This window comes from Lissotriton vulgaris, chromosome 2_1 (assembly GCF_964263255.1).
Source record: "Lissotriton vulgaris chromosome 2_1, aLisVul1.2, whole genome shotgun sequence".
Taxonomy (NCBI): Eukaryota; Metazoa; Chordata; class Amphibia; order Caudata; family Salamandridae; genus Lissotriton; species Lissotriton vulgaris.
The window spans coordinates 1,719,894,296-1,720,038,474 of NC_141687.1; the positions used below are offsets into that span (position 1 = coordinate 1,719,894,296).

The 144,179-nt window shown below is 46.2% G+C and overlaps 1 protein-coding gene across 1 annotated transcript; it reads left to right on the top strand.

Annotated features, from left to right (window-relative positions):
• The first annotated feature begins 2,055 nt into the window (after window positions 1-2,055).
• Window positions 2,056-97,787, top strand: LOC147733176 (cytosolic 5'-nucleotidase 1A-like). Its single transcript, XM_086957722.1, has 7 exons — window positions 2,056-2,199; window positions 27,791-27,861; window positions 30,748-30,915; window positions 45,048-45,177; window positions 46,416-46,538; window positions 75,079-75,257; window positions 94,462-97,787. The coding sequence occupies exons 2-7, from the start codon at window positions 27,814-27,816 to the stop codon at window positions 94,801-94,803; spliced, it is 990 nt and encodes a 329-aa protein (XP_086813848.1). The 5' UTR covers window positions 2,056-2,199; window positions 27,791-27,813; the 3' UTR covers window positions 94,804-97,787.
• Window positions 97,788-144,179: the final 46,392 nt, after the last annotated feature.

A 144,179-nucleotide genomic window follows, 5' to 3' on the forward strand; every position in this document is an offset into this window, starting at 1 on the left:
AAGAAAAAATTTCGGGGGGGCTGAACCTTTAATCAGTAGGCAGAGTGGAGCTGCAGGGGCTCCAACAAGGGGTGAAACAACAGCAAGGCCTAATTAACATTCAAATGGTCTTTTAAAGACCTGTGAAACGTTCGGGTGCGGCTCTTTGTGTGCCAGGGATCTGTTTCATCCCGGGCTGCCACACACGAGGGGGGGGGGGGGAGGAGGGGGGGGCTGAAGCCCGGTGAGTTCAATGGGTGTTGCGCGCCTGACAATGCCAATAGCTCAAACTCTCGTAAATGCGAGACTTATTGTATTGCAAATGCTTGTTTTTTGTTGTTGCTTGACGAACCTGCTTTCCCAACAATAAAGTTGTACAAAACCTGTGACAAAATAAAACAAGCAATAACAAAGTGAAGGCTGGCAGCCAAAGCTTGTCTTGGGCTCCCTCCCAGTCAATCCACCCTATGACGAATTACTTCTACTTCCTTGCTCTTTAATTCTTTTTTTGCCAATGTATTTTTCTCACTTTGTCTCATTTATTACTATGTCCAGCATTAGCTAAGATCTTTTAATTTTATTTAAATGATATGCATAATTTACTTACCTAGATGGGCTTGCTGCCAGTCCTCTTTATGCATTGCTCAGTTACGGTGTCATTCACATTCTTCTTACGCCAACCTCAATATTCATCATGGAATTATGCTATTGTGCGCCTGCTGCGTTCTTTGCTTGATCATAGATTTTCATAATCAATCATCTGCTGCATAATCTGCAGATTTTAACAAAACCTTTTTTCTTTCTTGCTCAAACGGGTCAAAGGTTACTAAAAATGCAGTGAAACGTGTTGCTGCGCTGTGGAAGGCCCTTAGCAAAGGTTGACTGGATCACCTTGGTGTTGCTTATTGCTGTGTCGGGGTGTTAATGAGATGCAACCAATGCCCAAACAGAGTAAAAATGACAAAATAATGTAACAATTCTATTGAAAAATGTTCTGCATTATGCAGCATAATTTGCCTTTTCTTGCACCATAATTTACTCAACCATGCGTCATATTTTGGCGCTTCGTGCCGCATAATTTTAGGGACCAGCCCATTTCAGCCACTGGCGAGTTTCACTGTAATGGCATCCTACCCTTTCACAAGCAGTATATCCACACATAAAGTAATTCCCGTCGATGCCACAGACTGCTTTAGCAATGGGTGCTTTTTGCGACTAAAATAGTATCGATTTTTAGCCACTGTTCTTGTTTTTAGATTGACAAGTTCCGCTGCTTCCTTGGCAACGTTTTGCAAAACCGACAACAAAACAAGCCTTTACAAAGTCAAACGGCTGGCAGCCAATTTCAGACCTATTTGCTTTGCCAATGCATGTTTTATTTCGTTGGTGGCACGCTGGTCCTGCAGGGCCACTGGGCGATGACGGTGACAGTCTTCGTGCCCCGCTGTGTGTTAGGAGGCAGCAACAGGCTGGTGCATGCGGCGAGATGTGCTGGAGAGGCAGCAGGCAGCTACCCTTCCATTTCCAGACTAATTTTAGCTCGTGCCGCTGTGCCGCCCTGTTATTATCTGCCTGTGTGGGATGGCTGAGAAGCATACCGCAGGAGGGTCTCCACACAGGGGTGTAACCCATGCCCATGGAGTGCATGGGGGGTGGCCCTTCGGGAGTCCCCCAGAGGCGGCGTAGGGTGTATATCGTGGATGGTACAATGATATTTGAGTAAGTCAGGTAGTGAAACCGTGGTTTCATGCGACTGACTTTACCCAGCCCTTTCGGTCTTTCAGAGACAACCTTGACAGGTTACTGATTCCAAACGTGTCCCCACAGTACCGAACTCTGCGACTAGCCTGTGACAGGCAGGCAGCAGGACAGACTGCACTAGTCCATCCCTTTCTGAGGCTCTTCTTTTGCACGCCCCCGTGCTCCCTGCATTTGGAGACGAGTCGAACAGGCGGCCTCTCAGGTTTGTCTCTGCTCCGCCCTGCGTGCCAGGAGCGGGTGCGGCAGCCGCCAGAGATGAATGCGCACCCACCCTTCTAGGAGCCAGGACCACAATCCCCAGAGTGCCACGCGGGACGGGCGTGTATTCACTACAACTACTTCTCTTCCTGCTGAAGTCCGGCTGGCTGACAAAGAAGGTGCAGGGGAGTCGAGGGCGCCAAACCACCCAACACCGGCGAAGTGCTTCATCTCTGTGCCGCACAGCATCCGCGAACACCGGTAAGACAGCAGGGACTAAGATCTGTCTGAAAAATGCATGAGAATGAATGATTCGCATCCTGGTGAAATAGATGGGTTAATGTGCCCCAGGCAGATATTTGCTCGTAAGTTGCAGGTCACGAGTTAAAGTGCTGCAACACCTGGCTGGTCATATACAATGCGATCTGAAATTCGTAGGGCCAAATTCTGCCCTGATATCCAAGTGGGTTAATGCGCTTTCAAGTTTAGATCTGAAGGACAAATGTAGAAGTTGCGGAAAGAGTGTTCATTGTGTTCGTGCACCCACAGAAGGTCCTGCACGGAGCCTGCCTGCCACAAGCTTTAGTGCTCTCGCGTTGACTTTGGTTTGCAAGGTTGATATAGCGAAGATCGCCTTTTATGGCAGAGGTTTTACAGATGTTACACTTTCGCAGCACACTCTCATGTTATTTCTGCAAGTTGACATAGGTAGGCATCTATACTTTCCCTGGTCACAAAGATCAACAATGAAATTGATAACCTCATTGTGACACCTGGACATTTTGAAGTGACGAGTTGGGAATACTTTATTTTCATTCTATGTATGGCTCCATCACAATTGGTCTGTTTTTAACCCCTTCGCTGCTAGCCTCCCCCCCCCAATATTTTTTTGGGCTATTAGGGGTAGTTCACTCTTAGGCCCCTGTAACTTTTTGACCACATAAGGTATCCTCGCCAAATTTGAGACCTTTTCTTCCAACATCATGGGGATTCTAGAGGTACCCAATGTTAGTGGAATCCCCTGGAGGGGACCCTGAAATTAGCCAAAATTTAGCTAGATGGTTTTTTTTTGGGGGGGGGGGGGAACAGGAAAAAAGTGCTGCAAATGAAAGCGTCACCCCCCCCCCCCCCCCCGCAAATGGTATCAACTCAACAAAGGATTTCTGGTGCTGAAATCACCATCTTCCTAGCTTTCAGGGTCTGACAGACTTGTGTCAGCAAAGCAACGTTTTTTTACACAGTTTTGGCATTTTAATGGGACATGGCCTATTGTTACTATTTGTTGTGCTTTCAACATTCTTCCAGTTAATAGTAGGAATGGGTCTGAAAGCAATAATGGATCATGGAAAGCTATACATTTGAGAAAAGTAGACACAATTCTGAATTCAGCAAGGGGTCTTTTTTGTATATTCTTTAAGGTTTCTTTATAGAAACTAACAGTTGAATATAGGAACAATTGAAAATAATTTAATAAAAACAGCCATTTGTGCAAATGTTTTCACCTGTAACTTCTTCCAAGTGTGACAGATTTTTTAAAGCAATATACCGTTACATCCGCTGGAACTTTCTGGTTGTGGGATGTATAGGACTTGTAGGTTGAACAAGAATCTGACGAACCCCGAGCCAATAACTGAGCAGCGTCTTGTAATGGTTTTTTATTTTGTACCGGGTATATAGCAATTAATTTGGGTAAATATATACAGTGGAAAATCGGGATAAAAGACACCTATGTATTTCTGAAATTGGAACAAAATATAGAGTTAAGAAACAGTAGCTATTTGGGCATTTCCGAAATTGTGAGCACCCATACTAGCATGAGAATTATAGGTCATTTTTAAAAGGGACTTCTTTTTTACACATTCTCTTTCATTTGGAAGGCAGTAATGCATCGAAAGTCAATAGGTAATAACTGTTGCTCTATAATTCTTTCTTACCCTAAGTCTCCCGATAAAAATGGTACATCACTTGTGTGGGTAGGCCTAGTGCCCGCAACAGGAAACGGCTCAAAATGCAACGTGGACATATCACATTTTTACAGTGAAACCTGACCCTTTTTTTGCAAAGTGCCTAGCTGTGGATTTTGAACCCTAGCTCTGCCGGCACCTAGGGAAACCTAGCAAGCCTATACATTTTATATTGCCCATGTTTATAGCTGGCATCTCTGTCGCTTACTCTCTGTGTGCTGTGCCATCCCCCACCCCTTGACAACACGATCCCACCCCCACCTCTGAAGGCGCTGCTCGCAGTTTCAAATTTGAGGCAGTTTTCTTTACTTTGTGCACTGTTAGCGCCCTCAACCTAATCTCCCCCCAACACCACTGCTCGACTACCCCACCACTACTCTTCTGACATAAGTGACACCACTACGTCCGCAGTTTTGGCATGCACAAGCTGTGTCTTATATTGGTAAAGAAGGCGAACCAGCGTGAGGTATTTTTCATTATTCCCCGTCCAATTTCTTTGACTCATCGTATTTTGCTGCCCAGAGTATGGGAAAATAAATGGAGAAAGTTGAAAGTGTGTAAATGACTGAGGTTTGACAAACCTCCAATTTCCTTCCGTAACCGAGTGAGTTTTCTTTGCTTTCCGCTTTATCTGGGAAGCTGCACTGAAATCTTACGAAGGTCAGATCATTCATTATTTATTGGAGGGCAACATAACATGTGAATCTTTGAATAGTCTGAAGACAAGTCGCAGAAAGCACTGCGAAGGTCAGGCCAGGAGGTGGTGAGAGGGGCAAGAGGAGGCAGCAGCCGACAAGCACAGGTAGGGCAAGGGCTGCAGACCTCCGTGTATACTCAATGCAGCATCTTCACTCAAACTCGTCTCTCCTGGCCTCCCAAAATGGTCTTTGTACCTCAGATTTCTGTAACTACGAGTAAAATGTCCTTACTATAGTAAATTGGGGGAATCGAATTAAAGAGAATCTCTGGATGGAACATGACACTTGTCGGATCAGAGCGGAAATATGTTAATTAATGTAAAGCTAAAGTGCTGTGTGAGGTAAAGACCACCTTTTGACCTACTGCAGGTAGGGCTGGTCTGTGCTCCAATAGCGTCCCCAGCAAAATTAAATTGGGCACTCTTCATGCCCCTCATCCCATTCCCTCTCCACTCTCCCCAAGATATTTCCTTTAACCTTTTCTAAGTGCTATATTAAACAGGAGTTGCTGTTAGGGTCAGTGTTTAATTTGTAAAAAAAAGAAGTGCAATTGGCCAAAACTTTTCTAATGAGTCCATGGCCCAGTTTTACCAAAGCAGGCACTTTTGCTTTTAAAAGATGCATGAAACCAGTAGCCCGAGTGAAGCCACTAATTCTGGGCCAGTTACTATTTAGTAGCATCATTTTTAGGTCAAGCCTCAACAGAGCGGCTTATCGCAAAGCGTAAGCAGCGGGGCAGGGCCAGTACTTTGTTTGCATTACTTGTACTAGAACGCTGAAAATGCAATAAAACCAGTTCCTTGTGAATATTGGCAACATCGGCTTCCTGTACACATTAACAAAGTGTTGTGAGTGGCAGGGGAGACATCCGTGATGGCGTGGACCGCTGGAGAGCAGCCAGCTCCAGAATGGGCAGCAGGCAGAGAGGGGTGAAGGGATGGGTGAGCAGGTAAGCATTTTGGAGAGCATGGGCTTCAAACAAAGTTAACCCCTGACAAAGGGGTGAGAGAAACAAAGTCGTAAATATGAAAAACAAGCAGAACACCAGGCACTAAGCGTCAATCTTCTCCCCAGTGCTTTTTAAACCACTTAAACACATTTTTGTGGAAACAATATGTGTGTTATTTTATCCTGAATTTAATTTTTGTGAAAGAATAACAGATGCACCCCTGGAGCATCTTAAAAACATAACAGCTAACAGCAATGTTGCGGTTGCCTGCACATGGCAGGGGCAAGCTTTAAAGACTGGTGAGCCCTGGGGCGCTCTTCTTGCATGACTGGTGAGGGGTGGCCATGGTTGTACCGGGACAGAAAATAGGCTCGGGCACCAAAATAAAAGTGGCCCCCATTATTGAATTCGATAGCTAAAAAGAGGATCCTGTTTGCAAATTGGTGCAGTTTTTAACTTGTAAGGGCACACTGTATATGTGCTTTTCTATGTATGGAAGACTGCGTGGATTTGAGCTTGCTGCAGGCAATGCTTGTTGTTATATTAACAGTGAAACCAGCTGCAAAAACTGGCCCAGCAGACCATAAAACAGGCCCAGTAACTGCTAAAAATGAACGGGCTACACACTGACCTGTCAGAACAGCCCGTTGGGCAATGCCTGATCACCCTGTAGGCCAACCCGACCCCTCGGGTGGCCAAGCTACATTCTTAGCATCTGCTTCCACAAGCTGTATGGCAACCGTGAGGGGCACTCGCTCTTGAGCAGTGTAGGACATGACTTTCTTGTGCAACAAGCTAGAGCTCTGTATAAGTGCGCTTCACCCACTTCTTTCTGACCCTCTACCCCTGTCTTTCTCCCTACTCCTCTTTATCTTCTCTACTTTTGTTGCTTCCCTTCCAGCCATAAGCATCTTCCCTCAGTGTCTATCTACTGCCCCCTCCCTCCTCCCTTGGTAGGTAAAAGACATTATCATTTACAATTCCAATAACTCTAACTCAAAAAAATGCGAGATCTATTGCATTTCCAATGCTTGTTCTGCATTGTTAAACATTCGCTTCACTGGTATGTACATCACAGTAACAACAGGTGCAGCTCAATGCAAAAATAACCCTAGATGGTGTTATGAAATGAAATGTAACATCACATCAGGAACATGTGTAGTAGGGCCATCAACACTGCAAGCTAAATTTACACATCCTACACACAATGGTATTGTGTAGATATCAGCACTGCAAGCTTCCCACTCACTCAACAAGCACCGGCGTTGCCAATAGGTTTCGCATTTGGAAAGTTGGAGCTATTGGTTTTGTAAATGACATTTTATATTTATATATCGTTATTGGCATTGTCAATAACAATATATAAATATAAAATGTCATTTACAAAACCAATAGCTCCAACTTTCCAAATGCGAAACCTATTGGCAACGCCAGTGCTTGTTAGAGGCATCAGCCTGTAAGGAAATGTCCTGTTCATCCATTTTGTTTCCATCAGAGGACGCTTCCTTAGCTCCACTGTGGATGGGAGTCAAGGTGCGGAGAATTGTAGAGGGGTTACCACATACACTACTTTCGCACTTACAGGGATGAACTAGTTCCTGCTTTGTCCAGAGAGAAGGGGAGAAAGAAAGGAGATAAGATAACAGTGAGAAAGGCAGAAAGCAGACCGAAAAATAACCTTCAGGAATAAGATGGACAGACAGACCGACCATGTAGAGCGGTGGGAGAAAGAAGCATGAAGTGTAATCAAACTCGGGCTTCCTAGGTTTTCGACACCGTGGTGTTCAGCAGCACCAGTGTGGAGTCTCCTACGAAACTGTCCCCCTGCACTTTTGTATATAACAAATTAAGCACCGATGCAGGGGTAGGCTAGACGTGCACGAGCCATGAAAGGCTCGCGCTAGATGCCTTACTGTGTGTCGGGAGGCCTCCTCCTTCTCGCCAAGAGCATCTTCCCAGACAGTCGTCACTTTCACTATTGGTAAGGAAAGGACACCCCAGGGTAAACAAATAAAATGAAATGACAGATTTATAAGGCACACGATTACCACATGGCATCGAGACGCTAAACAAGACATAGTGTCTTGGAAAAGGAGGCTTGTCCTGCTTCCAAAGCTGCAGGCAGAACGGGGCAGAGCAGAGATGTGACGGGGCCGATGTCTTACAGCCTCGGCCCCGCTCCTCTGTGTGGGGTGCAGGGAGCACGCGCCATTGTCTGTGCGGCTGTGTGTGTTTGCCGACGCTTGCACCGGTATGTATTTGTCAGTGTTTATGCGCCGCTGTGAGTGTCTGTGCGAATGTATTTGTGTGTGAGAGAGAGGGCATGTCCCCTCATACCGCGTTTGTCCGTGTGTGTGTGAGAGCATGTGCCGGTGCCTCCATATCACAGACTGTGTCCTAGTTTGCGTGAGCCAACATGTGCCTGTGTATTTCTTCATATCAAAGGTTGCTTGTCAGTGAGGGTGCCTGTGCACAGGGTCTCATGTAACAGTGCCCGCGCCTTTATTTCACAGGGTGTGAGACAGTGTGTTTGTTCCAGTGTGCTCGACTCTTTATGTGTCAATGGGTTTGTGCTTGTGTATGTTAGAGGGAGCCTGTGTGTGCCTGCGTTGCAGGGCATGTCGTTCTCCGTGTTTGGCCGTGCCTTGGTTTTACAGCGCGTGTGCCAGTGTGTGCCTCAGCATGTGCCAGTGTCTTCCCATCACATAGTTTGCGGTATGTTGCCATTCTCCCCGGTGTATTAATTAGAACAGACGACTCAGCTCGTTGGTGCGGGGTTGGCATCCCCCATTTATCACGCCGCTGTCTGGGGAATGGGTCGGATCAGAAATACGGGCGGCGGAGGGAGATCTGGTGTGTGGTGTGCACAAGAAGTGGCAAAGACAACAGCGGGGAATGGGTCGGATCAGAAACACGGGCGGCGGAGGGAGATCTGGTGTGTGGTGTGCACAAGAAGTGGCAAAGACAACAGCGGGGAATGGGTCGGATCAGAAATACGGGCGGCGGTCGGATCAGAAATACGGGCGGCGGAGGGAGATCTGGTGTGTGGTGTGCACAAGAAGTGGCAAAGACAACAGCGGGGAATGGGTCGGATCAGAAATACGGGCGCAGGGCTCGACAAATCTAAACAAGCTAAAACCGGGAAAGCAAGACTATTCCGCCATGCTCGGCTCGAAAAAGCAAATGGCCGGATGGGGGCGGGAGAGCCTGGTGGGGGGGCGGGAATGCGTGCGAGGGGAGAAGTGTGATAGGCAGATGGGCCGGATGGGGGCGGGAGAGCCTGGTGGCAGATGGGCCGGATGGGGGCGGGAGAGCCTGGTGGGGGGGCGGGAATGCGTGCGAGGGGAGAAGTGTGATAGGCAGATGCGCGGACGGAAGCCGGATGGGGGCGGGAGAGCCTGGTGGGGGCAGGCGGATTAGGGAGATGCTCGTGCGTGTGTGGTCACGTGACCCGCTTTTGTGGTCACGTGACCTCACATGCACTGTAAAGAAACCGCAGTGGAAACCGCAGTGGTTTGACTATTCGATCGAGCCCATGAATTTTCGCCATTCCATTCGCAAGCGAATGGTAATAGGCGAAACCTAAAAAGGTAGAATTAGGAGGGGTAGATTCCCTACACACAGAATGGGTACAGAACCGATGGCCCCAGTGGACCCTTCGCTCATACAGAAGAGGCTTCAGATGTGCAGCTGCCCTTCTCCTTTGCACAGAACAAGAAATCTCGAGCTTTACTGACACTAAAAAGTGACAATAGGAGCAGCAGTGCAGGCTTTCTAAACAGAGAAAAGACACAGCATGAAAACCACTCTCCCATATAAAAGGTACTGCGTGGTAGGGACCAATGTAAATATCTACCACAAACTGGGTGCAACATGAGCAAGAGATGTGCAAGCTTCTGCCACACAAAACACAAAGGTTATAGGCAGCACGGTAGATGCCTTCCTCATACACAGGGAGCAGGGGGCAATGTAAGCCTCAGCTCTAAACAGATATAACACCCATACCAGGGATTATAGTAGCTGCAAAGTATGCCTATATCAAATAAAACACGAACATGGGCAGCAGTGATGGTATAGGTGTTGCATAGTTAACTGGTTGCACTATGTCATCTGTGATACCTTCCGACAGTTGATCATTGATTTTTAGCCAGAAGCACTTTGCAGACTGGGATGTTCAACTCAATTCTAGCTTAAAAAGGTATAAATAAAAAGTTACCTGGTGCTACTTCTGAAAGGAAAGATCAAAACGCCTGAGTTCCAGAAAGCACGGTTATGCTGAAGGTAGCGCGAGGTGGAATTTGAGCAGGAACAATGGTGCAGTAAGATACCATAGTGTCCCAATGTAAGCAAAAAAATGGGGCCTCTTACCTTGTTTAATGGATTTTTTTTACTGTAATTGGTTGCAACATGCCCCCGCATCCTGTGTGGTGGTGCACCAGCTGCAGTGTTGATTGCTAAGCTCAGGTTTCTAAAATCTGTCAGTATTCCTGTTAGAAGCTTTATATACCTAGGTTGCTAGGGAAGATTAAATACAGTATTGAAGTGTTATACATTAATATTCATAATATTGAGACCTGAGTAGCTTTTCTCATAATACAAACCAGCACCATGTTTCTAGTACTTTGCCTTTTGACTCCCAGCATATGTAAAAGAAAGGCAACATACACTTAACCTTTTACAGGATTGGTATAAACTCTTGAAAACAGTTTAGCCAGAGGTCTCTTGGATACCATGCACAGGACAGGGGACTCTCAAACACACACACACACACACACATACCTGCATGCACAGACACACACTCATTCCCCCATGAGTCCCCAGACCCCTCATGTCAGACTTTGTCCTTCTCTAAACAGTTATCAGGTCACAGGCACTACGCATGCCAATGTATGTCTACAGTGGAACTAAATTACTTGCGTATCACACTATGTGTGTAGACAGCCTTCTTCAACATGGAGCTCTTGAGCTAATGGTAGCTCTCCAGCTACCGGGACGTCAATTAATCAATCAAGGTTTGTAGAGCTCACTACTCACCTGTGAGGGTCTCAAGGCGACGGGGGTGTGGGTGTGAGCAGCTCTGTTGGTCATTTGAAAAACTAGGTCTTGAGGTCTTTTCTGAACTCGTGCAGTGTCGGGCCTCAGCTCATGGGAAGGGAGAGTTTGTTCCAGGTCTTGGCTGCGACCTAGGATAAAAATCTACCACCTGCTCTGGCCATGTGGAAACGAGGGACGGTGGCTAGGGTAAGGTCGGCTGAGCAGAGGTTTCTCTTTAGGGCTTGGAAGGAGATTCATTTTTTGAGGTATTGGGGTCCGGTGTTGTGGAGGGCTTTGTAGGCATGTGCGAGCAGTTTGAAGATCATTTTTTATTTGACGGGGAACAGTGGAGGTCGCAGAGAAGTTGGGTGAAGTGGTCATGTCATGGGATGTTGAGGATAAGTCTGGCTGCGGCGTTCTGGATGTCTGGAGTTTGCAGAGGAGTTTTTTGTTGATTCGGGCATAGAGATCGTTTTCGTAGTCCAGTTTGCTGGTGATGAGTCAGTGGGTGAAGGTCTTCCTGGAGTCAGGGGGGTGGGGGTGACCCACTTGAAAGTCTTGTGAAGTATGCTGAGGGTAATGAAGCATGTGGAGGACACGGCGTTGATCTGGCTGTTCATGGTGTGTGAAGAGTTGAGTATGATGCAGAGGTTGCGTGCATGATCAGTTGGGATGGGTGGGTTTCCGAGGGCGGGTGGCCACCAGGTGTTGTCCCACATGGAGGGGTGGAGCCGAGGATGAGGACTTCTGTTTTCTCTGAATTGAGCTTCAGACAGCTGTTGCTCATCCAGATTGCAAAGTATTTCATCCATTCTTGGAAATTACTCCTGGTGATGTCAGATTCCTTGGTGAGGGTGGGAATGAGCTTTGTGTCATTGGCATAGGAGACGATGTTGAGTCTGTGGTTTCTGATGATGGTCGCGAGGGGGGCTATGTAGATGTTAAAGAGTGTGATCTCTGTCGGTTCTGAGAGGAAGGCTGGAAGTCTTATTCTCTGTGTTCTGCCTGAGAGGAGAGACCATATCCAGTTTAAGGCTGTTCCTTGGATGCCGGCGTCGTGGATCCTGGTGGCTAGTGTGCGGTGGGAGACAGTGTCCAAGGCTGTTGAGAGATCCAGGCTGTGTGGCCTTGGTCGAGGAGGGCGCGGATGTTGTCGGTGGCGGCTACGAGGGTGGTCTTGGTGCTGTGTTTGCTGCGGAATCCGTATTGAGAGGTGTCTATGATGCTGTTGGTTTCTATGAAGTGTTCTAGCTAGGTGTGGACAGCCTTTTCGATGACTTTGGTGGCAAAAGGGAGCAATGAGATGGGCCTGAAGTTCTTGAGATCCGTCGGGTCTACGGAGGGCTTATTTAGGGGGGGGGGGTTTACTTTGGCGCGTCTCTAGTCGTCTGGGAATGTGGCGGTCTCGAGGGAGCAGTTGATAGTGCAACGTAACTCGGGTGCGATGGCAGTGGCAGCCCGTGGAAGATGTTGGGTGGGCAGGGGTCAATAAGTGCTCCGGAGTGGATGCTCTTCATTGTCTTTGCAGTGTCTTCTGTGATGAGAGCGGTCCAGGTGAGGAGGGTCTGTTGGATGGCATCCCTGGGGGTAGGAGTTGAGGTGGTGGCATGGTCTTGGTCGTCGAAGTTGTCGTATAGCTTCTTGATCTTGAGGTGAAAGAAGGAGCTGAGTTTGTTGCAGAGGTCTTGGGAAGGAGGGACATCGGTTGTTTTAGTGTTGGGTCTGGCAAATACTTGCATTATGAAATGTTACTTGGAATAGTTGGTGTTCAAGAGGATTCTGTCTTGGATGAAGTTTCTCTTTGTTGATTTGATGAGTTGGTGGTGTTCCGTGACGGAGTAGGCGGAGTGTGCTTCTGGGGTTTTGCTGTTTCTCCAGGTCTTCTCCAGTCGTCAGCAGGAGCGCTGGATTCGCAGAGGTTTGTGGTGAACCAGTTGGCTTTCTTGTTCTGTCGTGTCGTGGTGTTCTGGAGGGGGGCGAGTGTTGGAACAGTTGGCAATCCATTGGTCAAGGTTGCTTACCTCTGTGTTGGCGTCAGCTGTAGTTGGGGGAGGAGTGCAGGTGAGGGCGGAGGTGAAGTGTTCTTCGGAGACTTTGTCCCAGCTTTTGCATGGGGTGGCTTCTGCATGGGGGTGGAGCGTGCACTTGTGTGCAGTAGGTTTCGAGAAGGTGAAATGGATGCAGTGGTGGTCTGTCCAGAGCGGTTCCATGGTGTGGTTGAAGCAAATGTTGTTTCGTTCGGTGAAAATGGGGTTGAGTGTGTGTCCTACTGTGTGAGTGGGGGTGGAGACCAGTTGCTTCAGTCCTATGTTGGTGAGGTTCTCCAGGAGGGCAGTGGTGTTAGTATTGCTGTGGTTGTCTAGATGGAAGTTAAGGTCTCCAAACAGTATGTAGTCTGTATATGCGAGTGCATGGGGTGCGATGTGGTCTGCAATGACGTTGGTGAAGAGGGTGCGGGGTCCAGGAGGTCTGTAGGCGAGTGTTTCACGGAGTGTTATTCTGGGTTTTGGCTTGAACTGGAAATGGATGTGTTGCACAAGGGGTGAGGCGTCATCCCAGTTGGTGGTTGTTAGTCGGAGGGAACTTTTGTGGACGATGGCGAGGCCTCCTCCTGGGCGGTTGGGGCAGTCTGTCCTCAGGATCTTGTATCTGTCAGTGATTGCTGTTGCGATGTTGAGTGCAGAGCTGGCCTTCGTCCAGGTCTCTGTGAGGAAGGCAACGTCAGGCGAGTGAGTGTTGAGGAGTCTCAGATTTCGACAGCGTCTCTGTGCAGGGAGCGTTCGCTGAGGAGGATGCCGTTCAGTGGCTTGTGTGCAGTGACATCCGATGAGTTGGGGTAGCTGCCTGGGTCCAGAGGTGGGTGAAGGTGCGGCAGCAGTGCCGGCAGGAGATCTGGCTCTGGGTGTTGCTCGGTGTTGAGAGCTGACAGTTGTTGCGTCCAGGGTTGAGTGCGTGCAGAGAGCTGGGGTCGTAGCAGCGGGCAGTCAGGGGACCAGGGTCGCTGGCGCTCGTCGTGGTGGGGTGGCGGACCGGCATGCTGTGCCTTTTGCCAGTGGTGCGGCCGCACAGCGGCTGCCATTAAGTAGGGGGAGGGGGAGCAGCTGGGAGGTGGGAGCAGGAGTGACAGCGGCGGAGAGCAAACAGAAAAGGCATTCAGAGAAGGCAAAAAAAAACAGGCAAACAGGAAAAGACAGACATAAAAAAGGATGACCTGCACAGAGCAAACTAGCAGGCTCTTTCACTAGACCACCAGGGATGAGGCAAAGGCAGGAGCCAGCGGATGGAGGAGGGCCTCAAACACCTACCTGAATTTCATGCTGGCGCTAAGGGCAGCGCCTTACTTGTGGAGCTGCGCGGGGGGAAGAACAGTGACTCAGACCAGGAGGTCAGAGGTCTTGCTTTCCTTGGCGCGCAGTGACCGCCATTAAGTAGGGGTCGGCGGAGGGTGAGCAGCTGGGTAGCACCAGTGGAAGAACACGCTGGGTGGGAGGGGCTGTGGGTGCAGCAGCGGCAGGGAGCAAACAAAATGAAAAACAGAAAAGGCAGACAGAGAAGGCAACCAAAGAAGGCAACCAAAGAAGGCAACCAAAGAAGGCAACCAAAGAAGGCAACCAAAGAAGGTAACCAAAGAAGGGAACCAAAGAAGGGAACCAAATAAAGGCAAGCAAATATAGGCAAGCAAATAAAGGCAAACAAATAAAGGCAAACAAATAAAGGCAAACACAAAATGGCAAACACAATAAGGGAAATTAAAAAAGGCAAACACAGAAAAGGCAAAACCGAGAAAAGACAAACCGAAAAGGATGAAACACACAGAGTGGACTAGCAGAAGATCAGGCTCTTCCACTAGACCACCAGGGATGAGGCTCAGGCAGGAGCCTGCGAGTGGAGCAGGACCACGAACACCTACCTGAAGCTCAAGCTGGCGCTAAGAGCAGAGCCTTAATGGTGGAGCTGCATGGGGGGAGAGCAATGACTCTGACCATGAGGTCAGGGGTCTTGGCTTGCAGCGGCCGCCATTAGGTAAGGGTCGAGGGAGGGGTAGAAGCTGGAAGGCGGGAGCAGGAGCGACACGCTGGCGCAGGGGCAGCAGCAGTGGGGAGCAAAGAGAAAAAGCCAACAGAAAAAGGCAAACAGAAAAGAATGGCACGCACAGAGCGGTTTAGCAGAGGCAGGCTCTTCCACTAGACCACCGGGGATGAGGCACAGGCAGGAGCCTGCGGGTGGAGGAGGGCATCAAACACCTACCTGAAGCTCAAGCTGGCGCTAAGAGCAGAGCCTTAATGGTGGTGGTGCACGGGGGAGAGCAGTCACTCCGACCAGGGAAGTAGCTCTTCTGTGTACATCCCAGTCTACTAAATTAGAAGCTTTTGCTTGGGTGAATAATCTAAGTATATTAACATTTTTACTGTATATTTGGTAGGAAAAAATATGTATTTTGGAGGAAGTGGCATGAATTTAAAAATACATTTAAAGAGTGATAAATCATGCGGTGTTGCAGAGACATTACTACTATTACCTTGATGTATGGACATTACTGCTATGGCTGTTATTATCCATCTTGAATAATTCCCCATTGACGCTGCCTTTTTTACATTACTGTAGGGATCAATGATGCAATGAGGTGACCACTACTGACAAAATTGCAGAGGGCGCCCACTAATGTAAGCTATTACAAAGCTAATAATATTAGTAGCTCAGGGTGACTTTCATTGAATATAAGTAGTTCTTATTACAGGAAAGGTCGGAGACCTATCTTAATAAATTATGGGGGCTCTACCTCAGAGAGCTGTCCCCTCCCTCCCACCTCCCTTTCTGTGAGCGGTTGTGGTCAGCAGAGAAGGGGGCCCATGCAGCTCTTCCTTTTTGAGCAGCTCGAGCCTTGCTGCAGAGCTTTTAAAATACGTATGTATGTATAAAATATTTGTAAAGCGCATTATCGCTCCAAAAGAGCATCTTGGCGCTGTGCTGAGGGGAGGAAAAGAACTCGAGAACGCTATGAACAAATGCGGGGATCAGAAAAGCGAGAGGCACAGGGAGTCCGGGGCATGTACCTTATGCTGGCCCGAGGTGCAGGCAACATGACAGGGGTCGCAAGCTGTAGTCTAAAGGTCACAGCTGCGACCCTTGGCGACCTCTAAATGACATCCATGCAAACCCCTACCACTTATAAGGTAGAACTTCTGAAGGCTCTGAATTTTTAATATTCGAGTGACCAGAAGTGGCTCTTTACCTGCTGCTACTAGGGCCAATGGCAGCTCTGAGCAACAGCTGGCAAACTATGCTTCTTAGAATGATTGAATAGTCAACTTGTAAAGCGCAAACATTGCCCAAAGGCGTCAAGGTGCCAATAGCGGAAGCAACGTCAGGGGAAGGTAGAAGTCAATACTTTGAAGATTTAAAGGAAAAAAGCAAGGTCTTTAACGATGTACGAAATAGAGGATGTGACTCTAGACAAGAAATGGATATAGGTAGGGTGTTCCAAAGTTTGGATGCGGCCATAGCAAAGGCTCTTCCTCCCCACCTTGCCTTTCCGAACCTAGGTATTACCAGCCAGTACTTGTTGGTAGAACGCAGCTGTCTGGCAGGGACATTGCGCTGGAACAGGTCTTTTAAGCCTTCTGGGCCAAGGTAAAAAAGTGTCTTTTGAACAACACATAGGGCCTTAAACAAAATTCGCTTTTCGGCAGAAAGCCAGTGCAGATTTCGAATGGCAGGGGAAATCAAATCGAATTTCAGATCTAAAATCAGTCTTGCTACAGCATTCTGGCCAAGTTGCAACTTATGAATGGATCCTTTGTCAATGTCCAGATAAAAGGCATTACAATAATCCAGTCTGAACAGAATCAGGGCAACCGCTGTGTGTTTCCACGATGGAAGGGATAAAAAAGGAAAGATCTTCTTCAAGATCCTAATAACCCAGAAACAGGATGATGGCACATGGCATTAGTTTTGTACATAATGATTCACTATGCCTTTAAGTCCCATGATTCCGTAGCCGAACATTCATCTGCAGGAAGCTGTACAGTATGTGGCTTAACCTAAATACCAAATGGACCTGGCGGGGTGGACTGGGCTGGAAGAAATTAAATTCTATCTATGACAAAGCAAAAAGATTCATCCCACACCCATTCTTGAAGGACAAATGGTAACATTTCACCCATTCCTAGTGAGTGATTGAGGGTTTCACAAAAGACACTAATACGGTATATAGACTAATTACCTACATCAGGACAGGGGTACAGGAGACACTACATTTATTTGCGGGTCATAGGCATCCTTTCGGAGAGATGAGCCAGGGGTCTGGCTTAGCTCTGAGAGCCTAAAGCGCGAGCCTAAACATCAAAAGATGTGAATTAAGCAACAAATATCATGAAAAAGTATGATAAAGGCTTGATAATGGAAAGAATATATTTTTCAACATTTCTCTGTGTCTCAGATAAGTACTTATGCATATCACTGAATCGAGTGACAATTATTGAAAGCAATTTGAAAGTATCTTTTTAAAGCTTGAAACATTCACGAATTACCCTAACCGTTACCAGGTCACCACGAGTTACTAAAATGTGTCAGTTTGTCATTTTCTCTATTTATGTAGCATATGCTTTTATTAAATGTGAAGCCAGATTATTTTATATTAGCCATATATAAGTGAGGTTTTTGCATATCCTGTACTGAATTATTTCAATATACTGTCAAACGGGATGGTTAAGGAAAATTGTACATTGTAAAGCAGCAGATCACACAATTTGGTCAAGTCGTGGAGCCAGGTTTTGAGACCAGGATCGCATGTTGTGCAGTTCAAAGGCATCAGGGTTACATCATTCTGTTTTGTGTTTAACACCAAAGGCCAGTGCTTTGTGTTCAGTTGTTCAATTAGTGTTTAGTATATAGAGTTGAATAAATAAACGTATTGCACCTTAAATCAGACTTACACTTAACATATATACACATGTGCAGAGTTATAAGATTTAAAGATGTACTTCTCTATTTTGAATATTTCTGCAGCCACTGAAAATCAAACCCAGTGACCGAACATGCCTGTCTGAAATCAAGACACACTTCACAAATGTCTCCTTGAAGAGGAGCAACTTAAGGAGAAAACTCAGTTGAGATTCCGAGACCTTTTCGATTTTTCTAATTATTTATCTTAAGCCATTGAGGTGGTCTGCCTCGCCTAAACTTGGTCTTCTTCTCAAGTTAGCTGAGACAGCAGTGACATTAACATAAAAAGCACCCCCTGCCTTTCCTTATTCTGCTGGTTAGCCTGGCTTGATAAACAGAACGACTTTGGGAGAGGTTCAACCCCTCAACAACTACAGTGAATACATTAGTAAAACATAAAGGTCATGGAGCTCCCACAGAAATTGCTTCACAGGTTTCATCTCTTCAAAGAGATGAAATTTGCAGCCTGTCTTTAGAGAGACATGGTCTGTATGCAACTGTTTAATCTTCAGTCTCCATGTCAAAATAGAGGAGTGGGGGGATATTGTGCCCGTGTTCTCCCCACTCAAAAATCAGGTGGGGATGGAATAAATCCCCATCCCCCACCAATCACCCACAGTTTCTACGCTCATGCACCAGGATTTGTGGTGGTTGTATACTTGATCGCCAGATGTGGGCGATGGAGGTAATTTGCCGCTGTAGTGCTCCATTTGGAAAAAGTACCAATGAGAGTGACCTTGACTTTTGGAAGGCAGGAAGTTGAAGTTTACACAATTAAACTACCTAGCTCCTCAGGATGGATTTGTAGTGCAGGGGGCTTAGGAGACTGAATATGAATAGGTTGAGTGTAGATGGTTACTACGTTACAGTCACAGGGGTTTGCAGGGCTTGCAGCAGAAGAGCATGCTGGTGAGGTATGAATGATACATCTCTTGGTTTGCAGGGATGTTACGGGTCAGCCGCTTGTTTATTGTTACTTTTTTGTACACGACAATCCATCCTCGTGACCCACCTATCACCACTCAATCCCTGTGTCTGAATCGACCACCTGGTCAACCACTACGTCAAAATCACCTTGTTTGTGACTATCAGAGCTGCCGCTCATTGATATGTATTTCACTGTTACTTCCACACCATTGCCTTGTTTGTATCTTAACCTCATTTGCTTCCCTAATTCTCTTCCCTATCCCTTACTCTTACCCAAGACCTAAACCTTTCCTTTACCCTTACCCTGTCTTAACACTAAACTGATTCCTTACTGTAATGCTACCCTTCAATTTATGCCTTTACCCTGACCTTACCTCTAAACCTACCCTTTATTCTAACACTAACCATAAATCTATCCTCTTTGAACACTAACCATAAACCTATCCCTGATTCTAACACTAAACATATACCTAGCCTTGATCCTACCCACCTAATCAAATCTTTTATTCAGAAGTTACTCTCTTATAGCCGTAAAACTTTCCCTTATCGTTACCTTTACCCTTGCCATAACCAATCCAATCCAATCCAAAAGTTCTTTATTTCGGCCATTTAAGACCATAAAAGATACAGTAAAAACATTTAAAACACATGCAAACATACAATATAAAAACAATGCAAGGAAGCAAAGGACTAATTAATTCTGTGCATAGAAGACTCTGAGAAATTAAAAACCCAATTAACTACAGTTCGATACAGTTCATTTCACATTTGGAAGTTAGGAGTCAGTGGCGGCTGGTGACATTTCAAAGTGGTGAGGCGAAAACATTTGTGGATGAGTCATTCTGACATTATGGAGGTTCTGGGGGGTTGGGGAAAATGAAGCAAGCACTGACGTCTGGGCTCTCCTCAACAGAAAGGCGTATTAGGAGAGTAAGAGAATGTGAAAGAAACCTCAACATGTCCAACACACCCCTTCATCCAGTTATTTAGACAGTGACTATAAACAGAATGCCCCATTTCATCCCACAGAGGCCCTCCTTCCCTCTAAAGAATAACCCACATGAGCCCTCCTGCCCTTAAAATAGTAGCCCGGCCCCTGGCAAGGCTCTGTGTCATCATCCAAGCCCCTCGGTCCCTGGTCAACCTTGTAAACTTCAGAATCCATTTCCTAATGTTCATGATAATCACGGAAATGTTATAACCCTAATTGGGCTGCTGTGAACCAATGTTTAAGTCTTATTGCGCCAATTTTAGTCAAAGATAGTTTATTATAGAACAGACAGTGATTGTCCTTCACTGGGCCCTGGTGATGCAGCTGCTTTCTTTCATTGCTGCAAGAAAAGCACTGGTGAATTCTGCTATGGATGTTTGTGCATTCAAGACTAAACGAGCAAAATTAGTAATTGTAAACATCCTTTTTTTCAATAGTTTTTTAATTTGAATTTCAATATTTTGTAGCACAACAAGGAGACAGTTGACAATCTTAAGAGCATGTCCTATAGTACCAGGATGGATTACATTCTGTAACATTTTATACAAAAGCAGCTGTCATAACAAGGCTTATACATGTCAACGCATTGTCAGTATGATAAAAACTCGCATTCTTGTGACAAGACGTCAAACATACATAGGAGTGAAATATGGATGCTCAAAAACAATGCCTGCATTCGAACAAGAATCACCAACCCTTTCCACCCTTGCCGTAGAAACCCGCCACAACAATGAGTATAGTCTTTCTTGACCTTATACAGAACAAAATAGATGAGGAGGTGCACACTATGCTGAACCCTAAGCCTAACGTTTTAAAAGGGGGATTAGGTCAGGTAGAATGGGGGGAGGAGATGAACAACAGGGCTATCGAATATACTTACTTGGCACAGGCGAGGCAGGGGGGCTGTTGACTTAAATGCTTTCTCCACAGTTGTTAGGAGATGGTTCCCGTATGTATGCTGTGCCCTACCTACTCTGAGATCAAGGGCGGTCCGACATCGTCTTTACTGCTTGTTGTAAAGTTCTGAATAAAGGTACCCCAGTATTCTCTGATCTGTCTCTTTCGCACTCCCCACTTTGTTACGGAGGGCTGTATCCTCGGTCAAGCCCAATTAATAACTTATTTTCTCCATGTCGCCAGCAAGGGTGAGAAGGGGGACTTCACTTGCATTAAACGTACTAATTTGGCCAGTAATAAAGTGAGGTCGATACATTTAGTGGTGACAGTTGTCTTCTGGCCTAGGGAAAAGACCGCGAAAACGACCTTGTGGATGTTCTGCAACAGCGCGCTCTGTTACCAGGACAATATAATTTAATATGCTTGCCAAAGTGTTGTGTAGATGGACATGTCGGTGATATCAGCCTGTGCAGTGAGGCATCGGGGGCAAGCGTCCCACATCTGGGGTCTACTGAGTGAAGCCTATGGGGGAAAAGGTAAGGTCTGGGGAGTATGTGAAATTGTGTGCAGGCATTTGATGTGAGCATTTCGAGAGACCCTAGAAGGGAATTCCTGGATTTTCTGGCAGTAAAATATTGTATAAAACTTACCTTGGCTTTGGCTTCCCGCTTTTCTAAAGTCCCGAGACTGCAGACTCCCGCCGTCCTGGATTTTGAATATGTCTGACGTCTGGGCTCTCGTCAACAGGAAGGCTTCAGGCAGCCTCCCTCCCCTCCACCGCAGCCAGCGCTGCGATTGGCTCGGCCGGCTGCCCTACCCACGTCATAGCTCTCTGTATGCTGCAGCATACAGAGAGACAGGGAGAGTGGGTGTTACTCGAGGGCAGGGGGGAGCGGCTTGCCTACTGTTGTTAATACTGTTTGTTTGGACAGCCTCTCAGCTGCCCAAACAGACAGTATTAACAACAATGGGCAAGCCGCTCCCCCCTGCCCTCGAGTAACACCGCCCACTCTAACTTCTGCTTTCTCGCCGTGCGAGAAGGCAGAAACAAATGGTAGTTATTACGGTAATAACTACCATTTGTTTCTGCCTTCTCGCACGGCGAGAAAGCAGTGGGGCGGCGCCCAAACGCCCCAATGGACGATCCGCCATTGTTAGGAGTTACCCTTTCAATATTTTTCCCCTTATCTGCCACGTGGCCATTAAATACTTGGCTACAGCAAAGACAATGAAGTGCAGAGTGCTTGTCTTCAGAATTCTGTATGATTGTAAATAGTTTCTAAAGCCCAGATTCTTACATAGTGGCACTAGCCAGTACTTTCTCGGTCTGCTGTAAGCAGGGCAAAAAAACAGCACGTGTAGTTCATCCTCCACATTCGTGCTGCACCCAGGGCAGATTTTTTCGTCCAGCATTGTCCATTTGCTTGTAAAGGATTTGCCATAACACCAAACCTGGTTAGCCAACTTACCTTAATCTGTTTAGGTTGAGGTAATGACGCGGCAGAGCCACTGAGTTAGAGGTGACTGATAAAGGTGAGGTCAAGGGAAGAGTACCAGGGCTCAGCGTGATGATACCAATGACTTGGTTTAGGGGTATCAAAGTTTGAGGAGGTGGGCTGACCAAAATACATTTGGGAATACATGTTTGCTGATTACTATCTAGTTGAAGAAGTTCTTAGCCATTTGAAGGGCATTTTTGGGGGAGTGGGCGAACCATTCTTGTATTCAGCCTAGGGTATGTTGATGTGGTGGAGATGAAGCTTTCTTTGTGCCTGACAGAAGTGAAAAGAGGTTGAAGATTTATACAAGAAGGGGATCACGCTTAGGTCATGGTAAACACTGGGGTCAGGGAGTGTGCATGGGGCAGTGGGTGCAGGAAAGTAGGGTCTCAGTCTTGGAGGAGTTTAACATTAGTGAATGGAAAGCCGTCAAATCGGGAACTGCGTTGGCTCGAAGGTGGGGGGAGGATGGAAAAGTGAAAAAGATTAGAGTATTGCCGGCATGCAGGTGACAGGAAAAGCTAAATGAAGAAATTATATGACTGAGCAAAGAGGTTAGAAGAGAATTGTCATGAATGATGCGCAAAAGCTATCAAATGGGACATATCAAAGTTGGTGGAATGAAGGGTTCAGAAGCTAGTCTGAAGAGGCTTAATTAGATTAAGTGCTGATAGGTGAAACATAAGGCAGCTGAATGCAGGACATTTGCCAGTGTTGGAGAAAAAATAAGTTGAGAGGTGTTGGTAGGTAAAGGGGAAGAAGGGAGCTGACATGAGTTTCTTTAACAGTGGTGTCGAATCATGGACGGTATATGCTAAATAGGAGGGAATGATGATTAATCTCAGGTGAAGCAGAAGAGAATATTATGAAGCTGCAAGCATTGTGAAGTGATGAAATATTGTGGTGAGGTCCAATGTGAAATCTGATGTGTGCTCGGTTTGAGTTTTCCTCTAATTGAGGAGCAAGTGCATTTTTGTTTTGACATGGATAGCCGGGGTTATACAATATTGGTAGCATGGAAGTGCGTGTATGTGTAGAGCTAGGGTAAAAGGCCAACAGAAAAATGTTACTGCATCTCATAAAAGTTGAAATAAAGGAGAGAGTCTATGTAACTATGGTTTTGACTAAGGTGTGACAGGATGGACTTAGTTGTGTAGTTTCATTGGCTAATGGTGAACGTTGGAGCAGTTTTAATCTGGGGTGCTTGATTATGGTCATGTCAATGATGGGTATGATGGGATTGACATGCAGTGTTGGAGATGAGAGCTCAGGATTAGAGTGGGTAGATTGACATATGTGTGGGTGGGGCAGGAGTGAGTTCTTATGAGGGATTATTATTGGTGAATTTGGATATAGTTTGCGTGCTGTGCTTTAATTTGCAGGTCGAGAGTTGGGTACTAATTGTGATTTGGGAGACAGAGTGAGGAGGCAAGTCTAGGATGGTATCTAGACCATCAAAAGAAAGTTCCTGCATCAATTGAGGGCTAATAAATCATAAGGATGCGAGCCTAAAAAGAGACTAGGACAGAAATGGAGATGTGTTGTAGGGAGCAGTGGGGGCGGTGAAGTGCGTGTACATGATTTCTTAAGGAGGAGCGCAATCCTATCACTCTTGTTTTAAGCCTGTTAAATAAATTATGTGTGGTGTACCAGTATCTTTGGGATCTATCTAGGTTTCTGTGAAATGGTTTGTTAGAGCGTGGAGTCAGAGTGTCTTTGGTAAATGTGGTCATGTTGTGGATAGATGTGTATATATTGAGGTGGGGATGTTGTCTGGATACATGCCTGCTGAATATTGGCACAGATGTGAGGTCAGATTGTTGGGGGACTACGAGCAGATGCTGTGGTCAATGGTGATGAGATGTCAAGAGGTGGGAGTGGAATAATGTGAATTCCTGTAGAAGAAACAGGGGTTTAGACTATTGTGAGAAATAATCTGCAGGCTTAGTCTGACCATAGCGGATCTAAGGACCCAAGCCCGAAGCAGGCTGGTCATAGAACTGCACCCATAGGTGGCTGATAGCAGATTGCTGACCCCTCCTTTTGGGCAACTCTAGACCATCTAGAACATCACATAACTTCCAGGTGTCTCTGAGCCGGTCATTTATTGACCCTCGTTGTATTGTGAAGCTGACATTTTGCTCATACCAGCCCCTTTCTAGCGACATACAGGGCCATTTTGGACACATTGCTAGTAGCCAAATGGGTACAAATGCAATTCATGCTCCTATTGGCACTAGTGTATACCAGGAGTTAAGCCCATATAGGGCTCTCTTCAGTCTTTGCTTGGACCCTCAGAATAGATTGTGCATGGTGGTATTACCCCTGGCCACCAATGCAATGGGATAACGTCTGCAAAAGGGACACTGATGGCCTTTGTGCATATCACTCTCCATATTTCTGTGTACAGATAAATGCTACAGAAACACACACATACCCACCGCAAATGTGGTTGCCTCCGTTATTACATGTGAGGCAGATGTACTCGGCCTTTTCATGGTTGCAAACCCTGTGATTCACCAAATCATAGGGTTTGAGCAAAATAGCTTTTTGGTATGTACTAACCCCAATTTGTGTTTCGGTAAGAATTACTACATGACAAAATGGGTCTATAAATTGATACTAGATTGCAGTTCGGAAGGGGTGCATTTAGGACGTACCTTCCAAATTGCAAATCGTTATGCAACGTGTGAGTGGTTTACAACCACAATCCTGTTTGCAAACCATTGAAAAGTTATCAACTACTAAAAGGATGTGGTAACCCATTTGCAAAGGGGAATGGCCCCTGCCCCTCTGTGGATATTTTAAAATTTCCATGGTAATAAAACTCTTAAACTTAAAAAATAAATAAATACATATGTGTTTAAACATGGCCTTGTTTCCTTTAATGAAAACATGCTGCATTTAAAAAAAACAGAGTTTACTTTATTAAGACACAATCCTAGACATGGTGGTTTGATGATCTTACCAGTCTACCATTACTGGGATGGCCTCCACTAGCAGAGAGTTTCAATTTACGACTTAACTCACGCATATTGATGAGATAAGTCGAATTCTACCCCACTCCAAATCCTTATTTTTTAATCCAACTTATTGGTACATTGGTCGAATAGCAAAATCTGGTTTAATATGAAAAATGTTGGTGTACAATCTCCGACAGCTTTTTGCAAATGAAATGTTAGTACATCTGGTCCCAGGTTCCACATGAACTGGTTATGCTATTTTGTGTTAGCATAGATTTGCTTTTGTCTTGCCTTCGTTTACAGTACTCACATTTTCCGTGGTAGGCGTCATATACAAACATTTCTTATTTATGAAATAACTTCAAACCCTACCTCGGAGGCTCTGTTTGGTGGCACAATAAATACTGTTTAGGGAGGAGTCGCTAGATCACCCCACCTAAATCATATCTTCTCACAATCTGAAGGTGCTAGTCTACCACCTATATTGGTAGTTGTGGGTCTCGGAGACTGACCTACCTCCTTTATCCATTATTGTGACCAGGGCAAAACATTTTATTTTCCTATATCCGAGTTTCTTCATCTGTGAAAATTGTGAAGTGCTTAGAAACCGGCTGACATTCGGGACAAGCTGTTAAACAAGAGACCTTCAGTCTCTTCATGTAAGGGCTGGAAGAGGGGCCTGACCACACTATTGTTTTCAGAGTGCTATGATGCGGATGTTCATCCTGACCGCCCAACAGAATAAGACCGGAGCTTATCCTTTGCAATGAAGTTTGCCAACTGACCTCTACGTGCAGCCTTCTCTCCTCATCATGCCCTCTGACCCCAGACCACCAATGAATGGATATCTATCCTGTATGTCTCCAAACACAATGCATATCCTCGCAGGTCACCTATGAATTGAGAACCTGGGCATGCTCACTGAGACAGCGCCATGCATGCCCTTTGACCCCCGTCACCTATTAATAGAGTCTTATCTTTTCCCCAACCACAGATCACACTAGAATAGAGGCACTATGCCTCCTACATTTCCCTGGGCCATCTGTACCTGGATGCTCCAAACCTGCTCAATAACGCTAGGATAATTGTGAACTGAGAATCCAGTTCTATCTTCTGGCTTTAGGTAACTGAGTCATGAAGAGCCCATACCTTTTCCCAGGTCACGTGAAAGAACACATGCTTATTCTCCTCCAGAGTGCCTGTGAATGAAGACTCCATGCCTTCTTAGGGTGTCTAGGCCCTTTGTGAATGGAGGCCCCATACCACCACTCTGACCACAATGTATCTGTGAATAGAGTTCCGAAGCATGTTCACTTACCCCTAGGGTTCCTGTGAATTGAGGTGTCTTGTGCTTTTTTTGATACCAGATTACCTGAGCGTGAGGTCCCCCGCCTGTTTACTAAGTCAGGATCTGTTATAATTTAGGCCCCATAGCTATTGCCTATCCCGGGTCATCTGTAATCAGAGGATACCTATCGTCTCACTGACCTCAGTACACACACACAAATAAAGGCTACGCACATGGCCATTGGCCCTAAACAACTTTTGATAGTTGGCCTCTTACTTGGTCTGTGACAGCAGGTCCCATATAAACTGAGGCCCTTTACCTGGTACTAGTCTCAGGTCACCTGGTCATGGAACCTCCATAACCACCCCCCATCCTCTCCCCACTGGTCCTATTCATCTGCGAAAGGGTGCCTCTTACCTTCTGTCTTACCCAAAGTGATGTATTATTGGTTGCCCCATGCCGGCCCTCTGATTCCAGGTCACCTGTCAATAGAACCTCCCTACCTGTTCTCTTACCCCTCCTTACCGGAGGATGGAGCAGCCTTACGTGCTTATTGACTCCAAGGTTACCTGCCAATAGATGCCCAGTACCTACCTGCTGACACCTGGTCAGCTTTGAATTGTTTTCTGGTGTGGCAGTTTGATTGGTTCACAATCGGTTGGTAGAATATGCTAATTTTACTAACTGAAAGCCGAAAACTACAACAGAGGTGTCGCGGTGACATGTAGTCCTTCGCTTGCTGTAAACAAAGTATGACCCGAAGGAACGAATTACCGACTAGTCGTTCACCTATAAAGCAGGACGCTGTAAGATTTTAGGTCCCATGCCAAACGCTTCTACAAGACCGACAGGGCTGGGTAAATTCAGTGAAATGCCTGGTTTGCCGTTTTCACAATTCTGATACGGCATCCGCTGTTTTGAGTGGGACTGTAGGTTAAAGAGAGAGACATTTGCCCTCGCAGTGACCATGTTGCATTCAGTCACTGCTCTAATCTGCTTATTGTGAAGCAGCGCTGCTATTTGCTTCTTTTCTCCTCGTCGCCATGTTTGGAAAGACAACCTGGACTTCTTTAAGATTAAGTTTTCTTTATTCAGCCCCAAGCGTATAAATCAGTACATCGACTCCCTTCTCTCGCAAGTATCGAACCTCAGGAACCCTGTAAACAGGGAATATTTACCTCATTACCACATAAAGTGAATCACATTTTTCCTATTGGAGACGTTTCTCCAAATAAAGAATTCATTCATTTTACACTGTCTTCCTTGTTATTCTTTTAGAGAATGAATTGTTGAAGGTTTTCAATACTGGAAGTTGAAATTGGAAACCTGTTTCTAGTTGTCCAGCCATACATTGAACACCAAAAAGTAAGCAGCAAGTTCCCAAACTAAGAAAACTTGAAATTCCTTGAAGAAATTTAAAGGATATATTTCCTAAAATTATCAAGACCAAGTATATGTTTTACACTATCACCCGTCCGTGTTTGATGTGTATATTTTGATGTGCTGCCTCTGTATATTGGTGCCCTTTATTCTGTCCCCGTGTGCATTGGAGCCTCAGGAATGTTTTTCAAGGTCTGCTTGCACGTCAGTGGCTGTGTTGCTGAGCCTGTATATGTGCATATTGTGTGCCTGTGTGTTAATACACTGTACAAAAGTCAGCTCTATTGGCTTTATCATTATTTGTTTTTTTCTGCTAGACCTTTCCGGGCGAGCGTGGAACATGCCTCAGGTGGATGAGCAGCTGGTAATCAACACCCTGGTGAGACAGGTAAGGACAGGTGCAGTACCTGTTTGACGGCTCCGTCATGGCGTCTTCTTGTCTTTGCTGTAGTTGCACTGCCTGATCCCAGGGTCATTGGAGCACTCAGCAACCCTACAGACAACGTTCTCTCATTCTGTGCTAGTCTTGAGGCGATGGTGCTGCTTGGATAGGGAATGCCAGCTGGCAAGTTAGATAGCTCTGCTCTGTGGGTTTATTCTCAACGCACTTTCCAGGCATAACAAATTCGCTTGACCCACATTATAGAATGGGATGGTCCCTAGTGTAATTGCCGATTTTTCTGATTGATTAAATAATTTTTATTCGTCCTATGGCGCTTTAAATGTCAGGCATGTGCCCAAGCGTGTCTCGAGTTCATTGTGCCACAGGATTGTCTTTTATTTAGCAGAACATATCTGTTGAATTTTAGTTTTTTTTCTCGATTTGCTTTAAAACGATAACTTAATTTTAACCGTGTTTTTCCACTAAATATCTTATAAAAGTATTCGTGTTTCCTGATCCGTAACCTTTTTTGCCAGTGCACCTGCTATGCATTCTCGTGGTTTGACGCACGGCCTGGTCTGTGGTCAGGCACTGTACACAGCCGGCTGCCCGTCTTACCCATGGATACAGTGCCAGCCTACTGCAAATATTGGAACCAAGAGCCGGCCCTGCACCCTCTCACCCCTACACCCTAGGGCGTTGGAGGCTGGGCCTATGGACGATGGATTTGGGCCCAGATCTCTGTATTGGAGTGAATGTTTGGCATTGGTCAACATTCTATCCATTCATTGTTCTTTTGGCTTGGCCTAGCCCGTTCCTTACTGCCCGTGCTGCACATTGCCTTCTTGCCTAGAGCTGTTAGCACGGTTGGCATGGATAGGGTCTGACCAGCAACCTAGTCCTTCTGCAGACCCCAGCCATCGACACCCATGTACACAACATTCGGCGATAAACTGCCTGCTGCACAAACACTTTAACCATAAGTAGTGCACCTCGGGCACAGGGCGTGCTTTGTAGCTTGACGTGCGCTAGCCCCTGTGCCAACGAGCTGTGGCCATCTGCAGAGACTTTGGGCAAATGGCCTGGCCACACAGTGTTCACGTTCACTGTATACATCCATTGACTGCTCGCTTCACACACTGAATTTTATTTGCTCCATTTTTTTAATGAATTTCCAAAACAAATGTTGGGGTCCATAAACCCTGACAAAACTCACGACAAAACATGGGCTTTTTTTCTTATTTTGAGGGCAGTATCTTCCAATTTAGCACTTGCCCACATCCTCCTTCGGACCAGTGATGCGCCCCAGCCTATTAGAACCAAACGCCTCTTTTCAGGATGCAGGCTAGGTCTGGCATTCTGAAATTGTCTTGTCAACAAAAAATCGGTTGCTGCTAGCCTATCCGGTTCCTTTGCTCTGCTGATCCCGTCTGAGTCCTTGGACCAAACCAACAATATATATTTATTAAAAAAATCAACCATTCTAAGCCTACCTTTACCTTTTTCAATCACAAAAAAACAGATGCCACCAAAAACATTCTTTAAGCGACGTTCAACTTTTATGGCTTTTTTGGTGCTAATTATTTCAGTTTTAACTTTTCCTCCACTGGACGGATCAACACGAAGCTTGGCATGCCACACATGAGCCAGAATTGTGTCAAGCAGGTGGCACATCTCCAAATCTGGCATTATTGGACTGTAATACACGTCACTTATTGTGTATTTTGCATATTATATGTTCATTCAGTTGCAGACAGTATGACAATGATGCTCGTTTAAAACAGGAATATGTTAAATGAAGTAAGTTAAACACTAGACTACACTATTTGTTTGGTTGTTGTAAAAATAATAGAACATGTTTTATTTGTGTTCTGTAAGTGAATGATTGTAAACATATTTTTGCTATGACAAAGGAGTGCATTTGACCTTAGAAGGAAATTGTTTAACAGCTGGGCTTCACAATGCTTGCTCAGTTGACCGATTTCAAAAGAATGTTCAACTTTTGTTTACCATTATCAAAGAGAAGCTGATTAATCAGCCTCAAATAATGAAGATGAGCTGCGCATCGCCATACTTTCATTATCTGAGAGACTAATTAGCTGGCAACAAAGAAATCAAAATGAACTTGGGCTTCTCTGCGGACAGATCCACACGTTACTGAATCTAGGAGTGTTGAAAACAATTTACAGGCATGAAACAATCCCCATGAAATACGACTTTTGAAAACACTGCCTTCTTGGCAATAAAGTTAAATGAAAGACGTAATAGGTACATATTGTTAAATTTACCTGATGTGCGCTAAACGATTTTTTTTTTTACTGAATGTAGCTAACATACCAGTTTTAAATCATTTCCTTGAGTCCAAACAGTGTTGCTCTTTGCTTGTTCCCCTTTCGCTTTCAGCATCAAAAACTTTCACATAATACTAAGCTGGAGCAAGAGTTTCTAGGGTTTACACTTGAGAGTATCTGTGGTGTACCGGTTGCACCATGCCAACCGATTTCCTCAGATTTGGATGGGAGCAAGCTCATAGTGTGTAGCGGGAGATGTGCTTGAGTACATTTGCCCCCAGCACATTTACTCAAAAACACCTCCAAGGTCCGAGGTATACTATTAAAAGATGGCATCCATGTGCAACTGGTACAGGCACTGAGCCCTAGAAAGTGCACGCGACCAGGCTGCAGAACTGCTGACCTGATGCAAAGGCTTCAGGGAGCAGCAACATTCTGCACCTCATGGCCTAAGACTCGAAATGTAGAAAGAATATATTGTTTTTGGGGTGAGGGAGTTGCACAGTCCAATTCCTAGCCCTAAACATTGACTAGCTGCTCTTCTGCCATTGATGCACTCTGCCTGATCAGGTCTTGTTTCCCGCTCTTTCTCTCTGCACAGAAAGACCCGGAGCATGCATTGGTGATCGCAGTGACAACCCGTTCTGTCTTTGACCTGGAGAAGGAGCACCAGATCTTTCTGACCAAGGGGAAGGAGGAATACCTTCGACATCAGCAAGCGAAGAAGGACGAGCCCCTGCAGCCTGGCACGGCCTTTGAGTTCATCAAGGTGAGGCCAGGAGCCATTCCAAAGGAAGGGTAATGGGGAAAGTCTCCAGGGATCTCCTCCAAGCTACCGCACCAGGTGTCATCGCTTCACCTCAAGGAGCAGAGATGGTACCTGGTGGGTGGTCCAAAAGTCTGGCTTCAGAATTGACTCCAAATAAAGCCGCATCTCGCACTTGAAGGCTTGCAATCAGGGCGGGCTAATAAGGTGAGATGGGCAAAAATAAAGAAATTGGAAAAACAGTCCTGCAATAATAATGTCTGAAGGGAAGGGCCTAGGAAAGGTTTATTTTATTTTCACAATTTGATTAAGGGCACCCCTGACATCCAGAGGGGCAAGAGGACACTACAAAAGACACACCACCATCCAAATCAAAACTGAATACAATACGAAGTGTGGCCTAACAGCCCGAGCTGCCAGCTTTGGAAATTGGGGAACCAGGTTCTTGTTCCAGGGAAGCACAGCATCCTGTGATTCTGGGCAAATCACTAAATCTCCCTGTGCCTAGCCAAACAATGATTCTGACCTTGTGTAATGTAATCTGGTGCTCGTGTAAAGAACTCCAATGCCCTTGGGCAGAGTTTGCGCTATATAAAACGGCAAAAAAGCATCTGGGAGGAATAAAACACAGTGTAAAATAACACTGTAAATGTTATAAGGAGAGGGGAAAATTGGTGGAGAGGGGCCTGGGTATTTAGCTTGTCTGGGAAGGGTTGTCTAGTGACTTTTAAATTCATTTCTAAAGCACGTTAATTAAAACATTTCACACATTTCCATGATATCAATGGACTAGTGGTAGTGAAGTACATAGTTTAGTCTTACCATCTTGGTACTGATCTGAATGCTTCCAGGTAACTATTACACAATTAGTAGTTGTATCAGCTTGGCAGGAACTTGTTTACGTGTCTGACCCACTGCTGCCTTCCTCCTTGTTGGGATAACCACTCACTTTTAAATTCAGGATTTGCCACGTCTTGAATTGCAAAAAGTTCACTCCAAGATATTCTTTTTGTGCACTGATGCTTTTATTCAACTATCTAACCTCTATGCTTGCCTTCGCCCATCCGTTAATAGAGTTACTTCTGTGTGCATCTACCCACCATTTTCTCTGGACAAACCTTTTTATCCATCACCTAGTTTACATCCACATTCACGTGCACTCTGGAGTCACCAGTGGCATGAGGTTGGTTACAAAAATATTAACATAAATTAATTTAAAAAAATCTATGCATACATTAAGGCACATACATTGCTCAACTCAAACCTCTATCCAAGCACCCATTTCTATCCTATTAGGCCTGTGTGCAATGAAAGCTATCCAGTTCACCTGTTGGCTACTTAGGACTGCTGATGCCTTTGACCATGCTTGCAAGTGTTTGATGTAGTGCGTATTGGGAGAGTTAAAGAACCTCGTAGCTTGCAGTACTATAGATTCACATGCTGTGCACACTCCTGCCATCTAGTGTTGAGCGCAGAACTTGCAAGTTAAAATTCTTTGACAATGTATGTTTTTTCTCTGTATAAATCGTCACTTTTCCCTGAAACCTATAATTCACCATGGCAAAGACTCCACTTCAGATTGTTAGTAAAAGTACATGGAGTTGACCACATAGCTGCTTTACGTGTGTCTTTTAGTGGTCGGTTGCCTAAGAAGCCATTGTAGCTCCCTTTTGTCTGGTAGTATGCACTATGGGCACATGATGTAGAGTACATTTTGCTTTGGCATAACTTCGCTGCATGCATTTCACTATCCATTTAGCGAGACCCACCTTTGAAGTTGGGTTTCCCAAGTGGGGCTTTGCAAATGCAAGAAAGAGTATTGTACAAATGGAGTTAATACGATTCATCTAATACATCAGAGCCCTCTTCACGTCTAATGTGTGTAATGCCTTTTCAGCCACTAACTCAAGCTGTGGAATGAAAAGGGGTAAATCAGTGATTTGATTTACATGGAATGGGGAAAACACCTTTGGCAGGAAGCATGGGTTTGTCCTGAGGATAACAGCATCTTTGAGAACCGGGATGAAAGGATCCTATACTGTTGTCAGGGAAGTGATTGCCACTAAGAATGCTACCTTCCACTACTGTTGGGCAGTTTCTCATGCGGATGGGCAGATGCTTCCAGAAGCACTGACTATCCGGGCTGTTGAGCCCATTTTGTGTTCTGAATATCTGCCTGAGCTTCCTCACTACACAGGGATCAGAAGTAGCAGAGGTAAATAGTATGCACATATCTCTGGACTGTTGTTGTGGGTCCCTGGAGGCAAATCTTGGGCATTTTGCGTTTTTTGTTGTAACAAACAGATCAACAATGGGCATCTCCCATGTTTGAAATTATTGTTGAAGTTTTGGGGGATTTACCTCCCACTCATGCACTTGTTTATATGTCCTACTTAGCAGGTCTGCAAAGTTGTTATCCACCCTACGGGTTTCACCTGCTAGGATCTGAATCTGATGCTGAATGGCCCAATGCCAAATTGATTGTGTTAACGCTGACTGCTGGGGCAAGTGACTACCCCCTTATTTCAGAATTAAATACAGTCATATTGTCTGTTCTCACTAGGACGTGCTTCTTTTGAATGAGCTTTAAAACTCTGAGTGCCAACTGAACTGCTGTCGGCTCTAGAAAGTTTATGTGGCACTTTCATTGTTCTTGCGTTCAAGGGACCCGAACAGCCATCTCATCCAGATGTTTTCCCCATCCTGTGAGTGAGGTGTCTGTGGTAATGGTCACCTGCAGCTGATGTTCCAGACACGGTCTGCCCAGCAACACGTTCTTGTTGTTCCACCATTTTAGATTGTACTGAACCCTGGGCTTTATCGACACAATATCTTCTCATTGATTTGTCCCTTGCGACCCATGCCTTGGCAGACACTCCTGAAGTGGGCGCTTGCAACACTGAGCTTGCAGCACTATGGCGATGCAGGAGGCCATCATCCCCAAATCTTTCAAAATCATTCTCACTGATAGAAGATGTGATATCTAAAAAAAGATAGCAGCCATTAGCCTCTCTTGATTGGGATGGTCTTTGCTCCCAGGAATGGCTTAATCTGCTTGGGGCAGAGATGGGATTTTTTGGCATTGAGTGTAAACCTTAGGTTGTGTAAGAGTGACACAGCTGTCTGAATATGTGTTAGGCATTGCTGATGGTTGTTGCTCCGTATCACCCAATCATCCAGGCACTTTCTAAATCCATTGGGTTTGTTCTTACTCCTACGAGTAAACCTTCAGTGTAGGTGTAGTAGTAGTGTTGTTCACTTATGACAGACCTGAGGTAGAGATGATGTGCTGGATGAAAGTGAATGTGAAAGTAGGTGTCCTTGAGGTCGACTATGGATATATGCTCCTCTGTGCCGAGTACTGGAATAACAGTTTGACATGTTTTGACAGGGTGTAACTATTCAGTAGCCTGAGGATAGACTGCAAGATTGTTTCCTTCTTTGGGTTGAGGCAGTACAGGAAGTACATTTCTTGACCCCGCTGGCAAACGGGCTCCCATTCAGTGTCACCTTTGTTCAGAAGTGTTTCTACTTCCTCGAACAACAAATAGTTTTTGATGTTTCTGATTAATTCCATGATAGCAAGACAGGATGTTTGGTGGTGTGTGTGACACCAATCAGTATCCTTGTTGTACAGTGGACAGGACCCACTTGACTGACGTTATTTCCTCCCACTCGGGAAGGAATAATCTAAATCTTCCCCCGAAGATGTGTGTGACTCGGAGTATTGTTAGTAAGTCACTGCTTGGAGGTGGAGGGGAACTTTCCATCGCCTCTTCTGCCCCTTCTTTGACCACTGCCCTAAAATCTTCCAAGGGTATAGGACATTTGAGCCTGCCCTTATTGGAATGGTTAATGCTGCTGGCACCGGGTAAGCTGCAGTGTTGTTGCAGCCTGTGCACTCTCTCATGTCTCAGACTTGCCAGGTTATGTTTTAATACCTCTATGGCCTTTGTGGTATGAGTGTCTTTTCTTTGAATATGTTTGACTATTGTATCCACATGAGGCCCAACGCTGTCGAAGGGGAGCTTGTGAAGATGTTGCTGGCCCCATGGGCAGAACACCTAGACTTTTAACTAAGTTTGTCTTCGGAGGATGATGCTAGCCCTGAAGGCAGTGTCACCGGTGTCCAATGAACAACAGATGTTTGCCTTAGAGGTTGTCTTGCCCTCGTGGACTCCTGAGGATAACTAACTAGTTGTTTCCTCTCTCCCCAGCAGTATTTATCTTGCCTTGCGAGGAGGCCAACCAAATTGGCTATAAGCCACTGTGTTTCTGCTCCCAGAGCAATGCACTTTCTGGTTGCGTTGATCTTCTGTCTTTCATTGTCAGGAGGGTCTGCCCCCTATGTGAACACTCTCATGAGAGTTGTGCGGACAACTAATTAGTCTGGAGTGACATCACCATCTAGTGTAAAGTGGGTCCTCCAGAGCAGGCTTATATTTCTTCTCAATTCTAGGGGTGACGACCCTGACTATAATCGGCTCTTTAAAGTTCTCTATTCTGCACTTAGTTATGCTCCTTTCATGAAGCATTTGGTTTCAGGTGAGGTCTTAACTAAGAATTCCTCCTTTTTATCCACGAGATAGAGCTTCACCTTCTGCTGAGTAGCATCTGTCTGAATGAGAGAGTGCTAGGATGTCGTGTTGTCTGGGGCAGAAGCCGTAACTGGATATAGCCATGGTTTGAGTCATCCTGTGGTTCAGCATTGTATTCCCATTTTCTGGTGGTACGGGGTCAAAGTATGGGTCCCGGTAGTCCAACTCTAAGTCATGTTTGTAGTCCGTGTGTAAGCGAATTGAGTCCTGTGGTGAACATTACCTTTGTAGTGATGGAATGGGATTTGATGGTGCCTGTAGTAGTGGCTGCAGTGTGGGCTGGTGTCTTGCTGCCTGTGGGTTTTGCTGATGGGCAGGGTTGGAGTTCTTTCGAGATGGCCTCCTTGAAAGTGAGTTTCCTATTCTTGAGATGCGTATGGTTCACTTCCTGTAGTGGAGGTCCAGACAGATTTTTCCTCGAGATTCGGCAAATGTAAACCTTCCTGTGCCTGAGATTAGGCACCTATATAAGTTATATGGCCAAGATAGCGTTGCTCCTCACCAAGGCTGGAGTCAAGAGTTGTTTCTGCGCCGGCTTCAAATCTGACTTTGTCACCAAAGTTGATGGGTCAGCGGCTCAGGGCCTGGAGGTTGTGGCTTAGAGTTGAGGCCAGTGCCTTTGTTTCCATGCTTTACTGGAGCGGTGGGGGACTCTTGGCGCCAAGCAGTCTCTGGGGTAGTGGCCGAAGCAGACTACCATGGCCTCTTGCCTTACTTTAGCAAAAGTAGTGCTCGGTCTCCATGTAAGATTGTTTTAGTGATTGAGCTCAGAGGGTTGATCCTTGGGTGTTGTTCGAGATATGGGTATCCTTAGTGCCACCTTTGCCCTTGGTGCAGGCTTCTCTGGGACCCCAGATGTTCCTTCTTCTTTGATGTCAGAGCTATCGAAAGATAGGGTGTTGGGCTCTCTTCCTAGTGACCTTCCCTCTCAGAAATGTTCCCCGTGTGGTCTTCGTGTCTGAAGACCAACGTTGACTCCCATGGATCTTGACGCTGCATTTTATAATGGGCCAAGCGATGCTCTCTCCTGTAACTGATTTTATTTTTATTTTTAGAGGCCCGTCAAGCTGAACAGTTCGTTACCTCTGAGTTTTAAGACAAACCAAGGCGACAAACTCACTGGTGGCCTAACCCTGGGAGATTTGAATCAGGGCAAAACTGGATGAATGTGTTCAAGTAGAGTTTGAAGCATTAAAGTTGAAGATAAGTCTTCTGATGTTGTGACTGAAAATTCTGGTCACTGGGGTAGAATGGATAACGATTGTTTTTCAACCGTCCTAGAGCTCGAAAAGAATGTTAAAATCAGGTAGCAGTAAAAATAATTTCAGGTGAGGCCTTTCTCCTAGTGCCTTGTGGGCTTCAAGAAGGAACTACAAGTTATCTCAAGACCAAAACACGTTTTGAAGAAAAACAACTTCAGCCCTCCCAAGTACCACGCATCAGGCGTTAGACTAATGCATTTCAGTGTGGCGGTCAGCATCAATGCACTCAAATGCAAACTTACGCATTATGGTGCCTCGTCAGCTGTCAAGCCAGAGCGCTGCTAATGCACCATACTGACTGAAAGCTGGAATGGCAGCCTAGTGCACCCTGCTTCCAACAGGCTTGGGGGCTGGCTCAGCTGCTTGCCACTCTAGATTCTGCTCTAGTAACAATGTAACACATTCACCCTGGACACCCCGCTGCATTATGCTGATACATCATGACTGACGTCATGAGAGTCGGTGCCAAGTGGCTTCTTCCGAGACAGTCAGTGAGGTAAGGTGAGGTCAGGGACATCAGTTTTGTGATGCACACTTTAATAGGTGGGACGTCCTGCCACCCACTGCGCTAGCCGAGTAGGCAGCAGTTCAATAAAGTTAGTTTGGGCTGCTGGCAGTGGCAGCGTAGCTCACCACTGCTCGCACCTCGGGTTGGTAATCTTTTTAATTTCGCGATTTTTTTGCAAATCGCGAAATCGCGATAAGCTGGAGGGTCTGTTTAAATGATCCTGTGACTGGACCGACTCGTCATCACCCCAGTAGCAGCCAGCAGCTAAGTGCACAGACCACAGCTTACTCCGAAGTGGTTCCTCATAAAGCAGCCTAGAGCACACCATAGTCCACTGTGCCGCTGAGCCATCCTCAAAAACATGTCTGGCTTTGCTGTAGGGGAATCCTGGTAATTGAGGCCACGAGGTAGGCTGTAGCGAATTGCTGCTCGCCTTGCAACAAGAAAGTGCCTGTTGGAGTGACATATTCTTTGCTTCTAATAAAAATGTGCTCTTTTAGTGCGCTGCGGTCATGATGATCGTTCATCTTTAGCTGCCTGTGTATACACTATGGACAATGTGCATGCAAACAATGTTTACCATGCCATTGGGAGCACAAAATCACTGTGTTAAGAATCTATTGTGTAGGGCCAAAGTGCTAACTTAACTCACTTTACTACAGTTTCAGGAAGCACACCCTGTCCTGATGATGATCTTAAATCCTTAAAGATCGAAACATCGTCGATCCACCCAAGGAAATTCCCCCACCTCACTCAAATGCAAACTTACGCATTATGATGCCTCGTCAGCTGTCAAGCCGGAGCGCTGCTAATGCGCTACTACTGCGGGGCTGGGCAGTAGTGGCGGACCGACCCGGGCAGACCGCTCAGCTCAGCATCAGTGCTTGGTAATGATTTTTATTAGGAATAGGGCTGAGCACTAGTCTTTATCATACAGCCTGGCCGGCTGTGACCTATGTGTGCCTCAGTCCACCACTCTCCTGAGGTTTGCCCAAAGCCCGGTGCTGTCTGTGGTGGCTGTCGAGTCCGCGAGCCACATGAGTGTATAATTACTTGAGCAGCTGAGAAGAGATCTGAGTTGGGGCCTCTCACATGCCTTAACACTTATCTGACACTGGGCTTCTAGCGCTGGTCTTAGTATGTTTTCTTATTAGCTGTTTTGTCCAATTGGGCAGATATTGTACTTGGTCTAGACGTTATGTACATATGTACTTTAATAGTATATTGTTTTATTTATAATGCAAATGACAATCTGTTGCATCGGATATGTATTAACTTTTGTATTTAACTGTGTGTGTGTCTGCTTATGTGCACATAACTTTAATAAAGTACTGCTTCTGAAAGACTTGTTTAATATAATGGTTACACATTGATTAACAGTACGATCAAGCTACAAGAGTACTGGGTTAGTACCCTTCCATTTCTGGAGCTGTGCAGCAGTTTAAGATCTTTTTAGAGTTTCTCTTTGCTCAAATGGGTGTCATTTCTGATACTTAAATGTTTCCCTTACCTTCATTGCTTGTTTTTGCTAACGAGAAAGTGTCACTCATAGTCGTTTAATTTCACTCATAATTACACTGGGTTTATGAAGATATCACACATGCGAATCTGAAACCTTGCCAGCTATGAAACTTGCAACGTCTGCGCCCAACACTAGATGGCAGGAGTTTGCTGAGTATGTAATCTACAGCAGCACTTACTACAAACCAAGTTTTACTGAGATAAAGCCACACATTTGCAAGCCCTAGAAGTCAGCGACTGGGTTAGAAAATATTATCAACAAAATTATAAATAAAGAGAACTTGTAAAAAAAGATATGTGTTTAATTTACATAACCTGCAAGCAACTTGCAAGTCTTTAACATGTGCAATTAATTAGGACCGACCAAATTATACACACTTGACAAAACAGTTTTCCCCAACACATTGGAAATCCTAGCTCTTGAACATGTTAGAGGCACATTAACATATTCATACGTGCACTGCTGCATGAAGGGCCCAGGCCCATTTTACACTTTCGTCTTCACCTAGTCAACATTCAGTGATAGTTGAAGACAACACCAGGAGTTTATTTTTGCATTGGAAGAATGAGGTGTATAATGAGTGAGGGTGACCATGTGCTTTTCTTTCTTCCTCTATATCTGGGTGTTGAAGGGCGGGTGGACTCCACTTTTCAGAAGTCTCACAAACTAGTCAAAGTGGAATTGGAGTGGAGTGGTGATGACTGTGTTCTTAGGCCTTGGCGTTAGCATGTGTGCTTCACTGCTGGAGATTTGCGGCATCGCCAGGGTTTGTTTTCAGTAATGTCTCTCCATGCCAGCCTTCGCCATCACCCTTCTTGGGACTTCCAAGTCCTTGCTCTGTGTGCCCAAGACAGATGCCAGGTAGAAATGAAACCAGAGGTGAGCAGACTCAGTTGTCCCATATCCCCCACGCATACCACAGATGCAGGTGTCTCCAGAAATGATCCAATACAGCAATCCAGTGAAAAAGAGTGAATGACTTTCTCAATTAAGGAGGCAATCTGTTAATAACATATTCATCATCTAACTAGTATTTAAGTGGGAGAAAGAGACATTGTGCAGCAACTGCTCCTCTAAGGACCTCGACACAGCACATTCTTGTCCAGCTACAACCACTCTCACACCACAAAAACTCCTCGGTCAACAGCAGGGCATCAGCATCCACATAGATTGGTGAAGCTTGGCCAGAATATGGTTTAATGCGAAAGAAATAAGTTTATGTCCATCACCATGCAAGTTTACCAGCATCGCAAAAACGGTAAAGGAGGGTTTAAAACATATGTGTTCAAATGGCAATGGTGGTTCGAAGAAACTACCTGTGACCATTTAAATCGTTTAGAGGGGGACATAGAGCAGACATGTGTCGAATGAGCTCTGCTCCAGCCCTGCTAACATCAGCGTCCATCGCATTCCTAAAAACTCTCCAACATACTTCAGCAATAGGGAAAGAACCCTTGAAACGAGAGTCCTTAGTTTTGGTTCTTTGGTTCCTGCCAGACACTACAAGTGAAGAAAAGAAAGTAGGGTGACTTGACTGGAGAGCTAGCCGCCATTTTGCAAGACTGAGCTAGGCACCGCATGCCATTGTGGAGAGACTCAAACGTGATGAGAGTGATGAAGGCCCAGATGAGACCAACCTGATTGTCAGCGGTTATCTCTTGAAAGAGTTGGCCTCACCTGATGATTGCCACAGTCCCGGTAGTTTAAAGACACAGTGATGCTAGTGACGCCTGAGGAATTATAGCCGTTGGAGTGCTCGAGAACCGCAGAGGGGTGACCTGGGATCGAGCAGTGCATAGTGAATGCTTGAGGCAAACGTGCTAAGCAATAGATGATGGGAGTGGCCTACACACGTGGCAGAGCTCAAGTGAAACAAGAGATACCCATTTCAACCACATTGACACACACAACCTGGTACAGCCTTTCACACAACCAAGACACTTCAAATGCCACATCTTTGACCTTGTCTTCTGAACATTACCAACAATCCAATGAAAACTATCTGAACCCCTGGACTGGACTGACCAATTTGCCATTCCTATCTCCATGCTCATCGTCCTACCAACAAACCAAATAGAGCTTTCTATGAAATGGGGCCCACTACTCCAAGAAGAAATGTATCCACTACTTCCAAGTTGAAAGTTAAGAACCTCTGAAGCATTCATACTGGTGGTTATTAGGTTTGAGTGTCAATGAATTAGAGGTTGGTCTTTCTCTGTCAAAACTGCCTAACTATAAAATTCACTTGCAGTCACTTTGCATAAAACTCTGGATCGTTTATGCTTTTGTAAGGCACTAAAAACCTGGCTTTTGTTTGCCGCAGTTTCTAGTTCATCTGTGTTTTTTTTTTTTTATTACAACAAATTTTATTAGGTTATTTTGCACTAGGAAAGGCAATAGTCCTACAAAGACTTGTAAAAGAGAAAGGATGTTATTCGCTCTAATAACCACATTTCTGTCATTTAATGATACCCGCCAAACATGTAGGTGAAACAATATAAACAATATGCAGACAGTTCTCGATCTCCACATTAGTATATACGGCATACCAATCTCAATGCACATAGATAAACAAGGCAGCAATATTCTATAAAGAGAAAGTAGAGGGCAATAAGTAGCAGGGATTGATTGGCACCATTTAGGGATTCATATCCAGCAGAGCGGGAAGGTCAATTCCTCGATATGTCACTTACCGGGTCCAAATCTTGCGGTGCTTCGTAGGGCATCCACAGGCATTGAAAACAGCAATTTCGGCCTCCATACATTTGTCTAACTCAGTCTTCCATTTACCTAGGGCCAGGGAAGATGTTGCCTACCACAATTGCGCAATGTCCCTCTTGGCTATAGTGAGGGCCAGAAACAACAGATGCTGTTTGTATCGGTTATTGGTGTTGTTTTTAATTCATTTTTTTACATAGGTCCATTTTACCTTCAGCACCAGGACACCTGTACCGGTATAAAAACACTCTAAAATCTTATAACACAACATAATAAAATAACCACAACATAACCATAACTTTAAAATAACAGTAACGTAACATAACGTTCCCAAAACATATACATAACCAAAACATTACAATAACATACCATAACATAACTGTAGCATAATATAACCATAATATAACCATAACATATCCTTCACTAGTTCTCCTCCTACCTTTACAACCCACACCAGTTTGTTCACAGGAGCACCTCCAGGTCCTTATCACCCCCAGAGTCCTCCAGGGCTCCACACTGTCTCTTGTCATCTACAAACACTTTATGGAGCCACCTGGTGTTGTACTTCCAAATAACAAGCATCAAGATTCCCCCATATGCTGATGATACACTACTCTACTTGAAAGTCTCTTCTGCTTAATACACCCAATTCCTCAAACACTGCCTGTACTTTATCCGGAACTGGATGTCCAGTGCCTTCCTGAAGCTTAACCCAACCAAGGCAGAATTTCCAATAGTTGCCAAAACAACCCCACAAACCTGGCACAATGACATGAACCTTCATGGCTAGGAAGCACAACTTTGGTTGTATGCAATAATATCATCAACAAAAGGATTGCTATACCTAAACATCGCAAAAAGTATCTCTAAAACAAACATATTGTGTTTAAATTCCTTCTCTGTAAACTATGAAAACATTGAGACAAAAATATTGTGGACCAGGATATCCTCATAAAACAGGTACATATATAGGTTTTACTCTACATAGCATTATATTTAAATAAATGTAACAGTTAAAATTTCAAATATTATAATTCAAACATAGATATATTGCCAAACTAATACAACATTCAATAAAAGGTACTTTTAAAAATTAACATTATTTAAGCAATTAATAAAAAATAAATGACATTATTTGTTAAATAATAAGAAAATATAATACATATATATAACCAAAACATTAAGCAAATTATTGAAAAATACATTTTAAAAAGAATATTCTCAAAAAATAAATACAATAAAATGTGTTTTTTATTTAATTTGATATATATTTAAAACATATTTAAAACACAATATAAGAACAGTTAAAACATATTACTACAGGAATTAGATTTACCATTCTCACTCCAAACATAAGCAAAAGTAGATAAAGTGTTGGTCTTTTGAGGGTCAGATTTTCAATTCTCACTCCATTGTAAGCAAGAGTAGGGAAAGTGTTGAACTTTGAGGGGTCAGATTTATAATTCCCACGCCAACATAAGCAAAATTAGGGAAAGTGTTGGACTTCAGAGGGGTTAGGTCTACTATTCCCACTCCCATCATAGCAATAATATTTAAAGTGTTGGACTTTGGAGGGGTTACATTTACTATTCGCACTCCAATGTGAGCAAGAGTAGGAAAGTGTTGGACTTTGGAGTGGTCAGACTTACTATTCCTACTCCACTCTTATCAACTCGAGGGTAGGTTTTGGACTTTACAGGGGTCAGAGTTACTACTAATACTCCAATGAAAGCAAGATTAAGGAAAGTGTTGGATTTTGGAGGGGTCAGATTTACTATTCTCCCTCCTATTTCTATCAAATAAGTCATTTCAATATAGAAAGAAAAGTAATTTTTAAAATATATTTAACATAATAATTGTAATCACAAACTGTCCACCAGAACATTGATTAATTTATAGCAAGTAAAGTAAAAAGTGGTGAAAAACATACAAATGGTTTACCCTAAAATTCCCCTTCCCTGTGTTGAGGTCTTATTTTGTTTTTTCCTAATTTTGACATTTATTATTCAGAAAACCACAGAAAGAACTTGTGTTATATGAACATTACCAGCAGAAAATGGTACACTTCTTTGAAGAAGTATTGAAGCTTGCCCATTTTAGAACTACGCTGTAGTTTACTGGTCTTGAATAATAATAGTGATCCAATTAAAAAGTAGCAGATTAAACCTAGGTATATATCATTTTGTGGATAGCCTAAGGTTTTACAGTTGACACACTGAATGTTGAAGACTAGGTATGCATTACTAGTACGCTGTGGTTGTCACTTGGGAGACTTGGCTGGCTAGCTCTGTTTCTACCTTTCCCTCATGATCAAATTGTGGAGACCTGCACAAATAAATGTCTGTCCCTGGTCTCAAACTTATTGGATTTCATAGTGGTCATTCTCATTTCATTGTGCATTACACATACATGTATTTTTTCACATTGAGAAGTTATGAATCCCTAACTGATAAAAGGATGTCTGTCACCTTCACAGTGACCCATTGTTCCCACATCTGTGAGCAGAGTTCAAGGAAAAAGGGAGATTCAGACAAAACCTGTCATTATTGTACTAGGATACAGTGAAAGGAGAACTCCTTGTCAGTGATGCACATTCTTGATTTCATTTCAAGGGATTTACCTGCTTATTAGCATACCCTCGAAGAACAAACTATTCTTCCTCTGGGCAGTGGTGTAACACAAAATCATGATGCCCCTTTGCCATTGCGAAGTAAAAGTAGAAGTAGGTGGGGGTTCTGCCCCATTGTTTGTGCCACTCACATCTACTGGCACTGTGAGCCTGTTATACTGCCATTGTCTTGGTCATTAGTTGTAGTGGCATGGGTGGATTCCTGGGCCTCTGTCTGCAATTGAGACCCCTTGCTTTACAGGCAGGCATGATCCCGACTCGCTGGCCACTTCAGGGGCCGCCTGTGTTATTTAACGGGGAGATCTGGCTTGCTGCCAGTATTTGAAGCTCTGTCAATGGACTGCAGAGGCATAGCTGCAGGACAGCTTGGACCCTCTTGCAGTGCAGTGGCCACAGTGACATATGTAGCACCTCTGGAAATTAAGAGTCAATGAAGAAGCAATCCTCTCTCAACGTGCCAACTTGAATGCCTAAAATGGGGATGAGCAATGAATGTACAAGAGCATCTTCCTGCAAGTTTGAAAATGTGGCAGTACTCGGTTCCAAAATAAAAGGATAGTTCATTCATGGTGTGTAGTCGGTTCCAGTGTCTATATGGTGTGCCATGCTGACAGTTATACCCTCAGTGCATATTAGGGAGTGATTTGGAACCTGTGGGGGAGATGAGGGCTAGACAAGGGGTTAGAGAATCAGATGTGGTGGATGGAGATAGGGCACCACCGTCGAACACATTACCAGGGACGGCCTCAGGCTGAGGCTTATTTTCCATCAGTTCTTTGTTTAGTGTTTCTGGTGATGTAAATGATCTTTCTTTGTGTGTAATTTGGGAATGAACATTCCACACACCAACCTGTCTCTATTTGTGTTGCATCTTCTTCATCCCATCTCCCTCTTTCAGGCAGTCCAGAATGTCAATGACAAGCTGTTGGAGAAAAATCCTCAGGCGAAAACGTTGTTTGATGTCATCATTTTGTCCAACCTCACCCCCGAGAGTGGTGTACGTGTGGTCAACAGCGTGAAACACTATGGTTAGTAGTTCAACCCATGATCACCTTCCATTTCATAAATGGTCTGAAGCCCTTTAGGTACCATACCAGTGACAGCTTATCTATGTATCCAATGTAATGTGGGAAAGAGAGCAGGCTTTGCCTCTTAACTGCTTCCCTTTTCTAAATTTTCTAATTGCTAGGACACTCCGGAAGTGAGTAATAAACAAGTAGCAGCATTTCTATGTTAAGTTCAGTAACAACGAATTGACTTTTGTAACTGAAGCTCAGTATTAGTAATGATAATGCGGTGTGTAGTGTAGATGACTCAGTGCCTTGGTGCTAGTAGTATCAATGTGGTAGCTCAGTGGTAGTGTTGTTCGAGTGGAGCCCTATTGTAGTGTCGTTGACTTGCGGGTGCTTGATGGTGCTCGATGGTGCTCTGGCTGTTCGATTGGTAGCTAAGTCATTGATAGTGCTCTTGGTTTAATACACAGGTCCGCCATGACTAGTCCAGTCTGAGCTTGAACATGTAAAAACAGAGGAGAGGTGAAGGAAAAAGTGTAGGGCCCTCATTATGGCCCACCCTGATAATTCCGGAATGATGGGTAAATAAAGTTACCGCACATAGCGAACTTATGTGTTTGGCAGTTAGCACCAACCTCCCTCAGTTTTCACATGATAAATTTTAGCAAATTAAACCTGACAATTTAGCAGGGTGGGAAATGCCCAATAATTACTGGGACGCGCGGATTGTGTTGCCGCAAGTACTAAAATCTGCATATTAGTTCACCTTATCTGGAACAAACTCATTATTAGATGGTATTTATCACACCTGAAAAATTCCAACCCAATAGCCAGATGTGGAACCTGTGAATGAAGACAATCGTCTGTTTTGTCTAGCATGGTTGCCTGTGATACTGATAATTTGAGTCAGCTGCAGTCTCACAGCAAACTGCCAAAAGCTTATATAGTTGTCAAAGCTTAACCCAGGGCTGAAAGATCTTAACCAGAGTCCAAATGTACATGGTGAAAAATGAAAGTGACTGAGCTGACAGCAACTTGCAGATGCCAAATCCTTAACGCCGCGCTTCTGCTAGAAGAATGAGCGAGGTGTGAGAGTCTGATTCAAAGGCTGGTGTAGGGTTGTGCATATGAGCCAATGTACTGAAGTGGAATCTGGACATTCTTTTTTATTAAATATTTTTTGACTCCCCATTACTCCAATCTAATGCCTATATTGTCTTCTTTTTGTTTGCTGTCTCCACTGTCCAATCAAGGTTTGGAAATATCTAAGTTCTGCTTTGTTGGCGAGGAGGACTCCACACTCTACCTGAAGTCCAACAACGTGAAGCTGTTCCTTTCACTGGACCGACTAGATGTGTGCAATGCACTCAAAAGAGGTGAGTCAGTGGCGTTATGGCCTCTCCAATGAGTATAAGGGTGTGGATACTATAGGGAGATAGGACATGGCATCTCCAGTGGAATCAGGGGTGTGGACGCTCCAGAAATATACAGCTATGGAAACATATGTTGAGGCGTAGCCTCCCCTGGGAGTTTTTTTTCTAGGTGTTCGGGAGAGGTGAGCCTTTGTTGGCATGCCACCTCCAGTAAGTTTGGAGATAGGAACACTGAAGTCAGGGGAGTGTGCTGTCCATTGTATTTATTTGTGTGAGCTATCAAGAAAGATATAACTGCGGGGCATCCTCTTTCCATTGAGTTTGGGGGTATATGTGTTCATGAGAGCTGAATGTATGGTCACACAGACTTTCCAATGGTTTTTATTATGAGTGTCAAGAGGGGTGAATTTGTGGGGAATGACTCGGTTCCGATGAGTTTACCAGTGTGGATGCAGAAGGGTGGTGTTGCTGTGTAGACCTGTGATCTGGAGAGCTTTTATGGGTATAAGCATTCAAGAGAAGTGAGTCTATGAGGATCAGTCCTCTGTAGTGCATTCAGTCGTGTCTGGATGGAATTCAGGAGCAACCATTCTGCCATTAATCTCTCCTGTCATGAAGCTACTCTATTTTCCCAAACTCTTCCAGCGATGTTTCCTGGCTCTTAGCTGCTGCTGCTTTAATAGCTTTGCCTCTCTAGTTGTCTACCATAATAGTACGTGTTCATGCTTAATAATGCTGATAATTGGGGCGTGGTCAACAAGTTGGCAGATTAACTGCTTTCGCCACCGGCTCCACCGGCTCGTTTTATAATGCTGCCTTAATCCTACCCTTGTCGCACAAGCCAACCCTCAAACCGTCTCCAGAGTAAGCCTGGGCGTAGTTTGCGAAGTAGCGCTACGTGTAGCTACGCGAAGTGCCCTTCGCGAGCTAAGCGAACTGCGTAATGCACTGTGCAAAATGCTGCTCCCACTGATTGCACAGTGCCGGATGCTTGTCCGCACTGTGCAGTCAGTGCAAACAGCATCTTGCAAAGTGCAAGCAGTCGTTTTCTGCCGCTCGAGTAGATTTCTACTCGAGCGGCAGCTTTCTCAACGCTGACCGATAGTTTCTCATCGCGAGCGGTCGCGAGCATATGCGACCACTCACAATGAGAAACCTGACCTCCCCGAATCTCGCCGGGAGGTTTATTTTCCACGCTCGTGATCGGCAACTTGATGTTGCTGATCGCAAACGAGGAAAAAGTCTCACTGGGATGTCATTTTGCTTGCTTGCAGTCGCCAACTTGACGTTGAGGACCGCGAGCAAGGAAAAAATTACAGCTGCTCTACGCTTCACTACGCGTGTTTGCACTGTGTTACGTGCAATTTGCGTAGTGCGAAGTAGTGCAAACTTCGCAAACTACGCGAGCGTAGCATAGTAGTTTGCCCAGGGCTACTCCAGAGCTCCGAGGCGGACTGCTGCACAGACTGAAAGCTCCACGAGACCCTTCCGATCCCGCCACAGCCTGCAGACCGGCAGGACATCCCAGGTGAGGCAGCGTGGGTGGAGGAGCCGGGCCGGGAACTGAATATGAGGCTGCGAGATGCTGCCGCCACCTAGAGCCTGTGAGTATGCGAATCCTCTGGCCTGGGACCCGACTCGTAACACCTGCTCCCACCTGTTACCCCAGCTGACTGTACCGGATCCAGACTGCAAGGCCCTGCGTGGTCCTGCCGTAGCTGGAAGGGGGAACAAGACCCGCTGCTGTACTGAACAGAGGTGTAGGGGTTGCAGAGAGTCTGCAGGGCGAAACGGCATGCTGGAGACCCAGTAACGAAGGTGACTAGAGAGGAGCGATCAGCCCTGAGACCTCAAGCTGCAAAACAGAGGTACCGGGCTGCATTGGTGCTGATCCTGCCTGCTATGCCCTGCTGGTGGCCTGGACTTCCCTGGCAACTTAGCTGGCGAGAGCTGAAGCCTGGATACCCACCCCCGATGCAGTGCAGAGGCCTGACTATACGCCTGCACTGCAGGTACAAAGGGGTGGAGGAGTGGATGTGAGCAGTGTGCCCCTGGATGACGAAGATGAGGCACAAAGACGAAGGGCGCAGTGGGGACTCCAGGGGCCTGTGTGGAGGGACTGAGAAATGGAAGGGTCGAAGACGGGGCCCACGACTCCCTCATCCTAGGAACCCGGCGCGGCTTCTCAGGAGTGAATGCAGAGCAAGTGGTAGCCGTGCCCCAGCCTCCTGTTATTCGCCCCCTAGATCGAGGAGGTGACAGAGGGAGCAAATAGTGCTAACCACAGCGGTTGAGTGCCAAGCTGTTTGGTCAGGAAGGGGGCCCATCCAGGACTTGACCACAGTGCTGAAGTAGAAGGCAGGCGACACGCTAGACATTGGTGACCCGTGAGCGCCAACTGAAGAAACCCAGTGTCTCATCACTGGGCCTCTCAATGTAGACCCCCCCTGCTTCAGTACAGCACAAGTCCTGAGATGGCTGAGACCATGGATGGAGGCCACAGTGGAATAAAGATGGTGCCCAACTGACCCCACCCCTGAGAATATTGCACTAGGAGGCAGCACTCAGACACCTAGACCCAGCAATGGCTGACAGAGACACCTCTCTACTACCTGGATCCTCCTAGATACAGACACCTGGTTACTGCCATGGACCCGGACATCATGGCTAAAGACAAAGAGCCCAAGCAGCCAAAGCAGGGCGAAATGGATCGGTATCCAAAAGTAATAGGCCCCCAGGCTGGACTGTAGGAGGGGACGACTGGCATGCTAGATAATGCAGAGCTCCTGCAGGCCATAAACACCTCAAGGGAAACATTAGAAGGGAGAATAGAAGATGTCCGCTCTGACGTTACCCTGCTTTGACAGGGCCTCCGTGACCTCTCAGAGAGAGTTAGGCATGCAGAAAATAGAATATCTGGAGTAGAAGACTAGTTGCACACCCTCACCCGATAAGTCACGGAACCTCGATGATACTGATAATCGTGTGAAAAGAAATATTCTGCGATTTGTGAGCTTTCCAGAGGACGTAGAGGACCCTAACATGGGGGCGTTTCAGGAACACTGACTGAGAGACTCCCTCCCCCTAGTGCAGTTCTGCTTGTGTTTTGTCATTGAACGGGCTCAGAGATCTATAAGCGCAAAACCCCTGGTGGGAGTGCCGCCATTAAACCCGTCATTGCCCGCTTTCTAAATGGTTAAGACCGGTACATGATACTAAGAGAGGTGCGACGACTGGGTGTGGTCCAACACGCCCAGTCCAAGATCTTGGTTTTCTCTGACTACTCTAGGGAAATAGAGCAGCAGAGGCGGACTTTTAACTCGGCTAAACAGAAACTTAGGGCATTGAATATACAATATATGTTATTTCCAGCTAAACTCAAGGTTATATTTGAAGGGAAGTCTATCTTCTTTCAGACACAAGAGGAGGCATGGGCTTGGATAGAGGAACATTCATCCTGGCATCGGGATAGGGAGACACAGCAGAGAATAACACAGGAAGGAGAGGGAGAGCTGCGGGTGACCTGTCACTTGGGCAGCCCACCTTTGCTCTGGCCCGACGCATGTGACATGGAATTACAGGGCAGCACGTTCTCCTTGGGAGTAGCCCGTGCAGGGACTGTCTCTCCTGGAAGATGGTCGGAACCTCAGTGATGAGTGATCTAGCACACACCTAACTGTGATCCATCAGTGGGCTCATTCCATGCGGCCATCCTAGTTACCAGATCACCAAGGCGCAGAGGACATAGAGGTGCTGGGCGAGATATGGTGCCAGTGGGACCCCCTCCATTTTTTCCAAGGGCAAAACGTATCCAGGTATGTCCCTCAGATAAGTAGAAGGCATCCGAATGTAGCCTGCCAAACGTGGATGTAGTGGATGCTGGCGGCCCCCAGGTGACGGTCTGCCTATTTGTACAACAGCCTGGGATCGAGACCAGGCTTTGGCGAAACGTGAAGCGGGAGGCTGCCATCGGCTGCGGTAGTGTGGAACTGCACGCGCGGTCAGTAACGGGGAGCACTGAATTCCTGGGAGGCTTCCCCTCCTCGTGCATAAGGTGAGGAGGGGGAGACAAGCGCAGAGGCGAAGAAAATCTGTCCCGGGGGCTGGAAGCCATGCAGTACGCGGTGTCTCTCCTGCAGAACACAGCGTCCAGAGCGGCAGTGGGAGAGGCCCTGTGTGAAGTGCCCTGACCGGTGAGGGAACTCCGGAGCAACGGGACGCCCAACCGAGCCCTAAAGATCAGCTGGCTTTCAGTAATGCTGCCCTTTGCATCGGCTGCGATACATAGGCTCGATATCTTGCGAACGCCGCAAGAGAGCTGAGGTGGGTCCTCATGCATGCCTGACTTAGGAGGCGCTGCTGGATCGGGTGCGGGGTCTCCCCAGGACTAAGCAACTATCTGCTTTTTGATCGGATTTACTGGCAGTCCTTCCGGCACCATTTTTGGGGACAACACTACCCCGTATCTCTCCAGCCCTGTCTTAATCTCGACAGGGGGCTTGTGAGTCCCACCCTTGCACTGCTGCTGGCTTGTTTTAGCTTGTGAATTAGCAGGACCACGCTGGTGGATGAACTCTGGGGGAAGTCCTGGTACCCTTGGACTCTCAGGCAGCCCGCTGTTTATAGGTTTGAGCGGACCAACTCTCTTACTGCTCTGTCATTGAACGTCAATGCGACTGGAGAACTACTGACCCCATAGTCTCTCACACTATCTGGCTACTGGTCCGTGGAAGTTCCAGGGGCATCAGACATTATTTTCTTCCTCATCTTGTTTTTCTATGTTTATTGAATGTACTAGCAATGGATCTAACTGTAATATAACTGCAATTGATTTAACGCTGTAACACTCCTTAATCCTCATGTAAAGCACTCTGATACCTCCAGGTCAAGCCTGGACTTCCTCGTCTCCTCGCTGTGTCTCCTACCCCCTCCCCAGCTCTTCCCTCCTTCATTCTTTGCTTGCCTCCCCTATTCCTTTCCCTCTCTCCCCTGAATCTCTTTTCCCCTAACTGATCTGTTTATCCTTGTGCCTATGCTCCGCTCAATCTCTCTCGCCATCGCCCTTTTACATTATCCCCTTACCCTTCTACACGCCTTGAACAAATGGATGATACCACTTCCCCTGGGATCACAGCTCACTGGATTTTGGACGTTGCTTTGACTTGTCTACCAGTTTGTCCCCGTTGCTCTTCCCCTCCTCTTTCCATGCTGTGTCTCTCATCCTCCCCTCCTCTTTACCCCTTCATTATCTGTCTACTTCCCCTGCTCCTACCCCCCTGAATCTCTCCCCTTGCCTGCTTTTCCCCTTACGTATTTGTGCTTATTGTTTATCTCGACCTTACAAGTAACTATGTTGCCCTGCTCTAATAACTGTGTAACCTTTGTAACGAGGTAACCTGTAACTATGATCTTATACTCATATAAAGCACTCTGATACCTCCTGGTCTAGCCAGAGCTATATAAAACCTTTAAAATAAAATAAAATAAAACCCAGGAGCATGGAAGAATCCGCTGTGGCATTGTGGCACACAAACAACGAATGAAGACCCCCTCCAGCAGAGGCAATGATTCCCAAGGTCTGGCAACTCTACCAATACAGAGGGAGAACGGGCCGCAGACAGGCCAAGAAGACAATGTCACAGTCACAGAGAGTTGCCACGTCGAATCAATCAGAATATGAACACTCAATGGATTCAGAGGACAACCACCGACTGCTGGAGGTGATAGCTAATCTTGAGGCATAGTCGAAGCTCCCGGCATCTCTGGAACCTGGCACAGACACACCACATGACAAAGAAAATGACTGACAGATTGATAAAGACTGGCGGAGCACCAGAGGTTGAAGATCGTCATACTACGTTCCCGTAGAGACTCCCCACTATATGTGAGAGGGCGCCAGTTCTCTTAACTTTTTTGATTTCTTCCCTACAGGTTTCAGATTGAGTAGTTGGTAACATTCTGGGAGGATAGTTGACGGTGGGGGGGAATTTAAATTTGGGGAGAGGACGATGGGGGGGGAATTTAAATTTGGGAGAGAGGGCTACAGACCTCTCTGGCTTGACCCTCAACACAGTTGTCATGTTGAGTAGGGGTAAGGGCGTGGGGGAGAGTGTGGGAGTCAATTGAGGGAGGGGTTGGGATATTGAGTGGGGGTAAGTTGTTGCTACATGTGGGATGTATTGACAATCTATACACATACAGGGGGCGGAGCCACCCTGTGGGATGGCTGGACACCAACACGCAACATAGATGATGGGTGTTGACAAGCAAGGTGATAGGAGGCATTTAGTAATGTCATGGAATGTCAATGGGCTTGGAAACAAGATCTAAAGAGGGATGGTAACCAGGTATATTAAGAGGCATAACCCTTAAGTGGCTCTATTGCAAGAGTCGAACCTGTGTCGGTCCCACTGAGGTTTCGTGGGTAGAGGGACCTATGCAACACTGACCCATGCAAGATTCACTACGGGATCTCTCGGACTAGTCATCCTGATCAGGAAACCGCTCCTTTTCTGAATAGAGAAAACATGGCCTGACCTGAATGGGACATACGTGGCGGTATCTGGGGACGGGGATATATATATATAAATATATATTCTCGTGACAGCCACGAAACGCGTCAGGCAGTGAATAAATTACCGGAAGGTTGAGAGAAGCTGAACGAAGCCACAAAAGGGCCGGCAAACTGTCGTGTGCATCCCGAAAGCTTTGACATTTGTTTAATAGATAGATAGATAGATCCCATCCCCAGATACCGCCACGTATGTCCCATTCACACACACATATATATATATATATATATATATATATATATATATATATATATATATATATATATATATATATATATATATATATATAACTGCCAAGCTGGCTGGGTCCAAATTCCAAAATGGGGTGGCATAGTGGGCAAAAGAACAATGGATTAAACCCAGATCTTTTGACTGCAAGTGGTTGGAAAGTTTCAGCACTCTGTCAATCATCTTGTTGTGTTTGCTCTGTTCGCCCTAAGTGGCAAAGGGTATGCCCGGACATGGAATATATATATATATATATACATATATATATATATATATATATATATATATATATATATATATATATATATATATATATATATATATATATATATATATATATATATATATATATATATATATATATATATATATATATATATTCCATAAACGACCACGCCAAGTGAGATTTTCACAGTTTCTTTATTGCCGCTGCCAAACGCGTTTCGACTACACAGTAGTCTTGATCACTGGTTGTGATTAAAAAAGCGCGCGGCCATTTTAAAGAAAGTTTTTTTCATCATCACATCCGTCAGAGACCACATGTCAACTGACAGAAAGGACAGACTTCATTTTACCAATTCAGTACAGAAATAGTGTTTCTTCACATTTCCTTTAACGTAATTATACAGATTTGGTCAAAAAACGTGTATGTGTTGTAAATGGTTGCTAAACACGGACAATTCATTGCTTTATATTAACATGTCGTATTACGAGCTGTTTTCAAAAACTTTATCAACAGTGCCACATGTTGACAAAGAGACAAGGCACTTTGCCAGCGCTTATCACTAATTGAATGATACGAAATTGGAAAATTTAGCCCATGTGGGCATACCCAGATATCTGTCGGATTAATTAAATAATTCCAATTTACCTTTAGGTTTAAAGCATTACACACTGAGTTTCCTCAAAACTCATTCTACAAAACATTACATGAATTAATAAAGCTCCAGTGAGCGAACGCTTTGGTTGTCCTTTACGCAAAGCAAACCACGATTGTTTACAGTTGACTCAGTTCATGTTAGTCCTGATTTATGAATACATTCCACAGTATGCTGTCCATACATTAATCAAAGTGACCAAAATAAATTCATTGTATATGAGTATAGCAGACACTACTTGTAAAACACTGAAGATATTTAAAGGTGTCTATGCAAATCTTCTTCAATGTTAAGACCGTTCGGTTGCTTGGTGTTGAGCTTAATTATATACATGGATTCTAATTTCCTCAACTTGCTCAATCTGTTCCCCCCTCTTTGGCTAGCTGGGATAGAGTCGATCACACAATATGTCAGTCCTTTGGCATCCCCATTGTGCATCAACTCGAAGTGCCTGGCTACAGGATAGGCCCTGTCGGTGTTCTTAATTGCACGCAAGTGCTGCAAAATCCTTTTATAGACTTCATTGATTGTGCTCCCTACATCAATGAAGTCTATAAAAGGATATAGCCAGGCACTTCGAGTTGATGCACAATGGGGATGCCAAAGGACTGACATATTGTGTGATCGACTCTATCCCAGCTAGCCAAAGAGGGGGGAACAGATTCTGACCCTGACGTAATGCGCAGGATCAGGGTCAGATTCTGACCCTGACGTAATGCGCAGGATCGCAATAGTTTGCAAGGAATGCCGGGCCTTGGCCCATCAGGAAGCTAGAGCCTTGATCTTGTCCAGGCAAAATTGCCTATATGACACAGGGGGCGAAGTTGGGTTGGCTATAGCCTGGCTAGGTAAGAGGGAAGCTGAGGCATGGTGGGTAAATAGTATACTGGGAGACAATGGTGTTTCCTATGTCACGTCTCTGGAAATTGCAAACAAGTTTGCAGGATACTATGCCACCATCTATAAGACCTGGCAATTGGTTGACACCATACAGATACAATACTATTTAACAGAGGTGACGGTCCCGACCTTGACGGGAGAAGAGCGCCTGGCCCTAGAGGAGGATGTGGTCCTTCTGGAAAAATACTGGTAGCTATAGGCAGCTTAATGAAAACCCGGTCCACACGGCAAGCCAGTGGAGCTTTTTAAAAAGAACGCTCAGGATCTTGGGCCCCAACCAGCTCAAAATGTTTAGAAAGCGAAAGAGGAGGGAGTTCTCCCGCTTGACCTCCTCAGCGCCACAATAGTAGTGATCCATAAACCGGGAAGCCCACAACACAATGCAGCTCCTACGGCCGATCTTACTCCTAAACATTGAGATGAAAATATTGGCCATAATGCTCAGAACCAGACTCATAGAGGTGATTATCAGCTTAACACATAAGGACCAAACAGGCTTCAAGCCCACAAAGTCGGCCAGACAATCTCTGCAGACTCTACAACTGGCTGGAGATGGTCCAATTGAGAAAAGACCCTCAGAGAATCCCGTCCCTGGATGCCAAGAAGGCGTTTGATGCTGTTCACACGCCCTTCCTGAAAAGGCACTGGTGCGTTTTGCGTTCGGTTTAACATTTGGGGCATGGATAGGCCTGCTCTATAAAGACCCAGTAGCCAGAGTAAGAGTGAAAGGAGAGATGTCTGCTGAATTCCCAATTGAGAGGGGCATTAGGCAGGGATGTCCTTTATCCTCCCCGCCCCCCTTGTGCTGGAGCCCCTAGCCTCTATTATTCAAAAGCATTCAGACCGTACAGGATTTAGAAAAGGGGAGGAGGCAATGAGGGACGAACAGATATCACTGCATGCCAACCATATCCTCTTGTATGTAACTAGATCGAGTCCAAGGCTCCCCAGAATATTTCAGATATTTGAAAAATACGGTGCCCTTGCGGGCTATTAAATCGACTGGAATAAGTCCAGCCTCTACCCGGCATGTGGTCCTTTTGACGCACAGGACTTCCCAGGGCGGTTACGAGTTGACAGAAAAGGATTTAGATATTTGGGGCTATATGTGACGTCGAAGAAAAAAGACAGTCTAGATAATGACATTCAGAGGGTACTAGCGAAATTTGTTATATATATATGCTTTAGAATACATACCGCAAGACCCCTGACGTCTTTGTTAAAATAAAGGGTGAAGTCAGGATGCTGCTATAGACAGGGGGGTGAGTTGCCATAGGGTGGCACTGAGAACACTGCAGCGAAATCAATATAATGGAGGCATATCCCTCCCCAATATCCAGGCATATTACTGTGTGGTACACCTAATTGTGGTCAATGATTTGGGTCATATGCCCGGGGATCACCCGACATATGCCCTAGAGAGAATCCAATTCTAAGCCCGTTTATACCTAAACTACCTCTACAGGGCAAGGGGTGAAAGAAGAAGTCATCTGGGCTGACAGCAGCCCAGATGACTATTGAGCCTGTAAAGGGGTGGTTCGATTAACTAAATGAGGCACACAGGTTACTCAGAGATGCCCGTTTGGGTAGGAACACGCCTCAAAGAAATTGGGAAGCTGAAGGTATTTAGGCAGTGGGACACAATTGGCATCTCCAAGCTGAGCGATCTCCTAGAAGAAAGCACCGGGGACAGGTTTTGGGGTGACACCTCTCACCAGCCAGGTTAGCTTGAATCCAGTGGCACAGCGAGCAAGGGACCCATGTCTGGGCATAACCTTTGCCACTTAGGGCGAACAGAGCAAACACAACAAGATGATTGACAAAGTGCTGAAACTTTCCAACCACTTGCAGTCAAAAGATCTGAGTTTAATCCATTGTTCTTTTGCTCACTATGCCACCCCAATTTGGACCCAGCCAGCTTGGCAGTTCAGGCTGGACTCTTCCCATGAGGAACAGGGTCAAAACTGAATTGCATATAGCTGGGTGCAAACTGGGGTGACATGGTGAGCAAAACAATTAGGGATTAAATCTGGATGTGACTGGGGGTGAATGTTTGCATTGTTCAGCATTCTGTCCATCATTTGTTCTTTTTGCCTTTGTCGCCGTAAATGCTCAGGTACCTGAACCCCATCCGGGATAACTTCCCTTGCTAGGTGGGGGCCAAACTCTCAAGGGGAAAGTGATAGATTTTGTCTCCTATTAAAAAGGATCCCAGCGTATGCCCTGAACACCTCAAGGATGCAGAATACAGGGGATAGAGCATTCCGGTCGACCACATATAGTACTATATCATCCGTGTAAAGCTCTATCATATCTCCTTAGTCTGAGTCCCACTTCAAGCCCCTGAGAATTGTGCTACCACAGATCCAAGATGCCAGATGCTAGATCGCCAGAACAAGATTGGTGATGGTGGGCATTCATGTATGATACCCCTACTGAATCTAAATTCCCTCAACCGTGTCATGGTACGCGGACCCAGGGCAGTGGTTCCCGATACAGCAGCCCGACCAATTCCAAAAACATTGTCCAAAGCCCCTTTTCTCCAGACCTGCCATCAGATATGGCCATTGTTATGTTAGTGAAGCTTCTAAAGCGCAACTGTTACCTTAGGGTGTCCTGGCGCTGTGCACTGCCTAATTGTTTTCTTGTGGTAAAATGACTATACAGTAAAAAGCCAGGTTTTCAACCCTTTCCTTAAGAAAAGGAGCTCGGTTGCATTTCTGAGATGTAGAGGTAGACCATTCCAAGCCTTTGCGGCACATGTGATAAAGCTCCCGCCACCCCAGCTAGCTTTTTTGACAGGGGGGACAATTGCTAGTTTTGCTTCAGTAGAACGCAAAGTTCTTCTAGGAGCGTGCCATTGTAGACAATGCTTCATGTATTCGGGGTCTACGCCCTTAAGGGCCCTGTAAACCATGCAGAGAGCTTTAAATTGTGCACATTGTTTTACTGGGAGCCAGTGAAGATGTCTAAGCCCCTTCCTAACCGAGACAAACCTGGGTGTGCCCGTCAACAGACTGGCTGCAGCATTCTGCACAATCTGGAGTCTGTTCATATATCTATTTGGGATGTTCAAGTAGAGACCGTTCTAGTAGTCCAGTCAAGACAGAATGAGTGCTGTGACTGCTGTCCTCAGGCTGTCACTCGGAAGAAGGAACTTTATTTTCCTCAGAATTCTGATGAGGAAGAAGCATACGGAGACAACCCCACGTATTTGATCCCCAAACGTGAGTCTGTTATCCATGATCACCCCCAAGTTCTTCATTTTTTATGTAGGAGCCGGGAGCGACCCCATTTCTTCCGGCCACCAGTCCCGCGTCCACAGATTTAAGTTGGTGCAGAATATGATAACCTCCGTTTTCCCCGGATTAAGTTTCAGACAATTAGATGACATCCATCCCGAGATGGCTTTTATACAATCATGACGTCTTTTTCCAGTTTCAGCTTCTTGGCCGCACTGGAGGTACAGCAAGATTTGCGTGTCATCCGCATAAGATGTCAGTTGGAACCCAAACGATTTTATCAGGGCTGCCAGAGTGGATACATACACGTTAAAAAGTATAGGGCTTAGGGACCACCCCTGTGGCACCCCAAAGGGAAGGGAAAAAGGCCTTGACCTATCTTTATCCAAATCCACCGTTTGGATTCTGTCGTCAGGAAGGATTTCAGGAGATTCCAAGTATTGCCTTGAACACCCACTTCTGACAAACGGTCCATCAATACCTCATGATGGACCGTATCGAAGACCGCAGAGAGATCCAACATGATCAATATCGCCGCGCCTCCCGGATCCAAGGCCTCTCTTACTTCTTCCGTAGATTTAATCAAGGCCAGCTCCGTGCTATGTTCAGCACGAAAGCCATATTGAGTAGGATCCAGTAGGCTGTTAGTCAGGAGAAAAGTGCTAAGTTGGGCGTTCATAGCTTTCTCCAGGATTTTTGCCAGCAATGGGAGACGTGAGATGGGTCTAAAGTTACTTGGATCTTTGGGTTACAGGTTCAGTTTTTTAAGCAAAGGGAGAATAGATGCTATTTTCCAAGCTCTGGGGAACTGGCCCAAGTTAAGAATGGTATTAAACAAGGGGGTCAGGGCTGCCCCAATGATGTCAGGGATTTGTTTAATCATGGACGCCGGACAAGGGAGATCCAGATCGAATTGACATCAGGAGTTTGATGGATACTTGTACCTCTAGTGGCTTAAAGCCATCTAGTATGGGTTTTATTTTGGAAGCATTTGGCCCCAATCTGGCTGAAACCTCTTTATCCTCCATCTTCATGTGCGTGAATGAAGAGAAGATGGCTTCTACTTTTTACTGAAAGAAAGAGTCAAGTGATTCTCATAGTTCGGGGCTACTATGTATTTTGGGCATATTGGGGGCCATGAGTTTAGTTATGGTTTTGAAAAGTTCTTTCACGGAGGATTTGGCAAGATTGATCTGATCCCAAAAATATGTCCTTTTGGTGTCAAAAAGTAATTTTTGTATACAGCTTGAGACTTTGTATGCCTCTTTGTCGGTTGTGTTATAACCTCTTCTCCAAGCTCGCTCAAGTCATTTACAATCGAGTTTACACCTTTTTAAGTTTTCTGAGTACCAAGTGGCTGATGGGAGGTCACGCTTGGGGATCCACACTTTTACCGGTGCTAATTTGCTGCATGCTGCGACTACCCATGCCTGTAGGCAGCCGTGGTTTCCTCAACTCTCGGAGCGAAATTGTGGGCTGTTTTTTCCAAGAGATTACCTAAATTAAGGCTATTGATCTTTCCAGGCCCTTATTGTAATCTTTTCCCTGGACTCTGGTTTATGTTGAAGGTAGGTAGACCGTGATAGTTCAAATATGAAAGCGGCATGGTCAGTCCAAGGGAGTGGCAATACCCCAGTGCAAATGAGGCTGGAAATATTGGAAAAAAATTCTGTCTAGAGTATGTCCTGTTGCCTGGGTAGGACCTTGTACAAGCTGCCTAAGACCCCCCCCCCCACCCCCCACTCATAACTTGTTGCAGCCTCATATTATCATGGTCATTAAAATCCTTGAGATGAAAATGTAAGTCCCCCATTGTCGCAAAAGATGTGGCGCAGAGTCTTTCCTCTAAGAGTGTTCAATGGACTCTAAAAACGCACCTGGGAGCCCGGGGGGCGGTAGAGGAGAAATGTATCATGGCCAGACAAGCGTACACTTAGCGATAGTGCTTCGCAGGCCGTATAGGAGGCTGTGAGGAAGGAGGGCTCCAGAGTGTTATGATAAATAACCGCCAGCCCCCCCCCCCTCCTAATTGGTCTATCTAACGTATGGCAAAATAATCCTGAGGGTGTATCTTTGGCAAGACCTAGACCTAAAGCTTTGTCTGACCAGGATTCGGTTATGAAGGCCTGCTTAATATTGCATTCCTCAATGAGCAGTGCGCATTCCGTGCTGTGCTTAATTAGTGACCTAGCATTAAGAAGCAGGCATTTAATGGAGACAAGGTCAACTGGCTTTTTTGTCTCCGCATTCTTGATACCCAGGCAGTTAATGGGGCGATCCAACCCCATGAGGAAGTCTCTGGAGTAGGACAGAGCTTCTGGCCTTGGGGAGCCAGGGGGACAGGCCCTGAGCCCGTATCCAGGCGCGGACGGGCACAGACGGGCTTACCTCTGTGGGCGTCCGCTGCGCAGTCGCGTCAGCGTGCCTATTTATGGGTAGTGGGTTAAAAAAACTACTCCGCTGAACTCCTGAAGGCTGCCCCGCCCCCTGCTCCCGGTTTCCTCTGGAACGGAGCAATCCCCTGGTGGCAGCAGAGGCCTTTAAAGTGCCTTTTGCGATTCAACAACAGAACAAACAGAATTTGCAAAACCTTAAAATCAATTTTTAAAATGCTTATATTTGCGAAGAAAAATTGCGTCATGGCGAGCCTTAAAACAGCTCTGAGTGACTAGGAAGGCAGCGCTGCGTGGTCGCATCAGCGGGCCTATTTATGGGTAGCGGGTAAAAACAACTAGCCCGCTGGCCTCCTGAAGGCTGCCCCGCCCCCTGCTCTCAGTTCCCTCTGGAACGAAGCAATCCCTTGAGGGCGGCAGCGGCCTATAATGTGCTTCGTGCAAATCAACAACAGAACAGACAGTATTTGCAAAACCTTAAAATCAATTTTAAATGCTTATATTTGCGAAGAAAAATAGCATCCTGGCGAGCCTGAACACAGCTCTGAGTGACCAGGAAGGCAGCGCTACAGAATTGTACAGAATCAAATCTTTTTTCGGCATCCATTATTTTCTGAAAAACTGGCTCACCATTTCGGTCTCTCCAGGTTAGACAGCCGGACAGGTGCCGCACGTTATGTCTGGTCGCCCTATATAGCATGAAACCTGACTGGTCGGGGGCTATTGGCTTACCTTCATGAGCCTAGATGCAAGCACCTTTGCCAAGATTATAGTTCCTATATTCAGTAGGAAAATCGGCCTATAGAAAGCACAGTTCTGTTTCCCTTCCTTGTGGATAAGGAGTATATCAGCTTGCCTCAAACCCTAGGGTAGGATTCTTTCCCACAGTGCTTCTACAAACATCGCTTTCATGGGGGCCCACATACAGGATTTTACACCCTTGAAGATCTCCTACAGAAACCTGTTTGGGCCTGGGGTACTTTGGGTAATAAGCTGGGCCATCTCGTTGGGAGAATTCTTCCTCTGTCATTTCCATCTTTTGGGCCTTGCTCGCCTCCTCCCAGAGGTGGGAAACCGATTTCCCTAACAAACTATGCCATGTCGGGCATAGACCCATCTACTGCCAAGCTGTACAGTCCCGCCAGGTGGTCTGCGAAGGCTTGTGCTATTCGATCCGGGGTCTCTTCTAAGGCAACCCGAAGTGAACACTCTTTGTACCCTTCCTTGGTCTTCCTCCTTCTTGGCAGCTTCCCAGCTTTATTGCCCAGAGCTACCTCACCTACTGTTGGGCCATACTTCAGTATTCTGCCCTCAGCGTCTCGAGACTTAGTGCCCTTTCCCTTGTAGGGTGGGGACACATACTCCACCTCTCCTGTTACCAACTCATCTTCCAATTTCCAGTATAATTTCACGCTTTCTCCCCTTGTGTGGGTTATCAGTCCCCCCGATCTCCCCTCACTGCAGCTTTGTATGCCTCCCAAATTGTCTTGCTGGAGCACACTAACTCTATATTGTCCTTAAATAATATTTGGTGACTTGCCTTATGTTATGCATGTTCTTATCTGTCAGTTCCCAGGGGTCTAATCTCCACCACCTCTCAGTTCTGGGTAATCTTGTCCAGAGTGCTGGCACTACTGGGGCATGGTCTGAGATTCCTCTGGGCAGATATTCTGTGTTCCCACAGACTCACACTAGGTGGTGCAGCACCAACACATAGTTCAACCTAGACATTGACCCCATGGAGTTGGAAGCATAGGAGTATTGTCATCTTTGGGGTTTATGGGCCCTCCATATGTTGGCAATTCCGGCCTCATCCAAAAAATCATGGGAAAGCCTGCATGGGCCAGGAGTATATAGAGACCCTGGCTGAGGAACTTGCAATTATTTCCCACCAAGTGCGTCTCTTACAACAAAATCACGCCCAGATCATGCCTGACCATGTATTTGGTTACTATTCCCCATGTCAATGTACTCCCATTCGATTAACATTCCATGACAGAACGTTGGGGGGAGCCCCTCACCAATTTGCTGTGTCCTGGGTTCAGCAATAACCAGTCTTTCGGAATTCTCCCTCTCCATTAAGTCCCTTTAGGTGGTGCCCCTCCCTGTGAAGGATGTGCTGCTCTTTTCCCCTCCCAACCTCCCATATAAACTTCCCCCTCCCTACACCCTCATGCTGCAGGCTTTAAACTGCCTGCTTCCCTAACTTCAGAGGTATCTGTCTTCTCAACCATGTTAACATTTACCACAAATAACTCACACAACAGTACCTGGAGGCAAGTCTTGGCTTGGGTCGACCTGCGGAACTTTAAAGGAGCCCCCATGCACCACCCACAAGGGCTCCTCCGCCCTAATCCCCCATAACCAGACTGACTGTCTCCCAGTTAGGTTGCATCCCAGCGCCTCTGTCAAATTATCACATGTGTTGTCATCGGTTGAAAACTGGGGGACGGCGGCACACCATCAAGGGAGAGCCAGTCCTTCCGCTGTGACTTTGGCTTGTATATAGTGAACTCCAAGGTTCACGCTTGTTTAGTGGTGGTTTAGGCCAGACTGTGGTGAGCCTGCCTTCAACAGCTGGTCGTCAAGATACGAGGAAATGGTAATAACCAATCTCTGACAGTGGGCTGCGATCACCGCCATCACTTTCAAGAATTCTTGAGAGGCACTGGTGAGGCTGAAGAGGAGCATGGCAAATTGAAAAGGCTCCTAACCCTACCTTGAACCACACAAAGTGTCTGTAGGACTGCAGGATAGGTGCCTTGAAGTAGGTGTTTTGCAGGCAGTCACCATCCAATCACCTGAATCCAGTGCAGACCGAACTTGTGCCAACATAAGCATCTTGAATTTGTTCTTCCACATGAACATTTTCAGAGTGTAGAGATCTAAAATAGGATGAAGGCCTCTGTCCTTCTTTGGTATGAGGAAATAGTGGGAGTAACTGCTGGTCTCTATTTCTAGGGACAAACCCTTTCTATGGCTCCTTTGGCCAAAAGAGCCTGCACTTCTTGGAGCAAGATGGATTGGTGCTCCTCTGAAAGAATCACTAATGTGGGTGGGAAATGCTGCGGGTCAGAAAGAAATAGCAGGGCATAGCCTATTTGAGCTATCTAAAAGACCCACATGGCTATAAGACAGATTATCCGCAAACACTGGACATTACTGGATACCGCCCTCCTCAGCCCTCGCCATCATTCCTGCCGGCATTTCAAGATCTGCTGGCCAACTTGGTGGTCAACTACGCCTCGGTCTTGGTGCTAGGGGACTTCAATTACTGGCCCTCAGACCCACATGAGTGTTCAGCCTCAAAGAATTCACAGATTGCCTTTCGTCCCTCAATTTCGTGTCACACATATCCGTCCCCACTCATTCCCATGGGCACACACTGGACCAGGTCTGGTCCCTCAACCTCCCTCTGGCCTCGGCTTCTGTCTCGCCGTGCCCATGGTCCGATCATGCCCTCATCTCCTTTTCCATTCTCCGCAACCTGATGCCTAAAACTCCGCACGCCAAAAACACCTGGGCGCGGAACTGGAATAGACTGGATTATCCCTCCTTGACCTCCCTGCTCCGCAACTCCACCCCTACTCTTGTTGGCCTACCATCTGCCTCTCAAGCCAAGGCCATCAACTCCTGGCTGGCTGGAGGCTGCGACTCAGTGGCGCCCCTACGCCGTATTTCCATCCGTCGACCAAAGGACTCCAATAGATGGTTCAACGACCACCTAAAAGATCTCAAACTGAGCGCCCGACGGGCGGAGAGGCAATGGAGGAAAAATTACAGCCCCTTATCAAAAACCCACTTTTTATCAGCACTGGCCAAATACAAAACAGCAATTCTGGATGCAAAAACTACCTACTTTTCGTCTAAAATAACTTCTGCAGAAAACAAACCCAGGGAAATATTCGGCATAGTGAATGACCTGGCATTCTCAGACCGAACCACGCCCCATATCCCTCCCTCCCAGCCTCTCTGCGACCAACTTAACACCTACTTCTTAGACAAAATAGCTACCATCAAGGCCAACATCCCACTGCCCTCGTCTACCTTCGTCGATCCCTCCCCCCCTTCCGTTCAATGCCCTCTTACCTCCATTCCCCCCCTCACTCAGGACTCTTTTTTGGAGATACTCCCTAAAGTGAAGTCGGGGTCTCCCGCGGACGTCTGCCCGGCACGAGTCCTGCAGCAAATTTACTCCGGCTGCCCTGACCCCCCCATTGCCTTCCTCAACAGCTCCCTGGCACAGAGCGTAGTGCCCTCTGCGCTAAAGGCAGCTACCATAGTGCCCATCCTGAAAAAACCTGGCGCTGATCCTTCCAATTCGGCCAACTACCGCCCCATCTCCCTGTTACCCTTTCTGGGCAAGGTGATGGAACGCCACGTCACCGCGGCACTTAGCGCCCATGTTGAGGCAAATGGGGCTCTGGCATCCCGCCAAGCCGGGTTCCGTCCCAGGCATTCGACCGAATCAGTCGTGGTCTCAGTCTTAGACAAACTCAGAAAGGGCATGGATGAGAACAAACACCAGGCACTGGTCCTCCTTGATCTCTCCGCCGCCTTTGACACGGTGGACCATACCATCTTACTTACCCGTGTCAAGGCGGCCGGCATCGGGGGATCAGCTCTGGTCTGGCTCTCCTCCTTTCTGAGGGACCGCACTCAGGCGGTCCGGCTAGGTGACTTCACGGCCACTCCTCTCCCTGTCACCTGTGGTGTTCCCCAGGGATCCTCTCTCTCCCCCTTACTTTTCAACCTTTACATCTTTCCTCTCATCTTCGCACTCCAGCAGCTGGAGGTCACCGTCTATAATTACGCGGATGATCTCCAGCTCATCTTTGATCTGTCCCCCTCTCCTCTCTCTGTCTTTAACTTCCAGTCAACTATGACATTCATCAGGGACTGGATGAACCACAACCACCTCAAGCTGAACCCGGATAAAACCGAGCTGGTTCTCACTGGTGGTTCATCCAGCCCCTGGAACTCTCTCTTCTGGCCCCCCTCTCTTGGTCCCGCACCGACCCCCTCCACCACGGTCAAAACACTCGGTGTGAAAATAAACAACCAACTCACCCTCCATTCACAAATTAGTTCTGTGGTATCCTCCTGCTTCCTCACTCTCCGCACTATCCGCACTGTTTCCCGCTTCTTTTCCCCCCAGGCACTTAAGATCATCATGGCCACACTGGTGATATCGCGACTGGACTACGCAAGCGCTCTTTACCATGGCATCCCCGCGTACAGCTTGCGTAGACTCCAGACTATCCAGAACCAGGCAGCCCGGCTGGTATACGGCCTCCCTCGTTATCACCATTCCACCCCCCTTCTCAGGGAGCTTCACTGGCTCCCTGTAAAAGAACGTTCCCTCTTTAAGATCGGCTGCATGGTCTTCCAGGCCCGACAGGGCACTGCCCCCGCTTTCATCTCTTCATTAATCAATCCTTATGTACCTGCAAGAGAACTTCGGTCTTCCTCCAAGTCCCTCCTTCAGATCCCTCGCTTCACACGTAAAAAGTGGGGCGGGGCCAACTTTTCCACCCTGGCCCCAACTTTTTGGAACTCACTCCCTGACCACCTCCGCTCTGCCACTCAGTATCTCCCCTTTCGTAGAGATCTGAAAACGTTCCTCTTCAGCCAGGCCTTCCCCACTTAAACCCTCTTTATCTCCTCTTATCTCTCTTTCTGGTCTTTTTCCCTCAGTTGCCGAACCCCCTAGCGCCAAGAAACCGCAAGGTGTACGCCGCGCTCTAGAAATATTTTAAATTAGAAATTAGAAATTACTCCAAATGACAAAATGCCAGTCCCACGCTTTGCATTTAAGAGGGCAGCCAACTTGCGTGACAAGCTGGTACATACCAGGAATGCGGTAACCAGCCCTGAAGTCAACACGATCCCGGCAGGCCACTACCCTTGTGGCGGATGCTCTGTGTGCCCGCTAACCACCGCCACTAAAGAGATCACCTTACACAATGGCAAGACCTGGCACCTGACTAAATTTAGTAATTGCAATACTACACACGTCATCTACAGGAGTACCTGCAGTTGCGGGTTACATTACATAGGTCTTACCACACGTAAAGTGAAAGTCCGCATCCAGGAACATCTTAGTACGATTCGGGCTAAGAAACTTACCACACGCTTGGTGCAGCACTTTAACGAAAAAATCATGGCCAAGGCGATCTAAGGTGGTCAGTACTGGAGAAAGTGGTGGGCAACACACACAACCTAGACATGATACTGGCTAGGAAGGAAGCCAGGTGGATTTACTTAGAGAAGGCAGAGAAAGAGGGTCTTAATGATTCCATCAAATGGAATAAAGTGAGCCGACGATAGGTCCTGTGGGTGTACCCTTTGAATCATTGATGCAACACAGATGTAGGCAGTGCACCCCCTTCTGATAACCTTCCTACCTGTGATTGATCTGAGTATGTTCAATGTATTATACACCCCAGTTAGGAACTTTTCCCCGGGCTTGTGTATGCACAGGTATGCCAGACATTTTTAATACCAAGCTATAACTATCTGTGTAGGCTTCATCTTCACACTACACTTCTTCACATATTGCCCCTCTGGATTTCTCATTTCTGAACTAGGCAATCCAGACTCAGTGCCTGACTGTGTCGTGCTTCTGAAGTGTTTATATCTAACATTACACTTGTCCCCTGATAACTTTTATAACTCTGATACTCAGCGCTGCATATACATTATGGATATGCGCATGTTGCCACTTAAATCTTGCTAATAAAGTTCGGCGATTACAGTCGCCTTTAACACGACCTCTTTACTTATCCAACATGGCCGCCATGCTGCGTGATGGGCGGAGCCCCGTCCGGCTTACTTCCGCGTCTCAATCCAGGCTTGGATTGCGAGACGTCGGAAGCGCCGGAGGGACTCGGCAGCGGTATGTGCAAGCCGGGAGCGTGTGCACTCGGTCTTGGCCCGAACCCTTTCAAGCCATGTCAGCACCGGTAGGACCCTGCCGCTCTGGTGCACGTTATGAGCGGTGGGCGCACACTTATAATCATATTGCAGGTGAGCCGGAATCCTATGAGGCAACATGGTTTGGTCCGGGCAACCATGCTATCGCTTGGAAGTTGCTGGCAAGTTAGCATCCTGCATTTTTTACGCTGCACATTTTGTAATACTGGCAGTCATAATACTTTTCCGCCTTTCAATAGCTGTGGCGGCTGTTGTCACCATTATGCAAATCAGTGGCAGAGGGCACACATGGGTGACACCGACATAGGGAGTATTGTTCCATCCCCCCACTTCACTAGTACACCCGGATAACACCAGAATTTACCTTGAATATATCTTTATGTATGAAATGGCAACATTGTATATTTTCTGCACAGGTTACTCACACCTAGGAGTTTCCGTGACGGTTCGTGATCTTTGACACGCCGTCTTTTGATGCTCGACGGTACGATTACCATTCTCGAGCATAAGGTAACTATAGCGACTGGCAGCCACCGGCGACGGGGTGGTTTGTTGTGTGCTAGAGCCTCTTTCATTGACTCACCAATTGACCATCGCTGTGCTCTGTTTTTTAATGTGTGTATGTGTACAGGTCCTCATATGAAAAATGGAGGATTATGAATAGAGACCCAAATATTTGCCCTGACGAAATTGCCAATGACAAGGCAATGAAACATGTCGGTCCAGTCACGAAATAAATGGTAACAATTTAACCATTTTTTAATGGTGAAGTTTGGCAGCACCAGAATAAAACGATTCAGCCAGCCAAACCTCACATTTTTATACTTGTTGGTTGTTGGGTGTAGGTATGTGTTATTTTTTTTAGCACTTTTCTCTGTCCTACTAGGCAGTGTATTTGTACACTCCTTGTCTGTTTCTTTCTCTATTCTTTCTTGTGCATATTCTTTCTGCACTTGTTTCATCCTCCCAGCAAGGAAAGTAACCGATGATGAGAAGTGGGTATACCGGTGATTAAACAAACCGGGAACCCCCTCGGGTGTTACGTCCGTGAGGTACTTTCCTTGCTTTCTCACATTTTTTATTTTTCCTTTATGTGGGTGATCCTGTGCACATCTATATTTTTATATCTTAAGGCATGTCCGGACCTGTAACACAGCACTGGTTAAATTTAACTTTTTCTTGGTGAGCCAATATGAGGTGTGGCCCCATTAGTTACAGAGTTTGAGATCCATACCATGCAGGCTGAATAGGGCTTTCTGGTATATTTAGCCACCCTTGGAGGAAATATCTAATCCCACAGGGTGGTTTTGTGCCACTTAGGGCAAACTAAGGTGGCTTGAAGGCTGATGCTGTAGGGGCGGGGGACTTAAAAGTTTGCTATTATCAACTGATGGAGAAAAATTGGAGAGCGAGCTCCGGATCCAGGTACAAAGGTGTGGAAAGAAAGGAACAGACGTTGGCGCACAGGGATTGCTTCTTTGTGCAGCTCTATCGTCTCTTCCAGGGCAGAGTGAAGGCAATGCGAAGCTGCACAGCACCAGCTGCTGGCTTGAGGGAACAGTTCTGTTTAAATCTTCTGGAACCCGTCTGGCACCTGGGGATATTGTAAAAGTGAAGCACCTGCCGTTCGAAGAATCCATTAGAATTAATTGGTGGCAGATGAAAATTTCAAAGTGAATCAGCGAAGTTGCGCAGAAAAAGGTGGATGGGGGAATATGCATGTGTGTTTCTCTTCCCTTCAGCCTCTTCACTTAAAACTGGCTAACATTTCTGTTAATCTAAAATGCACCAGCTGAGACCAGACTGCTTTGGCCACAAAGCCCAAACATTTTAGCCCAACTAAACATCCATTGCTTGCTTTTATGACTGTTGATTCACGCATATCCCTATTTGCATGTAGGGCAATCCACACGCACTTCTCCCTGTATCTAAGAAGTGTTCCCCCTTGGGGTTTTTAGATCATTCCTCACAGATTGGTTTCTGATTTCTGCCACTCTCTCTGCCTTAAGTGGGCATCCTCTGCAACCATGACTGTCTCTACTTCACCCCTGTGCCTAGGAATTGCTCTTTTAGTCGCTGTATCTTTGTACTGCTTTTTTAGGTCGAGCCTGTCAATGCGCTTGCGAGAGATATTGGGGCTTAACCAGAGCTTAAGCGTTGGGGAATTTGATGCTGTGCCCGTGAAAAGCAAGCTCAATGCGCAAGCGCATTGACCTAAAAAGCGCATGCACATCAAAGCCACCAGCCTCCCTCCCACAGGCATCCCTCAGCGTGCGCTCTGCCTCAGGCATTTCTCCTCCCCTAATTTATTCACTGCCCACGGCCTGACGGCCGTACTTTCACTTTGACGGCCGCCAGGCCGTCTCTTGCGTTTCTCCTCCCCCTCCCAGTGTACTTTTATTTTTTTTAACTTGTTTAATTTCCTGCCCTCCCACCCTTGCTTGCCGTTCATTTCCCGCCCTCCCACCCTTTCTTTTTTTTTTTTTTTTTTGGAAAACCTTTATTTGACATTTCAACCAAGTACAAACACGGGCCTACAACCCCCAGGGCCGGCCGCTAAGCAATTGCAACACAATAAAACAATCAAAACCCAGACTCAGCATCCCGGGGAGCAGATTTGCCACGTCCACAATACGTACTGGTTGTAAAACATATCAAGTTGGTAACAGGATAAAAAGGTTCCGTTATATAATGTAAGATAGAAGGATCAGGTGCCATACAATATCTCAAGTTGCGAAAAAAAGGGGGGGGGCGAAATAGCAATATGTCCACAGTTAAATCATCTTCGTGTAAGTCAGCGGCGTTAAGACATACTATTCAGGATAAGCGAGCGTACAAATACAGTTCGCGCCGGCTAAATGTCCGCCCAGTAGCACTGAAACATCGCGAGAATTGAGGCACATATGAAACAGCAGAGATGGCCATAAAAATGAACCCGTTACACTGACCCGGAAAAGAAGAAAAGAAAAGGGCAAAGAAAGATAAGAAGAAAAAAGGCCATAGAAATAAAACAAAAAATAAATCTCCCATCCCCCAACCCCCCACCCTGCACCCCTGCAGATGATTACGGCCTACCCCCCTAGCAGCGTGCCTGTCACCCAAGAACTGGAACCCGAAATATAGAAAGACCCAGAGAAAGACAGAAAGAAAGGAAACCCCACCCAAAGAGGGGAAATGGAGGAGGGCTATCTTCTACGTGCTCCCGGTCTCTCCCCCCGCCCTAACAAAGGGGTCCCCCCGAAACTGTCGCATCCGAATAGTCCAAACTGAAAAAACATCCCAGGGGGAGCCGCCAACCCTGCCCCGGACTCCGTTAATCTAATGAAGCAGTCCCGTTACCGATAAAACCACAATGAACCACCCAAACAACAGTCTCAGCCTTGGCCCCGTCGATCAAATTTGCCGAGTCCCTCAGACGAATAAAGCCCCATCATCAAAATGTCAAAAGATATACAGAAGTGGTCGGAACATGGTTCAGTAGATGGAAAAAGAACAGTAGATCCCAAAGTAAGCCGCTGGTACCAACAATGTCCCTCCCCGTCTCCGAAGCCAGGCATTATCACATCCGCCATCTTGAGAAACCGACCGGGGAGGGGATTCGACACAATCCAAAACAGTTTGCAGTACCAAGTAAAAGGTTCCAGGATAGGGACAGCAGTTGGATGTTCCGACAGCTGCAAAACCGGGGATTCCAAAAAAGTAGTTAAGTCACCGATCACAGCCCGTTCGAGTAGATCCACTTCTGTAGGGGCAGGCACAGCTTCCAGCACCGGGTCTAAGTGCGCCACTGGGGCGTCGAGCAAAAGGCAAGCTGGCTGCCGGGTCTTGGGCATCGAGTCAGGAGTCAGTCTCAGTCCTTTAAGTCCATCTGCCGCCGACGACAGGCCGCAGGTCTGAGCTGCCACAGTCGCCTGAAGTGCCTCTAGGGCCGCCAGCACCGTCCGCAATGACGGGCCACTTTGGGCCTGCTCCGCCCGGTTCCATATTTCCTCAGGCATAGTGATGCCCACGGAGAGGCGCCTTCTCCGGGGTAAGATCAGCCGGAGCAGGACTGAGCCGTGAGGGACCAACCATCAGCATGCATTAGTGCGCGACGAGACTCCAACCCACGGTGCGCCGGCGATGCAAATGCCGGGCCTCCGAGTCAGGGACCCCGGCAACACAGCACCGTGCATCACTCGTCTCCTCACCTCCAACACAACACCAGGCTGCAGATGGTAGCAAAGCAATCCAAAAATTTTCAAAGTTCCAGAGACCGGACCCTGCCGCCCTCAACAGTCCGCTGTTGTTCAACTCGGACCCTGCTAAGCCAGCACTCGAGACCCCGGCTTCCAGACTGGGTTAGGCCACAAATTGGTCCTCGACGTTACTCCGCTCCACAATGTCCGAAAAACCCCGGGATCACACCATCGGAGTGCGGATTAGTTCACACACACGGATCCGGGGCAGGAAATCAGGATAAGTGACAGGATCTTGGAGCGTAGGACGGAGGTCAGCGGAGCCGGGAGACTATGCGGCCATCTTGCTTGCTGTCGTAGCTCCTCCCCCCTCCCACCCTTTCTTGCCTTTCATTTCCCGCCCTCCCACCCTTTCTTGCCTTTCATTTCCCATTTCTTGTTTAAATGTACAATCGACTATGCGTAAGTGCTCTTCCTCAGGCGTACTTTGAAATGGGTAAGTGCGGCACACGGCTTTCTGTTGACTACATTGATTGTCCATCCGCAAAAAAATGGAAGCAACTTCGCTTCTTTGCGATTAGCTAAATGTGTGCAATATATTGGGTTGCGTTGTGAACGACGAGCTGTCCTTAAGCGCAGCCTTACACTGTTCTTCTGGCTCCTTGGCGTTAATTAGAGATGAAAAGGAGGCTGTTCTGAAGTCTGTCGCTGGTTTTCTCCCAATCGCTTGCTCCCCTGCTCCCCCGCCTCCCACCCCCATCCGCCTCGCACACCACATCAAAGCGCCCTGTTTCCTGCTTGAGGCAGCCTGCTCACCCTGTGCTGTCTCTTCTTTCACCCCTTCCCCACAACCCCCACCCAGATCGCAGCCTGCCCAGCCTGTGCCACCTCTTCCTACCCCTTAACCCTTCACCCTGCCCCACAGCCTCTCGAGGTCGCTGCTTGTATTTTTTTTGTGTGCTTATGATACGTATTCACTTTACAGAAATACAAAGCTATTAGTACCTTTGTTGTGGTAATATGAATCCTACTCTCCTGCTATGTGCATTAAAATTAAAAAGTTTCTATACCTGTTCTTTGTACACGTTCCTGCTAATAGGCACTCCTACTGTTCAGTTAAAATTCTATGTGATGGTTCATTTTTTAAATGTATTTAATTGCAAGAATAAGCAGCTAGGTCTTTATTTTTGTTGCATAGGCTTGCAATGATTTTTTTTACATTTATCTACTGCAGCAGCCTGCAAGACAAGACCTCTTTGCTTCACCAATGCTTGTTTGTGCCTTTCTGCCCTCTGTTAGACTCGTTTTTTTTGTGCCTTTCTGCCCTCTGTTAGACTCGTTTTTCCCATGTTTTTCTGCTCTTATGCCCTCTGTTAGACTCGTTTTTTGTGCCTTTCTGCCCTCTGTTAGACTCGGTTTTTGTGCCTTTCTGCCCTCTGTTAGACTCGTTTTTTTGTGCCTTTCTGCCCCCTGTTAGACTCCTTTTTTGTGCCCTTCTGCCCTCTGTTAGACTCGTTTTCCCTTGTTTTTCTGCCCTTCTGCCCTCTGTTAGACTCAGTTTTTGTGCCTTTCTGCCCCCTGCATCACCACATCATCACTCAACGCTACCCCAGCATCACTCAGCACCACCACATTATCACTCAGCACCACCACATTATCACTCAGCGCCACCACATTATCACTCAGCACCACCACATTATCACTCAGCACCACCACATTATCACTCGGCACCACCACATTATCACTCAGCACCACCACATCACCACTCAGCACCACCACATTATTCCTCAGCACCACCACATTATCACTCAGCACCACCACATTATCACTCAGCACCACCACATTATCAGCACCACCACATTATTCCTCAACACCACCACATTATCACTCAGCACCACCACATTATCACTCAGCACCACCACATTATCACTCAGCACCACCACATTATCACTCAGCACCACCACAGCACCACTCAGCACCACCACCAATGCACCACTCAGCACCACCACCACAGCACCACTCAGCACCACCACAACATCACTCAGCAGCACCACTCAGCACCACCACATTATCACTCAGCACCACCTCATTATCACTCAGCACCACCACAGCACCACTCTGCACCACCACATCATAATTCAGCACCACCACAGCACCACTCAGCACCACCACATTATCACTCAGCACCACCACAGCACCACTTAGCACCACTCAACACCACCACAGCACAACTCAGCATCACTCAGCACCCCCACAGCACCACCACAGCACCACTCAGCACCACCACAGAACCACTCAGCACCACCACAGCACCACTCAGCACCACCACAGCACCACTCAGCGCAACCACAGCATCACTCAGCGCAACCACAGCACTACTCAGCGCAACCACAGCACCACTCAGCGCAACCACAGCATCACTCAGCGCAACCACAGCATCACTCAGCGCAACCACAGCATCACTCAGCGCAACCACAGCATCACTCAGCGCAACCACAGAATCACTCCGCGCAACCGCAGCATCACTCTGCGCAACCACAGCATCACTCAGCGCAACCACAGCATCACTCAGCGCAACCACAGCATCACTCAGCGCAACCACAGCATCACTCAGCGCAACCACAGCATCACTCCGCGCAACCGCAGCATCACTCTGCGCAACCACAGCATCACTCAGCGCAACCCGAGCATCACTCAGCACCACCACAGCATCACTCAGCACCACCACATCATCACTGGTTCAAATATGTTCTCTCAATGTTTCAAGCTTTATTACAAATGTCACAAAAAGATGTTAATATTTCACTTCTGTTCTTGGATTTTCGTCACAATAAAATACATAATCTTCACAAAAGTTATTTACAAAAGTTTAAGCTATTGCCATTATAAATTACAATCACTTTTATTTAAGTATTAATTATTTAAAAAAATTAAAAGCCATTGTTGTTTGTAATATCAATACATCTAAGTCACGTAAATACAAAACATGTTGCATTACAAATGCTATAGGTGTCCCATTTGCGAAAGTTATAACTATTGGCATTGTAAATGACAAAGCTATTAATTTAGCTATTTTCAAAAACAACACATAAATAAAAAAATTGTCATTTAGAAGACCAATAGCTCAAACTTTCCTAATGCGAGACCTATTGCATTGCAAATGCTTGTTTACCTCTGCACCTATGGCTTCATCATGGCAATCTCTTGCATCTATAGGTGTGTCGGCTGCCATGCTCTTCCAGCAGGAACTGCATCCCCCTACCAATCAGCTCCGGGTGGCATTCGATGGCGACTCTGTGCTCTTCTCGGATGAGACCGACCGAGTATTCCGGGAGAAAGGCTTAGATGAAGCTGTGAAGTACGAGAAGTCCATGGAAACTGTGCCAATGGGCAAGGTGGGTACATTAGTGGCGCAGTGTAAATAAAACATTAAATCTCAAAACATAGCTTGACATGCTACCCACATTTACCATCTGTTCTGTCCACTGCTGTTGCATACTGGCCTCGGCCACACAAAATAAACCCTCTTACAATCTATAATTCAAATCTGAATTCTTCAGCTAGGACCCTGGCCGTAATAGACTCACCCTGTTAATCCAAATGTAGAGCATACCTACTATCTAGAAAGCTTCTGCAACAAATATTGGCAAAGCCAAAAGGTCAGGCTTGCATTTCGAGTCCTGATGTATTTCAAAAAGTGTCTACATTTGAAAACTGCAAGTCAGATACGAAAGCAAGCACCCAATAGGAGGTGCTGACAAACAGCTAATGGCATGAGGGTAGAGGCAAAAATACTCCTCTGGATGGTACCAAAGCCCACTCTGTGTGTATTTTAAATAGTGGGCAACTATAGGTCAAAAAACGCATTGACAATGCCAATAGGTTTCACCTATGCAAAAGCCATTGGCTTTGCCAATATGTTTTAGCAATGTTGCACACCAGATATGTTTCTGTTCAGGATGGCTAAACGTTAGTAGGGTAAAGGAGAGTGGAGTTGAGTGGAGTGGAGTGGAGTGGCGTAGAGTGGAGTGGCATGCAGTATAGTTGAGTGAAGTGGAATGTCACGGAGTATTGTACAATGTCATGGAGGGTGTAGAGTGTCAGAGTTGAAGGACATACAGTGGAGCAGTGTCAGAGTTGAGTAGAGTGTCCTAGAGTGGAGTGGTATAGAGTGTAGAGGACTGGTATAGAGCAAAGTGGAGTGTCATAGAGGGTGTTGCGTAGAGTGGAGTGCAGTGGTATAGAGTAAAGTGGTATAAAGTAGAGTGGCACCGCATTGATTGCAGTTGAGTGGCGCACAGTGGAGTAGAGTGGCGAAGAGTACAGTGGCGAAGAGTAGATTGTTTCAGAGAAGAGTGAAGTGGTTTAGAGTGGAGTGGTACAGGGTAGAGTAGAGTGGAGTAGAGTAGAGTAGAGTAGTGTAGAGTAGAGTAGAGTAGAGTAGAGTAGAGTGGTCTGAAGTGGTGCAAAGTAGAGGGGCCTAGGCTTGTGTTGTATAGAGTGCAGTGTCAGTATAGTGGTGCACAGTAGATTAGATGGCATGGAGTGCATTGGCATAGAGTGGTGCAGAGTAGAGTGGCATAGAGTAAGTGGCAGAGAGTGCAGTGCTGCAGAGTAGAGTGTTTTACAGTGCAGTGGATTAGAGTGTGGTGTTGTAGAGTGCAGTGCAGTGGCATAGAGTGCAGCTGTATTAAATTGAGTGGTAGAGTGGGGTAGAATGGATTGGCGCAGAATGGAATAGGGTGGCGTAGACTGCAGTGGCATAGAGATGATTGAATCAGAGTAGAGTGGAGTGGTATAAAGTGCAGTGCTATAGACTAGAGTGTTGCAGAGTGCAGTGGTGCCTAGTAGATTAAAATGGATTGGTGTACAGCGCAGTGTTGCAGAGTAAAGTGATGCAGAGTGAAGTGGTATAAAGTGTAGTGGTGCAGGGTAGAGTGGCGCAGAGAGTAGTGATGTAAAGTATATATAGTGGTGCAAATTAGAATAGCATGGCGTAGAGTGCAGTGGAATAGAGTAGAATGTTGTATGGTGGTGTGTAGTGCAAAGTAGTTGGCATCTGTAGTAACGTAGGGTGCATTGGTTTTGAGTAAAGTGGTGTGGAGTGAAGTTGTTGTAGTGCCCAGTGGTTTAGAGTAGAGTAGCATAGCATAGAGCGCAGTGGCATAGAGTGGTGCAGTGTAGAGTGCAGTGGCATAGAGTGGAGTAGTGTAGAGTACAATGCCTTAGAGTGCAGTGGTGAGGAGTAGATTGTTTCAGTGTAGAGTGGAGTGGTAGAGGGTAGAGTACAGTGGTGCAGGGTAGAGTGCAGTAGCACAGTGTAGTGGCTTTACGCGCAGTGGTGTAGATTAGAGTGATGTAGTGCCATAGAGTGGAGTAGGGCAGAGTGGAATAGAGTGGTGTATAGTGCAGTGGCATAGAGTGCAGTGCCGTAGAGTAGATCGTTTCAGAGTAGAGTGAAGTTGCATACAGTGGAGCAGAGAGGTGTAGAGTGCACTGGTGCATAGTAGTGTAGGGTAGAGTGCCCTGGCATTGAGTAGAGTTGTGCAGATTAGAGTAGAGACGAGAGGAGTAGATATGGCATAGTGTAGAGTGGTGCAGAGCAGAGTAGAGAGGTGTAGAGTGAGGTGGCATAGAGTGCAGTGGTGCCTAGTAGATTCGAGTGGCGTAGAGTGAAGAAGAGTGGTGTGATGTAGAGTGCAGTGGCAAAGAGTACAGTGGTTCAAAGTAGAGTGGCAGAAAGTGCAGTGCAACAGAGCAAAGTGGCATAGGGGGGAAGAGGGCTGATAGCGACTGCCCCAGATGTGGTGAAGGACCCGCAGATATTGTGCATATGTTTCATGGGTGCGAGAAACTGGAGTTAATCAAAACGGAGATAGTGGCTTTTCTAGAGGGACTGCTAGATGTCAAATTGAATCTATCCCCAACATTACTGATTATCGGATGCGATATCAAACTAAATTTAAGGATTGAGGAGGAAGCCTTAGTTTTTATAGCGGCAGCTGTACTCCGAATATTAATATCAGCCGCCTGGAAAGATATAGAGGCTCCAACATTTCAAATGTGGCTATGTAGGCTTCTCTGCATCTATAACATTGAGGGCGTCCTATATGAACTCAAGGGCTTAAAAACAAAAGAGATGGGGCTACGACTTTGGGCACCAGTGGCTAGTTGGAGAGCGGCAAGGATGAGGGGTCACCCAAGCGGGATTGCAAGTGTTCTGCCCTAGGATTTTTCTCTGTATAGTCTATTTTATTTAGAATGTTGTTTGTGGAGACATGAAATGTAAAGAATTGGTTACGTTTTAATGTAAGTTAATTAGGAAGAATCCTGCTTTTCTTTCGCTTCTCGCTTTTCCGTTAAATTTATACGTGACCATTATTTGTTCATGTATGTCGGCTTGGCATACTGTATTTTCTGGAATGAATTGTATTTTGTTATGTGATATGTGTACATAAACTCTCATTAATAAAAATAATATAAAAAAAAAAAGATAAACATCCATGAAGAAGCCAGGGCATGCAACAACACAAAAGCAAATTTAAATCATAGTCATTTTAAATGGTCCACTAATGCCTCCATATCATAATACCTAACCTACGTTTCTGTTGCCCTTTAAGGGCATAGAGACTATGATCTAGCTTGCATATGGGGTATAGTCTGCCCGTCCACGTTTTAAAAGATGGTGGCTCTTTTAGCCTCCATAGTGACGCTATGCATAGTCTAGCCACCGAAACAGCTATGAATATAAAGTACCTGAATTCATACATCTCCTGTGTGGCTAACGATTCCTCTAATACACTCAAAGCATTCCCATGGATGTAATCACAGTCTATCCCCCTGCCACCTCTGTCAGAAAAGCCTCCATCTTATCAGTTGTCTCAATTCTGGGCATTCAAAAAACTTGTGCAGACTATCAGCTTGAACCATCCTACAGCGCGTACGTTTGCCCTCATTTAACCCTCCCCCCCTCCCCCCCCCCCCCCCCAACCGTGCAATTTTGGCAGGCGTATAGTGTACATTAAATATGTTTTTTTAATGTTGCGCTTTATGACTGGAGGAAATCGGAAGCTTATTTGCCAAGGCAATTGATTCTTTTAAGATAGTCCCTCCCTGATCTAGTTTAGTGTTCCATTTGAGATTCTGTATTTCCAGATCATCACTTTGTAGTTCAATAAGGCTTTGATACATGGTGCCAATCCTTTTTTTTTTTTTTTAAATAATCCTGAATTTGTAAATATTTTAAAAAATCAGTTTTAGGGAGATCATATTCGGATACCAGCGAAGAGTAAGCCTTGATACCATTATTATCAATTAAATCCCTCAAAGTCAAAAGCCCCATTTGTCTCCATCTAGCCTTGGTGGTGTCAGAGAAGATGGAAGGGGGTAGTGCTTGGTAGGAGGTAGGCGTATAAAAATTAAGTTTACCGATCTTCAAATAGTTTCGTATTTGCAGCCACACTTTGTGGGTAGCCTAAACCACCTTAAATCAAGTTATTTTTATAGTAACTGGGCTCCAAGTTCTGAAAAAAACTCCTCTCTGCTTTTGAGCCCAACAGCATCTGAAAAATGTTCGGAGACTCTTCTACCCTTACCTCACCTTCCTCTACCAGTAGAATTCCCATTTGTAGTAATAAACACACCCAATGATAAAATAGAAAATTAGGAACAGCCCACCCCCCTTGAGATTGTGGTAAGATCATATACTTCATCGCTCTGCGGGGCTTACCTTGCGCCCACAAGAAGCGACTACAAATGGATTGAAGTTTCTGAAGTTGCTTCCCAGTGATTTCAAGTGGACAGATCTGAAATAATACAGCACTTTAGGCAAAACATCCATTTTTAAAACATTTCACCATTGATAGATGTAGGCCTTCTATTCTGTCCAAATCCCTTTTAATTTTCCGCACCAGAGGTTTCCAGTTAGATAATACCATCTTGTGTGGCTCACTGGTTAGAGCGGCAGACCCTGATGCAGAGATCTGACCCTGGACCAGGTTTCAATTCCCGTCGCGGCAGGGTCTTGGGCTCAAGGTCCGCGGACCCGATAATTCTCGCCACGGTGCCTACTCTAATCATGGGTCCCACTCTGCAACTCTGGGCAATAGCTTGCTTAATCTCCACACCGGCCCTAATCGCTAAGGATGCCTGGCTTCACCTTGGGGTGCCCAGGAGTGGGTGCCTCACAGGAACAGGCCAGGATGGGTTCCTCAGCAGTACAGCGCAGGGACACACTGGCTAGTGTAACCAGGCACTTTATAAGCTCAGTTACTTACTTACTTATCCAAGCATGCGTTTATTTGTATCCCTAAATAGGTAGCCTCCTCTGTAACCCTAGGATCATTAATGTGTACTTGCTCTGTACAAACTAATTCCGTTTTTGTTATATTTAATTTAAAACCATATTTTTCCACAAATATGGCTGCTAATTGTTCGTTCTCTCTCAAGGTCTTGGCTGGGTCTGGTGAGACAACCGCAATGTCGTCTTCATATACTAGTATAGTAACCTCCATCCCAGGTCTCGCCAGCAACGCATTTAACCGATTTTCCAATAAATTCAAACAGGGATTAATGTAGAGAGCAAATAATAATGGGGAGCAAGGACACCCTTGCCGGGTACCTCTTGATATTATAACCGAATCAGACTCAAGCCCCAACGCACATATCTTTGCTTTAGGGAATCTATACATAGTCTGGATAGCTGCATACAAATTTAGCAAACAAACGTTGTGTGAAAATGTCATCACCCAATGTCTTGTTATGATCATCAGCACAGTTTATTTACAAACATTTAAATGTTTATAACACATGTGCAACCTTCCTCAAGCTAACCCTCCTCTAGCCCGCATGATTGTCACATAAATCCTCTCACGTTGAAGTCCGAGAAAGAAAAAGAAACTCTCTGGAAGACACAGCCCCACATTTGACCTTGTTCTTTGAATATATTGCAAATGTGACAAGATAAGAACAAGATATAAAGACCTGTTTATAGAAAGGGAGTTTGTAGAAGAATACAGTAAACACCGTTTTGGGCAATGGGAGGGTCAAACTCAAGCTGGACAGTTTAAAGCAAATAAAGCCAGCAATTAGAAAGACAAAAAATGTGAGTTACAAACCACAAAGCCAATGGTAAGCAATGGGGGGAATGCATTTATAGGTTAACTTTCTGAATGTCCCCAAGATGTCTTTAGCAAACCAGACCCAAAAAGCTAAGCTATCAAGCCAGACCAAAACATCAGAGATGGACCACATAAACTGTCATATAGTATATAACCAATTATGGGTTTATGATACATTTTGAACTTGCATTCTGCATTCCTTTGTTAACAGCCACACCTGCTGGCTTTTAATATAAGGCTTCAGAAAAGGGGGTGGTGATGAACAGAGTGTCTGAATACAGCTGGTTATGTAGAAGCACGGTGTTCAACATAATTAAAACCATATGAAAATGTATGATGTACAATTTATCCAGAAACACTTAGCAGTTTGCAAAGTTCATACGCTTACTACAATCAGGACTAGAATACAGTTAAACAATCAAAATAATATTTAAAACAGCCTCAACATTGGCACAGTCTGATGCTATTCTGTTAATACACAGAAATATAGATGGGAAGCTGTCAATAAGCAGGGGTTGATTTTATCTAAGGAGTGAAGCTTGAGTTATCTCTAATGTCACTTAGAAACCCATAGTAAAAACTTACACTTTATTGCTGTCACTCCCATCGATTATTTTATGTTGTATAAGGCTTATTCATGAGCACCACTGTAGGCCAGCTGTTAAAGGGGGAGCTACACACAAAAAGTTAATCGTCAACCCTGTCCTGGCTGATAGATTAATAAAAAATATCTTTCCTAACTTAAAGCCACAACATGAGCTGCAAATAACACAGCTTAGAACCACAGAGATCAATCAATCAATCAATCAATCATATCATTTGTAAAACGCACTACTCACCCGTGAGGGTCTCAAGGCGCTGGGGTAGGGAATGCTGCTACTGCTCGAAAAGCCAGGTCTTGAGGAGTTTTCTGAAGGTCAGCAGGTCTTGGGTCTGCCGTAGGTGGATGGGGAGGGCGTTCCAGGTCTTTGCGGCGAGGTGGGAGAACGATCTGCCGCCTGAGGTCGCTCTTCTGAAGCGGGGGACTGTAGCGAAGGCGAGGTCGGTGGAGCAGAGCTGGCGGGTGGGGATGTAGAAGCTGAGTCGTCTGTTGAGGTACGTTGGTCCGGTGTTGTGGAGTGCCTTGTGTGCGTGGGTGAGGAGCTTGAAGGTTATCCTCTTGTTGACCGGGAGCCAGTGCAGGTCTCTCAGGTGGGGTGTGATGTGGCTGTGGCGAGGGATGTTGAGGATCAGGCGTGCAGAGGCGTTCTGGATGCGTTGGAGCCGTCTCATGAGTTTGGCAGAGGCTCCTGCGTAGAGGGCGTTTCCATAGTCCAACCTACTGCTGACAAGGGCCTGGGTGACTGTTCTTCTCGTTTCAGTGGGGATCCACTTGTAGATCCTACGGAGCATGCAGAGGGTGTTGAAGCAAGAGGAGGAGACGGTGTTGACCTGTTTAGTCATGGAGAGGGTGGAGTCGAGGATGACCCCTAGGTTGCGTGCGTGGTCGGTGGGTGTTGGAGCGGTTCCCAATGCGGTCGGCCACAAGGAGTCGTCCCAGGCCGAAGGGTTGGATCCGAGGATGAGGACCTCCGTCTTGTCCGAGTTCAGCTTCAGTCGGCTGTTCCTCATCCATTCAGCAACGGCCTTCATTCCTTCGTGAAGGTTGGTTTTGGCGGTGTGGGGGTCCTTGGTGAGGGAGAGTATCAACTGGGTGTCATCGGCGTAGGAGAGGATGTTGAGGTCATGCCGATGGGCGACGTGGGCGGGCGGTGCCATGTAGATGTTAAACAGAGTTGGGCTGAGGGATGAGCGCTGGGGTACGCCGCAGATGATCTCAGTGGCTTCGGAGTGGAAGGGGGAAAGGCGGAAGCTCTGTGTTCTGCCGGAGAGGAAGGAGGTGGTCCAGTCCAGGGCCTTCTCTTGGATCCCAGCGTTGTGGAGGCGTGTTCGTAGTGTGTGTTGACAAACCGTGTCGAAGGCGGCTGACAGGTCCAGGAGGATGAGTGCCGCCGTTTCTCCGTTGCCCAGCAGGGACTTGATGTCATCGGTGGCGGCGATGAGGGCAGTCTCGGTGCAGTGGTTGCTGCGGAACCCAGACTGGGAACAGTCCAGGATGTTGTTCGCCTCGAGGTAGTGGGTCAGCTGTTTCTTGACGGTCTGCTCGATGACCTTTGCCGGGAACGGGTAGCAGGGAGATGGGTCGGAAGTTCTTGAGGTCCTTGGGGTCCGCCTTGGGTTTCTTGAGTAAGGAGTTGATCTTGGCGTGCTTCCAGCTCTCCGGGAAGGTTGCTGTCTTGAAGGAGGTGTTGATGACTCTCCGTAGATGGGATGCGATGGATGTGCTGGCTTTGTTGAAGATGTGGTGTGGGCATGGATCTGACGGAGATCCGGAGTGGATGGTGTTCATGATTTTGATGGTGTCATCGTCGTTGATGTTGGTCCAGTAGAGCAGGCGGTTGGTGCGGATAGTGGTTGTCGGGGCGGTCGTGGCGTTGAAACTGTCGTGGATGTTTGTGATCTTGCTGTGGAAGAAGGTGGCCAGCAAGTCGCACAGGTCTTGCGACGGTGGGACATCGTTGGTGTTGGGGCTGGGTTGGAGAGTTCTTTCAAACCTTCCGCAAGGCAATCTAAAACTGCCCCTTGGTTCTCGGAAAAACTTAAGCTAGCCAAGGCTATATGCAAAAAATTAGAACGCAACTGGAGGAAAGACTATAACCCTGAGTCTAAAACACTTCTCAAGGAGGAACTAAAAAAATATCAGAAATTAGTTAGAACTGAAAAAGGCATCCATCTTAAAAGAAGAATCGATCTAGCGGACAATCCCACCAGAGAACTCTTTACCATCTACAGAGAACTCACAGTCCCGTCCAGACTTGAAGCCCAAGATACTTACTCCAAGGAGATGTGTGATTCTATAGCTGATTTTTTTGTTGGTAAGATCGACAAAATCCATGCCACCTTTACAGATGACTATGACCTCTCGACTAAACATGTAGTAGTCAAAGATACCTTTACGGAGAAATCCTGCCTCACATGTTTTACACCACCTGAGAGACAGGAACTATTAAGCATTATTAATAGCATACAATCTGGCTCGCCTTGTGACGTTTTTCCACCTGCACGCTGCAAAGGAATCATGGAGAGTATGATCATTAATCAGATTAGTCACATTGTATCGCTGTCTTTCCAAGAGTGTCATGTGTTGAACACGTGGAAAACAGCTCAGGTCATCCCTCTAAAGAAGAAATCCAACATCCACATTTCCCAATTTCAAAATCTTCGCCCTATTTCCCTTCTTCCTTTTTGTGCGAAGGTTGTGGAAAAGGTGGTTAACAGGCAGCTGATGAGACACTTGGAGGAGCATTCTCTCCTTCACCCCACTCAATCAGGTTTTAAAGCTGGCTACTCTACGGAGTCAGCCTTACTCTATTCCACTGAATGTCTGAGACAAATAGTGGATGAAGGAGAGACAGCAGCGTTGGTGTTATTAGATCTCAGTGCAGCTTTTGACACCGTGCTGCACACAACGCTGCTGTCTCGGCTCTCTGATATGGGAGTGGCGGGACAGGCTCTGGCCTGGATAAAGTCGTTTTTGTCCGATAGGAGCTTTCAGATGCACTGCCCACCCTTCAAATCTTCCCTTAGAAAGGCAAGCCATGGGGTTCCCCAGGGCTCGAGTTTGAGCCCCACCTTGTTTAATATCTACATGGAACCCCTGGCTCGCCTAGTGGAAGTATTTGGGGTGGGCATTGTAAGCTATGCTGACGACACCCAACTGATGTTCAAACTTACGCCCGACCACAGAGAAGATGCCACTAATTTTTCCAACTGTCTGCTATCAGTGGCATCTTGGATGAACAGCAACTGTCTGCGCCTTAATGGCGCAAAAACAGAATTGCTGGTGGTAGGGACATCAGTTTCTGCATGGTCACACATGTGGTGGCCAACGGAACTGGGTAGCCCACCTCGTCCTGTGGATTCGGTACGTAATCTGGGCATAATGCTGGACTCAGATCTGTCTTACAAATCTCATGTCAGTAAAGTGACAGCCAGGTGCTTCAGCATTCTGAAAGTCTTGCGCAAGGTTTTAGATCTCCTTCCTATCGATGCCAGAAAAACTATTGTCCACGCTTTGGTGACCCCCCATCTCGATAATGGGAATGCTCTACTTCTAGGCTTGAGCAAAAAAGGCCTTCACCAACTGCAGTGCGTCCAGAACGCTGCTGCTCGCCTTGTGCTCAATCTCCCCCGCAGAGCATCTGGGAAGAACGCTCTGGCTAAACTTCACTGGCTCCCTGTCAAGGAGCGAATTAAATTTAAAGCCCTCTGCTTTGCGCATTGAATTGCCCAGGGCAAAGGCCCAGACTACTTAAAAAATCTGGGGAGTTGCTCATTTAGATACCTGGCCTCCAGGTGTTGGAATGAACTTCCGCTCGACCTTCGAATGGAGCCTTCTGAGACCAGGTTCCGTGTAAAACTCAAGACGCTTCTTTTTCCTTCTGTGTAAACTTTTGCTGGTTTCCCCTCTTTGGCCATCCCCTCTTCTGCCTCTGGCGATTTAGCAGTATTTAGCGCGGGGACACACTGTTTTCTGTGTAGCCAGGCGCTTTAAAAATGGTTTTATTAATATTATTATTATTTCACTATGTTGAAGAGCTCTTTGCTGTTGTGCGTGTTGTTTTCTAGGCGGTCTTTGAAGGAGGCCCTTTTGGTGGATCTGATTAGGTGATGGTATCTGCGGGTGGCATTCTTGTGGGCGGCGTGGCTGTCCGGTGTTCGTTCACGGAGCCAGATCTTCTCCAGCTTTCGGCAGGTTTGCTTGGAGGCCCGGAGGTCTTCAGTGAACCAGCTGGCTTTCTTGTTGGTATGCTTGTTGGAGGGTTTCTTGATCGGGGCGAGGGTGTTGGCACAGTCGTTGATCCACTGTCTGAGGTTGCGGGCGGCGGTGTCGGGTCGGTATGGTCGGCGGATGGGCTCTGGGCGAGGGTGGTGGTTAGCTGGTCTTCGGTGACTTTGCTTCAGCAGTGGTGAGGCATCTGTTGGGTGCGGTGGTGGGTTTCTTGAAGGTGAAGTGGATGCAGCGGTGGTTGGTCCAGTGGAGTTTGGTGGTATGGTTGAAGGAGACGTGGGAGCTTGCGGAGAAGATGGGGTCAAGCGTGTGACCGGCGGAGTGGGTGGGTGTTGTGATGAGTTGTCTGAGTCCGAGGTTGGCTAGGTTGTCGATCAGGGTGGTGGAGTTGGTGTCGTCATTGTTCTCGAGGTGGAAGTTCAGGTCCCCGAGGAGGACGTAGTCCGTGGAGGTGAGGGCGTGTGTACTGATGAAGTCGGCGATGGAGTCGCTGAATAGTGGTCTGGGTCCGGGCGGTCTGTAGATGAGGGTTCCTCTGAGGGTGGTGTTGGGGTCGGTGTGGATCTTGAAATGCAGGTGTTCGGCGGTGCTGAGGGTGTCGTCGGTGTTGGTCAAGAATATGAGAGTGTTCCTGTGGACGATGGTGATTCCTCCTACCGCTTTGTTGGTTCGGTTCTTGCGGGTGATCTTGTAGCCTTCCGGTACGCTATGGCTATGTCGGTTGCCGAGGCGGGGTTCAGCCAGGTCTCCGTCAGGAAGGCGACGTCTGGGGAGGTTGAGTCGAGTAGGTCCCAGAGTTCAACGGCATGAGCGGGTGTTGAGAAGGATGCATCTGAGGTGGTTGGGTTCTTTCCTGGTCGGCAGCGTGGTGGGGCGGATGCTTGTGAAGCTGCAGTTCCGGCAGGTGAAAGCTCCGTTGGCGCGCTTCGGGGCGGCCAGGAAACAGGTGTGTGATCGTCCGGTGTTGAGTGCATGGAGGGTTCTGGCATCGTAGCGGTGTCGGGTGTCGTGGCTTCCATATGAGGGGATGTGGGAGGAAGGAGCAGCTGGGAGGCGGGAGCGGGGCGGCGAATGGGATTGCAGGCGGGATTGGCCACAGATACGCATCGGTGGGAAAAATAGGCGGGGCCGTGGGAGAACTGGGCACAGGAAGGAAAAACAAGTTTAGGCAAGAAAACAAGTACAGGCACAGAGGAATAAAACAAGTCTGGGCAAGAAAGCAAGTTAGGCACAGGGGAATAAAAACAAGTCTGGGCAAGAAAGCAAGTACAGGCACAGGGGAATAAAAACAAGTCTGGGTAAGAAAGCAAGTACAGGCACAGGGTAATAAAAACAAGTCTGGGCAAGAAAGCAAGTACAGGCACAGGGGAATTAAAACAAGTCTGGGCAAGAAAGCAAGTACAGGCACAGGGGAATAAAAACAAGTCTGGGCAAGAAAGAAAGTTAGGCACAGGGGAAAAATACAAGATTAGGCAAAAACAATGCAGGCAGAGCCGTGCAGCAGCGTGGGGAGCGACCTGCCTGTCGGTTTCTCCTTTTTTGACCTCTGCATTCTGTGTCTGTTGTATTATGCCATACTAGTACATCTATGGTAAATGGATTAATTTATTGAAAAATAGATGTGCTGTCATGGACATCATTTGAGAGTAAACAGGGGGTCGCAGCAGTGACCTCTAGCTTGCTCCCTGCTACTCCTGGCACTTCTGTTGCGACCCTTGGCCTCAGCCACCAAGGGGACAAAATGTTTGCCTCCTCTGAGGCCAGGGAGTAAAAGTTAAATTCATACTATCAGGATGGGATGTCCAAGCATAAATTAAGCCTTGTGATTAAATACTGTTTGTAAACTATTTTTGTGTTTTGTTAGGAATATATTTGGACTGAGAGTGTCCATCTATAAAAGGGCCCTTAAGTTGATTATAGTCATCCCCTACAGTAAGGTTATCTTGAGAACATACATTTTGAACACAGTAAAGAATCGGTCGCAGAATTGAAAATCTACCCCAGTAGGCAGTGGCATGGGTTGCCAGCACCCGGGACAAGATGAGTATTGAGCGTGCAATTTGCACCCCCAATTGTTTTCCCTTAAGAATTTTGTGCCTGTGAGCCCCCCATGCTATGCCACTTCCAGTGGGACCATGTAATGTTACGTTAGAAAGATTTGTACAGCGCATGGCTGCACCAGCACTATCCAGGTAACACATTACAGGATGGAAAAACCGAGGAGGTGTACAATTAGGTCGGGAATAACCAAGGGCCAGATGTAGGTCGCCAAATACCGGTCGGTAACAGCCGATTTCGGCGTTACCGACCGGTATTTGGAGATTGAGATGTAGGGGGGCCTAACATTTACCTATTCAGTAAATTTACCGATTCGGTAAAGTTACCGAATCGGTAAAATACTGAATCGGTAAATTTACCGAATAGGTAAATCTAGATGTACGTGGCACTGAAAACAGTGCCACAGTCCCTTCAGAATTTGTTATTTACCATGAAATACTATTTCATGGTAAATAACGAATTCATATGTACATGCACATCTGTGCATGTACACCTGTGCAATGTGGCACACATACATGCCCTAAGGGCATGTATGTGTGTCACATGGCACACAAGCCAGAATCAGGGGTGCAACAGGGTGTCAAAGCGACACCCTGTCCCCCTTGACAAATCGGTAATTTAACCGATTCGGTATTTACCGATTCGGTAATTGACATTGATTCCTATGGGCCTCAAGGCCCATAGGAATCAATGGCAATTATCGGATCGGACGGGCGTGGGCACCTGGGTCTCATCGGTTCAGCTGCTGGTGGGGGGGCTGAAATATCTTGGTGTGTTCCTATCGGACATGCCCGCTGTCTCCTGGGGGCTTAACCTGATTCTGGTGTGGTAACGAGTGTGCGACGACCTCAGGTCCTGGTCCCGTATGCCCCTGTCAATATATGGCAGATCGGCTATATTTAAGATGGTGGCTCTTCCTCGGCCCCTCTACCAACTGCAAAACCACTCTTACCAAATCCCGCCCCGATGGTTCCGACAGGTGAATGCAGCGCTCGGGTAGTTCTTATGGGAGGGGTCAGGGTGCTGCAAGCCCTGTGGACGTGTTTCTTGTCCACTTATTGCGGGGGGCTAGCGTCCTCTGACATTCACTTGTATTACCAAGCCTCACATTTGCTGGTCTTGAGTGGTGGTATGGCAATAGGGAGGATCCAGCATGACGACTCATGGGAGACTACTTGCTACATACAAGCCTCTACTCGGCACCGCTGCAGGGCTCACTGCTGTCGGCTTCAAGGGTCATATTCCAGGTCTGGAGGCAGGCGCTGCGGTAGCTGGGGTGGTGGAACACGCTGACTCTGGAAACTCCCCTTTCGAATTATGAACGCTTGCCGCAACTGGCGGCCCTGCAGGGCTTCCGGGGGTGGGATAGCATAGGCATCTCGGTCTTGGGTGATGTTATGAGGGGGCTGGCACTCAAACCCTTCCAGGACCTCCAGAAAGAATTCTACATGCCGCAGTCCCAATACAATCATTACCTTCAATTTAGGCACGCCCTGTCCCCTAGCCTGGATGGCATGGAGTCCTTGCCATAGTTCAGCCCGCTGAAGGCAAAAGTTTTTATCGGAGACCTCAAGGACCGCAAAATTTCCCAGATCCATCAGTCCCTAGTTACCCATTGCTCCCCAATGCTACCGAAACACCGGGGGATTGGGAAGGCGATGTAGGTCCATTGGAAGAGGAGGACTGGACCGAGGCCCTAGCTGCTCCATGGGGAGCGGCTATTGCAATACGACTTCGCCTCGTCCAGTTTAAGTATTTACATAGGGTTTATTTTACACAAGTGCGCCTGTGGAGGGTGGGGCTGATTGCCTCTCCCATGTGTCTTTGATGCAATCGGGAGGAGGGCACACTTATCCACACTGTCTGGCATGGTCTCTCTCTAGATATTTTTTGGAGGGGTGTTGGGATCTCCCCCGCTCACCGAGGCTGACTCTGCTACATGTTATGGAGGGGATAGGAGGCAACATCTATATGCGACACCTAATGCAATTGGGCTTTACCCTAGCGAAAAGGGACATAGCTAGGTCATGGAAGGCGCTGAGGGCCCCTTCCGTAGCTGCATGGAAGAAAAGCCTAGACTTTTGTATGGGTCTGGAGAAACCCATCTTTGTTGCCAGGGAGTGCTCGCACAACACTTCAAAATTTGGAAATGGTGGGCGGATTATCGTGGACTTTTGTTGGAACCGGTATCAGTGGCAGAGGATCATCCTCTGAGGTGACTCATATTTTCATAGTGGGAATGTGCGGGGTGCTGTGCGGGGGCGGGGTGTCCAGGTGGGTGGACCCCTGCTCTATCCAAGTTATTTGGTCAGGTTATGAGGGCATAGTGCGATCGGGGGCAGGGTTGGGGTACGGGGGAGTTGGAGTTTCTTTGTATTGTTACTTATTCTTTTACGCTTTCAATTGAAAATGTCAAAGTAAATTTTCTGTGATTTGATTGTGCGGATGTCTCTGGGATACAGAGCCCTGCAATATATGTGTACTTTGACAAATAAAATTAGTTTTTTTTAAAATATGGCATGCACAGAGACTCCGTGTGAGGAGTGGTGTCATGTGAAGGTAGTTATCAAAAATGACCGAATTATATGCAGAAAGGTTAACCCTACTGCTCCTCTGCCGTTCCTGGCAAATCACCACTTGCCTGTTTCTCTAGTCAGGTTCTCAGACCGCTGAAAGAGGTGTTGATGTTCCAGGGGCAGCAGGAGGACTACGCTTTGGTAGCCATCCTGGTGCACAGCGACCGTAGGCTCTCCCATGTGTTTTACTCATGCTTCTCTCTCAGATAAATGTCCCTTAGCCACTGTCTAGATGGTTGTATGACAGAACAAGACTCCCTAAACCACACATGCCTTAACAACGCGCGCATAACAACTACTGCGTCTTTACCACGAATTTCGTTGTATAGGCATGATTGGTAAAGATCTCCTCCCAGCCCCCCTGCTCTGAGCCCTAAAACCCGGCCCCAAGCCCCGCAATCTACCCACCCCGGCCCTAAAAACTACCCCAACCTCCCACCCTGAGCCCTAAAACCTGACCCGCACCCAAAAAAACTATCACAACCGCTTACCCTGAGCCCTAAAACCTGTACCCCGCATAAAAAAAAGTACCCCGACCCCAATGGCCTCACTCTGAGCCCTAAAACCGGCCCCCATCCCTACTTACCATGCCGCGTACCGATCCTTCCTTCCTGATCCTTCCTGTTCTTCTCCCTGCCCATCCACTCTGCATCTAAAGTGCTGACTACGTTAACCACGCATGTGCCTGGTTAAGGCATATGAGTGGTTAAGGTGAGCGTTGTTCAGCTTGCGTTGAAATGGCACATGTGGATAAGCCCGCTTTGTAAATGCTGTTTCCTGTCTAGATGCATTTCTTTTAGTATCTGTGTGGGTGTACCCCCACATAGGTGCCCCCTCCCTGTATCTATACCTAGGGCTATCTTCCTGTGCCCCTTTAGTAGTTCTCTATTTTTTCCTTTGATTAACTGCTAATCATTGTTATACTTTAGCTATTTTGTCCCTGTATTTTCTGTTACTACTGGAGCCGTGTCTGTTGATGCTGCTGCACCTCTTTGTTTCCCTTTAGCTGCTTTCTGACTGAGTCTTAAACTAACTGCTCTCTGTGACTCCCTATGTAACACTCCGACAGTATCTTCTTCTCTATTTAATTGTGTGAGCTTTATCCCAGCTGATGATACCTGTATGTGGCCTCATCATTTGTCTCTGTTTTGTAGCTGTTCTTTCCATTTGTTCCTTCAGCACATCTAGTAATTTCTGTCTGTGTCCTATGTAAATAACACCTTCTGTGTCTTTCCCCTGTTGCTCTTTCCGTGTCTTGCTCTGGCTGCTATCTTCATGTATTTTTGGTGTAGGCTTTTTATGTGTCCATCGCTTAACCTCCCTCTGTGCCTTACCCTAGTTGTTGTGTTCCCTTCAATGCTGTCGTCATTTGTCTTGACCTAGCAGTAGTACGTGTTCTAGCAGTAGTACGTGTTCTCTCAGCTACCGTGTTCATGTGCAGCCTCAAGCTAATGTCTAATTATGTTAATGTAAATGTACATGTATTTATATAGCGCAAATCACCGACCCGGTATCTAAGCGCTTGCTTAGGGAACCCGTCCTGGTATTCCCATGTGAGATAACCCCGGCAGGGTATCCACAAGGTGAAAGCCAGGCATCCCACCGCAAGGGGCCGTTGTGGAGATTAAGCAAGCTATTGCCCAGAGTCGCAGAGTGTAAACCCGTGAATCGAGTAGGCACCGGTGCGAGAATTGTCGAGTACGTGGACATTTTAGGACTCAAGACCCGCCGAGCCGGGAATTGGACCCTGGTCCCGGGCTGACCTCTGCTTCCAGGTCTGCCTCCTCTAACCAGTGAGCCACACTTCTCCACTCTATGTCCTACTCTAGATGCCAGAATTATGTCTAATTCTACAAGTTCACAGAAAGTTTTAGTAAATGCATGTTGGCAGTAGGCTCTTACATACATATATGTTAGGAATGTCCAGGTACAACTAGGGGGCATATTATCAAGCCGAATACCGCCGCTTTAGCGGCCCTTTTCGGCCAAAAAGCAGCGATTTTTTTTTTTAGCTCACAATTATCAAGGACACGGTAACACGTGTTTCCTTGAGTAAGCAGCATTTTTAACTCCACTTTGCATGTCAGCGATGAATATAGCTAATGACATGCAAAGTAGGCGTTCCTTTCCATTTCTCCATGGAAATCTGCGCTGACACGGCAGTGCAATATTAGCAAGCCTCGTGCAAACCCGTGATGTGATCAAATAAACTGCACTAACCGCGGTTATCGCGGGTTTGTAATGCCTGGTTTGTAACTGACTTAGCCTTACTTATTATGGCAGGTGGATTGTACGGCTGAGGCAACGGGGCATATCATCAAGGAAACGCGATAAATATCGCATTTCCCGCTTTGCGCGATTCTGTTTTATGCCTCTATTGCAAGATTTAATCGCGTGGAGATATGCGTTTATAATAACGCGATATCTCAGCGATTAAATCCGGCGATACGCAGCGTTAAACAGAATCACGCAAAGCGGAAAATGGATATTTATAGCGTTTCCTTGATAATGTGCCCCTAAGTTCTTGAAGGAGGTAGTCGAAAAACTATCTTCTTTAATGGGTGTAACTTTACGAGTGAATATTCAAATATGTTTATTGGGTTTAGTTCCCAGGAGTAAATCTACTAAATACATGTCTAATGTTGTGGAGTTGGGCCTTGTGGCAGCTTAGAAATGCATTGTCATATGATAAATTAGGAAAGCAACCTTAACAGTGCAACAATGGAAAAATAAAATGATTAAATCGGTGAAAGATGAATGTGAGGTACGCAGGAAATTACTATACCAAATTAGTGGTCAAGGTGGTCTAATAGAATGGCATCCAGTGGACACTGAATTGGAACAAATGGCATTGGACCAGGAGGAACAGAGAGACCGCACTGTTGGCACCAGTTAAAATGATAAAAATAGAACTGAGCAGTGATAACCTTCAGGTTTGGTGCTGTGCAGTACTATGAAATGTGACGATTTTGATCTAATGGATATGTTAATATAATTGGTGAAGTTAGCTCCACTGCGAAGTGGAGAAGTGTGGGGGCGTTGATTTGTCTTCCAAACATTTTTGCCTTATCTGTCTTCATGTGCAGTCCAGAGAGTCGCCACCTTGTGTACCCCCACTTCTCCCCATATCTTGTCCTGGGTGTGTATGTATATGCATATATATAATTCAGATCTGGATTGGTTGTACTATGTTTCACCATTTTACCCAATGTTTACAATTGCATTTCATATATTGTTATTTTTAGGCACAGACAGGAAATATTGCAGTACTGGTGCTCATTATCCAGAGTACCTGTCTGCTTCTTAAAGTGCTGGTACTTTCCCATTAAATGTATTGCAGCGGTGCTGAGAAGTGCAGGTACTCTCCAGTTCAAATTAAACTAGGGCATGTACTCAGTACCTGGTAGAACTAGTCCATTTGAAGCATTGGCACAAGTAGATCGATTGATTTTCCCTGAATCACATGATTTTCAATCAAGTGTAATTCCAGCTCTTGTCTGTCCATGAGTTAATGGGGATCACAAGTAAAACCTCCCAGATTGAGGAATGACCTGCTGGACCTGGAATTAATAGATCTTGTTGCACATTTTTTGCCTGTTCTGAGGCGTTTAATGCTTATATTTACTACTGCTTCAAGCAGGTTGTAAATGGGAGGAGAGAGGCCCACTCGGTTCCTGTATTGGAACCATGGGATGGGGAGGTTGCTGGGTTAAGGCAGGCTTAAGGGCTGTTGGAGGGTGCTTTGCATACTTTCAGCACTGCTCAATCTGAGGTTGAGGTGGAGGTCGGCCTGAACCTCTGATCGATGTCAACCCCAAAGCCCTGTTGGTGGATGGACTTCTCATAAAACCGGGTCTAGTGTATTCACACCCAGGTGTCCCAGGATTAAGGAAACAGGGCTGGAGAAGTGTTCCCGCATCCGTTGGATACTGCTCCGACCAACTTGTAATGGTGTTCTTTTAGCAGCATTTATGATGTCTCTCTTCATTGGTGTATGGTCTCTGCTTTTTTCTAGGGTCCCTTACTGGAGTTTGCGATGCTGCTGGGAAAGATAAGGAAGAACTTTGACCGGGAAGGAGGCCCCCTACGCACATATCTTGTGACTGCTCGTAGTGGCAGAGACATGGGTATCCGCACCATCCGCACCCTTCGTGAGTGGGGATTGGCCATCGACGAGGCATTCTTCATGGTTGGGGCTCCCAAAGGTCCCATCCTCAGGCAGATCCGACCTCACATCTTCTTTGATGATGGCGAGCATAACATTGAAGGGGCCCTGGATGTGGGCATCCCTTCAGCGTGGGTACCCTTAGAGTGCGCTTCTGCAGATGGGAAGGTGAAGGTGATGGGTCAGGAATAGAAGACAGCATGCAGTGGCGGATCATGTACCACTTAAATCCTAAACCAAAAGAGTTGGTGCATTTATGTCCCACAAGGCAGTGGCAAATTGAGTGGACTGCTGGAGCTCCAGTCTTTTGTGGCACTAATGCTACGACCCGCAATCTGACCTGTAATCGTCTGGCATCTTCTTATATGAATCCTGCAGCCTTTCTAAAGGAGACATGGCACGTCATGGTTGGACTGGTTGCCCGCGCCATCAATGTTTCTTTATGGATTGGCCTTTACAGACGGGTAGTAATTGATTGGCAATCAGCAACTACAAATTCCTCAGGGACATGCCACATAATCTTACTATTCTCTCTTATATTTATTGTATTTCCCCACACATACTTTATGTGTACATAGGGTTGAGAAACTCTTCCATTATCACTGAAAGTGTACCCCACTGGTCATATCTGACAGTATAGGGATCCAATGTCAAACCAGTACAACTATTAATTCTCTTACCACTCTGCCTTCCCTTCCTGTTCTTATAGAATTAGAATTATTTAAACTCCTCTGAGATACAGGAAGACATCAGACCCTCTGTGAGACCTTTGACAGGTGTTTCGCTGGCAAACAGATGTAATCACTGCTGAAACACTGTTTGCCTATGCTCTTTAGGATTTTAGCCAGGTCCATTGTCTGGTTATTAGATTTTGTTTTTATGCCAGTTTTCTTTCTACAGAACCGTGGCCATATCCATGCCCTGGCCAATGACTGGATGTCGCTCCTGTCCCAGGGTTTAGTTAGAGGATAGGCAGATACTCACATCAGTCATTTTGCCAAGTTCCTCTTGCATGATGAGCCAGCTTTAAAGAACATTTGCTCTCCTAGGGTTGTGTGTGTCGCTGTAGAGTACTGATATAAAGTAGATTTAGACAACTTTTTTTCTGAGAACACAAAGGGCAGCAGTCCCACTACATTTCTGTTCCTCGTGGAACTAGCTGGTCCCTGGTTTGTCCAATTTCCCCATTATGCTGGCCATGGCTATTTTTAGCCAATAATGTTTGGTGTGTCAAAGAATCACTTGTTTCATGTCTGTTAACTCTTGGCAAGGTCACGTTTGAAGAACAGATGTTCGACACATCACCATTTAACATGAACAGAAACTTCTTCTGAGTGTAGAGTCGACACGCATGACTGCATACCAAAGAACTTGCTGTTATCCAACATAGGACACTTAGCTGCAGTGAGGAACTAGATCAAAAAAGGGTACATCTCCGTCATAATTTATCCCTTGGTTTCCAAGAAAAATACATTATGTATATTAAGGGCTCAGAAAGTCTGAAAGAGGCCTCCTCACCCAAACAAATGCCATTGACTCATAGCTTCCATATACCAGAGGGATCCTGTCTAGTTACTAATTTCCTGTCCATAGACACTTGACCCCTTAATGCAGTCTCCTAAATAATCGCTTTCCTCTATCTATTCCTTTTAAGAATACAGGGGCATATTATCAATGGATTTATCTCCGCTTTTTTGGCTTTAAAAGCCAAGAAAGCGGAGATAAAATGATCTCCCTATCAGCAACAGGGTGCTAACACGCAAATCCGCATGTTAGCACCCTTTTTCTCTACGCTGCCCCTTGCATGTCTAATGAGATGCAAAGGGGGCGTTCCTGAGAAAAATAATAGGAGAAATGTTGTTAAGCGACATTTTTCCTATTATCAAGGATTCCGCTAACCCTGTTAGTGATGAAAAAAGCAGCGCTAACCGCGGTTAGCACTGCTTTTTTTACACCTGGTATTTTCCTGACTTAGCCATGATATCCTATGGAAGGTGGATATCATGGCTAAGTTTGTGAGCCCCTATCATCAAGCTAGCACCAAACTTTGAGAGATTATCGTTGGTTTTCCAGCGATAATCTCTCAATTGGCAGTTAGCGTGAGGATTTTTATCACTTCTGAGATAAACCTTGCTAATAGCAAGTTATCTCTGCGATAATTTCCGGCGATGCTAAGCATCGTTAGCGATAAATATCGCTTAACGTTGGTAATATGCCCTACATTCCTTAATGGATTATCCATAAGGATTTCACTCCATGATGCAGTATACACATAAAACGTCATCCTCAATGCAGCCAACGTAACCTTGTCTCTTGTCTGTGAGGACTTAATTCGTTTGTATCCTCATTTGGGACTTCCTTCCTCGCTGCATTCTCTTTATGCAGTGCGTTCCTCTGTGAAAACAACACTTCTTAAAGTTTTGTGTTAAAGCACTTACCTTTTCAATGTGTTCTGCTTAAGAACTTCCCTCTTTATTGCATGCTTGACTCATTGATGTGTTGTTCATAAACAATGTAATCTTAGATTCACTGCCAACCAAAATCTCCCTTTACCTGTAACCTGTTAGGATGGACCTCTTTCATATTCATTACCGAACAACATTAGTCCTTGATGTGTTTTCCATATTGTCCGTTTCCTCAGTGCACGGCCCCCTGGTCTGTCCTTTGCTGATTCGTAGTCAATAAGCACTTAACTCTTCATTGTGCTACCTCTATTATGCATTCTTTCCAATGGCACCCAGTGTATGAATGCCTGCTGCTTTCCACACACACTCATTTAACTCTTGCCCTCTGCAGATAATTGGATTCTGTCCCATCGTCCTCTTGGTAAACACTGCAGATGAACCACACCTACATTTACACTTGTTTTGAAAAACACAAAACCAACAACACTCAAACGTTGTGTGAGGGTGAAAGGAAATTACGTACTCCCCACTTGATGTCTTCCTTTCTAGAAACATATTAAAGTATTTTGTATTTTATATTTTTTCCTTCGACAACTTTTTCATATTTGTAGAATTCTCACTTTGTATGGATGAATTGGTTTTCTGTATGTTAAATATTTTTTGTTGTCACTTTGCTTGTTTTAGTTCAATTTACTATGTTCTTACGGGTTTTTTTAGGAGAAAAAGGGCTTTTTGCACGTTTTTGCAACAAAATAAAAATTTCTTTCCTTACCTTTTTCTTTCCTTTTCTCTTTAAAAAATGTGCACATAAGCTACAACTAAGAAATTTGGTTAACGATGTATTTTTTTGTCAGGTATTTAGGGAGCTTGTCTTGTCTCCAATCTTACTGATCATAACCAAGTCTTTTTCCAGACCTACTAAACATTTGCACATCACACCATTCGTCAAAGCAACAGTAAGAACGTCAAAACGAACTCTAAAGGCTTAAAAATAACACATAAACGTACAATGTAAATTCAGTATGTCTGAACTAGTTAAGGAACGTGTGTAGAAGCAGATACTCGGGAAATGCTTATAATTGGGAGGAAGGCACCCACATCTTTGAAAACATCTTTGCAAGAATAAACTGATATACAAGTTAGCTTTATTACCGTAGGGAGAAATTGTAAGTGTCTGTGTTTGGGGGAGGGGTTTATGTAAACATAGAACCAGTCAAATGGGCCGCAGGGGATGATACATTTCCTTTTTGGCAGTAGCCATTCGCGGTCCTCTTTGTTACTCGGAATCAGGCTACGCTCAGAAGAAGGTTTGCCAGAGAAAAGGAACCAGAGACAACATTTAACAAATGCATTTAGGCCTGTATGAACTTTGCGTTAAGTCCCACCACAGCTCTCATCCTCATAACGAATCAACCACTCTTGTCAAAACAACAGAAACGACAATATAGGCTTCTTCTAATGGACATAATGAGTGATGTTGAAGAAATGAACGTCAGTGTACTGTGTACCAAAGTCCAAGGGGCATATTATCAAGGGGGTTTATCTCCGCTTTTTTGGCTTTAAAAGCCAAGAAAGCGGAGATAAAATTATCTCCCTATTACCTAGCTGTCGCTAACACCAGTTAGCGACAGCTAGTAGGAGATAGCGACCATCTTGGGCCCCACTTTGCATGTCAGTGATATTTATCACTAATGACATGCAAAGTGGGCGTGCCAAGATGTTAGCGACTGGAAACAGTCGCTAACATCGCTATCTCCTATTACCAACTTTTGGATATATTCGCGCTAAGCGCGAATATCTCCAAAAGCTAACACCTGCCCTGAGCAGTTCTTAGCCATGTTATCCAATGGGAGGTGGATAACATGGCTAAGAGCATTAGCTCGGTAATGCATGAATATCGCTGACATTTCAGCGACATTCATGCATTGCGGCCGATTTTTATCGCATTTGTGATAAACCTTGGTAATACCAAGGTTTATTTGCAATAAAAATCGCCGCAGCTTAGCGGTAAAGTTTTGTCTCTAACCAAGCAATAGCGATAATTATCGCTATTGCTTGGTAATATGCCCCCAGATTCCTAGCCAGATGAAGAAAGCCACCTAACAGTAAAGGCTAAGAGTACCAGGACCCCCAGTCTCAAAGGCTCCAGTTCAGAATGCAAAGGAGTTTTGGAAAATTGGTTTGCGCTTTTCAGGTGGATCTCAGGGTGTTGTTTAACTTCAAGAGCTGGGAACCTGGTACGTACCAGGCATTAAATGAGTTTCTTTGTGTTGGTGACCCCAAGGGTACCCACTGTATTTGAGGGGACCGTAGTTTTAAGCAAACGTGGCACAATTCAACAGCAAGTGACTCATCATGTAGTAACGGGTTCAGACAAGTCGGCTAGGATGATTCACTAGTTGTTACACCTGGGATCTGCTGGGAAGGAGGGCTGTGTTTATCTTGAGCCAAGACTCACTGGATACAAATATCACCAGAATGAAGAGTGGGTCACTCACTAATCAGATTTGGTAAAGCAATACAGCAAGAAAAATCTGGCATTTGGTTCTTTTTTTTTCTTGGGCCTCATGTAAGAAGCTGGCTCCTTATGTGCTATGCCAATAATCGGTTATATCGTGTAAGGAGCCCAGAGATTCCCCAGAAGTGTACAGGGCTCAATGCAAAAGTGCTCTATATGTGGTAGTGTGGTCGAGCAGCCTTAGGCCTAACACAGAGGTGTGTAAGGCATTTATTATACACACAGTGACCAATAAATGATAACGACTCAAAAAAGAGATCCATGCCAATTTTATAAAAAATAAGCTCTTGTCAAGATTTGTATTGAGACCAAGATGTACGTTGAAAGGTACATACGTTTTTCAATAAAAAATACTTTCCACTTTAAAAAGTGGGCCCTTAGTGCAATTTTTCAGTTCTGCATTGCTAACCTATAGAGGAAAACAAGAATTCAGTTTTGAAGGTAAGTACCCGACTTACAAATCCCGTCTTGTGTCTTTCAGGCCAGCACGAGGCAAGGTTCAAATTAGTAGCAAGAGTGCACCACCAGCAGCAAAGGGGCGACCGGGTGTCGAGGTCAAACTCAGGGTTGGACGCCCAATGTTAACCAATGGAGAATGGGGGTGATCGAAGTTGCGCTGCTCACAGGTAAGCAAAGTGGTGTCAGGGGTCAAACTCTGGGAGTTAAGGTAAGCACAGGCCACAAGACAGCACCAAACTTAAACCCTGAGCGGCATAGGGGCTGCCGGGTGCAGAGTTTCAACATAGTGTTGGGCGCCCAAAGCAAATCAATGGAGAAGATCAGTTTTGGAGAAAGGCTGCAAGTTCGGGTCAGAAGGCAGATTGAAGTAAACCTACGGCGACCCATGTACGTTCTGATACTTGGGTACATATGCACACCGTTTGGCAAGCTCCCCAAGGCCTATGGACTTTGGGTGCAGGGGTTTTCTTTTGCATCTGGAACAGCTTACCGGGATTGTCTTGGCATGGGGCAGAGTCTGTCAGGGGTCAGCCCACGGTGGACTCCGGCTCAGAATCGCTGGGGAACCTTCGTAGGACCGGTGAGCCACTTGGACTCGGGCCATGGCATTTGGTGCAGAGGTGGGTCCGGAGGCAGTTTGGCGGTTCCTCAGGGCAGAGCTCTATGGTTTTAATGTTGGTTTCTTCGGGGGCTGCCATCTGCTGCTAGCAGCAGAGGCTGTGGTCATTACAAAGGCGGCAAAGCTTTGAAGCTTCCCTCTCGAGCACTGTGCTCATCATGGGGGAGGAGGTGTGACACCTCCCCCCAGGATATGCTCTGTTTCTGGCTTTAGAGAGCAGAGGCTCTCGACCCAGAGGTCCAGAAACATGTCCTGTAGTGGCAGGCTGCCTAACACTAGAGTTTGTAGGTTTTCAGAGGGCACCTCTGAGGTGTCCCCTGAGTACATGTTTCGATAAGTCCAACACTGACAACAGTGTGGGTTTATTAAGAGGGGTTGTTTGGTACCAAACACTACTGTGTTCAGTGAAGCCATCATGGTGCTGGGAACTCGAGTTGTTGAGTTTCTAGCCCATATACTTTCAGTGGCTTCCCTGGCCCTTTAGAATAGATTTAAAGGGAGGGGTATATCTGCTCATGCAGATATGCCCACACCTGAGATATAGTGAACCCTGCCTTAAGGCTTGTGAGGCCTGCTAGAGGAGTGACTTACCTATACCTTAGGTAGTGCTGCTTTGACATGGCACACAGTGTGCCATGTCAACTCTGTTGTTTTTGTCTGCACCAAGGCATGAAGGCTGCAGTGGCAGTTAGCATGGCCTTGTTGAGTGATCCCTAGGGGGGGCCTCTTCACAGTCCCCATGCCATAGGTGCAGGGGTACTTACAGGGTATCTGAAGTTGTGACAATCGTGGTACAGTTTTAGGGAAGGAGCTCTGGCACAGGGGACCTGGTTGGCCTGGACCCTGTGCACTTTCAATCGAAATCACATCATGTTCCAGGCAAAAGGTGGGGGGCTAGCCATGTCAAAAGAGGCACTTTTTCGCACCTGGTCTGTCAGGCAGTAGATCCCTGTGGTGTCTGGTCTGACTCTTCATGTCGGTCCTGATGGCTGTGGTCTCAGATGGGCTTTGGGTCTTTTCCTCAGGTCAGATACAACTCCAGTCACAGCACCCTAGCTGCTGCTCTGAATGTGGCAGATAGAAGCTACAGAGGTCCATCTTGTTCTTCATGCTTGGTCCTAGCCATATGTAGTTCAATGAAAGAGGGCTCGTCCTTGAAACCTCTCATCATCCCCATTTGCCTTTCATACTCTGGAGTTGTGACTACCACTGGTTCCAGAAGTTCTGTGCTGATCCAAAGCCCAGAATACTGATGAAAAGCTAATTCCCTGTTGAGTTTCATACCTTCTTAACCTTCAGTCCCTAACCAACCAGAGCAACGGGCATCTTTACATACCTTTTTCCAGCCCATGCAGGAGAGTGACAGGAGAAGACAAGAGATCTCCAGCTGGACGTGGGATGTATGTCATTACAACGCATGCTTTTACAACGCATGCCATTCCGACGCAACTTTTACAACGCAAGTCGTTACAACGACTTGCGTAGGGGGGCGCTGGATAGTGAATAGTTTAATTTACTATTCCAACTCCAGTCCCCGTGGATAGTAGGGAAGATGTTGGATAGTAATTAAACTATTCCCTATCCTAGAGCGCCCTCCAGCGCAATTCGTTGTAATGACTTGCGTTGTAAAAGTTGCGTCGCAATGGTAGAGCGTTGTAAAAGTTGCGTTGTAAAGGATGTTTCCCCTGGACGTGTGATGGAAATTTCATCCCTGATTTCTGGAAACAGCAAGCATAAGACTTACTTTTCAAACATCAAGAGACTGCTGCTGACAGAGGAAAAACCACGGTGTGTATTGCAGCCGAACCTCAGCCATGTGAACAAGACAGCAGGGTCTCACTTATGCAAAGCTGAGAGATGACTGCATGCAGAATGTCATGTCTGCAGGGACTAGACTTTCTGTGATAAACCACCGTTTTGAATTGCATTGCTCATCATAGGACCCTCATAAATGGAAAGTAAATCGGATCCAAGATATACAGGACTCCATTTGTATTGTAAAGGGTTTCTTAGAGCCTCACCCTTGGGCAGTGATGCTGGAATAATTTTCAGAATGGGTGCTTTGGCCTTATGCACCATAGGAGCAAGCAATGTCTGTGTCACTGTGCATCTGAGTACACCAAAGTACTTAAGCCTGCCCAGGGGTGTTTAGATGTACACCACCAATGATCTGAAATGGGGTCATAGAATATTTTCTAAATACATTGCTACAAAGAATCTTTCGATTATTCTACTGTGGGAGGTTTGTCTTCTGAAAGATGCTGATTTTCATTTTGGTAACTGTCATAGAATCGAGGGGGTGCTGCAGCACCCTCCGCACCCCTACTTCCAGTGCCACTTACCCAGGACACAGGTGCAAAGGCCCCCCAGACAGTAAACCCAATGCCACCAGTGGTTTTGCAGGAAGAATGCACCTCTCTCCATTAGCAGTGTGAATGCACCATGGGTGTGAACCCACTCTGGCCGAGCTGAGTACTCTGCTGGGAAGAATCCAAAACCATGAGGCTTGTCCCGTGATGGTCTCGATGATTTGAGGCCAAAAATTATATATACACATATGCACAATCAGCGATTGTCATCCGACGCCAAGTATGAGAGCACACACGGAAGTAGTTAGAACGAAGTGCTTTAAGATGCAGACCCCCTGCACTGACAGGCGCATTTCGGCTTTGCGACTTCTTCTATGTCAGTAAGTTGTTGTTCCTGGGAACATCTTAAACCCAACAGAGTGCCGCATGACAATTAAAGAAACAAATGATGGCCTATAAGTGAAGGATAACTACCAGATTTCATGGCGGCCATCTTGTAACGTGATTTGGAACATTGGCGAGTGAAAAAATATTAATAAATGCAAATAAAACGATTATCAAGGGGAACAATATTATTGTATCGTTGTCCATGCAGACATGTATTATATCAAATTGATATTAATAATTCATTATAACTCTATAACATGTGGATGTTTACATCTTCAAGTCAAATACATTTATGTGTGTATATATATATATATATATATATATACATATATATATATATACATATATATATATATATATTGACAACGTGTCTCCCTCGTTTTTGTTATTAAGCCCTGAATGGGCAATCATGTCACGTAGGCTCAATTAAGCGGCTAAGGGATAAGATGCAATATCCCTTAATGATTTCTTAGTAAGAGGGATCCGCTCTCAATGTCTTATGGACCTCATCCTAATCTAGATGGACCCACATCTCCTCATCGTTGCTCAATCCTATTGGAGCCTTGGTTTGAAGATCTATTTTATATTTTGACTCCGGATACCCAATTTCTCTTCCAGGAGATACTCATCAATAGTCATAAGCACTGAATAGTCCCGCCCACTTGCGGGGACCCCGGAGCAATAGCAAACAATATGCATATGATATATATATATATGGAAAGGCAATATGGAGCAGGCATTAGAATTTGTTCAATGCATTAACGATAATGAGCTCAATTTAGCCTTTACCAGCGACATCAATGTGCACACAGTGAACTTTTTGGACATCAAGGTCACAGTACAGTGGGGTCATCACCACTAGTCTGTATCAAAAACCAACAGCTGGTAACACGCTTCTGCACTTGACCAGTTTTCATCCACGCCATACTATTGACAGTTTACCGTATGGTGAATTTTTAAGAATAAGACGGGCATGCAGTACAGAGCAGGCATGGACTGAGTCACAAAACATTGCAAAAAAGAGACTGTCAGCTAGAGGCTATGGGAAGCATATCTTGGAGGTAGCACTACAGAAAGCTAACTCCTTAGATAGAAATAGTCTGCTTCAACCACACTCCTTGACTACCAGTGAAGAGGAAATCCTGATGCATAATACAGTAACCACATCAGTAGAACCCACAGGAGAAGCCTCGTGCAGATTTATCACCACGTATAGCAAACAGTCACAAGCAATTAGGAAAATCATTAATTCCCAGTGGCCAATTGCACTGACAGATGGAGTGATGCGAGAAGTCTTGCCCGTCAAAACGGGCTTCACTTATCGTAAAGCTCATTCCATGAGATCTGATCTAGTCAAGAATAGTCCAGAGATAGTCAATAAGGATTATTGGGTATCCTCTAAGTATGGTTTTCACAAATGTAGTACTTACAGAGCCTGCACATTTGGTGCTAATACTAAAACGTATCAAAGTGCCTTTAGGGAAGGCGAGATCAAAGTCAAAGGCAATTTTAACTGCAGAACGGAGTATGCGGTATATGTTTTAACCTGTAAGTGCGGACTCCGTTATGTAGGGAGACCCTTAATCATGCCCTTTAAGGTCTTGTTGAACCTTTCAACTAGACCAGTGCATTGTGGATGATAGGGAGTGGTGAACTTGTAGTTGACTCCACACTCCTTCCACATTGCAGTCAGGTAACTAGACATGAAGTTTGCACCTCTATCCAATACAACCTCCTTAGAGAAAACCTACTCTTGAGAAAACTCCCAAAAGGGCTCTTGCCACAACAGGTGCTGCTGTGGTCCTAAGGGGAATAGCTACTGGGTATCTGGTGGCATGATCTACTATCACCAGAATAAACCTGTGCCCAGAGGCTGTTTGGGGATCCATTGATCCAACAATGTTAATCCCTACTCTTTCAAAGGGAACCCCCACCACAGGTAGAGGTGTAAGGGGGGCCTTTGTAGTGACACCTGATTTTCCACTGGCTTGGCAGGTGACACAGGAGCGACAAAACTCCTTGGTGTCTTCTGACATGTGGGGGCCAGTGAAAGTGAGGGACAAGCCTGCCCCAAGTCTTGTTCTGGCCAAGATGTCCTGCAAGGGGAATATCATGGGCTAGTTTCAAAAGGAAGCCACTGAATGCCAAAAGTATGACCAACCTCCTGGAAGCACCAGGCTTGGGGTCTCTAGCCTCTGAATACAAGAGCCCTTCATCCCAGTAAACCTTATGGGTTCCACTAGCATTCCCAGCAGCCACAGCAGCAGCTTGCTGTCTGAGGGGTTCGAGAGAAGGGCAATCCAACTGCGCCTACTTCAGATCTGCCCTGGAAGGTCCCCCTGTCTCAAGAAACTCAACAGGTTCAGGCTCAAGCTCTTCTAGGGCAGTTCCTTCTTCAGGCTCACAAACAGCTTCCTCAGAAGGCTGATCCTCATCCTGAGGCAGGGGGGAAGGCACAGCCTTAACCCTACTGCTCCATTTCCTGGTAGGCAACTGGTCTATTATTCCAGAATCCAGTGCCTGTTCAGTGTTGCAATTTTTGACCTGTGACCTAGTCACAGCAAGCACATGTGCTGAGATGCCTAACATTTCTGCATGTGTCCTATACTCCACTTCAGACCAGGCTGAAGTCTCTAGGTCATTTCCAAGCAAACATTCTACAGGGAGGTCTGAGCTAAAAACAACCTTCTTAAAGCCAGCTACCCTTCCCCAGGAGAAATTAAAAACTGCCATCTCATGTGTGGTAGTGACATTGCTAGCATTGGTCACTAGGTAATTTCTACCTAGTATGATCTGTCCAGGGTCCACATAGCTGGGTGTCACCATTGTGACACTAGCACAGGTGTCCCTGTAGGCCTAAGACACTTTGTCATTGATTAAAGGAGTTTGTCTGTACTTGCCCAAATTATTGGGACTTACAGTAGAGGACATGGCTATATCCCCATCACAGATCAAAACAGCTTGAGTTGGTACTCTGACTGGGCCAGAGTCCATCTCAGTTCTCAGGGTTAACCCTACTACACCCTTCTGTTGAGAACCACCACTTTGAGCTGAACTAAGGGGATCAGTTGCCTTAGGGGCAATGGTGGCTGGAGCTGTCTCCTTTTTGTTGCACTCACTGGTCTGGTCCAGTGAGAATTTACTTTACAAACTTTGCACCATGGTGTTCTAGGACCTTCTTTCTTTTTGGGGTGTTGGGAACCCCCACCATTTGAAACTTTTGGGGACTTTAAGAAGACTTCTGGTCTTTTGCTTTCTCCCCACCCTTTTGGTCTTGCTTCTTCTGGTCACCACCTTGGTTCTGTACCTTCTGCCTCACCCTGGTTCTGACCCATTTGTCTGCCCTCTTACCCAATTCTTGTGGAGAGGGCAAATCAGAGTCAACCAGGTGTTAAGGCAATACCTGGTTCTGACAATTATTAAAAATCTTTTCTCTCATTATAAGGTTATACCATCCTGTATAGTCACTTACTTTACTGCCCAGTAACCAACCTTCCAACCAGAGCCTTAGCAGCACAATCTACAAAATCTGTCCAGTCCTGAGTCTGTGTCTTCTGGGTGTTTCTGAACAGCAACCTGTACTGCTCTGTGGTTAGGCCAAACCCATCTATTAGAGCACTCTTTAGGACAATGTAGTTGTCAGCATCCTCTTCTCTAACAGTGAGGAGCTTGTCTCTTCCTTTGTCTGCAAAGGAGAGCCACAAGATTGCTTCCCACTGACTTTGGGGTACCTGCTGTACTTTGCAAGCCCTCTCCAAAGCCGTTATCCACTTGTGGATGTCATCCCCGATCTGATAGGGAGGGACAATCTTGTTCAGATTTCTATGGTCATGAGACCTTTCCCTACCACTAGGGTTGTTGCTGCCACCAGTGGGCTCTAGCCTTTTTTCTCTCTTTCAAGAGCCAGGGTCTCTTTGGCCAGGGCAATTTCTTGCCTCCTGATCCTAAAATTGACTTCTTGTCATTCTTGCTTCATGCTCTCTTCTCCGAGGGGATGTTCTCCTCCTGTGAGATCAGGCAGTTGACCCTATTGATGAACCAGAATGGTGAGATTCACCTGAGTTAGATCTCTGTCTTCTGGGTACACCAGTAGGCCTACCTGGGGGAATGAAGGAATGACCCTCATGGCCATCTCCATCTCCAGTTAGTCCTGTTTCTCCCAGGTCTGGTTCTTCAACCACTTCCTGGTCTTCATCCTCATCCTCTTCAGAGTCCTGGTGGGGAGCCCCACTAGGATCCTCCTCTGATGATGGATGGGCCCCCTCCCGACTACCTTGGGTACCTGGATCTGATGCTTTGGCTAAGTCATCTGCCACCAGTATATCTATCAGGTGTTTGGCGGTTGGACTCTGTCCTTGCCTTAATTTTCTTGTGACACACAATTCTCTCAAATCTTGGCATGAGGAGGTGTCATACTTAGATGTCTGCACTTGGCTGACATCTGGCAGAGAGGCACTAGCTGCTGCCCTTAAGGCCATGACTAGTGAGGTGTGGTGTGTGCACTACCTACACTACTTGTTTTCCTACTAGAACCTCTCTAGAAGTTGTAGTCGGGGTGTGCCAAGCCCTTAACACCTACAACTGCTAAGTGCAGTAGAATGTATGTATTATAAGACTTGATTCATATGTACCTACAGGTACCTTGATGTGATTTTTCAAATGATAACCTCAAGATTAGGCTGACATATGATTTTCACTAGTTCTAGTGGGCACCTTGCACAAGTCTAATCGACCCTTACTGATGGTGGCTGTAAAGTCAACCTTATGGAAAGCTATCCTAGGGGTAGCAGTGACGAGCAGTCTTCAGGCTAAGACTTCAGAGAGCGAATCAAGCGAGTTGTTTTACCAATTATAATCCCTTAAGTACCAAATGAAAGCACACCACACAAGGTATATATCAAATATATATTTATTTATTTTAAACACAACCCCTCTGCACTCTTTATGAGGTCAGAGGTAAAAGTACAATACAAGTTACTTAATTGGCATACGATAAGTTGCACAGTATACGTTTTGCCCTATGGGCCTCACAAACCATATACTAAAATAGTGGTATAAGAACCACGTGAGAATTAAAAGGCAGGCCTGGGGCCTGTGGAATCGCTGGGGCTACTCTAAACAATCAAAGGTTAGGATGCAGGAGGCCCACGGGAGACGCGTGCAGTGACTAAACACAGCCGCGGGTAACCATCGACTTTCTATGGGAAACGAACAAGTTACAAAGTTACAATTTAAGGACACTTCTAAATAAACTACGATTGGACCCTTTTGGACTTAGACACTAGGAGGGCCAATAGCCTCGAGACTACCAGAGTACTCGTGTTACCTCACCCACGGAAGCCGGGTGCATAGGTGTCTTTTGATGTTGGGTTTCGACGTCGGTTTCAATGGAGAACTGCAAAGAAGTGTTGCATGCATCCATAGGAAAAGTGTCCGGGTGGATCCAAGGGTGGATCAAAGATCTGAAGAACCTGAAAGCAGAAGGGACAGAGTCTGGGTCACTTGCCAGTGACCAGGATGGTGATGGAAAGCTGCCAACCAATGTCGGTGATTTCAGGAGAAAAGGTGACATTTGTCTCTTTAGCCACGAGGTCCAGGAGGCGTCGACGACAACCAGGAGCTGGATCCGAGCTGTCCCACTAAGGATCTAGTTGACTGCGGTGTCGGTATCCGGATTGGACCCCACAAGCCTTGGCAAACACAACCCATGCAGAATGTAGAGATTGGCTTCAGTGCAAACCAGCAAGGTCTGAGGAACTTCTCCTTTGTAGGGAAGTTGGAGCAAGCCTGGAACAACCAAGAAAGAAAGTTAGATTCAGAAGAAAGTCTTTGGGGGGCTCACTAGCCAACGGGCAAGGAACCGCGAAGATGCGTTGAGCTGAAATGCAAAAGCGGGGCCCACGGGACAGTCGTGGAGTGGGGCCTCTGACCTTCGGTGCAAATGGTGCTCGGGTCTGGGGCTTCAAGCACCCCAAAGCACAACTTCGAGGTACCTTGTGAAGTAGGTGCAGCTTGCAAAAAGCAGGATGTCCTGGAGTTCCTGGGTCTAAGCTTTGCTGTGAGCAAAGTTCGGGTCAGAGATGTCTGGAAGTCTGTGTTCTGTGTCAAAGATTCTCCAAGATCCAGCGGGAGCCTCAAAAATGCAGACTGGCAAAGTTGCTGTTGGTGCCTGTTTGAACAGGGTGGTCACTCCTTGACCACATGGGAGATGTCTTCCGACTTCCAGTCGAAAGGGAATGTCGAAGGTACAGGATTTATGTTTCAGAGCTTCATCCAGGGTAATCTAAAGTCCTAGGGACTGGGTTCCTATACTCATACTAAGTTTAGGGGCTGGACTACCTTTAAGGTCCCTCCTATGGGTGGACCTGGGATGGGGGTGGTTACACCCCTTTCCCTTTGTCCAGTTTTGCGCCAGAGCTGGGGCAGAGTGCTCCAGCACCCGGTTTGAACTGGGAAATGCATGGAGCACCTAGTGTGTTCCAGGCAGTGTCTGGAAAGCATTCACTGAATGCAGCCCTCCCTGCCCCAATACACAAAACCCTGTCTGGGGAGGCGCCAGCACCTCCCTGGACAGGAACCCTATTGTCCAGGCCTCCCCTGCCGGAGTTTCGTCCAGCAGCAGGAGGGCAGACTCTTGTCTGTGGCATCAGCATCCATTTTGTGATGCTGAGGCTCTGTTTATCTTTAACCGGGTAAACCAGTAACTACATGTCTTCTCCCTCTAGAAGGGTGGAATGCTACCCCCACCACCAGAACTGGTGGGGGTAGTATTCCAAAGAGTTTGACACCTTACATGACATGTTTTGATAATGCCAAACCAAAGTTAGCATTAACCGCGAGGATTAGAATGCACTTAAGAGTATATGGTATGGCTATATCATAGAACAGTTATAATGAGATGGTTCTGAAAGCTGCAGAGGGGCTCAGCTCATGCTAGGACACCCTCTCACATAAAACCAAGCACTCTACCTCTAGGATTGTCAAGGCCTGCCATAGGAGTGACTTATAGGTGTATATGTGTCTATATGTATATAGAGATAGAGGTATAATATATCTAAGTAAGGGGTGATTACACCACCTTACCCAGGCTGTGTGAACATACCTGTGGTTTCAGTTTAGAAGGCAAACCAGGGGTGGCAAAATACATGCTGCAGCCCTTGGTAGGCCTAGGGTGCACCTTTGCCCTTGGTACCTATGGTACACTATACAGGGGCTCACAAGGGTGACCCAGTAACCAATCTGGTATGTACCTAAAGTACATGGTATCAATTTAGAGAGAGAACAGCTGGGCTGTGTGCCTGATTAGCAGGCCCACAGCCACACTAAAGTCGAAAAACCAGAGAATCACAGCAAAAAGTGGGGGTAACCATAGGAAGCAGACCTACTCTCCTTCAAGACTTACGTACACTTTTTGTTTTATCTAGATAGAATTTTAACACTCTTTTTAGGTCTAGAGAGTGCAGAGCTCTCTCCGCAGGAGTGACCGGGTTTGCAAAGAAAGTAGGAATAGTAATCGTCTGGCTGATGTGAAACTCCAAGACCACCTTAGGAAGGAACCTCGGGTGAGTTCGTAACACCACTCTATTCGCGTGAAAAACAAGAGAAGGCTCTGTAGAGCATAAGGCTTGTATCTTGCTCACCCTGTGAGTAGATGTGATTGGCAAGAGAAAAGCAGTCTACCACGAAAGATGCTGAAGGGAAGCTTTGTGGATAGGTCGGAATGGGGGACCCATTAACTTAGAGAGGAGCACATTAAGCTCCCAGGAAGGAGATGGAGACCTAACGGGTGGGTAGACCTTTTCTAGACCCTTCAGGAAATCCTTAACAACTGGCATCTGAAAGAAAGAATGCATGTGAAGGTAGCCGTTGCACACCTGTTTGTCATAATTTCTTCGCGTTTATTATTTTGTTCCTTATTTCGCGTGCAGCCTGGGACCGTGCCTCGCCTCATTGCACGGATAGTAATAGATTCAGAAGAGTGCAACATAACTGTGTTGCAAACCCATTCGCATTGCATCAGAAAAATGTGTTGCCAACTTTTCAATTGTAAATTCATTTTCTTTAGAAGTTTTCATAATCTATCCATCTTGACTTCATTAATCACGAAACCATAAGTTTCAGCCCTTATATAGTTAGGAATTAGCATTTAAAAAACCTTTAAAATTCACTCAAAAAACTATACGTTTTAGGGGTGTTATAGTTAGCTGGACATTTCACCCATACAAAACCATTGAAATTGCTCCTATATAGTTAGTTGTACTAACTATACATCGCGCACCCGCAATCCACTGCTGATGATGTCACATATTACATAATTTATGACAAGGTCAGTGACATCACTGATGACATCTCAAATGACATCACTGATGACATCATCCAGTGAATGTGGTTTGCTTCGTTATTTAAATATTCATTATATATAGCAATTTGCATTGAAGAATGAGTGGATATATTAAAATAAATATTTGGATGGAGGATTTAGTAGCAGTGTAATTGACTGTTTACTTGACCAATTTATAGTGTCTCACTAAATATAGTGGATAGTGACTAAACTGTTTGAATATCTGTATCTCTTTGTCAGTTGTTGTGTAAACAGGTACTCCAGTTGGTTACTAGCTATGTGAAAGTCTGTATTAGTTATTGATTAGTTAACTGAGTATTTGTATGGGAGAGTGAATGTGTGTGGTTCGGTCGGGGGTGTGTGACTGCCCAAAGATGTGTGAATAGTTGATTCACTAGATATATGAAGTTAAAACTACATGTTCTAACAGTTGTTTGGGTGAGTGAATATCTTTATGGGTGTGGTGATGAGCAAATATATTTCTCAATGGTACATGTCCAACAAAATAGAAAAATAAAAGGCAGTGTATGTGTCAGTTGTTGTATATAAATAAGTATATATAAGACTCAATGATTGTGTGAGTGACTGTATGGATGACTTTATACTTGTAATAATGATTTTATAATTCACTAAGTATGACTTACTATCTAAATGAATAGATGAAGTTGTGTTTGTATAAGTGTGTAGCTAAGTAAATATGTAAGTATTATCCATTGTTTGCATAAGTGAGTAGGATGACTTCATATGTGAATAGGATGTGTGCTGGTGTGTAATGTCGATTTAGGTGTATAAGTATTTTTGATAGTGTTCTATTGTTCATTGACAGCATGTATGAGTGAATCTACAGGTAAGTGATTAGATGTGTTTATACATCTATGAATCACTGAGTGGGTTTTTAGATACTTGTATTGCTGTAACAATGGATTCAAATATCATACTCTGTATTTTACAAAGAGTGATAAAAGATTTTACTAGTGTATGAAAAGGTGTATGTGATTGTCACGTGGATGATGTCATCAGTGATGTCATCAGTGATGTCATTTGAGATGTCATCAGTGATGTCACTGACCTTGTCATGAATGATGTAATATGTGACATCATCAGCATTGGATTGCGGGTGCGCGATATATAGTTAGTACAACTAACTATATAGGAGCAATTTCAATGGTTTTGTATGAGTGAAATGTCCAGCTAACTATAACACCCCTAAAACGTATAGTATTTTGAGTGAATTTTAAAGCTTTTTTAAATGCTAATTCCTAACTATATAAGGCCTGAAACCTATGGATTTTTCAGTGAATTTCAAAGATTTTTAAAATGCTAATTCCTAACTATATAAGGCCTGAAACCTACGGTTTTTTCAGTGAATTTGCAAGGTTTTTTAAATGCTAATTCCTTACTATATAAAGGCATGAAACCTGTGTTTTTTTCAGAGAATTTCAAAGGTTTTTTTAATGCTAATTCCTAACTATATAAGACCTGAAAGCCCACCAGGAATCTCCAGTATGTGCCAGGGGACTGCATTGCAGAGAGGTGTAATGAAGCCACGCCCCTTTTTACACCTCTCCGCAACGCAGCCCCCTGGTGCGTTTGCAGAGGGGGAACTAATTCCCCTTGCATACTAGGGGTCCCTGAGGGCCAACTAGCCCACCAGGAGCCTCCAGTATGTGCCAGGGGGCTGCATTGCAGAGAGGTGTAATGAGGCCACACCCTTTTTTACACCTCAATGCAAGCAGCCCCCGTGCATGTTTGAAGAGGTGGAACTAAATCTCCTTGCATACCTCTCTGCAACGCAGGCCAGTGGCGCGTTTGCAGAGGGGGGACTAATTCCCCTTGCATACTGGGAGTCCCTGGGTAATATCTTATCATATCTTTTTAGGAAAATAAAAGCATTTGAATATACACCAAGATTCAGCGCTTCAATAAGGATTTGATTGGACTTATTGTGCAAGTGGTGCTGTGCAAACTTTGGAATATTCTCCACTACTATCTACCACTTACTCTCTACTACTCCAATACTCTCTAATACTCACTCTCTACTACTCATTCTCTACTACTCTCTACTACTCTCTCTCTACTTCTCACTCTCTACTACTCTCTACTAATCACTCTCTACTACTCTCTACTACTCACTCTCTACTACTCACTCTACTACTCTCTACTACTCACTCTCTACTACTCTCTACTATTCTCTCTCTCAGATACTCACTCTCTACTACTCACTCTCTACTACTCTCTACTACTCACTCTTTACTACTCTCTACTACTCACTCTTTACTACTCTCTACTACTCACTCTCTACTGCTCTCTACTACTCACTCTACTACTTACTCTCTACTCACTCTCTACTACTCACTCTCTACTACTCTCTACTACTCACTCTAATATTCACTCTACTACTCTCTACTACTCACTCTCTGCTACTCTCTCTACTGCTCTCTACTACTCTCTACTACTCACTCTCAACTCTCTATTACTCACTTTCTACTCTCTACCTCTCTACCTCTCTCTACTTCTCTCTCTACTAGTCTCTACCTCTCTACCTCTACCTCTCTACTTCTACCTCTCTACCTCTACCACTCTACCTCTCTCTACACGCACACATATACACACACATACACATATATATATATATATATATATATATGCATTTATATACATGTATGTGTATATACATACATACATACATATATAAACATATATAATCTGCATATCTATATAAATACAAATATAAATGCATGCATACATATACATATATGCATACATATGCATGTTATTTACATGAAAGTTTTAAAAAAACTAATAAAAGCAAAGCTAAAAACCCACCTCATTACAAACAGAATGGCTTTAACTTAAACGAGGGCGAGATCTATTGCATTTTCAATGCTTGTTTACTTTGGTTCCATCAAGAAGGCGTTCAGGTGTGTCACACATTTGCCATAAATTCTGGATGTTAGCACTCTAGTTGCTCAAAGGATCACTGTAGTAAAGCTACTGCTCACCAGGGAAGTCTGCTGCTGGTATTCAAAGTGCATGTTTCAGTCTGCATGTCAGAATTATTTTAATGAAATAGAAGAGGATTTGAGAAGTCACTCAAAATGTGCCCTAATTTTTTCTTTATGAAGCACTAATCATACTTTCTATGGCAAAATGAACCCCCTAATTTTGTTCCCTTTTAAATTAAATGTTTTCAGACTTACCACTTCATTCCAATCAAGATGGCTTCTGGTGTGCCATACATTTGTCATAAGTAAGACTGTTAGCGCTTTAGTTGTTCTTTAGAACACTCTGGGACATTCAGTCATTGGGCTATACTTGGGCTACATCTGGGTAATATTTGGGCTACATTTGGGCTCTTTTGTCTCTGGTGGCCATCTTGGGAGACTGCATGTCAGATTTTTTTTAATGAAATTGAAGAGGATTTGAGAAGTCACTCAAAATGTGCCCTAATTTTTCTTTCTGCAGCACTAATCATACTTTCAATGGCAAAATATACCACCTCATTTTGTTCCTTTTTAAATTAAATGTTTTAAGAGTTACCACTTTATTCCAATCAAGATGGCTTCAGGTGTGCCATACCTTTGTAATAAGTAGGACTGTTAGCGCTCTAGTTGTTCTTTAGAACACTCTAGGAGGCTGCAGTAGAACACAAAGGAAGGCGAGGATTATGGTTCTCAATCTTTACTAGAAGCTCACAGCAGCCAATGAAAATGCTTGCTTTTCATTATAATAACGTTAAACACTACATATCCCATCATGTCTCACACATAGGCAAGCCCCCCTAGTCCATAAGAGGCCTCTGCCTGCCGCCATCTTCCTCTTTCTTTAAGGCGAACAGCTCCAACAACAACTTGGAAAACTTTGTAACTCCTCCAACGTGGAAGAACCAACATCTTCAGGCGTAATATCCTGGCATTCTTCGACCTTCAGTCGTTCTTTTTGTCAGAACCTGGAATAAAGGATATGAGACCGTAACCACCAAAACCACTGGGTGGGCAAGCATTTATACATAACATGCCGGGTGGGATAATCCTCGCCTCCGTGTCCTTAAAAGAATTGCAAATTCTTGGCGCGAATGCTAGCAAATTTGTGATTCTATTGCAGGACCGGAGGCTTCAGATTATGCTTGTTTAACGCTTATTGAAAGCTACAGAGGTAATATCCCCCACCGGCTTATAATAATATGTCTTGAAGGTCGATTCTGATGACCAGTCTGCACTACGCATGATATTGTGAATGCTGGAACCCAACATGAATGACTTTGACGCCATGGCTCCCCTAACAGAGTGTGCACCAAAAATGGTGATGTCAATGCCGGCTTCTTTCATAACATAACAAAGCCATCTGGCAATGGTGGCCGCAGCCACTGCTTTGAAAGGCTTTTGTAAGGCAATCAAAAGCTGCGAACAGCCCTGAGGCCTAATAGCCGTTGTACATTCCTCATAAGTCTTTAGACATTTAACAACACATAACTTTTCATTTTCTTGAAATGCATTATATGAAACATGAGTAGATAATGTCTTAGTGCGTCTAACTATGTTAAAAGAAACTCCTTCCGGAGTAAATACTCTACCTGTTAGCTCCAGCGCTCGTACATCTGACGATCTTCTGCATGCCGAAAGGCAGAGTAACATGGCTAATTTGGCTGATAACAGTTTTCTGGATAGAAGTGAATTCGCTGGCCATCTGTTAAATAGGTCCAAAACCAGAGATACATCCCACAATCCAGAGTATTTCGGTTTAGGAGGGTTTGCCACCCTAATGCCTTTAAGTAATTTGCACACAATAGGATGCATACCTACTGGTTTCCCATCCAGCTGGACATGGCCCGCTGAAATGGCTGATCTGAAGTTGTTGACTGATCTATAGGCCAAACCCTCGGATGCTTTATCCGTTAGGAAATTCAGCACATGGGGTAACTCAGCCCCCACGGGATCCAGGTGTCGTTCCACGCACCAATCCACCCAACCCTTCCAGGCTGAGGAATACCTTTTTCTCGTGGATGGTGCCCAGACTTGCTTGATGAAATCTGCAGCCCTGCTCGAAACCCCTGGCACTTGCCACTGCTGCCTGAAAGCCTCCAGGCCATCAGCTGAAGTCTGCCTTCCATTAACAGAGGGTGCCTCTCCTGATGAGGGCCCAGAAATAGCGTTGTCGGCTCCGGGAGGAGTCTGGGTAGGTCGCAGCTCCACTGCATCAGCTTGGGGAACCATGATTGCGACGTCCACCATGGAGTCACCATGACCACCTCCGCTTGTTGTCTGATCACCTGCGACATCGCTCTGGGGATCAGCAAGAAGGGGGGAAAAGCATACTGTACCCCCTGTGACCAGTCTTGGAGAAATGCGTCCGTCGCCTGCGCCAACGGATCCGGCCTCCAACTGAAGAACCGTGGAATCTGGAACGTTAGTCTGGACGCAAATAAATCCGTTCTGAACGGACCCCAAATCGTCTCCAGCCACTGGAATACCCTCGGGAGCAACTTCCAGTCGCTGTAGTCCCTGAGGTATCTCGAGTTCCAGTCCGCTACCTGATTGGACTGACCCGGAAGATATTCCCCGATTATCGATATCTGATTGTGAAGGCAGTAGTGCCAAAAGTCTTTGGCTATCTGTACAAGCATGGATGACCTCGTGCCGCCCAACTTGTTGATGTATCTCACTGCTGACACATTGTCCAAATGCAGGAGAATACAACAGGATGTTTGCTTCGGGGACAACGTCCGCACCGCGAACGACCCCGCGAGTAGCTCTAGACAATTGATATGAAGAGAAAGCTCTTCCGGAGACCATCTTCCTCCTGTGGAGATGTCTTCACAACGCGCGCCCCAGCCCCAGCGGCTGGTGTCTGACTCTATCGTGATTTCTGGGAGGGAGCCGAAGATTCCTCGGCCGTTCCATGCATCGACGTGCCCCAACCACTATTGTAACTCCGTCCTCACGTCTTGCGTGAGGGGGATGTTGTCCGAGTACGAGAGACCCTTCTGAAGATGCCTGATCTTCAACTGCTGCAGAGCCCTGTAATGTAGCGGGCCCGGGAATATCGCTTGGACTGATGACGCTAGAATTCCCACCATTCTGGCAAGTCCTCTGAGGGAGACTGTCTGACTGTTCAGCAGTTTCCTGATCTCCCTCTTTAGATCCTTCAGCTTGTCCTTCGGGAGGCATAGCTGAGCCGTCACGGAGTTCACTGTGAAACCTAGGAAATCTATCACCTGAGTGGGAACCATGACCGATTTTTTGCTGTTTATCACAAAGCCTAGATCCTGCAATAAGGTTGTGGTCAACTTGAGGTGTCGCAAGAGAGTCTGCTGGCACTGGTCCACTATCAGGATATCGTCCAGGTATATGATGAGGCGTATACCCCGCTCTCTGAGGTACGCCACTACTGGCTTCATCACTTTGGTGAAGCACCAAGGAGCCGAGGAGAGCCCGAAAGGCAGAACCAAATATTCATACCATTGGTTTCTCCACATGAACTTCAGAAATCTGCGGTGCGGGGGAAATATCGGAATAGAGAGATACGGGTCCTTCAGGTCCAGCCGGACCATCCAATCCCCAACCTGCAGAAGGTCCGTCAAAAGATGGATGCCCTCCATCTTGAAGTGATTGTATGTCAGAAACTGGTTGAATTCTCTGAGGTTCAACACCAGTCTGTTTTCGCCCCCTTTTTCTGTATAACAAAGATATTGCTGTAGAACCCGTGAGGTCCTTGAGGACTTGGCGCTATTGCGTGTTTCTGCAGCAAACTTGCGATCTTCTCATCTATAAAACTGAGATCTAGTTGGGAAAAATGGAGACCTGTCGGTATGCCTAATTGAACAGGACGTGAGTAAAACTCCAAGTGAAAACCTTGAACTGTCTGCAAGACCCAAGCGTCTTGTGTAAGTTCTTTCCACTGCCCCAGGCAGTGCTGTGTTCGACCCCCCAAAGGAAGAAGAGAAATATCTGCAAGTCTCACCTGAGTTCTGCTGGTGCTTGAAATTCCCCCTGTTATTGTTGGACTGGTACTGGTTCCTGCTGAACCTCCTACGGGAGGGATAGAAGGTAGAAGTCATTCCTGCCTCTGCCGAAGTCGCCTCTATGGGAGCCTGGAGGACCTCCTCGGCCTGACGAGCTACCCCCCGCCTCGTCCGGCCGTGTTAAAAACTCCCTGGTTTAATGCTCGTTTGATGCCCGATTGGGCCTTGTCTAGGGCCGTGAAGGTTCCAACATATTTGGAGACGTCCTTGATGAATTTGTCTCCAAATAATTGACCCTCTGCAAGGGGCCCCAGCTCTGCGTCTGCGAGTTCCGTCAAGTTGGTATCCATTTTCCTAAGCAACAACTTCCTTCTCTCCAAAGCGATGGCACAATTTGCGTTGCCCAACAAGCAGATGGCAAGTTGGGTCCATCCGGCCAACACATCTGGGTCCGCAGGAGTAGAAGCCTCCTTGGCCACCAAGGCCATCTCCAAAATATTGGCCAAAGGGCCTATAGCATCCAGCATCTTGTCCTGGCACCCTTTCCAAGCCCTGTCCAAACCTCGTTTAGGATCATTCGTAAACTTCTTCAAAAAAGTTAGAAGACTTGGGTCTATCTCTGGCGTTTCCGCCACCCGATTAGGGATGTCGGGCCTGGGGCATTCCGATTTTAAACGGTTCCTCACTTCCCTCAGGAAGCCCTTGCGTAAATTTTCGTGAATATATGCCGCCACTGCCGTAGGCGGAACCCAGTCCTGCGACCTGGGGTGCATTATTTCCGAAGGGTCAAAGGTAAATGGGGTATGAACCGGTGCCAGGCTACCTGCCTGCGCCGTCTTAGCCTTTTTCGGAGGGTTGCGCTCTTCTGAAGTGTCCGTATCCGTGTCCGTGTTGGTACCAGTGTCAGTGTCTGTGTCAGTGTCATGGACCTTACTCTTGGCTTTGGCTTTGCCCGAATATGAATGATACGCCATGTCTGGCAAGGTAGCTAAGGCCTGACGAAGCCATACCTCTTGGCGAAGCCCTCAAGTTGTCGTCTTATAGGGCGAAGGGCTGAAGCAAGGTCTTGCTGTACCGTCTGTGGGACCGTAGTCTCCAAAGCCCTATTGACGGAGGACTGGACCGAAGCATCCAATGCACTCACTAGGTTGTCCTCCAAGGCAGCCGACTGCCTGATCTCAAAAGCCTCCTCCCCAGCATATTCCTCATATTCCTCATTATGCTGCCCCCATTCTGACATTATGGGGCGGTTTTTTGGGGAATAAATCCACTAGAGGGTACTGAAACAGTAGGTTCAGCCACAAGGAGGGTCTAGGGGGGGGTCAGCCCTTTAGCACACTCACACACTAAGTCCTTCAACCCCCTCAGCAAAGCTGTAGTCAATAGAGGTCAGAGACCCAGGCCAACACCAATTTCCCAGAGTGTGTGCACACTCAATATAGGCCTTTTTGATATTTTCCAACCTTTCCAGGCGATCAGAGGGACAGAGGGGCAACCGGCATGTAACGCTGTTAAAATGCTGTCCAAAACGCTATTACTCGTCAGTTAAGGTTCACGCCGCGACGTGCAGCCCAAACGTGACTGAATTCCAACCAAAAAGTAGCCCAATATTCAGCGCGTTTGGGCGCCCGTCGCGGCCGAGAGCCACCCGGCCTCTACCGGCGTCATCGGCCACAAGGGGATGCTGAATGCGCCTGCGCGGAACGTGCCTACGTACGGGGATTCTCCGGGCCTTCAAAAATCGGCTCAAGTGAGTCTGTCCCCGGTCGGAGACCGGAGCTAACCTCGCGCTGATAAGCGCGCGTCCCAGCCACCAAAAAATAATGAGGAAGAAAGGCGGAGCACCGAGGCTTCCCGCCCGTGCAATAAACTCCCAATAAACAGGTATTAACAAGGATTCAGAGACAAATCCCAATTCAAGGACCTGATCGATCCATACAATGCTGTAATTTAAATATACTTATGCCATAACATAGCAACACTGATAACAGCAGAGGGAGTAAAACAAAGTGCACTTAGCTCAGCTGTGAGCAGCAAAGAAAGAGGAAGATGGCAGCAGGCAGAGGCCTCTTATGGACTAGGGGGGCGTGCCTATGTGTGAGACATGATGGGATATGTAGTGTTTAACGTTATTATAATGAAAAGCAAGCATTTTCATTGGCTGCTGTGAGCTTCTAGTAAAGATTGAGAAGCATAATCTGAAGCCTCCGGTCCTGCAATAGAATCAACTGGCAGTCTCTGTCCTTGTTGGATGTACATGTTTTACTGAGAATGTCAGACTTCATTCTCACATGACTGAGAAAGATAATGTGAATTTACAGAAAATATGCTTTCAGTTTTGCTTATAGATCCCCTTCCATACCACTGTGGGAAAAGCATGAGATAATAGTTTTCTTTCAAACATGATTCATGATATCCCAGCAGAAGGCTTTTTCACATGGTAAAATCACCTTAGAACACACCACAATTCATAAAATGAGTACGGTGCCATCAACAAATGATTTACAATGTAACTAAAGTCCTAAAACCCTCTATTAACTACAATGCTTTTTAATGAGGCGCTATCATGTATATTGGTCCCAAGATGGCTGCCAAAACTTCTTGGATGAAGTGCTGACAGCCAATCAGATCTCACGATGAGATGTGTGGTCAGGCTCCGCCCAGATATGTATGTTTTTTTAAAGTTAATTTTCATAAAAACCACTGGAGCATACCAGTCCCTACAATTTTGCCAAGTTTGGTGTAATTCCGTTCAGCCGTTCGAGCTAAAAGTGAGTCCAACCTCCCTATGGAAATTAACATGGGGAAAACACGTTTTGGGACCCCCCTTTTATGTCGGTCCCCGCTTGACGAATCCCCCCAAACTTTCAGGGAAGGAGCGAGGCAAATTTAAGGAAAATTACAGGCAGATTCCTCAACCGGCGCCAAAGTTATTCCCAATAGAATGTTGCGGATTTCCTATGGAAAACAATCCTAACTATATATACCTACTGGCTGTCCCCAGTAGGTAATATATACATATACATAAATGTATTTGACTTGAAGAACACATCCACATGTCATAGATTTATAATGAATTAGTAATATCAATTTGATATATTACATGTGAGCATGGACAACACTACAATAATATTGTTCCCCCTCGATAGTTGCTTTTTTACACATATCACTTATGGGTTATATTTATGTCTTAATTTTATTATTATGTTTCCACTCGCCAATGTTCCAAATCAAGTTACAAAATGGCCACAATGAAATCTGGTATTTAATCTTGACTTATAGGCCATCATTTGTTTCTGTAATTCACATGTGACACACTGTTGAGTTTAAAATGTTCCCAGCAACAACAACATACTGACATAGAAGAAGGCGCGAAGCCAAAATGCATCTGTCTGTGCAGGGGGTCTGCACATTAAAGCACTTTGTTCTAACTACTTCCGTTGTTCTGTGTGTACTCTTATTCTTGCCAGTGGATGACAATCGCCAATTGTGCTATACATATATATATATATATATGCACGCAAATTCGCCACATGAACTGAAGCAGCCGCCTCAGCCATGGAATCAAAAATGACGAAAGAACAGACCCAATGATGAGTGCTTAATCGAGGTGATTTATTTTTTCCAGCAAGCCTGCCGCCGCCATTACGCGTTTCGCCTTTTACAAAGCTTTGATCACACATATATATATATATATATATATATATATATATATATATATATATATATATATATATATATATAAATATATATATATATATAATATGTATAGCATATACATATTTATATATAAATATATATGTATATTTAGCATATACATATATATATATATATATATATATATATATATATATATATATATATATATATATATATATATATATATATATATATATATATATATATATATATATATATATATATATATATATATATGTGTGTGTATATCTCGTAACTGACTGTAGAAGCCAGTACTGAATGTGTTACCTCACGAGTGTGTATTTGTGAAAGGACATGGTCTGCTTCGAGTGGCATCTGATTAAGCTCCAACCACAGCACACAGAAGCCTCTTTATTCAGAGGCTTTATCCGTTCATTAGCCAGATGCTTCCGAATCCAGAGCGGGAAACAGCAATTCTTCCAAACTAGGACACCATTGAAGGAAGGGATTTGTTGTTTAATCCTCTACGTTTGCTGTGATTGCTTGAGACTCCTTTAAGGACAGATCTTTTTATGCATGCCACACAAACAGTTCTTCCACAAGGTATATAAGAGTTATCACAAGATTCTTCTCTCAGCTATGGTTTATTTTCCTAATGTTGTTAGAGTCTCTGTTGCAATCCTCTCTCCCATCAAACATGCGATGCAGGTGGAAGGAGATGAAGAGAGTTGTAGAGCGGCTGTTACACTCTTAAGAAACCCGAAGACTAACTATGGATATTAATGTCCTACTTGAGTAATATGCATTTTGATCGAGTCGGGGAGAAAGAGCATATGGTGGCAGCAGGGGTGGTGGGTTGGGGGGAGGAGTGGAGGGAGAGAAAGAAAAAAAAAAAGAACTTACCTTTAACGGCTGACAGCAGCCTCTCCTCCATCCTCGTCCTCTTCCTTCTTTCCGTCTAGGCCGTCAGCAGGAAGCACCTGGACACATAGGCTCCCGCTCCCCTGAGCCAATCACAACGCTGTAATGCAGCATTGTGATTGGTATGAGTGCCGTGAGTCAGCGCTCAGACGGGAACAAGGAGCATGGGCATGTTCCTCAGCAGGCTGTGTAATGCAGCCTGGTGGGGAGCATGCAAAGTGTGCATGAACTATTTGGTTGGCGCAAGAGGGCCGGCCAAATAATTCATGCACACTTAGGGAGTGCACACCACTCCTCCCCCTGCTCTGGCCAGCCCTGCCTGCTATCCACTGCCTGCAATAGGAAAAATAAAATCATAATAGCGATAAGTTATCATTTTACTTTTCCTTGCGAGGAGTGGGGCGACGCTCCTTAGCCTTAGTGGAGGAGCTGCCACTGTATGTATAGTCGTCTGTAAAACCTGAGTTCTAATCCAACCTTCACCATGTGTTCAAAATGTGCGACACTAGTGGGCATATTTTTGAGAGGCTGGCATTGCGTTTGCACCATGCAAAGCCGCTTTGCATGGCCCCTTTCGATGCTCATGACGAGCTCAGCTCGTCATGATGCATAGTTGAGCTGTGCTGATGACGAGCTGAGCTCGTCATGACACCAGCAAAATGGCAATTTCCAGCACAGGGGGGGGAAAACGCCTAGCAGCCAAGGTGTTAATAAATCTGGAGTAACGCAGCACAAATCGCTACGTTGTTACTCTGCCCTGTGAAGGGGTTCCGCGGGTGCTGCGTGGGTGTTCCCACGCAACTTCCATTGATTTTGACACATTCCCAGATTTAACAGAATTGGTGAACCTGACTGTGCACCAAAAAGACACGCATTCTCATGAGAGGCAGAATGAGGAGGAATAACCCTATTTTTCCTTATTTCTTTCTCTTTCTATTAGGCCTGGGTGGTAAATTTCGTTCCGCTAGCGGAATTTGCGATATTTTGACATTTTTGCGTTCCGCCGAGAGCGCGAAAATGTCAAAAATTTCGCAATCTGCCATGAAACTGAAGTTTTTTCTTGTTTGCGCTTTAAAAATGCGTTCTCGTGTGCACGGTAGCGACTCATCGGGTCCCTGTGTTCGCCGACGAGTATTCCTATCCATTCGCGTCGGCCACAAGATGTTGGATTGTTGGTAACTGGTCGCGCTATCCCACGTGAGTTTGCGTTCGCGAACACGTCATTCGACCCGGAACAGGAAATAAGCATCGCGAGCAAGATGGCCTCGCCCATTAGCGACCGCATGGGCAAGTTAGAGGTAAATTTCCCCGTGAGCATGCAAAAACACATCGCTGACGGGCGGGAAAAGCAATCTCTGCATCTTCGCGAAAGTTCCGCATGCTCGTGGAGATTTTGCGCAAATTCGCGATAGTTTGCGAAAGTCAATTTCGCAAATTTCGTCCACCCCAACTTTCTATGTAACCTGCATTCTGCAGCTCACATAAAAAGAGGAATATGCCTCCCAGGATTATTTTTGTGTAGTAAGGTGCATCTTCCTGCACAAAAGAAATCCTGCATGCAACACAGGCACCCTTACACCATGGTGCAAGAGTGCCTGAATTGGCTCTAGGCTGCCAAAAGGGCACCCGTAGTGCATGGGAAAGGACAGGAATGTGCTGTATTGCCTTAAATGCCCTTTCCCTGTCACGCAGTGTAGCTCAGCAAGGTGACTTATTGTGCTACACTGTGTGACCTGGCCATAATTATGGCCCTTGATACATAATAATAACCTGTGTTTCAGGGCTCTCTCCTGTCGGTGTGAGTGTTTTTAAAAACGTGCTCAATTTCCACAGGTCGGAGTTCTGTGCATTAAAAGAGGCACATGTATTATATAGTATAAAACACATTTTTAGAGCAAAGAAAAGAATCTTCATTTGTAGCAGAGCCTTGCGTTGCATTTTTAAGTCTGTCTTAGAGGCAGCTTTAGCTGAATCGCCAGGTAAATGTAATAAAAACTCATAAATGAAAAAGAATACATACGTACTTACATAGAGTGCTTTTAAATCAGGCCTTTTCATAAACTGGTCTGTTTAACTCACATTCACATTTTGCTTCTGTCCATAACAGCAAACAGCCTGGAGCAATGGGTGAACTCACTTTACCCATTTGCTCTCTTGCCCTGTGAGTGATATTTTTTTGTCCTGATCACATATGCACCTCTGCCTAAATAGAAGTTCAGTTCAGAGCTATGGCTGGCGGGCAAATACTTTACTGTGCCAATGATTTTTTAGTTCCATTCTTTTTACTTTTTTGTCATGATATGTATTTTATGTTATGTCTTCAGTTTAGAATAATTCAAAATCAATATTACCTTTTCTTTGGGTAAATAAGAATAATATTTTCCGGTAATGTGAACTAAAAGGGGTTCTATGCCTGCTTAAGTACACCTCAGTGTGTTAAGAAGCACTCAGCTCCTTGCTGTCACATTTAGGAGGTGGCATGTTTTCTTTTTTCTACTTTTTACATTTTTGTGGCACTTGCTTGCAAATTAAAAGTAAATTATTATTGCGCCTGCTTGCCAGGCCCAGCAACATTGGCTTTGTTTATGCTTGTTTTTCTGTGTAACCAGTGTAACTAATGTAGTTGTTCATTGTCGAGTGCATGTTCTGGAATTTGGAATTGGGAATCTGTAGTCCCATTTTGAACTGGAATAAGTAAGAGTGGTAGATTTGGGTTGTGAATGAGTGTATGGTTGATATTGGGGGCTTCAGAGCAGTGTAAGAGGAGCATGAACAGGGGGAAAATGGTAGTGTGTAATAAATAATGTTCTGTCTTCAGCAACATGGGAGATTCGTTTATATGAACAGCTGCCTATGGTGTCACAAGAAGTGAGTCTTCAAAGTGAAACATTATGCAGGAACTCTCATGGTTTCGCCCTACATAAGGGTTCAGCTAAATCTCCAGGCCTCAAGGTAAGATTCATTTTTTCATCTTCAGTACAATATAACTTAGATTTTATCTTTTACATATTTTAGTTACTGCAATGGAATATAAGGAAGATCAGGCTGCTCTCCGGCAAGAATTCCAGTTGGGTTATAGAAAAACAATTGCAGATTCCCGGTTTGAGAGAAGTTAAGCAATGACAATGTATAAGCATCAAAATGTAAAATAAAAAATGCCTGAAATCAAATAAAAGTAATACATGCTACCATTTTCCCCTACAAATATTCAGATAACCCTCCCCACTCCTATTTGCAGCCATAATGAACAATTTACTACCCTTCGTTAATGCCATATCTGGTAGAGACAGTATCTAGTCGCATATTCCATCCCTTAGAATTTTCTCTCTAAGTGTCAGACAGGATCCAGAAGTGTTTTGCGTGCAGTACCCCTGTGCGCTGGTATGTGGTGTTGTTCGGCTCTGCTTGGTGTCTGCATCATCTGCGCTGAAAGTGATGCATGCTGTGCCTAAATAGGCGCCACCCCAGCGAGCTGACGTCAGTTTCTTTTTTAGTACCTTCCACGTCAGGAGTGCTGAGCCAGAAAGAAAACTGGCCATTGGTGTAGAAAGCTAGGGCCCTGGAAGGGAAAAGCCCTGTCCCCAGAAATCTGTTCGCAGAGCTGGGAGGATGGAAGGGTCGGTAAGGAATCTGCAGCTAGAGAACTTTACCAGATAAGGCATTATCAAAGGTAAGTAACTTGTTCATCTAATAGAGACTTCTCACCACAGATTCCTTCCAGAGGTGGGTTTGCAAAAGTGTTTCACACCAAAAAGTCCTGCAGGACTGATTGGGCACAGTGCCCAACCTTGCAAGCCTGACTAGTCAGGCATTAGTTGGAAAAGTCCAAAGGAATGTGGGGAGTGCTATTTAATATCTCAAACACAGTAAATGATTCTTCATAACTCCTATCCAATTATTACGGAGCCGTCATTAAGACATGTTGATTATTCATTCAATCAAGAGACAACAAACAATCTCAATCTCCATCCAGTTGATACTGTTTACGCAAAATCTGCATCGTGATCCTGTTCCGTATAATCCAATATCTAAACGTACCGTGTCCCTTCTACTTAAACATAAGAACACATTTGTAATAAACAATATCTACTTGATGGAGATTAATAGTGTTTGTCATCTTTCTTTATCCATGATAAAGTCCTTTTGCAAAGGACAAAATGCATTGGCTGGGTTGAGAACATGTTAGAAGAATTAAAAAAATTATATATATTTTTTTGGACTCTACACCATTGGCTCCTTCCTGTGTTTTAATGGACTGAATGAAAAATCAACAGTTCTTATGGACTGCTCCATAATATCTGGAAACATGTTATGAAGAATCATTTACTGTTTTTGTGATATTGAATAGTACTCCCCATGTTTCTTTGGATTTTTGTAAGTATGGTGAGGGTTCATGAACAGAACGACCTTAGGAGGTGAAGCGCAACCATTATATATTGTCTGGCTACTGTCACTTGTGCAGGTTTGCTGTGCTATTTCTGCTATACCTGTAGTTGTTAGTTTTTAATGTCCAGGCAGTAGTGTTTTGTGAACATGTGCTGAGAGGCCCAGGTTGCAGCCTGGCAGATGTCCAGGACCGGGGTCCTGTGTGCTAATGCCGTGGTCACAGGCTTGACTCTGGTGAAATGAGCACACAAGCCCACTCATGCCCCACCCATGGAACACCTCCTGATTTATAAAGCCATGCAGGTCCACGCAAGGTGGCCTTGCATGACTTCATAAATCTTACGTAAACGTTGCGGCGCCCTTGCACCCCTTGCATGGTGCAAAGGCAACACTACACTATGATAAATAGGAGCCCAGGAGTCCAGAATCCGATAGCAGAATTCTCCTGGAGTGAAGGGTCAAAATCAGCAACTGTGGGGAGTGAGGAGCTAAGTGAAGGAACACAGCTTTGTGCGACATACCGCTCAACCAGAATGAAGCCTTTGTATTCTAAAGGAAAAGGAAATGACACCAAACATCACATGACATGAAACATAGAGAATTGATACTTAAAGGAAGAAACAACCATAATAGAACATTGAAAGAAACAGCAATAAAAACTTGAACCAGACTAGCTGTGGAGCAGCTTTAAAAGACAGCTGCAACCCCTCAGGTAGGTAATTGCCATTTTGGAACTGGGGAAGCAAGGAAAAGCAGCTAGGAGGATAAGGGAAGGCAGCTCCAGGTAAGTGAAACTCACAGCCTGTAGGTGAAGGGTTCATGCGGAGTTTCCTGATACCTGGGAACCAAAGTACCATGGTTCTCAGACACCCAAATGACCAAAACTCTGCGGTTGCAACAGACTAAAGGCCTCTTGGAATTCTAAATATAGCCTGCTCTCTCCCACCTCCCATCTCACTTCGGTGTGTGGATTTCACCTCTCTACCTACAGAAACGCAGGCAACACTCCTGACTCCTCCACTCTCTGGGGAGCTATCTCACCCCATCCTAGTGCCATACTAAACCAAGGACATCCACATTGACCCCACTTTGCTTTGGTAATTAATAATATGAGGTAAACTTTAAGGATAAACATCAGAAGACAGCGGCTCCAACATTTGAAGTTGCAATACTTACCCATCATATTCTCTCATGTTACTTTGATTGTTGCTTCATTCAAGCACAGCCTGAAGCGCTTGATTTTTGCCTATTGTTGCACCTAGCCATTACTTTATACTTGTAACCTCTAGCAGGAGCCTGGCACAGAACAGTCTGTTCACCTGCTACTAGAGCATATCAAAAAGTCCCTAATAATGCACTGTCTTGCACGCAAACAATTATGATTATATCAGCAATTTTGCATCTTCAGATTGCAAGCTACCTCAAACCTCTCCTCTGTGTTCCCAAAAACCTGCATGAAAAAATAAACTTCGTTTTAAAACTTCTGATTGTCACCTTACCTTGTTTTAAAGACCCTCCCTTTACTTTCCATCCTTTGCATTCCGCCTTTATTGTATGTGTATATCTGCATAACTCTCTTTTATTGTATGTCAGAAAATTTCCCAAACCTCATCTCAAAGGTCACGGCCTGTCCTCTTTGAACGTCATACCCTGCAACCCAGCATTACATAATCTGCTCTATCTAATCTATTAATCCCAATACCATGTGAATGAACTCACATGCCCCTGACTAATGATGACATCTAATTCCTACTAATTAATTCCACCATAAAGACACTGGAGTAAATGCATGGAATGGTCTCCGGGAGAGCACCAGGCTAATCCTAAAATCCAACAATAACCAGTGGATTAACCTCTAACCATGCTTTGTTCTTGAAGCTTCATTCTGCCCGGCTTCAACTCCTCATCAGGAATAGTAAGCACTTTATAAATGCAATTACAATGCTCAGGCTGGCTGAAATCCGCTAATTCTGTGGTATATGTGTATAGGACATAGGGGCATATTATCAAGCCTGGGCGATAAAATTATCGCTGCTTTATCGGCAGGAAACTGCCGATAAAGTGGCGATAATGGGCTTGATAATATGCTCTATGGAACTACAATCGAAGCTCATGTTACATGTCCTTCACGAATTCCATAGAGCATATTATCAAGCCCATTATCGCCACTTTATCTGCAGTTTCCTGCCGATAAAGCGGCAATAATTTTATCGCTCAGGCTTGATAATATGCCCCATAGAGTTTAAACAGAGAAAAAAGTGCTTGTGTACGGTTTGCACATGCATGGCACTTTTTATTACAGAGTTTCCCAGAACCCCTTTTAATATGAATATTGATAGCATGACCCAAAGGTAAAATATACAGTAGATTCTGAAATAAGTGATCCGGACAATGGGTGTGGCCTAGATACACAGACATGTTGACTTCTCAAGATTCAACAGCTGTAGGAAATTTTTCTTGACCAAAGATGAAGTTTAGGTTCCTTATTTTCGTTTCCTCAGTGCAGAGGTCAGGTAAGATAATTAAATAAATGTAATCGAAACCCGATTACTGCTGGCAGTGGATTGTGCAAAGAAAAAATATATCTGGACGACAATACAACGTCACAGATAAGCATCTAACTCCTCAAAAAAATGAAAGCACAAATCAGAGACACAGCTTTGTACAATAGACTCATACTAAGGTTCTCATGTAACAAGCAATTGCAATGCAATAGGTCTCGCATTTGTGAGAGTTTAAAGCTAATGGCATTGAAAATGACAATATATTTTATTTATATTTTAAAAACCAACATATAAATAAAAGGCATTGTCATTTACAATGCCAATAGCTCAAACTTTCACAAATGTGATACTTATTGCATTGCAAATGTTTTTTTTATATATCATTGCGGTGCAGTGTTTTCTGGAGGAGACTTCAACATGCATATGCTGTTCATTATTTGCACGTGGCTGGTAGTTAAGTGCACAACACGATTCAACACTGACCAGCGTTCTGCTTTTTTTTTGCAGACCGTATCTTCTTTCTATCTAAATAGCATACACACTACTTTTCGACTGGTAGTTGCTTCTTTCCAATGACTAAGTATATAGCCCAGTTCCTCTGCAATCGAGCAACTGACAGGTTTTTGTCTGTGAGGGAGCAGTTATTTTCAGAAATGTAAGTTCCTTTGCTTGTTTACCAAAATAAAGGCCGTGCAGCTCTAATTGAATGTTAATTAAAGAAAAAATCACTCTTCCTGGAGATAAGTGCTAAGAAACAAAAGACAAGACACTTCTGGACAAAATACTTCAAGCCTACTGAGAGTAGAGTTTAGAAGCAGTTGGCATTGTGAAAGCAGCGTCCAGCAAGTGGTGCAAGCAAAGCGGGTGCCGTTGCAGGAAAGAATGTTGTGCCTGCAGTAGAAGCTCATTAAAGAAAATAGTATGAACTAGCCTAAATACTACGTCCTGTGTAACAACAGAAGTAACAGGTCCAGTCCTCATGGGAGGTTACAAATGAAGAGAAGGCCCTACTAAGGAGGGACTAACAAGCAATTCACGAATGGGAAGCCAGCATTAGCCAAGGACAACTACACAAGCCTATTATAAATATGGGTGGGCAGGGCTACAAGTCCATACCTGAATACAGCAGGCCTCGCAGCGCAGCGCATGCACTGCCCAGGCTCGACCTAAAAAGGAGCACAAAACTGGGTGGTAATCTCAGTAACAATATAGCCTTCGCTGCTGGGCATCTGCTCCCACTTTTGCACTGGAAAGAGTTAAGAATTACTGAGTTACCATGTACGATTTGTGCTGTAAATAATACTTAATGCCCTTCTCTCTCTCATTCTTACTGCCCCACTTCATGCGGTATGCAGATGTCTTCATAAGCAGCCAGAGCAACACAGTGCAGAGTAGTGGACCAATCCTAGACTTTAACGGTTTCTCAAATTAAATATTCAGAGCCATATTTATGAGCCCAGGTGCATTGCCCTTGCAGCACGCGAAATAGTGCATGCGTGACGCGACTCATAAATGAGGTTTATGAAGCCACGCAAGACCACTTTGTGCGGTCTTGAGTAGCCTCATAAGTCTGGAGTGATGCAACGCAGCGCAAATCGTGCGTTCCATTACTCTGTCTTGGGAAGGTGTTCCAAAGGCTTTGCGTGGGCGTTCCCATGCAACTCCAATGGATTTTGACGCATTCCCAGCTCAACCAGAACTGGTAAACCTGGGAATGCGCCAAAATACACCTTCCCAGGGGAGGCATAATGAGGAGAACTATCTTTATTTCTCCTTGTTACTTCCTCTTTTGATGTGGGCTGTATTGTGCAGCAGACATAGAAAGAGGAATATGCCTCAGGGAATTGTCTTTGTGCAGGAAGATGCTCCTTTCTGCACAAATAAAATACTGCATGCAACACAGGCCCCCTTGCACTATGGTGCAAGGGTGCCTGCATTAGCGTTAGGCAGCTAAACCTGTGCCAGCGCAGCAAGGCGAGTTGCTGCACTTCGTAACCCTCCCATAAATATGCCCCTCTGTATCTAACCCTACAGCACAAACATATCATCATTTATTATCCTGGTCCCATTTGGTTTCTGTAAACTATTCTGGCCAACTTAATAGACGAAAACACCCCAGCCACCAAGCATCATCAACCTAGCAGGTTTGTCTATAGCAGAACCGTCCCCCTTCCCCCCCAATCCTTATGCTAGATGCACAGTGAAATCCCAACCTATAGAGGTTTCATTAGCAACAGAGCAGCTTTTACTTTTCGAGGGAATAGGTCCCATTGACCCTGTTCAGTGCTTCCTTTGTCCTTGGTTGTAGTCCCCTCTCCACCCGTTAGACTGTGGCAGCGCATTGGTTGAGCAGCGTGGGTTGAGTAAACCTATAGTCATGTTCAATACATAAGGCACGTGTTTCTTTTGGGGTCCAGCCACAGTTCCCTAACTGCAACAGCATGTGCTGGATCTAACTCTACTAAGGTGCAGAGAGCTTGGACCCGGTAACTCCTCCACAAAACAGGAAATGTGGCTACAACACTCCCAGCTGCTGATCAGTGCAGTTTGTTAGTGTCATGGCCATGCTCTGGAATAATTTTATTTGAAATTGTCTTTATTGATTTTAGACACAATCCAGCAGCATTGACAGCATAATTGTCAAACATGAAAGCACATAAAGATAATTTGTGATTCTGAATGGACACGCAAGCCTGTAACAACTCACTCCCATGCTAAACAGCAATGGTGGCCGGCGCGGATCTGGGGTGGTAGGACGGGGAGCGAGGGGAAAGGGGGTGTAAAAAAAGAAAAAGACACCTACCTCCTCGCCGCTCAATTCCATGTCATCTCTCCTCCACGTCTGCCGAACAGGAAAGAGACAGGCTCTCCTGAGTCAATCACAACGCTGCAATGCAGCATTGTAATTCGTATGTGCGCCTTAGTACGGCGCTCAGACGGGGACTGGGGCCTGGGCATGTTCTCAACTCAGGCTTTAATGAAGCCTGGGTGGAGAACATGCTAAGTGAGAATGACTGTTTGGCCGGTCCTAGAAGGCCGGCCAAAGCACCAAGCGCACTTAAGTGTGATCACCACTCCTCCCCTGCCCTGCTCTGTGAGCAGAGCAGCCCACCCGCCCCCTTCTGCCACAGCAGGAACAAATAAAACGATGATAAAATCATTATAACTTTATTTTTCCTTTCTTTCACTGCTGCAAAGCAGTGAGTGGTGCGACGCTCCTCCGCCTTAGCAGAGGAACCGCCACTGCTAAGCAGGCTAATAGTGGCACAATCACATAAAGATATTAAACAAACTATTACAACTGTATATCAAACATTATCCAGTATTGTCCATATCTTCCATCAGTAGTCTCCACTATGTCTGCAGCTCAGAATAATCTCAAGACTAAAGGATCTGGGCATGGTCGGTTCATGCCAGCTGTCATGCCACCGAACGCATCAAAGCAAAACCAAAGTGGATGATGGACGGAGTGTTGAACGTTGCAAGCACCCACCCCCAGTAAACTGATCTGGGTTTAATCCATCATCATTCTTTAGCTCACTTCGCCAGCCCAGTTCAGACATGGCCATATGCAAATCAGTCTGACCCTGTGCCTCATGGGAACAGTCCAGCCCGAACTGTCAAGCCATGTCTTCGCTGGACCGGAAACAAGCATGCGGGGACCAGTTTCTGGCTAATCAGCTGTCATCAGCCAGGCTAGCTTGAATCCAGTGGCAAAGTGAGCAAGGGACCCACGTCTAGGCATACCCTACCAACTTAGGGCGAACAAAGCAAAACCAAAGGGGATGATGGACGGAGTGTTGAACATTGCAGGCACTCACCCCCAGTCAACTGATCTGGGTTTAATCCATCATCATTCTTTAGCTCACTCCGCTTCTCCAGCAGCCAAAGGGCCCAGTCGCTCCCTCCTGCATACCCCACCACTCAATCCCCTTCTTGGAGGCGTCACTGCCTCTAGCATATAATAGCATACTGAACCGCCAGTCTCATGTGGGGTTCAGGATATTGACCCAGCTCCAAGAAGCTAGTGACCACCTCCACCAACAGATCGGTCTTCAGCATACCCCTCTCTAATACTTGGCACTAAGTCCTTCCCATCGGCCATTGCCCATGACTGCACTTCAGCCCGCCATCTACTGTGTGGTGGGCGATGTGGGGACATCCAGTGGCGAGCAATGTCCCTTGCGCACTAACCTCAAGGCCAGTCCCAAGATTTGGTCACCTACTTTTTTTTCAGTGCATCCATTGCACAAACCCAGCAGGCCGATTTCAGTAATGTGCAGCTGCCTGCAGTTTAATTTGTGTTCCAGATCTGTCACGAACTGTAGCCAAAATGCTCTATAATTAAGCAGCCCCAGACCAAGTGTTTTAAAAAATCAGCATCAAACTGAGTATATCTAGGGCACCTCAAGTCTGTAATTTGCAGCATGATATTAAGCCTGCACGGAGTGAGATTGGTGCAGTGCAAGTAATTGAATTGTGTGTACTTGAACACGGTATTATGAATATAGGAGTAAGTGCAATCCAGGATTCCAGACCATTCCTTACCGCAGAAGGGCCAACTGATGTGAGTCTTCCATTTAGCCTTCAGTACCGGCATGCTCATTGCTAACTTGTACAACCAAGAGACCAGATGCCTTCCCCCTCCAAGTGTTAAGAGAGTCTACAGGAGCTCATACGTAGGGGGCTCTGTCTTGAAGGCCCCAAACATGTGACTTATAATTCAGGTGATTTCACCATATGTCACTAAATGGGTGCCAGGGAGATCAACCTCGGCCACAAGTGCCTCCAAAGACCCGAAGAAGCCCTTTACATAGCAGCCCCCCACAGTCTCCACCCCTGCCTCTGTCTAAGGCAGCATCCGCTTCGCCATGAAATAGCACCTCTGGTGGTTGGTATGCTCACCAGCGTGCATACAAAAAAGCTGGCCTCACTTGGCGGCATCACAAAGGCAAACGGTTGATTCGCCAGTGCAAACAGCAGAGAGGAGAGGGGGCATCCTTATTGTGTACCCTTTCTAATCCCAAAGGGTTCAGAAATATACCCTCTTGTACGCACCCACACTTGAACCCAGTGTATAGAAGGGAGACCCATTTTTCCCAAACATCGCCTAAGGACATTGTGGACATGACCGACCGCAGGTAGTCCCAGGCAAGGGAATCAAAGGCTTTACGTATGTTTATAGACAGAACTAGTGCCTTGGGGAATTGTGTCCCATCTGCAGCCTCCAGAACATGGAATAACCACCGGAGATTCTGGGAGGTGTTATGCCTAGGGATAAAGCCATTTTGGTCCTCATAGATCAGTCCTATAAGTGAGGTTGCAACCGACTGGCTAGGGACTTATTGGGGATTTTATAATCCAGATTTAACATGAATATTGAGCAGCAGGATGACATGTCCGTGGGGGACCAGATGGCAGTATCTATAGTAGACAACCCTACCCTGTTTGATACCCCTAAAGGCATCCCACTTGGTGTTGCCAGAGGCACATTCACATCAAACTAATCCACTATGCATTCCCGGAAGGGGTATCCAAATATGGGTTTGTATAGCACGCCAGGTGTAAGTCTGCAGATTGGACTAGATGTTCTACCTCCAACCACAGGATCGCCTCTTGCAATGGGTTGTGGTCAGAATGGGTGCATCCCAGGTACTCAGTCTGGACCACCCGAGCAGCCAGGTCAGCCGAGCCCAACACCATATCAAGTCGGACAAGCAAATCATGTATTGGTGAGTAAAAAGTGTGCTCACTCCAACTCAGATTGTGTTCCTGCCAAATGTCTCTTAAAATCTAGTAATGCATCCAGTCTCTGAAACCCTGCGCTAGTGTCACCACTGGAGATTCAGCTAGGAGGGGAGCAGATCTGTCAAGGGAGACATCTGCTATTGAGTTGTTGTTCACTCGAAGACCATGGAGCCTCCCCACCACAATAGCGTATCAGCCTCCCTCATCAATATAGGTTTTTTCCATGTCCGGGTGGACCCCTGGTCAAACACATATCAGAGTCTCTCTGGAAAAGGTCAAGTAGCCAGTGCCCTTATCACATTGGTTTTCCTGGAGAAATGCAACATCCACCGTTCTGCACTTCAGATATGTCAGGACCTTGTACAGATTGTTCTTTGAGCCAATACCCCGTACATTACAGGTCAGGAAAGAATATTGCATCAACCATTCCATATCAGCATAGTCGCTGTACAGCCAGTCTGCCCCTCTCCCCGCCTCCACCAACTCCCACCTCTGGCCATCCCATGAACCGCACATCTGGTCTCAAGAGCACCAATAGTGGGTAGACACAACACAACAATCCCCACCTCCCACTGCCTAGGTCAGGTAGCAACCATTCCCCGTCCAAAACAATGAACCAAAACATGATGTAAGAACCCAACTCTCAGTACTACACTGTCGTACAATGGTTTTCTCATGATGGTGTGGTTGTCGCTGTATTTGTCATGAAGGCTGCTTCACACTGACTCTATCAGAAGAGGATGAGGAAGGATCCAAGTTATAAGGGCTGGCTCGCCCGTACCTTAGTGGGTTATCTGCCCCAGCCATTCCTTGAGGGCATAAGCATGTCAAGAAAAGGCCTCCCGAGGGCATGGACCCAAAAGCAAGGGATTAAAGCAAGGGCAGAGTCAGAGATTGTCCGTGAGCCTAGCATGATCATATGGCCGGGATACCCGCCACCCCCTCCCAACACCAATTCCCCAAGGGGAGGAGACAGACACAGGTTTGAGCTTTTGGAAGGTGGGGGGGAGTTACCCCCCCGGCCGTATTTATTAAAATATGAAACAAAATTTAAAACATTAAATAAAAACGTTTCATAAATTATGTACAATTTTACTTTCATTACATTTTTGATGAAGACATGTTCTTTGGCTAACCTTAACAGATCTCTAATACAAAGGTTTCCTAGCCGAGTCTATCATCCTGAAAATGCATACATTCTAAATTAAAATTGTACATCCTAGCATTAAGGGCCAACGGCAAGGTCTTAACCGTTGTCAGATCCCTACTTTGGCTAACCTTAACAGATCTCTAATACAAAGGTTTCCTAGCCGAGTCTATCATCCTGAAAATGCATACATTCTAAATTAAAATTGTACATCCTAGCATTAAGGGCCAACGGCAAGGTCTTAACCGTTGTCAGATCCCTACTACCAAACTCCCGCCCTCACGGTGTGAGTGGCGCATGCGCAGAGGACTTTACCCTCGTTGCCAACTGTAACTTCCCTTGTCGTGGGGGCCCCCTTTCACTCGACGCCATCTTAAAGGTCGTCCGAGTCCCCGTGTGAGGTATCTGTAAGAAGGACAGCGTGGACTCCCCCCCTTCCCCACATTCTCTTCCAACGTCGCGGATATCCGGCCCCCGGGAAATTCGTAGGAGGGGCATCTAGCCGTCTCCCCCCTGGGAGGGGCCTATGGCCGTCTCCCCCTGGGCGACCCATCCGTAGTGGGTGCCGCCTACCCGTGGGAGGGGCCAATGGCCGCCTCCCCCCGGGCGCTCCCATCCATTCTGGGTGGCGCCCCCCCCTAGGGACCTTGAAATTACTGCTTACCGATCATGACCTTACCGCCCGACCAAAAAATAAATACGACAGTTGTTTTACCTACTAAGGGACGAAAAATTTGCCTAATCTGAAACAGTTTGACGATTCATCAACTTTCCATATCTACAAAGGGAAAAAGGTCCTAAAGCACAAGACAATTTCATTATGTGATACCCTCCTTTACTTTTCTCCAAAGGAAAAACGGCCTTTGCACATTTATTCAATCCAAGGCATACATAAATGCTGAAACAACGTGACTGCATCTCTTTAATACAATCGGATATCATCAACAATTACTTTATTCAAACAAACATTGCAAGAGGGGCTGGTGGGTGGGTCAAAATTGCCGCTTGTTCCGTCGAGGGCTCACGAGCAACGAGTGGTGCAGCCTTCAGAGCACTGGAACAAGAGGACGCTTCTTTGGATTCCCGCTCTATTTATCCGTCTGCGGGAGGGCGGGGACCCTCCTCAGGTACGCCAACTGGGCTCGGTCTTCCGGGCGGGTGTCTAGGACAACCCCTTCTGGGCGGGAAGGGCGTGCTCCGGCTACGCCGCTTTGGGCATACCAGCCGAACCACGCCCCCGCCCAAAATGGTTTCCCGGGGGGATCGGGGCACCCATCCATACGTTCGGGGGGACCGAGTGGTCTTCCCTTTCCATATGGCCGGGATGCCCGCCACCCCCTCCCAACACCAATTCCCCAAGGGGAGGAGACAGACACAGGTTTGAGCTTTTGGAAGGCGGGGGGGAGTTACCCCCCCGGCCGTATTTATTAAAATATGAAACAAAATTTAAAACATTAAATAAAAACGTTTCATGTACAATTTTACTTTCATTACATTTTTGATGAAGACATGTTCTTTGGCTAACCTTAACAGATCTCTAATACAAAGGTTTCCTAGCCGAGTCTATCATCCTGAAAATGCATACATTCTAAATTAAAATTGTACATCCTAGCATTAAGGGCCAACGGCAAGGTCTTAACCGGTGTCAGATCCCTACTACCAAACTCCTGCCCTCACGGTGTGAGTGGCGCATGCGCAGAGGACTTTACCCTTGTTGCCAACTGTAACTTCCCTTGTCGTGGGGGCCCCCTTTCACTCGACGCCATCTTAAAGGTTGTCCGAGTCCCCGAGTGAGGTATCTGTAAGAAGGACAGCGTGGACTCCCCCCCTTCCCCACATTCTCTTCCGCCGTCGCGGATATCCGGCCCCCGGGAAATTCGTAGGAGGGGCATCTAGCCGTCTCCCCCCTGGGAGGGGCCTTTGGCCGTCTCCCCCTGGGCGACCCATCCGTAGTGGGTGCCGCCTACCAATGGGAGGGGCCAATGGCCGCCTCCCCCCGGGCGCTCCCATCCATTCTGGGTGGCGCCCCCCCTAGGGACCTTGAAATTACTGCTCACCGATCCTGACCTTACCGCCACAGGCCGGATAGTTGACCGACTATCCGGCCCCCACACCTCCTAAAGGTCATGCCTCCACAAACCCCTTAACCATGCTATGAAGTCTCCTATGAGTAAATCATTCCCCGCCCTGGACAGGTGAACCCCATCATTCAAATAAAAGTGATCACCCCGAATACACCCATGGGGAATGCTATGCAAATGCACGGAGCGAAACAGTTTCCCAATTTTATTGTTGACCCTCTTTACCGAGTGGTTCAACGCTGACACAGAGAAACCCCCCGCCAAACTTTCCTGGGGATCATGTGGGACCAGGCGATTGTGCACCCCGGGAGCCTCTTAGCCAACCAGCTGACTGCCGACAAAATGTGTTCCACTAACACTCGTCTTCCCAGTCTTACCAAGTCATTGCCCCCCAAGTGTACTATGACTATAGATGGCGGTGACCTTTGCCGCCCTAAGAGACCCTCCACAAATGTTTGAAATTGGTCAAAACAGAGGCCTCCCTTCCCATGGAAGGACACTCTAAACCCGTATTCCCCAGATGCGTGAGTCGCGTCACCTGCCATGAATACATCCCCGGCGCGCCTCACGTATGAGTGGCCCATGACCCATACCACTTGTTCTCCAGACGGTGATCCTCGACCGCTGGTCTCCTGGTGATGGGTTGACTCCAAATTCCGCCCCGCGTCACAGGCTTGCGAAACTGTAATCCAAACAAAAGACAACAAGCGTGAGTGCATTCCATCAGTCTTTTACAACATGTGCAATCGCACATACCTCTTGAAGCAGTTCGAGGACCAACGGCCTAGCTGTTTCACTTCTTCCGCACCCAGACCCCGGGCCGTAGCCTCAGTAGCAGCCCCTATTCTGAATGAGTGGGTCCCAAAATCGCACGGGTCCATGCCCGCCGCAGCGATTGTAAGTGCTAGCAACCTCTGAAACTGAAATCTCGTCAGAGGGGTGCCATCCTTGTGCCTAAGCAGGCTCCCTCCCCATGTCGCCGGCCTCTGTGCCAAGTATTCCTCTAAACACTTCATCGGACAAGTGGGACACCCTCGAGCGCGCTGCACAACCACGCTATCCCCCATAGCTTCCTGGTCTGTCTTGGACCTGGCTATCGAGATCAGCATCGAATCACCACGTATTTGGACGTGATCCCTACATAAGCCTCCCTCCATATCTTTCTTGTTCCTCGCCACAAGTTCGCTTACCCGCATGGCCCCATGAAATGCCAAGGCGAAAGCTGCCCGGAACAGAACTGCTTCGGAAGGGGAGGAGCATGTCTCATCCAGCTTTGCTAAAAGCCGAGACAATCTTTCCAAACCAATCGGGCGTCTCGTATCCTGTCTGCGACCCTCCAGGCGTTGCCAGCCGCGGAGCGCCTTCCTGACTAAAAAGGTACCCGTTGGGTCCCTTACGCCGTGGAGCTGTGCCATGAATGATATGGCCGCCCTATGTCTGTTGGCAGTCGCGGCTGATCGGCCTTCTCTATGCAGCGCTACTAAGAACCCCAGGAAGGATTCCTCCTGCCCCCAGCTATGTCTCCCTGCCGGGCTCAAAAAGGCGCAGTAAGAACGAAACGCTCCCTCATAAGCCTTCCTTGTCCTGGGAGCTAAGCTGGCTGCCACGAGGTCTTGTAATCCGGGGCACCGATCAGCCATAGTGCTTCGGGGAACGGTGCTGCTACAAGGTCCGCTGTGGGTAGATAGCCCCTGAATGCCTGCATGTGTGAACGAGAGAGTGCATCAGCTGCATTATTCAGTACACCCGGCACATGTTTTGGCCTGAACGGTACATTCAATCTCATGCAACGTAACACAATCTCTTTCAACAGTCTCAAGATCCACTTGCAGCGGGCTGCCTGCCGATTAATGCACTCAACCACAGTCATATTGTCCGACCAAAACACTACTGAGCGGTCCCTAAAATCGTCTGGCCATGCCAACAGAGCCACCCAAATGGGAAATAGCTCCAAGAACCCAATGTTACCTGTTAGGCCACTGGAGTGCCACCACGTCGGCCATACTTGCGCCGACCATCGGTTACCAAAGATGGCGCCGAATCCCACGCTCCCGGCTGAATCGGTCCACAAACCCAGTCCGTTCGACGATGCTGGGGGTTTGTTCCACACTACTCGACCGTTGAAGTCCGCCAGAAATGCCAACCAAATGCGCATATCCTGGCAAACTTCTGCCGACAGTCTCGTGCGGTGGTGTCCCTCCTTGAGGCCGACCATAGCTTGTGCAATGGAGCGTGAGAATGGGAGAGCCATCGGTATTACTCTCAAGGCAAAGTTAAGCTGACCCACTGTTTGTTGTAGCTGGTGCAGGGTCACTTTCTCTTTGCCCAGGCATTGTGTTAAGGAAGCCCTGAACTTGGCCACCTTCTCCATTGGCAAACGGAAGCATCCTTCCACTGAATCGAGCTCAATTCCCAGAAACTCCAGTGAAGTAGATGGCCCCACCGTCTTACCTGGTGCCAATGGGACTCCAAACTCCTGCATGAGAATGCAGAAGTCCTGCAGTGCCTGTGCACATTTCACATTGCCGGCCGGCCCCAAGAACAGGAAGTCATCTAAATAGTGCATCACTTGTCTATGCCCTGTGACCTCAGTGAATGCCCATTCTAAAAAGCAGCTGAACATCTCAAAATAAGCACAAGAAATTGAGCAACCCATGGGCATGCATTTATCCATGTAATACTCCCCTTGGAACGTAAATCCTAGCAAGCGTTGGTCCCGCGGGTGTACCGGGAGCAACCTGAATGCCGATTCGATGTCCGATTTAGCCATCAGAGCACCGGGGCCCAGGTGATTAAGTAGGGCAACAGCATCGTCGAACGATGCGTACCGAACTGAACAGACATCCGGATCAATGGCTTCATTCACCGAAGCGCCCCTCGGGGCCGATAGATTGTGAATGAGTCTATATTCCCCTGGGTCTTTCTTCGGGACCACTCCTAGAGGTGAACACACGAAGTCCGCCACCGGCGGGCATGGAAAAGGTCCTGCCACCCGCCCCAAGCTGACTTCTTTGGTAATTTTCCTGGCTGCCACTGCTGGGTTGTGTTGGACGGATTGCTGATTTTTACAAAAGGGGGTCCCCCGAAAGGTCCCCGCCGGGATGTTGAAGCCATATAGGAAACCATTCCTCAAAATCCCGGCGGATACATGATCAGGGTATATGTTCAACCAGGGAGTCAAAGCCATGATGTCGACGGGTGAAGACGATTCTTTCCCAAGCATCACCTCACTCTTGCTTGGACCCCCCCTTTCCTCCTGAACCACTGTTCTTGGATCTACAGCTACTCTCCGGGTGTGAGGAGTTAGTTCCCACAGCCCGCACAAGCATGCCGGAACCTACATGTTCCCGGGGGTCAGTTACAGTTACCTCTGTTGAAACCCCAACAAACCCCGCGCTTGCCCCCATTTCCGCCAGTCTTGGGCTGTGATTCCCCACCGGCGCTTGCTCGAAAGGGCTGCGTTGGCCTTTGCTGAATTGTCCCATGCCCGCTCCCGCCCGGCGAGGACGTACCTGCCGATCCCTGCAGGAGCTGCCTGTGCCATGATACCGTGTCGGGGCAATCCCATGTCAAAGTTACATCAAACTCTTTAGACTTTCGGAATTGCATATCATATACTTTCCACTCATTCCCCCCGTACATGTTATAAAAATCCATGATCCTATTCTGGTAACAAGATAGCTCGGGCAACACTTCAGGCTTACGTTCCCCCATTACTGCCGTAAAAATAGAGAAGGCCTTCACCCAGTTCGCTACGGTCTCGTCGACCCTGAATTCCGCCATCTTGGCCCGCCATACGCTGGGGTGCCATAAGTCTTTCTGGGTCTTTGCGTATTCCATCTCACGATGGTCGGTCAATAATCAAAACATATTAACATACTTGTCCCCCCATATCAATTCCTTCGTGGCCGCTGGGATGTGCTGTGCCACCCTCTCGCGCCTTGAAGGCACTGAACTTTCCCCCACCATTGGCAATGGGTTCTTACCGGGTACAACAGCCGTGTCTCCTGTCTTTTCCCGGCCAACCGTAGTTATTCCTGGCGTCACCTGTGGGGAAACAGAAGGAACATTCGCCGTCCCGGCTTCTCTCGACTGCCGTAACTGCTCGATTATTAATCTAGCTTCCTCGGCCGGATCCCCCGCCGCCATTGCCCCCCCTGCTTTCTTTTTAAGCCAGGGCAACACTGCCGCTAACTGAAGAGCCAGTTCTGGGGGCATCTGATCATCATTAACCGGGGTAATTACAACAGGGATTGGTAAACCTATATCCGGACTCGGTACCGGGCTGTCCACCGGTGTGATGGGGGCAGCTGGGGACACCTCCGGAACTGGGTCCTCCCCGGAAACCGCCCTCTTCTTAATACGTTTCCCCCTACCCTCAGGGCCGACTCCCGGCAAGGCCGGGCCTATCACCTTCTTAGGACGGCCCGAGGGGTTGTTCTGTGCCGCTAACTGCTTTTTCACATCGGCCAAACCTCGACCGATCGAATCTACTTTACCCAGTTTACGGTCCATGATCGCCATTCGGTTCGACAAGGTGCGCAGTACCTTCTCCAGCTCGGAGCTCTTTCCCGCTTTTTTGCCGGCCATAGCTTCGATTACTCCGCTCTAGTCGATTGACGAGGTCCCAGAATCTTCACACTCCTGGTACTGAAAAAGAAACAACAAGATTACGAGTTCTCGAAATTGCCGCTTGTTCCGTCGAGGGCTCACGAGCAACGAGTGGTGCAGCCTTCAGAGCACTGGAACAAGAGGACGCTTCTTTGGATTCCCGCTCTATTTATCCGTCTGCGGGAGGGCGGGGACCCTCCTCAGGTACGCCCACTGGGCGCGGTCTTCCGGGCGGGTGTCTAGGACAACCCCTTCTGGGCGGGAAGGGCGTGCTCCGGCTGCGCCGCTTTGGGCATACCAGCCGAACCACGCCCCCCGCCCAAAATGGTTTCCCGGGGGGATCGGGGCACCCATCCATACGTTCGGGGGGAACGAGTGGTCTTCCCTTTCCAAATGTCTGGCGGTGAATTCCTCAGAAACAGATTCAGAGTCTGCCCGTAGCAAAAGGTGGAGCGTTGGTCCTCAGGTGATTGCATGGGGAGGCCCTCAAAGAAGATGCTGCACCCAGTGC

Coding starts and splice junctions, on each gene's coding strand:
- LOC147733176 (XM_086957722.1), top strand. CDS start 27,814: ATGCCTCAGGTGGATGAGCAGCTGGTAATCAACACCCTGGTGAGACAG. Junction 27,862..30,747: donor TCAACACCCTGGTGAGACAG/GTAAGGACAGGT, acceptor CTCTCTGCACAG/AAAGACCCGGAGCATGCATT. Junction 75,258..94,461: donor AAACTGTGCCAATGGGCAAG/GTGGGTACATTA, acceptor GCTTTTTTCTAG/GGTCCCTTACTGGAGTTTGC.